Source organism: Microcebus murinus, chromosome 14 (genome assembly GCF_040939455.1).
Source record: "Microcebus murinus isolate Inina chromosome 14, M.murinus_Inina_mat1.0, whole genome shotgun sequence".
NCBI lineage: Eukaryota > Metazoa > Chordata > Mammalia > Primates > Cheirogaleidae > Microcebus > Microcebus murinus.
The window spans coordinates 17,184,005-17,328,183 of record NC_134117.1 but is presented as its reverse complement, the minus strand read 5'-3'; the positions used below and the strand labels follow the sequence as shown (position 1 = coordinate 17,328,183).

Genomic DNA, 144,179 nt, shown 5'->3' with positions numbered 1-144,179 from the left:
GTCAGCTCATGTTGCCTGGATCTGGCTCGAGAACAGAGAAACGATTACCCTTTAGTGGCCGTTCCACCCGGGCTGTCGTGTTCTTTCAGTCTTGGCCAGTGGTCTGCTTATTGCTGTAATTTCAGCTTTAAACAGCCACTCTGCAACCTTGTTTTTTTAGTTCCCTTTTCAAGTTTTGCAAGCTGCCGGAACCCACCATTGCAAAACCATTTGCACACTTTGCCTTATATCTGCAAATAATAATAAAAAATGCCTGACATAACAAATCAGTGCTAAAGGAGCTGGTCCTCTCCGTGTGACCAGAAGAGGAATAAATAAAAGCCTCAACATTTGCACATTGCTTGGCAGAGCCACAGCTGTAATAAACACTGTCAAGCAGAGGCAGCCCCACGTCACCCCGTTATTAATGCTCCCCCAGGAGAGAAGGCTTCCCACCAGCAGTGTGTCGCTTTTGGTGATACAGGGAGGACAGATCGACACAGGAAATTGTGTCCAAGTTTCCACAGAGGGGAGAATGTGAAAGCGTCCACTGAAATTGTCCATTTCTTCCAGTATGTTGGCCAGGGCTGGCGTGAGCATGGGGTGCCCGTGCCCTGCCGTAGCGTTGGCACTAAGGATGCCTTTTCCCCACACTGCTAGGAGTCCCTTTGGGGCAGTGGCTGTGTCTGGCTCTTTGTATCCTCAGTGGCTACCACAACACTTGGAGTTTGGTAAGCACTCACTCCACGTCTGTAGGATCGAGTGAGTGAGTGGATGGAAGGAAAAACCGAAAGCACGCTGTTCAGGGCTGCGGAAACAGTGGCCTGCCAAGAACAATCAGCTTTCTCCTCATTCCTCCAAAGGGGTCATTTTAGCTGAACATTCGCCAGATGCTGTTTGATAAGTTTTTGTGCTTATTGAGCGGATGTAGAGCTGTGAGCAGTGGTGTCAGTCAGCCTTCCTATTAGACGACGGCAGACAACAAGCCTCTGTGTTTCCTTTGAAGTGTGTAAACCCGTGGCTTCATGAGTCATGGGCATGTGAAGCTTTATCCAGAACAGTCTCCCAGAGGTTAATTTGTTTCTGTAGAACATTTGAGAGTTTACTATGTGCTAAGCATTCTAGCCACAGTTGCTCATTTAATCCTCCTTGTGTTTTTAGGAGGTAGGGTCTAACGTTACTCTCAGCTGTATCAACGAGGCTGACCGGTTTTGTAAATGGCACAACTGGGACTTGAACCAACACATGTATGGTGTCTTAAGACATTGGGCTGAGCTGGAACAAGCTTTTGAGTCTTGATGTCTACCAGGACATTCCTGGGTAGCAAAGATGGCTGTGTTCAATGGTGCCCTGGGAAAGTGGGTCTCTAACGCCAGCTTATTTGGGTACTTTGCTGAAATCCAGTGTCCCATGGGAATGCTGAGGAAAATGGTCCCTGTGTTGTACAGTTTCGTTCATTCAGCCTGGAACATTCTGGGGGATCTAACAGAAGTGTTCGTGCAACAGCCCATAGGCCCTAGGTCTGTCTGTCCATCCCTTGCAGGTGTGTGAAACAGTTCTTCTTTGACCCTGTGGGAAATGTCCACAGATATGGGGACTGTCCTGCTCACCAGCCCACTGGCCTGCAGGGCACAGTCAGAAATTCAAGACACAATTTACCAGAGACTTGTGTTATTAATTAATGTCTTGATATCCAGGACGGGCATTGGGAGCCACAACTTCTATCTAATCTCCTTTATCAATGTGGACGCCCAGGTCAGAGAGGCTCTCTCTGGCCTGTGGTGACCCAGCGAATGTGCGGTGGGTCATCCTGTTTCTATTTAACCATCCCACAGACCCTGTACTTCACGCATTTGTGTTCCAGACCCAGGAGGCCACTTTCTGTGGATGCAGTGTTTTGTTTACCAGGTGCTGGTCACTGCCCCACTTTCCATCCAGACACATCCGTGACCAAAGACAGATGCCCCTGGAGTCCCAGCAGGCAGAGGACGGGAGGGGACTGCGTTACACATGTCCCCTGAAGCCAACTCCACCTCTTCAGCTCTGGCCTACTACTGCCAAGAGGAATGTGGGCCCTGTAATCTCAGGCCTTCTGATTGTAAAAGGGAAACGAGAAGTCCAAATTTTAAGTGGAATTTCTCACTTTTTAAATTAAAAGAAATACAAAACAGAAGCACTGTGCAAGCCAAACAAAACATATCTGTGGGCCTGATTTGGCACCTGCTTCCAATAGACAACCTCTGTCCTAAAGGATCATTGAGAGTTTTGGGCTTGACCCTCTGAAGTTTGGCTCATAGTTGTCTCTGGAGGAAGGCATTATGGTGGGAAAATAATGTAGTCATCGTTAGTGGATAAAGTGGGGAAATAGCATTTTTTTTTTTTTTTTGAGACGGAGTCTCACTTTGTTGCCCAGGCTACAGTGAGTGCCCATGGTGTCAGCCTAGCTCACAGCAACCTCAATCTCCTGGGTTCAAGCAATCCTGCTGCCTCAGCCTCCCAAGTAGCTGGGACTACAGGCATGCACCACCATGCCTAGCTAATTTTTTCTATATATATTAGTTGGTCAATTAATTTCTTTCTGTTTATAGTAGAGACGGGGTCTCGCTCTTGCTCAGGCTGGTTTCGAACTCCTGACCTCGAGCAATCCACCCGCCTCGGCCTCCCAGAGTGCTAGGATTACAGGTATGAGCCACCGCGCCCGGCCAAGCATTTTTGATGCACTGTGATCCTCAGCTGTACACGACTGTCCCTTCACAATGAATGGCAAGTGATCCACAGCTAGTGTGTGTTCCTTCCCTCCTCCTTCACACTTTAACCTTCCCAAGTTCCACATAATAAATATGTGCTCCTAATTAAACCAAAAATAAAATAAACAAAAGTATTCATTTATAGTTATACCACTCTTAGGAACATATCTTACGAGATAATTGCATAAAATATGAAAAGAGTTTTGTGCACAAAGTTACTTTGGTGGTTTTATTTATAATAATGGGAAATTGATAAAATGTCCAACAATTGGGCAGTGCCAGTGTCTCATAAAAGAACAAGATTCACTTCATTGTAATAGGTAAACATTGTAAGAATGAGCTGAGAATGTTAACCTATTACTCATATTTGAGTAAAATATGAAATGCTTATACAATGGAATATTTGCCGTCATTATTTCTGATGACAATATTAAGGACTAAAATAGAGTAATGATTGTAATATAAAGTGAAAATAATGAACCTAAAATTACATAAGCATTTGGATTCAAATTGAGCTTTAAAACATTTCATACATAGGAAAAAGGTTGAGAAAAAAAATACCTAAATGAAAGATGCTAAGTCATGTGGTTGGCTATTAGGTTCATGGGTAATATTTTTTTTATTTTAACTTTTTTTCCCCCCAGATTTTCTTTAGTTAAGTGAAATACTTAAAAAATAAAGGCTTCCATTAACTCACCTTAGATATGTAGTAATATTAAATATACAAAAAGCTCTCTTTCTCATACAATTATCTTTTTTCCTAATGTAATGATATGCTTCATTCCCTAGAAATATACTTCTCATTATTACCTTTTTGCCTTGACTTCCAGGAGGCTCAGAGGTTACTTTATTGTCTGATCAAAGTAATTTTATTAGCCATGGGTTTTGATTAATTTGTTTTTTCTTCTCCTGTCATCTGATTTTAAAATTTGTACTTAATAGTTTAAACATTTAATTAATATTTAAATATTTAATTAATATTTAATATTTAAATATTTTTCTATTTATTTTATAAGGCTATTTTATTACAAACTACTTAAAATTCTCTTGGGAAGTAGGCAGAGTGTCAATTTTAATAAAGAATGAGTCTACAATCTTTTCTTTCATGATTTTACATTAGTAAGGGAAGTGTTAAGAAAAATTTTAAATTCTATTTTATAAATATGTATGTATAAATATATGTATATCTAAATCTCTATGTAAGAATTCTTTGAATATCTATGAATCTTTGATAATCCAAAAGTGTTGACTCCTTTCCTTTTTTCTTTTTAATAGCTTGGGCCCTTATAAATCATAGAAGGTATTAATGAGAGTCCTTCAGCTCTCTTCCATATTTAAAAGAAGCTTAGCAGAAATAGCCTGTGAAATCTAACTGTAGATAAATATGAAAACTAAAATTTTTCTTTGCTTTTGACTGAAATCACAGCAACTCAGTATAGTAACACTTTATCTCATGCTGGTTAGATTGTTTACTTTGAAGTTAGAAATGTCTTTTATGCCTGAAAACCCAGGAAATAAATTGTTAATTTATAATTACAGTATATCTGAAAGTCCCAACTCTCAAAGCCTACTATTCAGGGAAGAAAAAAAAACAAAACAGAAAGGTACTTGTTGCCATGAAGAGATCTGGTGGTGTGGGCGTTTGCTCTGCTATGGTCACCGTGGGGGCACCCAGCGATGTCACAGAGTGGATTCCTGGATTCCTACTTGGTGGCTCTTACTGAAGGGGCTTCGATTTTCAGTCTAGATTGAAATCATTTTTCTTATAAATGCAACAGCGGTCTTGTACCTTAATCTAATGGAGCTCCCCATTTTTGTGATTTATTGTCCTGCCTTCCTGCTGTTTGCTTACTCCGTGGTGTGGCAGGGGTGATGGATCTATATAAAATTAGGACATTAGACTGATGGGTCCCCTCCGTTGTCACGGGGCCCTGGGCTGGAGGGGAGCACGAGGCTGGCTGTGTGCGCCGGCCATTGGCTGAGAGGCGGGATCCGCCGCTGCTCTTCTGCTCTTGACAGAGTAACTGTTATTGGACTGAATAACTGCCTCCTCACCCCAGGACTCTCTTTAAGAGGAAGAGCACTGGATGTAGATTCAGATTATGTTGGATGTGAGCTCTGGCTTGGGCACACAATAGCTCTGTGACCTTGGAAAAAACATGAAACCTTTCCTGAGCCTCAGTTTTCTCATTAGTTTAATGAAAGCAGAAGATTTGATCTTGTACCATCATTGGAGCATTGTGAAAATTCAATCAAAATATTTACTAACTATAAAGTGCTACAGCAGGATAGTGGGCATTTAGTTGTCCTCTGAGATCCATGTTCCTGCTCTGGGAATGGCATCCAGTTCTTCTGAGGAAATTGCTTTTCCCTGTCCCTCACTTTGTCATGTCACCCAATGGGACCTGACATCTTGGATGATAATTCTGCCTCTTTGGGCAAAGTGATTGATCTAAAAATAAGTGTTTTACCTATATCGGTTACCTATAATGTGTAACAAACCACCCCCTAATAGAGTAACCTAATACAGCAATGACATTATTTTCACAGTTCTGTGGGTTACCTGGCTGGTCCTTGTGCTGGTCTCAGATGTCTTCCCTCATGCTACTGCAGTCAGCTGATGGCTTGGGTGCCTGGAATGTCTAGGATGTCCTCACTGACACATTTAGGACCTTGTTGTTGATCTGGGCCTCTCTTTCCACATAAGTTCATCCTGGGCTTCCTGTCACACAATGGGAACAAGCCATGAGGGCAAAAATGCAAGCTCAAGGCCTCTTAGACTGAGGACTAGACATCAGACAACACTGCTTCTATTGTATTTTGATCAAAATAAAGGGCCAACCCAGATTTAAGGCAAAGAAGAATTTACTCCACCGCTTGGTGGAAGGAGCAGCAGAATCACATCGCAAAGTTCATGTATTTGGGGACAGAAGGAATTACTGCAGTGATTTTGCAAATAACCTGCCACATTACTAAAGCTGAGAAATTTTCAGGCCAAGATCCATTAGCAGCCGTTGTTCCAGCCTCCTGGAAGGGACTGGGGCACAGCAGGCGAGAATGGAACCGACTTCCAGAGAGAAGCAGGAACAACAGGAAGGCTCTGCGAGGATCTGGGCCCTGGAGGCAGCTCTGTGCCTGTTCTCGCCCCAGTTCGAGTGACACCTGCAAATTAATCCTGCCCCTTCTCCCCTACTCTAGTTTAAGTTGGGTTTCGGTCACATCTCCAGAGACCAGCTTAATATATGCTTATTGCTTTCCCCTTTGTTTGTCTTTCCTGGGCAATGGGTGAAAGGATTGGGAGTAGAGATCTGTGAGTTCTAAATTAATTATGGGGACTGGCGCTGCAGCCCTTTCTCTCTCCGCTCCATCCTCAGCCAGCTCAACACTGGAGAGGCTGGCCACGTCCTTGCCACCACTATTCACTCTTATTCTGAGGGTAGGAATGACTGTGAGCTTCCAGTGTGCAGCATGTTGTGAAAGATCAGGGGCTTTGAATGACACCATCAGAAGAACATGAGAGCATGCACATGCCGGTTTCTTTATCTCTTCTCAATAACGATTTTTAACTTTGCACCCGGAGAAGCTCCTGAAACATCTGTGTCAGCAGGATGGCAGAATCTACAGCCTGGTTACCATTTTGGCCTCATTTCTTACAGCAATGAATAAAGCAGACATGATTTCATAGGGCTCTCTGCAAATCAATCCCAGCTCCCCGCCGCTCATCCTCTAGGGTCATCTTTTTGGGATAAATGGGATCAAGAGAGGTTGATGGTCTTTTGAGACTCAAGATTTTAAAACCTTGAAATTTTGTGGTTCAGAAATGAAAATCAAACTGCAATCTTTAATAATCAAAGGAGGAGATGGTGATCATTTTCTGCACTCGGCCGCCCAGCTATCACACATACCTTTTAATCTTCAGACTTCTCTTGTTTTAAGTAGAATGTCATTATCCAATTATCTTAGCAAACCTCCTCCTAAGAACTTGACCTTTTCAGTATTCCGTAATTTAATTCTCTAACTGCATTACCTTCCCAAAGTGTTTCTTTGGTCCAACTCATAAACAATAAATATTTCTAAGGACAAGTTCCTAGCCTTGACCTTGGAAAATGCTCCTGTTGTTGGAAGAAAGGAGAGAATTTGGCTTGGAGCAGGGTCACCAAGAGCTCCTGTGTGGTAAAGGTGGCGCAGATGCCGAGGTCACCTCTTGGCTTGGCCCTTGGGAAGCCCTTCTCTGGGACCTTTCTCACAGGAAGACAAAAGAAAAGGGTTGATAGGATGTCTTCTGTTCTCCTTTGTGAGTCTTTTCCCTTGAACATTTTTTTTTTCTAAGCTACTTCCCGCTGGATCAGAAGGGGTGAAAGACGATTGAGGAGCAAGTGCAGTGGTTAAGAGTTTAAGCTCCTCAATCAGGCAGACTTGAGTTTGAATCCTAATCTTGCCACTTAGCATGCACACAGCAATGGGCACGTTGCTTAGCTTCTCTCATCCTCAGTGTTCTCATCTGTAAAATGGAGGTAACAATACCTCCTAAGATTGTAGTGAGAGTTAAGTGAGAAAATGTAGGTATAAAGTATCTGGCCCTGTGCTTGGAACATAGTAAGTGTTCAATAACTGTTATCTGTTATTATTGCAGCATTTGTCTAATTAAATAAAATTCAATTTATGTAAAGAAGTTGGAGATAAGCCGTTATCTTAGTCATTTATGGCTGCTATTACAAAGCACCATATACTAAGTTTATTCTCACAGTTATGGAAGCTGGATGTTGACATCAGGGTGCCAGTATAGTTGGGTTCTGGTGAGGACCCTCTTCTGGGTTGCAGAATGAGGACTTCTCAGGTCCTTACCTGGTGGAACTAAGGTGAAGAATCCCCTCTCCGGGGATTCTTTTATAAGGGCACTAGTCCCATCCATGAGAGCTCCACTCTCATGATCTAATTACCTTCCAAAGGCCTTTATTCTAATACTATCGTATAGGGAGTTTGGATTTTAACGTTTGCATTTTGGGAAGATACAAACATTCAGGCCATTGCAGCTAGCTTGGGGCAGAAGAATCAGCTTGGAGTTTTAATGTGATTCATAAATCTTTAGGCAGTCTCTACTTTTCCAGAATGGGCTACAATGTGACTTTCAGAAACATTTTATTAGCAGGCCATTTATATTAAGAAACTGAAGACAATTATCCTAATACTAGGCTTTAAACATGGAGAAAAGTTTGTCCACATTTATTCAAGAGTAAATGTCAATTGGGAAAGGTCTAGCCATTTTGTACTTTAAAAAAAATAGAGGGATATTTATGGGTTCCTGAATAGATGTCTGGAGCCATCTGAATTGGTCCTAATGCCGGATAAATGTCAATATTCTTAAGATGACTATTTAAAAGCAATTAAAACTTCCCCATCTTCAAGGTAAATGCCTAACAGATTTTTATTGGGTTTACACCTAATTTTTGAGAATGTCTTTTGAAAAGAAATAGCATATTGTGCTGAACCCAATTGAACCCAATGTTATCACGTGTTCTAGAGCTGGGGTTAACATATATCCCAGTTTTGAAATAGTTCTAATTAAAATCATTGTTCCAATATCATTATTAACAGTCCCCATTTTACTCTCAAAAGTGAGCTGGTTTATGTGACAAACTATACGATTACCCTGTCTAAAACATCATGTTCTATATTAATTTAAAATTTTAAAATATTTATTTGTAATGGACCAAATTATTATTACCCCACATTAGCATTCTCAGCTCTTAGAGGTAGGAAAATGTTAACCTATTACAATGAAGTGAATCTTGTCCTTTTATGAGACAATGGGAAATATATGAGCCATTGGGTTTCCCTCTTTGCCTTGGCTGCCAGGAAGTTCAAGTCTAATTTGGAGCTCAATTGCAGGACCAAACATAGCCTAGGATTTCTAAAGCAATTATCCCATTACCAGCCATTATCATTTGGTTCTTGTTTAAATTTTTATTGTGTTTGAGATTATTCTCTTAGGGATGGTTTCAAATAACTTTTAGAAATAAATAGACTATAAAAATGGAAAAGGTTATGAATGTTTTAGTGTTAGTATCTAAAGCCTTATGCAAATTCCTACTAATATACAATGTTGAGTTGACCAAACATGAGGCATCTATGTGGATAGGTAGACCTCCCTCTTCTGCATGGTCACGCTTGGTCACAGTGTGATGGTTTATTCTGGTGCTGTGGTAGACTGCATTATTTGGCCCTAATGCCTTACCCACTCTATATTCATGACTTTGTAGTGCCAGCAGTGCATGTGGGTTGATTGTCTTAACTCACTCATTTCTAAGCTGGTCATTTCTCTGTGTGGATGTTGACAGAACAGAACTGAATGGTAAAAACTGCAATGTTGGCTGTCTTGGCCTCATTAGGCAATGAGGAGGGGGTGGAATGGTATTTCTTTTCCCTGAAAGAACCACAGCAGCCTGTCTGGGAATGTATAGCATGGCAAGGGTTCTTAGCAGCAGCAGGCTAACACTGGACTGCATAGGTCTGATTTCCAACAGTGACACTTTGTGGTAACAAGAAGCATGACAGTAGTGGCTCAAATAGAAGTGAGTGGTTGACCTTTAGATAAAAACTCTAGGAAGATCATCTCTGTACTGTGTGAACCCCAAGGGGCACATTTTAAGTGAGGAAGACAAGCACAGCTAAGTTCTTGTTAATAAGTCAGGCAAGGGATCAAATTATTAATTGTAAAATGAGAGATGGGTTACACTTGCCCACTGGTGGAGCAGTTTTACTATTGCCCTCAACGTGCATGGCATAGAGAAGACTGAGGAGGGAAGCGTGGCTCTCAATTTGTGATATGGATTGGAGACAAAGTGGGGTTAATAAGGAACTGCTTTTGGGGAGGGGTGAGCCCTGACTTCTGATTTAAGATCCTAAGTTCAGAATGAGTATAATCTAGGTCCAGGTGGCATTTATGGCGGGGCTCAGGCTGCTGTGCTGACTTGCACTCTGAGTTGCCATGGCAGGCGCTGCCTAATGAGACATGAGATGGAGTGGAAGGCAAAGCTGGGGGGTCCCGGGGGTGGTGGCACTAATGAATCAGTCATATAACTGGCTCTAAGAGATGAGCTGAAGCCATTCAAACTCACAACCTGAAGCGTTCTGTTGCAGAGTAGTTTTAAGCAAATGCCTTTCTTGTATTGTTTTTCTTTTCTTTTCTTTTTTTTTAGATGCAAGAGAAATATCCCTTTGAGGGCATTTCAGATCCTTGCTTCTTGTTTCACTTGCCAGAAAATAGAGATACAGAAGGAAAAGTTCCTGGGAGGAAAATATAATTTGTGGGAGTGATCATTGTTTATTCGCTTCATTTAAGATTCTGCAAAACCAGGACTAATCCAGCGATTCCCTGTCCTCCAGCAAATTCGCTTTCCTCTTGCTGCATGAATTTCCCCTAGTTTCCTTCGTAGGTGGAGGAAGCGTAGCCTTGCTTGCTTTGCTGTCTTACACTTTGACTGACATCAATCACATGCTCTACAGAACGTTTATTTTACGTCAGTTTTTCTCTGAGCTGAGGATCTTCTTTTTTTTTTTTCCTTCTTTTTTTTTTTAAGGGCATCTCAAAGCCCTCTGAATTTATCCACTCTGACATAAACTGAACATTGGAAAAGCTGCTCTTTGGTAATCTGTTAAGACTAGCTGATATCTATGCCCAATGTGCATTTCCTTAAAGAAACATTTCTCCATAATTTGAACTTCTGACATCAATTCTAGTCCACTTGGAAAGCGTCCCCAGCCATGATAATTAATGGAGAAAAATTGACATGCCAATAAAATATTGGAGCACCCATGAAACCAAATGTATTTCTAGGCTTGCACTTCATGATCAATAACAGTAACAACAAATGTAGCTTTTGTGCAGTGTCAGTTTTCCTTAAATGCAGCAAGAGACTGTGTAGTGTAGTGGTTCATTGCACTCTTGCTGTACTGTTTCCTGGATGAGTGGCTTTGGGCAAATTCTTTATCCTTTCTTGTGCTTGATGGTTAATGTGGAGCTACTCACAATGGCTCACATTTATTGGGCACTTTGCTGAGTGTCAAGTTGTGCTAAGAGCTCTTTATATTTATTCACTTAATAACTCTCCCAGCAGCACATGAGGTAGGTGCAATTATGTCCATCTTGCCTTATGTCCAACTTGCCTCCTGTCACAAAGCTAGAAATTGGTGGAACCAGAATCTGAAGCCAGGAGGTCTTTCTCCAGGGCTATGCTCTGACTTCTACACCATACTGCTTTGATCATTGTAATAATAATAAACCTCATTTTGCTGTTAAGAGGAGTTAAAAAGACTGTGTCCAGCACGTGGTATGACTTCACTAAATGCTCACCGGTATTGTTAAGGCTAGATCATTCAAACTCCTAAAAAGGATTACCGACTGCCTAAGTTTGAATTTGAACTTTTGACATTGAGTTTCAGTTCAAATGGTGCTGGTTATTTTACTAATTTCTACCATTTTGAAAAAAAAAAGATTTTGGAACAAAACCAGAATTACCTACTATAAGCCCCACATCAAGGCAAGTGGTATGCACGAGAATAGGATGATTATCAAGGGATTGGTTAGTGAGCAGTGGTCAGCTTCTGGACCACTTCGTGATTTCCAGCAAGTGGACTTGAACTTCCCTTTCCAACATTTGAACTCATGCCCACCCCCCTTTCCACAGTTTGTCTTGATAGTCCTCCATACCCTATTCTTGGAGTCTACTTTGTGTTGATAGAGAACCTAGAATAATATTTCATTTCATGTTGGTCCTCTGGTGCTCTGATTGCAGTGAAGCACTGCCGCCCCAGCACAGAGGTAATTTAATTCATTTTTATTAACAATGTCAAATCCTATGTAAATGAATTTGCTTAAGAGCTGTTTAATTAGAAGAGGGTTTTATCCCCCCATTAGGTGATTCCCTGTTGGAAAATCTCAGAAATGTGTCACTCCTCTACTAAAGGCCCCAAATGTTGGATTTGGGAACATGACCACGTGAGAATGGAAACTGTACCCTAGGTCTAGCCTAATTCCTCACAGGTGGGACTATCTGAAAGAGGTAGAAGATTAGAGCTGAGGGGATGTCTGTGGCCAGCCATTCCACCTTCCTTAATATGACAGATATGGAAAGAAGGGCCCACAATTTCTGAGAAGAATCCTGAGTAATGTTGGTCTCTGGCCTGATTCCTCTTAAGGAAGTGATCAGAAGGTTTATTAATGTCATGTGATTTGCTGCCTTCATTTTCTCTGTGTGTATGTGTGTCTGTGTTTGCAGAAATTTCAGCCTATGGGTACTGGGTGAATTCGCTATTTACTGAACATGTGTTTTAAGTGTTGTTTTCACAGAGGCTCTAGGCAGGGGACTGTGACTGCCTTATCTGCTCAGCACTTCCGGCCTCCATTTCTTCTGACTCCTGCTCCTCTCATTCCCTGACCATTTTATCTGCATCATTCCCACAGAGGTTGCCATTTTCTTTGCTGGCTACATCCTTCTAGTTACCGTTTATTGATCTAGTGGTGGTCACATGACCCAAGTTGGTCCAGTGAATTATTTCTTTGGGATTTTTGATGTTAAGACCAGAAAGATCAACAAAGCAGGATCTGTGGTAGTTAAAACTATGTGATAAAATGTTTGGATGCCATCGGCTGCCATGTATTCCATGACCTGCAGAAAGTGGGTCTGAGGGAAAGAGAAGAAGTTAAGACATGTGGAGAGAAGCGGGAGGAGAGATGGTCTTGAGAATGTCTGAGTCCAGCTGTGGACTGTCTCAGGCCCTGGCTGCATTCCTGTTGTTCTCTCATGTGGTTCACTCTCCTTGGGTTCCTGGAGGCAATGATTCACCTTTTTTTGCTTAATTTAATTCAATGTCAGTGTGACCAAAATAATTATAACATGCCCAGAGAAGCAGGGCAGAGAAGTGTCATTTTATCCATTGTGCTCCAGCCAGAGTAGATGCTGGAATAGAAGAATTGGGAGAACAGGATAAGAGCTCCCAGAAGAAATGGCCTTCGAATAATGTAGAATAGGCATTCAGCCAGCCCAGCACAGAAGGTATCCTGATGCTTGCCCAAAGAGGAGGGTTACAGACCCACCCCACCCCACTAACACAGAGCAGAGGGCATGCAAAGGCATCTCCAGAGGAATGTCATGCCTCCGGCTATGCAGGCACAGCCTTTTACACCAGATCCTTATGACTTTAAGTCCCAAAGGAACTCCTCTGATGTTTTCAGGGGAGCCGTTTGTACTAGATGAGCCACATGTCATCTGCTGTCATGTTCTGGGTTTTCACATTAGGCCAGCCACATAAAGCACACATGCATACCAAATTATTGTGCCTGGATAAGGCTATTGAACATTTGCAAAGTGCTACCGTGTAAAAGTTGATTTTAAGTTGAGCCTCCAAGTCCAAATTGCTCATTTCTAGATCTTCAATGTCTACATAACCAGTATAGGTCACAGGTCACAGAATGAGATGTCTGAGAACTGTGGCATTTTAAGATTATTTTTGTCTAAAGCAACATCAAACCAATTCTTCCACTGAATTCCCCTCTCAACCAAAGCTGGCAGAGTGGAGACTTATTCATTCATCCAGTTCGGGCCCCTTGCTGAGGATGTAGAAGAATCTAGGAGACGGGTGGTGCTTTCGGATGAGGGTGGTTCCTCTAATCTTTGTCCATCAGATTCACCGTTGGCTTCCTTATTTTCCCCAGCTTGCCTGGTTCCCTGAGGCCCTGCAACTCTAACTTCCAGGCCAGCTCAGGGGCACAGGAAGCCCTGTAAAGCTGAGACTTGGGTTGCTGGGGCAACCTCCTCTGATGAGCCATGGGACCATTCCTCATCTGTAGTCTTACCAGATCCACCTGGGGGCAGCAAAAGGGCTCTGCTGCTCCTGGGATCCAAGTCCTCTACCCACTCCCCATCTGGGGAAAGCATCTCCCTATCCTTTCTTGCTGGTCCCCTCTCTCCCTCTCTTTCCATGCACTCACTCTTCTTCAATAGATTTAGGCTTTTACAAAAAAAAAAAAAAAAAAAAAAAAAAGAACTGACCTCAAACATTTTATACCTTTTTCCCCAGGAAATTTCCATTTTTGGAATACTTCACTAAGAAGAATGGTCCCCAGTTCAATTCAGGTTGTTATAAAACATACTAGATCACCATTTTTTATGGCTGAGTAGTATTCGATGGTATACATATAACACATTGTGTTAATCTACTCATGTACTGACGGGCACTTGGGTTGTTTCCATATCTTTGAGATTGTGAATTGTGCTGCTATAAACATTTGAGTGCAAGTGTCTTTTCTATAAAATTTCTTTTTTTCCTTTGGGTAAATACTTACTAGTGGGATTGCTGGATCAAATGGTAGGTCTGCTTTTAGTTCTTTGAGGTATATCCATACTACTTTCCATAAAGGTTATGCTAGATTGCAGTCCCACCAACAGTGTATAAGTGTACCTTTCTCTCCACATCCTCACCAGCATCTGTTGTTTGGGACTTTTTGATAAAAGCCATTCTCACTGGAGTGAGGTGATATCTCACTGTGATTTTGATTTGCATTTCTTTGATGATTAGAGATGTTGAACATTTTTTTCATTTGTTTGTTGCTCATTGGGCTATCTTCTTTTGAAAAGTTTCTGTTTATGTCTTTTGTTCACTTTTTAAAATGGGGTTGTTTGATTTTTTTCTTGCTGATTTGCTTGAGTTCTTTGTAGATTCTGGTTATTATCAGCTCTTTATCAAATGTATAGTATGTGAATATTTTCTCCCATTCTATAGGTTGTCTATTTGCTCTATTGATTGTGTTGTTGGCTGTGCAGAAGCTTTTTAATTTGACCAGGTCCCATTCATTTATTTTTGTTGTTGCTGTGATTGCTTTTGGGGTCTTCTTCATAAATTCTTTGCTTAGGCCTATATCTATAAGAGTTTTTCCAACATTTTCTTCTAGATTTCTTATAGTTTCATGCCTTAGGTTTAAGTCTGTTATCCATTGTGAATTGATTTTTGTGAGTGGTTAGAGTTGCAGATTCTGTTTCAGCCTTCTACATGTGGCTATCCATTTTTTCCAGCACCATGTATTGAACAGGGATTCTTTACCACAGTATATATTTTTGTCTGCTTTGTCAAAGATCAGATGGCAGTATGAGGATGGATTCATGTCTGGATTCTCTGTTCTGATCCATAGATCTATGTCTCTGGCTTCGTGCCAGTAACATCCTGTTTTGGTTACAATAGCCGTGTAATATAGCTTGAAGTCTGGTAAAGTGATGCCTCCTGATTTGTTTTTATTATGTAAGGTTGTATTAGCTATCTGGGATCTTTTCTGGTTCCATAAGAAGCATAGAACTATTTTTTCTAGGTCTGCAAAAAATAATGTTGGCATTTTAGTGGAGATTTGGGCCTCAAAATTCTACACCTGCTACACTTAATTTTCTTCCCCCCCCACTCCTAATTTCTTCTTTCTCTAAATATTTCTAAGAGGAATATTTAGATATCACCACAGTAGACAAATATCTAAGTATCTCCATAGTGGATAAATATTTGGGGGCCAAAGAGACACAGGTTCGAGTTTTTTTTATGTTGCTTATATTTTTATGTTATATATATATACTTTATGTTGCTTATATAGTATATGAATAACTTTGGACAAATGTCTTAAGCACTAAGATACTAGCTTCTCACCTGTAAAATGGGGTTTAGGATACTTAACTGGCAGAGTTATGTGAATTGAATGAGATAGTGAATTGTTTTCTTGATGCCAAGTCAACACCCTAGATTGATTAAATCAGACTTTCTGGAGGTGGGATCCAAGCATCAGTGTTTTTAAAGCTCCCGGGTAATTTCCACGTACAACCAAGGTTGAGGCCCACTGGTCCATGGGGGGTTTTCTTCACAATGGACATTGTGGTAAGCATTTTATATATATCACTGTTACTCATTTTGACAAGCAATTCACACAGCCTAAAACCAAAATGCTCCCAAAATATTCATAAGTGAAACCATATGTGCTCAAATTTCCTTTGCCTGAACAGGAATTACCAGATTGCCAGTCTTTTTTTAGGTTTAACTGTCACAACAATTGTTGCCTTGATTTCTCCTTATTTCCCTTTGTGTGGTGATCTGTTGGGATGGTTTTTAAGGAGAAACCATTTCGTTTCCATTTCTCATGGCTTAGCTGCCAAGGAAACCTCGAGGCAAAAGAGGATGCTGTGTCATCCAGCAAGTTCATGGTGACTTAGTCGATGGCTGCCGTTGTCCTTGGAGCCATCTCAGCATCCGCTAGGTTTCTTTTCCTCTCCCACAGCCTGTGGAGAAGTCCCACACTTGTTCCCACAATTACATGGGCCTCCTGGGGACTTCTCTCGTTCAAAGCCAAAACCCAAGGGCACTCCACGCAGCAGCAAACCGACAGTAGCATCTGCAAACCACAGACCTGCCCTTTGCAGCTCCCACTCGGCCTCTCTCTTGGCCATCGTGTTCCTACTGCAAATATTTTCTTAGCTGCAGGCCCAGAGACTGACCTTTCCCACATCACAGGACATCTTCATCAAAGAGATAAGACTGGGGACTTGCATGTTTGAAAGTGGTGGAAATGGGGAAGGAGGGCACATTTGCTTGTCTTGAACTTTAAGTCAGGTCTTCTGGTTTGTTTTATTTGGTTTTGCAAGAGAAGCACTTCTAACTTACCCTGATGGTGCTTGGCCTTTTTACGTGACTTGTCCTGATCATTCTTGCCAGTGGTCCTCTTGCTTGAAGAAACACTGGTTGGTGGAGGGCTACAAGTATGGTTGGGGCACCATTCGCATCAGAATTACTGGCATGGGTAGGAAGCTTGTTAAAAACGAAGATTCTTGGAGTAGACCCCAGACTTAAGATGCAGAACTTCTGTGGGTGTGGTCCAAGAGTCTGAATTTTTAGCCAGCACCCTGAGTGCTTCTGAAGTGCAATAGAGTTTGAAAAACACTGGTTTTAAACTCAATATCCCGACCTTGGTGAGAAATTTTAAAACTCTTGGGTTTGCATTATCTTTTATCCTTTTCTCTTTGGAGAAAGGTATTTCATACACAGGGCAAGAAGTACATGAAGTTCTTGGTCCCCCCATTGCACCTAGTGCAGCACCAACCCATGAAAGATGCTCAATGTATAATGTCCTACATTGACTATAGTTGCTGTGTTGGAAAAGAACGTGGTTGGTGCCAGTTTCCATTTGGGGGCCTTGTGTTTGGAAAGTACTGGGCTGAGGCCAGGTCAAGGGACTGGCACAATCTAATGATGCCAAGAACAAAATTTCCTTTTAAAAGGGGATTAAAAAAAAAAAAACAGATTAAGGGCAGCAGGCCTATTGGGCAGTAGCCAAGGTCTAGCTTAGCTTCACTTTAGCTGAAATAGTTGAATTGTTTCTCATAATTTCTGATACATTTTAAATAATGAATTGTAATATGGGTCTCTCTTTCCCCTTCCACTTTCTATGTTGGCTTTGAATTCAAATTACTCTGAAAAAAGATAGCTTTAGGCATCATCAGATAGAAAAAGAAATCTAATATTTGCTCAGCAGGTTTTCTTGGTGTTAGTTATTGACCATGACAAGTTGCAGCTTATAGTCCAGGCAAACTTCTAGTTCTGGGGTTGTCGAATGGGTCAATATGGGGTGAGCAGTAGCCGAGGACTCCCACACGCAGCTGTTGTACCCTGCTGCCTGACATAGTCCTGTGATTCTGCTCTGTGAGTGGCCAGGGTAGAAGGGGCAAATGGCCTTATTTTACCTGAATCTTTGGCAGATTTTGAATATTGCCTTGTCTTGCCAGCTGTAAGCTCTGCAGCTGGGCCCCTTAAAGGTCGAGCCCTGACCTCCCCAAGGAGTGGTTAATCTCTCTGTGCCTCTATTTGCCAAGATGGAGCCCATCTCAAAAGATTTTCATGCAGCATTTTTTGGAGGATGGCTTCTTTCACCTGGCATAACACACCTGAGACTCATCCGTGGCGTCATGCGTGTCCGTAGTTCATTCCTTCTTGCTGGTCAGTAGTAGTCCATGGTAAGGATGTCAGACAGTGTGTTTTTTTCATTCACTGGTTGACTATATTTGGATGTTTCTAGTTTTTGTCATTAAATATTTGTCATAAATGTTTACATAATGATTTTTGTGTGAACTTCATCTTCATTTGAGGGCAGGATTTTTGAGAAACATTTGGGAGGATGATTTCTTTGGACAGTTCCTTGTTGAGTGCTTCTGCTTTTAACCGAAGAGAAAAGAGTAGGGCCCAGTTGGAAAGTTGGATACAGGTCTCTGCAGTTAGGGGAATGCAGTGGTGTCTAGTGGAAGTGGTTGGCTACATGGTTGGGTAAGAAAGTCTATGGTAAGGTCCCTTGGTTGTTAGTATACAAGTTTTGTCACATACCTGACTAGAAGGTGTGGAATAGAGCATCCTCTTGGTTTCTTGGAACAAAAATGAAATTTCTGGCTTAAACCTGATATGAAAAGCCCAGGATCTGAGCTCAAATACTGCTCCTACATTATACAGTCTCACGCAAGTCGCTTCCCTGCGAGGCTCAGTTTTCTCCCCCTTAGTACAGAAATTAAGAGATATTTACCTACAGGACAATTATGAGGATTCTGACAAGGTGAATGAACCTGGCACAGAGGAAACACGGTGATGACTGGTACAACCCTGGGGAAGCCTGCAGGACTCGCTCCTGCCATCTGCTCCCTCTCCTTCCCTCCTGGGCTTACTCCCCTCCCTCCCTGCCTCTCTCTCTCCTCACTGGACCCTGTGAGCCTGTTACCGAGTGGTCCCCCAGTGCCCCAGCCTCTGTGGGTGGAATCTGCTCGGAGGCCTGGAGGTGAGTGTGCGGGGTCTTGATGGGGCAGTTTGCAAAGCAAGCACTTCATCTACAGTTAAAACCTTTATGTAGATCAAAGAAGTGTCCATTGCCATTATTGAGCGAGCTGAAGTCCCCCTCCCCAGCCCCCTTTGGCTCTGCCATTGCCGCCACCTCTGCAGAAGCACCCTGCTAGGTGGCAGGGGACTTGCTTCTGCTCTGTCTCTGCACAGCTTTTGTCACATCTTCCAGCAAGTTATACTACCTCCTTGAGCTTCAGTTTCCTTATCTATAAAATGTGGATAAATGATGCTGATTTTACCCACTTCCCAGGAAATTTGGAAGCTACCATATGCTTTATCAACATCAAAGATGATTATAACTGTTATCTAATGCTTTGCATGATTTTAGTTTAGTGTTTTATCTTGTTCAAGTATGACACCTCCTTCCCCCATCTTTTAAAAACAGACTAGAGAAAGTCCAAAGCAGGGAATTCCTAATTGTGAGAATTAGAAATTAGAACTAGAACATCCAAAGCAGGGAATTTCTAATTTCCAGTGTTTTGGCCCTAGTATAATCTAGCTACCTGAGAGTGGGGAGGACTTCTTGGTATCCCTGAAAGGGTATCATTTAGGCGGTGGAGTATTTTGCTTCTGTCTCAGGCTGTCTCTGAATCACACTCCAGGCCCGTGCACTACAGGCCCGTGGGTGGCTTAGAAATTTGTTTTAGAAACAAGGTTTATGTGTCGGTTGCACTTCCTCTCATTGTCTATTTCTGACAATATTTGCATGAAACCAGATATTTGATTTTGAGAACATCTGTTCTCACAATTCATTTCCCACCTGAATCAACGCTCTTCCGCCTGGGCTGAAAGAGCCACCGTGCTCAGCAGTATTGGCAGGGCTGGGTGGGAGGGGGGCGGCGTGGGGACAGGACTGAGGTTTCTGTGAATACAAACAAGTTTGCCAGGGCATTCAGCCTCAGAGGAAGGCTGCTGAGTGCAGGAGCCTGGAGGAGTTAGTGTGGTTTAGCCAAAACTTTCAAGTGGGTGCTAATTCTTTTCCACATCAGGACTTACTTTAAATGATTTAGCCATTTTGGTTAAAAATCTTTCTGAAATGTGGCACTCTTCCTTGCCTCCTAAATTAGAGTGTATGGAATATTTGAGTGCCTTTTTGTGTGCCAGGCTTTGTTTTTTCGCCTTCTAAACAGGAAGCTTGGGAGCGCAGAGGCTGATCCCTAAACATGAACACTTGTCCTGCACTGTGCTGTTTTGGATGCTTTTTGGGTTTGTCAAGGGAAGGGAGCTTTACCCTAATACTAAATGTGCCACCCCAAGGCTGAAGGGTGGGGGGTGGTGGCCGCTCCTGCAGGGCTCTGCAGCCTGGGCCGAAACCCTCACAGCCACAGGAAGTCACGCAAGGGTTTTCAGCAGTGGCATGACAAGGTCAGACATATATTTCCAAAGATCACTCTTTTTTTGAGAGACTGCGGGTGAAGGAGGAGGGGCGGAGACACAGAGGAGGCCCCCACTGCTCTGGCTGGGGCAAGAGGACATGCAAGTGCCCTGTGATCTTGTGTCCACCCTGTCTGCCTTCTGCCTTTCATTGTTTCACCTGCCTTTGGCTCCTGACACCTGACTGTGTGCCTGCCTTGCCCGGCTCTGCTCAGACCTTCAGTCAGACTTTCTTCCTCCTCCACATTCCCACGGAAACTCTCCTCTACCTTCAGTAAGCACGCCCCCTTCTTGCTTTGAGTCAGGGGTCAGTAGGTGACATTCCCAGCAGCTTACCATGTTCTCGAGGGCAGGGAACAGTCTTACTTGTCTTTATCTTTCCCACAGAAGCCAGCTCAAGTGTATGGAAGGATTAGATTGTAAATTGTCCTGTAAATATTAAGTGGCATTTTAAAATATAGGAGTCAATGGTCAAATTTGTGGTGGAATGAATAAATGCATGAATATATGATAAATAAATGGGTGAAGTAAGCAAGGGAGTTTTTGTGAGTTGGTTCTTGCTAAAAGCTTATAGGCCATGTCCTCATGTTAGAATTCTGTGTACACTTAAGCGTAAATTGCCTAGATGTGAATTCCTTGTACTGTTGTACCGTTTCCCCAAAAATAAGACAGGGTCTTATATTTATTTTTCCTCAAGAAGACACCCTAGGGCTTATTTTCAGGGGATGTGTTATTTTTTTTCACAGTACAACAATTTACATTTATTCAAATATAGTTAAGTCGTCTTCATCTGGAATATCATCATAACTCTCCAAACCCCAAATTCCATCCTGAATTTCTTGCAACTCTATTTCCTTTAGAACCATTTGTCCCAATCTCTCATGTCGAGCAATAGAGCTCTCATAGGGCAGATGAGAAGGGCTGCTCGCCTTCTTTACCACTCTGCAACAAAATGCATGGGTTGTGCAGATACGCTGCGTAGCCACGCCCATCACTAGGTCTTATTTTCGGGGTAGGGCTTATATTGCGCAAGTGCTTAGAAATCCTTCTAGGGCTTATTTTATGGGTAGGTCTTATTTTCAGGGAAACACGGTATATTGGAGTGGTAATATACATTTTGGGGTGCACAGAAGCGTTTTTGGTTTATCTCCTGGCTCTCAGCTATGTTCTTGGTAGATGAAACTGTTAGAAAACTGAATGCATCTATGTTGGAGGTAGACTGGTGGGATGTCGAAGGATACTGGTTATTAGGCTACTCTCAGGACAGCCCTTGCATGTGAAATTAAGCCACATGCAAGAGGTAACTTTAGAGAACTCTGGAGGGAACTCTACCTTCTCCCCCAAACAATGTCTCCACCTTTTCACTGCTGCTTTCTTTAGCGACGTCTATGATTTTTAAAGGCATGGCCTCATTTTTTCCTGGAAGAGGTCACATTGAGCCTCAGATGTGTTTCCCATCAAAGTATAAACAACTGAAGGCAAATCATTTCTTAAGAGAATTTTGAGGGCCCACTCGAGGGAAGAGAATAAAGAGAAGGAGATTAGAGAGTGTGGAAGACAAGCTTCTTTAATTGATCAGGCTATCCCCACTTCCCAGTTTGAGCAGTGTTTCAGTTAGGATTGTCTAGGTCTGTGGTCAGTAAACAGTCTCTGTAAAGGGCAAAATAAATGAATAATGAATATTTTAGGATGTGTGGACTGTATGGTCTCTGTCACAACTACTCAACACTGCTCTTGTCATGGGAAAGCAGCCATAGACAATTCATAAATTAATGCACATTGTTGTGTTCCAATAAAACTTTATTTATAAAACCAGGCCATGGGCTGGATTTGATCTGCCAGCAGTAGTTTGTTGATCCTGGTCTAAATTATTCTTAATATGAAAAGAAAACAAACCTCGTTTCTCATGGGTTAACCCCCCCCCCCCCAAAAGATTATTTCTGTCTGTACTAAATGTCTGGTGCAGGTCAGAAGTATGACTCTTCTCCCAAGGTCACCCAGGCACTCGGCTGGCAGAAGCTCCATGTGGACAGTGTGTCCACAGCCACCCTGGCAGGGAGAAGAGAGGTGGCTGAACTCCACACTGGCTCTTAAAGTTTCCACCTGGAAGGGACGTGTGTCACTTTCATTTACTTTTCAATGCAAGTCACAGGGTCACATCTAATTTCAAAGTGGGAAGGGTGATCTCACTATATGCACAGAGAGAGCCAGAATTCTGGGCTGGGTGAATTGAACTCATTACCACCACTGACGGAGAGCCCCACGTTCACAAGAACACCCATGTTCTCTTCTGATTCCAACAGAGGGTTTGTTTCTTCTGATCCTTCATTCAGCATCCTGAGGTCAGCTTGTCTCTCCCAGGCCCGGCCTGAGTCAGCATTTCCACTCCATTCCCACTGCTTTCACAATGCTTGGGGTGGTGACCCTACCGGATCCTACCCATGCAAAGCTTGCTGGCATTCTCAGTGCCCAGAGCCCGTTAGAATCAGAGGATGAGTCACAGTCTTCACTTCCCAGTTTCTTCAAGGTGCCTCTTGACTCAAGTTACAGATTCCTAGGAAGAACTCGGGTGGAAAGATTTTCTGGCTGGGATGACCTTCCAGTATTTCTCCAATGAATATTCTGAGATCTGTATCTACATATCCATATCTATACCTATATCTAGCAATGATTACGTAAGACCTTTTATAATTGGGCACCAGACTTCTTGACCTTGTTTGTTTCTTACTGTTTCCCACACTTTGCTGCACATTCCTGCCAAGCCACTCTCCGCAATGACCTTATGTCTTCACATCATTGCCTGCGCTATTCCTTCCACCTAGAAAGTCATCGCCTCCTGGTGAACTCGTACTCACCAGGCCTTGGTAAATTTTGTTAACAGTGTTCCAGGTCTTGAGTGGGTGGTCAGTTTATTAGTGTTCATTGTTTTGTTAAAATGAATAATGAAAATAAAAGAAGGGTTTACCAATTAATGGTGAAAGCGTGTCATGAATTAAGGATTATGATTAATCCAATTCTGGGAACCTGAGGTCAAATAAATAAATAAAATCCTATAGAGCAGGGATTGGCACATTGGCCTGAGGGCTAAATCCCACAGGGAGAGAGAGAGAAAGAGAAAAAGAGAGACTGACTTATCGTTAACACAAATATTACTTCTGAGGTCATATGCCACCTCTTTCCATTTTTTTTTTTTTTTTTTGGAGACACAGTCTCCCTTGTTGCCCAGGCTAGAGTGAGTGCCATGGTGTCAGCCTAGCTCACAGCAACCTCAAACTCCTGGGCTCAAGCAATCCTGCTGCCTCAGCCTCCCGAGTAGCTGGGACTACAGGCATGCGCCACCATGCCCTGCTAATTTTATATATATATTAGTTGGCCAATTAATTTCTTTCTATTTATAGTAGAGATGGGGTCTCGCTCTTGCTCAGGCTGGTTTCGAACTCCTGACCTCGAGCAATCCGCCCGCCTCAGCCTCCCAGAGTGCTAGGATTACAGGCGTGAGCCACCGCGCCCGGCTCTCTTTCCATTTTAAGTTAGACCAGAACCCTAAAATGATCGTAATTATTTGCAAGATAGGACATACATAGTGGATATCTCTGAAATTAAAACCCCAAAGCTGCCAGATGTAGGTGATCTTTCTGCAATCAATTCTTTCCTTTACCTGTAAATATGCTTTTACCAGTAGAGGAAATGACTCTTAATTTCCAGAGCTTGCATTAAAATAAAGCCAATGACTTAAAGACAACAGGTCAAGAGAGGGAAGGACCAGCCTTGATCTGGCCAGCTTTTGTTTCCCAGGGGCACCATCCTCTTCCCAGAGGAGATACCCCTTCCCCGGCAGCCAGCCAGAGTTACTTACGCTCCTATAGCTGGATTCACTGTCTCACACACACTGAAAACCTGCCCTTGGTGGCCTCTAGGGCAATAATCCATGATCTTCTAACAGATAACTTTGGGAGATTTTATGAAACAAATAAAATCCTGTACCTAAGGATAGGTATGCGGATGTGGGTCAATGGATGAAGGAGAGATGGTGATTTAACTGCAAAGCTTGGCTTTAATATAGAGATGAGTTTTCTCCCTCCATAAGCCTATCACCCCATGTGCACTAATCTGTCTTCATTTCCAGCACAGAACCTGCTACAAACTTTTAAGTTGCCATCAGGGACGGGAACTAAAGTGGAACATGAATCAGAAACTAGAATGAATATACTCATTTGCTAAATCCCACGGTGAATCCAAATATTAACTTTCTAATTGAATTGGGTTTTTTTTTTAAACAGTGAACCAGCTGGAGTTGGAGCTGAACCTATATGTTTTCTAAAACTACTAAATAGAAAAAATCTTCTAGAAGGACAAAAGGGAAAATTTAAGAAGTCTCAGAGACATCTACCCCCCAAACATAAAAACATGTGCCCACACAAAGACCTGCAGGCAAATATTCATAGCAGCATTATTATTCAGAATAGTCCAAAACTGGAAAAACTTCATATATCCATCAATTGCTGAAAGGGTAAACAAAATTAAGTATTTTAATACAATGTATTATTCTTCAATAATGAAGAGAAATGAAATGTTAATACATACTACAGCATTTATGAATCTCAAAAACATTTTGTTGAAGCCGAACTTTGTTGTCTTGTTTAAGTAATCTTTGCCTACTCCAAGGTGGTAAGGATTTTCTCTTATCATTTTTCTAGACATTCTATACATTTTTTCCCTTTAGGCCTATTCTTGAATTAATATTTTTGCATGGAATGGATAGGAATAAAGGTTAAAAGTTTTTTTTTTTTTTTTTTTTTTTACCCCATATAGATATCTATGCATTATAAAAGACAAACCCTTTCTCCATTGCATTGCAGTTATATCTTTATTGCAAAACAAGTGACTATGTATGTGTGGTCTATTTGTGGACACTCTATTCTTACCTGTTGGTCCATTTGTCTATTTTGCACTAATTGCACATTAATATAATAGGATTTTAACAAGTCTTGCAATTATGTAGTGTAAGTTATTCAAATTTTTCTTCAATGTTGTTTAGTTTATTTTAGATTTAATGTACTTTTTCATTTGAACTTTATAATAAGCTTGTCAGTTTCATCAAGACCTTGAGATTTTGATAGGAATCAAATCTATAGATGTCTTGGCCAGGCGCGTTGGCTCATGCCTGTAATCCTAGCTCTCTGGGAGGCCGAGGCAGGCGGATTGCTCGAGGTCAGGAGTTCAAAACCAGCCTGAGCAAGAGCGAGACCCCATCTCTACTATAAATAGAAAGAAATTAATTGGCCAACTAATATATAGAGAAAAAATTAGCCGGGCATGGTGGCACATGCCTGTAGTCCCAGCTACTTGGGAGGCTGAGGCAGAAGGATTGCTTGAGCCCAGGAGTTTGAGGTTACTGTGAGCTAGGCTGACGCCACGGCACTCATTCTAGCCTAGGCAACAAAGTGAGACTCTGTCTCAAAAAAAAAAAAAAAATCTATAGATGTCTTTAGAAAGAACTGACATTTCAGTAATAGTAAGTCTCAAAATTCATGAGAATAATATATTTCTCTATTTTGGTCTTTACTTTCTTTTAGCAATATTTTGTTGTTTTCAGTGTAGAGAATTGAATACATTTCTTTATTTATTCCAAGATATTTAATATTTTTAAATGCTACTGGAAATAGTATTTTTTAAGATTTCATTTCCCACATTTTTCTTGTTAATGTATACTAACACAATTGATTTTGCATTATTGACCTGAGTCACGCAACATTGTTAAATATCTTATTAATTCTAATAATGTGTTTTGATCTAATTGTGTCATTTGTACAAAGTGATATTTTTACTTCTTTATTTCCATATTTTCATGCCTTTTATTTCTTTTTGTTTGCTTTGTTGTACTAGCTAGGACTTCTAGTATAATCCTAAATATATGGGGTGATACAATATATCCTTATCTTGCTTCTGACCAAGGGGGAATGTTTTAAGTATTTCATCCTTAAATATGATTTTAGGTGAAAATTTTAAACTTTAATTGAGGCATAATTTACTTACAATACACTGTACCCATTTGAAGTGTATAATTCAATGACTTTGGGCATTGGGTACACCTGTGATACCACCACTACAGTCAAGATAACGACCATTTCTAGCACCTTAAAATGGTTTGGTGGCAGGCAGAATTCTAAGAATGCTCCCTAGGGGAGCTTCTCCTTGTATAAGCCCCTCTCCTTCAAGTGTGGAGAGCCTCTGCAATATTATGAAGTGCCACCCCGTGACTTTATTATGCTATACAGTAAAAACGGGGACTGTACAGCTTGAGCTGACCTAAGCAACCTCATAAGCCCTTTAAAAGAAGAGCATTTTCTCTGGCTGAGGGCAGCAGAAGAAATCAGAGAGATTTGAAGCGTGAGAAGGACTCTACATGCCTTTGCTAATTTGAAGATGGAGGAAATCACGTGAGAAGAATTTCACGTGAAGTTCCTTATGAAGATTAGAGACCCCTGGCTGACAGCCAGCAAGGTAACAAGAACCTTATAGTCTTACAAATAAAAGGAAGTTCCAACAACTTCCATGAGCAGATTCTTCACCTGACTTCCAGATAAAAGCCCAACTTAGCCCAAACCTTGATTTTGACCTCGAGAAACCTCAGAGAACCCAGTTGGCAGTTACTGCATAGCAACAGAAAATTAATATAGTCAGTCTCTTAAATGTTAGCCATTCTAGTGGGTGTGTAGTGGCATCACTGTGGTTTTACTTTTAATTTCTTTGATTATAATAATGTCAAACATTTCTTCATATTATTTTCTATCTGTATATATTCTTTGGTGAAATGTCTGTTCAAATCCTTTGCCCATTTTTAATATTGGACAGCCTGGTTTATTTTATTATCCAATTGTAAGATTTCTTCATATGTTTTGGATACAAGTTGTCTGTCAAATTTTTATATTGTGAATATTTTCTGCAGCTTGTTATTCTACTTTCTTAATTTTTTTTCCAAGAGGAAAATTTTAAAATTTTGATAAAATGAAATTTATCAACTTTTGTCTTTATGGTTTATGGTTTTTGTGTCTTACTAAGAAATATTTTCCTGTCCTGCAAGGTTGCAAATATTTTCTCCTTTGTTTTCTTCTAGGAGCTTTATGGTTTAAGAATTTACTTTTTTCTGCATGTGGTGTGAGGTGAGGAGCAATATTCCTTTTTTCCCCACCATATGACCTTCTAAGTTTTCTAGCATCATTTGTTTAAAAAGTTTTTCTTTCCCCAATTCAATTGAACTCAGCACCTTTGACAAAAATCAATTGATCATACATGTGTAGGTTTATTTCTAGACTCTATTTGGTTTTGTTTATGCATACATGCAAATTTTATTTTGCAAATACCATACTATCTTGTTTAATATGTTATTATAGAAAGTCTTAAAATCAGGTAGTATTAATATAAAAGAGCACTAACTTTGTTCTTTTAAAAATTGCTTTGGTTATTCTAGGATATCAACTTGCCAATTTCTACAATTGAAATTACTTTGATTTTATAGATCAATTTGGGAAAAATTGATGCCTCATATTGAGTCATTCAATTGATTTTTAGTTTTCAGTATGCAGGTCTTGTACAATATTTTTTAATGTATTTGTAAATTTATATTGTATGTGGAATAGTTTTAAGAAATGTTATTAAAATTGTTCATTGCTAAATATCTAAAGATTAGAAAGATATTTTGTATAATGACACTGTGATCTTCCTAAACTAACTTATTAGTTTGAGTACTTTTTTTTTTTTTTTGCAAATTCCTTAAAATTTCTAAGTATAATCATGCTGTCTACAAATAAAAGCAATTTTACTTCTTCCTTTTCAATCTGAGCCTTTTAATTATTTTTCTTGCCTCCTGCTGGCTATGACCACAAAGTTAATGTTGAATGAAAGTATGAGTAGATACCCTGCCTTTTTTCTGATCTTAGTCAAAATAATTTAGTCTTTCTCCATTAACTATAGGGTTTTGTTTTGGTTTGGTTTGTGTTTTATTTTTCTGTTTTTGTAGATGCCCATTATCCATTTTGGAAATTCCTTTCAATTCTCAGTTGACTGAGAGTTTTAGCTGGAATGGCTGTTGAATTTCATCAAATATGTTGAATACCATCAACTGATTTTTGAATTTCAAATCAATATTGCATTCCTGGGATAAATTCCATTTGGTCATGATGTATTATACTATTAATATATACTATTAATAAATTTTGTTCAGGATTTGTGCTTCTATGTTTATGAGGCATATGGGTCTGTCTGTTCTTTTATTTTCTTGTGGTATCTTTGTCTGATTTTGGTATCAGGGTGACTCTGGCTGCATAAAATCATGTACAAGTGTTTCCTCCCCTTCTATTTTATGGAAGAGTTTGTGTGGAGTTGTAGTTTTTCATTCTTAAATGTTTGGTGGAATCTTCCTTCATGCCACCTGGGACTGGTGTTCTCTGTATTGGAAAGTTTTAAACTACAAATTCCATTTCTTTAAAATATACAGGACTATTCATATTTTTTTTATTTCTTCTTGAGTGAATTTTTCAGTTTCTGTGTTCTTTCTTTTTCACCTGATCAATTTGGGTAGATGTTTATCAATTTTATTGATATTTCACAAGAAATGTCTTTGGGTATCATTAATTTTCTCTACTGTTTTTCTATTTTCAATGTTATCTCTATCCTTATCTTTATTATTTTCCTACTTCTGCTTTATTTGAATTTAATTTGCTCTTCTTTTTTCTATATTCCTAAGCTTAGATTGTTGACTTGAGAACGTTTTTCTTGTTTTAAAAAATAAGTATTTAATAAGTATTTAATGCTATAGGCTTCCTTTTAACTATGTTTTGAAAGCTTTGATATGGCATGTTTTCACTTTCACTCAGTTAAAAATATTTTCTAATTTTCCTTGTGATTGCTTCTTTGACCCACGGGTTAATTAGAAGCATATTGTTAAACTATTTGGGGGATTTTCTGGCATCTTTTCGTTATTGATTTCTAGTTTAATTTTGTAGCATAGAGAACATTTCATATAGTTCAGATATACTAAATCACGCGAATTTAGACAATATTATCTATTTTGGTGAATGTTTCTTATGTACTTAAAAATAATGTGTATTCTACTTCAGCTGGGTGGGGTGTTTTATAATTATAAATTAGATCAAAATTCTTGATAGTGTTATTCAAGTCTTCTATGTGCTTCCTGATTTTTTTTTGTCTCCTTAACCTATCAATTACTGAGAGAGGAGTGTTGAAATCTCCAAGTATAACTGTGGATTTGTATATTTCTCTCATATGTATCAGTTTTCGTTTTATGCATTTTAAAACTCTGTTATTAGATGGATCCACTTTTAGGATTGTTATATCTTCTTGATGAACCCTTTATTACTATGAAGGGCCCTTATCTCTGATAATATTACTTAAAAGGCTGTTTTTCTGATATTAATATTGATACTCTGAATGTTTTTCTACTAAGTCTAGCCCCCAACATTCCATATCTATGAACTTTATTTTCAGAACTAACTTCAGGTATAAATTATCTTTTCTGTGTTGATGCTCAAACAAATCAAAACAAAATAAAAAGGTAAGTTTGGGAAGAGGAGAGAATACTCATATTTAATCATTTCAGGTACAAACATCAACCCATAATAAGCTTGTGAATGTGATAAATAGATATAAGGTTTGGGAAGTAATACAACAAAATCTTCTTTATTTCTCTCAGAATGTAAAGACAGAACAGTCTGCTGATACATTTTATATTACATTTTAATTTATTTAGAGTGAAAGTCACTTTTTCTGTCGGTCATCATTTCCTCTATGGATTATATTATACACCATACTCTGGCCAAGCATCAAAATCACTTGAAGACTTTCATAAAAATTTAAGTTTTCATGGTTAGACATGCTATTCGATAAGTTTAGGAGCAAACATGGAGTCTGAATTTTGAAAAGTTCCAAGGTAATTCTGCTGATCAGCCAAGTTTGGGAATCTCAAGCTTAAGTGTCGAGGACTTAGCCATCTTCAGGGTCACCCTACATAATTACAGCCAAGCCAAGGTAAGCTGGGCAGTGGCATTAGGTGCTCACTGTGTCCCTTAAGTGGAGAGAAGCAGTGTGGAGATGACCCAATTTTCTTTGTTGATGTTTACACAGCTAAGGATGCAGAATTTGCTTATGTTACAAATTTTACTTGGTCGATTCTGTGAGAGAGCGGTGCTAGGCTTCATCATGTTCTAAGGCTTTGTGGATCTTGATGTAAGAGCAATAGAAAAAAAATTCCAACAAAATCTTCCAATAAACAAGGCAACAGAGCAAAGATTTTAAGAAAAGACTTCATGTGAATATATAAGAAGATGAATACATAATCATTTGTATATGCTATCTAAGACAGTTTTTAAAAAGTAGGCATTGTTATTTTTAAAGAACATTTCTGTGGCCATTTATGAATTATCTGGGTGAATTCAGGCTCCCCCATTGGAATGGTTGGTGGCCTCATCTACTTTAGCCGTAGGCCCTTGGTACCTGGGTCAAAGGAGAATTGGGAGTTTGGTTGATTCCGTTCTCATTGGGTGAGCTGCACTGAACAATTCCTCCTGCCTTGTGTCAAGTTTCCTCAATCAACTGAAGTATCCCTCTGGGCTGTGGAGGATTTATCAATCAGATGAAGAGTTTCAGGATCACTGATGTCTGACTATGATGAACTCTGGCAAATAGTAATCCTTTAAGCTGTACCAAGACAGATAGATGGGCATTACCTTGAAGGACAAACATTCTGGATTATTGCAAGGGTTTTTTTTTTTTTTTTCTTGTGGCATTGGCTTATGCCCCAAACAGCATCAGAGAGTGTGTGGCTCCATTGGACCTGCATAAGACAGCATTCTTTGAAGAGTCCCTTGGAACATAAGTCCTATGTGATGTGCTGTTTTCAGCTAATATGATCATAAGAATCCCATTTCAAGGGGCTACAAGTGCATTACCCCCAGATGATGTACCTCCTCCACCAACTTGTAAACAGTGTTTTAATTCCAGAACTTAACATGGCAGCTGGCTAGAGTAGCAGCTCAATGCATTAGACCAGTGGATCTCGACCAGAGACAATCGATTTTGATTTCCAAGGGACATTTGGCAATCTCTGGAGTCATTTGGTTGTAACAACTGTGGAGTGAAGGAGGGAAAACATTCCATTCACTTCTAGTGGGTGGAGGCAGGGATGTTAATAAACATCTTACAATGTAGAGGATGCCCTGCTGCCCACAACAAAGAATTATTCAGAACATCTGTAGTGCTGAGGTTGAGAACCACTGCACTAGTCCAAATATATAGTTAATCCCAGTTTACTCCTCTGGATGTTCATAAATGTACTAAAGTATCTATTTCCATGGGCCATTTGCTTGTCTCCAGCAATGGAAATTCACTCTGTTGCTCCATCAGACCTAGAGAGAAATGAGATGGGCAGAGACGGTAGAGTAGGTAAATGTGAAAGAAGGTAGTGTATTCCAAAGTCAAAGTCACGGTGTTTTTCAATTATGCATGGTTAAGTGAGAGTGACCACAATGGTAAATTGAGCCTAATGTTATTCCTCAAGCAATGTGGATGTGCTGGGGACCTAGAAGAAGGAAGCTTTGTAATTGTCAAACGTGCAGACATTTGTTTTCAATATAATGTTAGCATGGTGTGAGCTTGATGTGAAATTTTATATCTTATTCAGTTATTATTAATTGGTAACTTACTGAGTGCTTTCTAGGGACTAGGGCCAGTGTTAATATTGATTGCAATATTGCCCTGAACCCTCACAATTACTCTCTGAAGAGTGAACTGAGGTTCAGAGGGGTTCAGTGTTTTGCAATGATTTATAATGACTTCCTCAATTATTTCTTGGAGTGAGTGAGTGTGTGGAAGAAGTTGGAATAGAGCTTAGATCCTGACCTCCTAGTTTTCCCTAAAGATTATCTTTAAACATCAAAACATTTTCCTCCTTTCTCTGGATTTAATTTCGTAAAATGAACTGCAATTTTGAACAGAAAGTTTAAAGATATTAAAGACCAAGATTTTCAGATGTTACCGTGCAGAATAATTTTATTCTCTCTGACTCTCTCCACCCACCATAAACTGTGATGAGCATGCTATAGTGGGAACGTATTGGAGGTCATTTTAGAACCTCAAGGTCACACTTGCCCCTGAGATTTCTGGCACTGAAGCTTGTGCACCTGTTTCCTCACCTGTAAAGAAGAAGACTTTACCATCTGCTTTGCCTCCCTCATTATGGATCAAATGAGATAACATCCATAAACGTCCTTTGTGAATTTTGGTGTATTGCACATACCCGTCAGAATGGTTTATTTCCTTCAAATGCCTTCGGCGGGTGCTCTTACAAAATAGATGTGCTGCTTTCCATGGTGCAGCTAGGATATGTCATGGACTTGAACCTGCCCCAACAACTGCTGGCCACCTCGAAAAGGCCTCATGGGAACAGTGGTGCAGCAGCCACCCACAGGCAGAGGTGCTGGCTCTAGGGCTGGAGCCTGCCGTTGAAAAGACCATGCTATGCCAGAGGCATCTGTGCATCTGGGGCAGCCCTTCTGGAACTTTGCTCCTGAACTCTGGGCATTTTAAAGTTTCTTCTTTAGTAAAATTCATGGACCCCATAAATATCTCAGATTTTTTACTGCCTTTGTTCTTCAAAGATCAAAAATGTAAAAAATAAGGACAACAAGAAATACTTGACAAATTCTGACAAGTGTCAGAACTCTGCTTCCATATACTTTATTGATTTATAAAAATGGTGAATGCCTATTATAAAAGATTCAAGCAGCACAGATAAGTAATAACAACAACAAAAAAGCTATGCATATCTTCGAATCCACACAGAAATAACCAGTGAGCGTTGCTGCAGATGTAGCCCTCTGATTCTTTGTGGAGAGAGGGGTGTGAGCAAGAGAGAAACAAGAGAGAATGTAAAAGAAAGAAGAAAGGTGGGGAGATGGAGTGATGCGGACAGAGAAGTGAAGGGACTTGCCCTAGTGACACAGCAGGTGCTGGCTCTGGCCAAAGTGAGATCGAATCCTATGTGGAAGGCTAATTATTAAACAAAATCGAAATCATGATGACTAATTCAGCTGCAAAATGAACATGTGTTAAAGATTGTATTTAACTCACCATTAATGACAGAACTGTTTAGATTTTATAACCAGTTCAAAGGAAAATCCAAAGAGCATACACGTTTATAGATAAGGAAAGTGGGGGAGGGAGGGAAATGTCACTCTACTGGGAAACATTTAATTGTATGTATCTAAAAAATTATTTTGCATTGGTATCATTTATCTACAATGCACAGAATTTTAAAGTTTCTCAAAGGCAATGAAAGGCTAGAATTAGATAATCCTGAAGGGCATGAGCAAAAACAACGCACAATTTTCCTTTGGAGACGCCCAGTAATGTGGTTTGCTTACTCCAAATTTCCTTACACCCAGATGTTCCTACTTCAAGCCTGGGGCCCTTTTCTCACATCACACTGTGGTCTTCTGAGGTTTCTTTTTCTCACCCTTGTCAGAAAAGATTTTTTAGCACTGCAGGTACAGCTTCAAGAGTCAAAAAGACTTTGTGCTTTTTCATTGTTTATTCTTTATTTAAAAAATCATATGCTTTATACTAAGGAGTGAAGAAACATCCTATATATATAAAGATGATAATTTCTGCTCTACTTCCCAGCTCCTCCCATGTCTCCTATTCCCAAAGGTAGCCAATACAGTTTAGGTCATACCTATCTATATCTTTCTCGTGTTCAGCAATCACACATAAACATTTAAACATACATGTAGGGATTTGGGTTGTGAGAGTTTACATAAAAGGGAACATATTACGTATATAGCAGCATCTTGCTTTTCTCATTGAAAATAATGCCTAGGGGCTATCTCAGGTGACAGATATAGATCAAATGTATTAATGTCAACAGCTCAGGGTATGCCATGACATGGATGCCCCCTCACAACCTCAGTCCTGGGGACTTGTACTTCCTGAATGAGGAACAAATGCAAACAGTTGTGAGACAGGAGAGGAATTGTCCTCTTGCAACGGCCATGGAGGGGGCAAGGATTAAAAGGTTTGCCATTTGGATAGGATCATGGTGGCACAGTTAAACAAACCTCTCTGTCCAGCTAGAATGCACATCAGCACCCTCCAATCATTGTGTGACAGGACCCACCAAAGTGTGAGCAGGGAGCATTGCTCATTTGTTTTAGAGAAAACAACTCTCTCCTTAGTAATAAAAGTCAATTAATTTTCAAAGAAAATTATATATTTACTAGTGGGAATAGAAGTCTCCATATCCCATATTCCAAGAAATACTGAAAATCTACCATAGCAATCTTAGGACATAAAAGAATGCTTATGATATACAGCAAATTAAACATTCATATGCTATTGAAAGCCTCTCCCACAGCTTTTTTTGTTGTTGTTGTTGTTAAATAAGAACTGGAAGTTGTGTGTTGAAAATTAATTATTGAAAAGGAACTTCCTCATTACTAATAGAAACTTAGGCTACCTGGAGCCAAGAAAAAACAGAAGTTTGGTGGTAGAACAGGAATGAAAGTGTAAGAAAACCACTCCTGAAAGAGAATGGTGTGAAAATCACTCCTTTTATAAGACTTTTCCCTAAGTAGAAGGGAGGCAAACCCTGAAAACATTATGATCTTGTTAACCTGAAGGATGCAAAGGCAGGAACCCTGGGCAGAGGGAAACAGTAGCAAGAGGGTCCGGAGCCAAAGGGCTCCTGATTTGTTTATTTCTACTCATCCAAAGGTTTCAGAGCCTTGAGTTTTAAAGAGCCAGCTCCTTTACACTCTCGGTAGTGCATTTCTGTTCTATTGGCCTTTTGTTTCCATCTATCAATCGACACATGTTTTATTGATCTTTTACTATGTGCCAGGAGCTAAGGGGTTTACAGCTTGCAGATACAGTAAGCTCCTTAAAAGGCAGACACCAACATATCATAGACAAAGAGCATAAAAGTAGGAATAATATAGAAGGCAGCATGTAAGCATTTTTCGTAGCGAGCAAAGGCTTTCCACTTTTTTGAAAGTTTTGGAAGTTTCTTAGCTGAGAGGAATTCTGAGAAGTGTAGAAAAGGGTTTTGCATGAAGTGGGAGCTTAATACATATGTGAGGGTTAGAGGGAGAGACCCCTACGAAACTGGGCTCTCCAAGAAGGTCTTGGCGAGACAGGATAGTGTCACAGTGCCATAGTAATACAAACAGCAGTCATGATGGCTGTGATGGGAATGATAGTAAGAACATGCATTTCATTTAATCCTCACAAGCACCTTATGAGTTGGATATTTGGATTACCCCCATTTTGAGACGAGAAAACAGAAGCTCAAGTCAGTTCAGGGATCGAGAGAGAATATGAGAATGTAGCAGAATGACCAGAAATCGCAGGCTTTAGACCACAGGAACACACGTGTAGTTGAAAAAGTTGGGTCTGTTACTTGTAGCAATATGAGAAGACACACATCATGGAGAACTGTGAGTTTCTCAGTTAGCAGATGTTAGAAAGAACCTGTCATGGGATTTGGGATTCAGAGGGGTAATTTGGGGAGTGTCTAAGGAAGTGGAGGTTCTCTCTTCATTCTGTAATTCAATGACAATCTTAACAGATCTTATCTAGGGGGAGGGCAGGCTAGAGGGAGGAGGAAGTTGTAACTGGTAAAGAATCAGCAGCCACTCATTCAGCCAAGGGGAAGACAGGCATCTGTATTAATATTTTGTGTTATGAAGTGACCTTGTCTGAGTGGATGTTCAGGGGAATTGTGACCAACAGGAGAACAATGTGAATTCTATGTAAGCATCAGATGTGTTTGTACTGTCATTACTTAAGGCTCAGCTATGAGTTCCCCAATGGAAGTGGCTGCTTTTTTTCCAACTAATTTTTGAGTGCTTTGACCAAGGGGCTGAGCTAGTTAATTCAGTTTCCTTGTTTGTCCGGTAGATCTGTTGTGAGGATTAGATGTCAGGCGGAGTAAGGACCTGGCACTTAGCATACAGGAGGCTCCCCATCATAGGGTTGTCCCTGGAGGAAGACCAGAGGTCTCAGGAGGAGGGACAGATTTCCCATCATCCCAGATGATGGGGAGGGCACGCAGATGGGGAACAGCAGGAGCAGAGGCAAGATTATGGAGAATATTCTGTACCCAGAAATTCCTACTGATTGCCTAGACTCACATTTCAACTGCTTTTAGAGCTTAGGAGTTATGTTTAGTAGGGTCTTTAAAAAAAAAGGCAAAGACATGATTTTACCAGCAATGTCCTCTTTGTTATTCTTGGTACACTGAGTACAGTGTTAGCCCCTGGAGACTAATTGTTTTTCAAGAAAAGGTACATTCCCTACCCCCTTCCATTGCATCTATTGGCAAAATAAAGCTGAGCTCACCAGCTAATCTTTTCCTTTTATATGGTTATAGACAACATTTATATCTCAGGATTGTAAAAAAAAGCCCTGATACAGCAAAAACCTTTGCTGCATAATTAATTTCCAGCACATCAGGTGATGGGCGAAGCTCAGCTACAGTTTCAAGCAAATAATTTATTTTTATGCCTGAAGATGGGAAGAAATAGAAATAGCTGTTCAGTCTTTAAGTGGATTTTATATGTTTTTAATGAGTAAATCCAATAAGCCACTGCTATAATATATGATTGTTTGGGGCACTTTCAGTTAGCAGTTTGCTCATGGTATTAAATATCCTCCAAGTGATTCTCAGGTAAGTGGGGTAGGGTCTCCTTCCATTGTTTGAATGTGGGCAAATTTCAGTAGAGCTGCTGGTATTGCATCAGGGAAAATAGGACATTTTGAAAATAATTGCTGTCTTTATGAATAATGTCATTAAAGAAAACGACAGTGTTTAGCAACATCAGCACTATGAGAACTGCAAAAAAAAAAAATAAAAAAAATAAAAAAAATGCAGCATACTCCCTGGATGACAAATATTTCCTTTCCAAAGAGAAGATGGAGAACTCTAAACATGAAAATACCTGCACTGCGCAAGAGAAAGCCCTAGAACAATCTCACTGTTCCGTCAGGACTGATTTTTTCACACCCGTAAGATGACATCTAGACTAATCCAGGAAAAAAGGAGGAAGGGGGACATTTCTGAAGGTTTTAGTTTCTCTTACACCATGGAATTCAGGAATTGTTTAAGATATGATTTGTGCCTTTTCAAATAAACCAATTTGGTGCAGAAACTTGCCCAAGGTCAGATTCCTCATTCCCGAAATGGAGATAATCCGTTTGTAATCATGTTCTTACTGTCATCAGGGGAATCTGAGATTTGAAGACTGTTTGCCTTTAGAAAAGTTTCCTTTAATTTTTGGTTGCATCCAGCACTTCTTCACATACATTTCCCACTGTATGAGGTCAGTGATTCACATGACTCTGGAAATTAAAATCCAAAGAGATAACCAAATTAACCAAGATTGACCATGCAGTATTTGTGTAGTATGTTAAAATTCAACACTTCCAGCTTGCTAATTTTCCTCAATTTCATTATGTTGTATATTTTAAGTTAGTTTCCTATGATTTATAGTTAGAACCCAGAGACAGAATCAATCTAATGATTACTGACTTGCTTGGAACTTGATTTTCTTTTTGTGCTTTGTGGAGCCTGAGCTCCTACTCCCTTGGAGGCCGTGTGCTAGGTGTACTCTAAGGAAGGAACACAGTGCACTGTTAAACAGATTTACAGCCAGGTAGAGCTGGATGAATGCACATTAGCAGCTCTTTTAGTTGGGCCCTTTTAGGTTGCAAGTGACAGGATCCTAACTCTGTCACTTCCTTCCTTCCATGCGTTCCCAACTCTGTGAGAGGCATAGAGTACAATTGGGCTTTACAGACCACATGAGCCCAGGTCCCGAATATGCTGGTGAGAGCAGTGGAAAGGCCATGGGCTTCAGAGGCAGATGGTCTTGATTCAAATCCTGAGTCTGCACCACTAACTACCCGTGTGAGCTCAGGTGGGTGAAGACATGAGCTGATGTTCCATTCCCTCTGTAAAATGGAAGTCATGGGTGTGTGTCTTCATACAGTGACTATTCAATGAGATAAAATTGACCCCTGGGGTTAAAGATCGAGGCTGGAGGCCTGCGAAGTCAAGGGGGGCAGGCAATGATCAGTCTTCTTCCTTCCCTGTGAAGACTGCGGTGGGAGCGATGGAAGATACAACTCAAGGTTGCATCTTGACCCAGACTTTGTTTTGTTTTAATCCAGCTCCTCAACAGCCATGTGGTTTTCTTCTGATATTGCCGGGGGAATGATTCCTTAACCTGGATGTTTTACCAAATAGTAAGAGAGGTGGGAAAAGCCATTTTCAGGGAGAATGAAGAATGCTATTAGACAAAGGTGATTATGTGGTGGAAAAAATGCTGACTCCATGAAATAGCTGGAGAGCCTTGGGGCTTTGTGACTCTTTCGCCCCCAAATTGGAAAACATATAAAAGATCAAAAAAGACTATAGTTTATTGTATAGCAATTGTAACCGAAGAAAGCTCTTTAAAAGGAAAAAAAAAACCCTAGGAGAGGTAGAAACTGAAATATAATAGTTTCTGGAGTTGAAAATTAAGGAATTAGTCAAAGGGTTATTTTCCTTGCAAATACTTTTAATCTTTAAGGGACAAATCTATCTAGTTTTCTAATCATAAAAATAGACCAAAATATTTCCAATTATTTTTATAAAAATAGCATTAACTCTCAAATGAGTCCAAATAACACACAAAAAGGCATATATTGTAGCTATTTTATTTGGGATTTGGCTATCTATAGTCATCAAAACAAATAGAACCCAGTGGTGTGTTAAGGGAAAACTCACCATGACAAAGTAAGGTTCTTTCTAGGACTGCATTAATTATTTAATGTTAGGAAATCACTGAATGTAATTCAATTAATTAACAGCAAAACAAAAAACATAATACAACTTGATAGATGCTGAAAAAGCAGTTGATTAAAATTAACATCCATTTCTGATACCAAAACTCTTAAATATCAATAAATGGATATGCTCATAGCATTATAAAACATACATCTGTAATCCACGGCTAGCCTCAGACTCCCTGGTAAAACTCCATTAAGATCAGAGACAGGAAAAAAGTGTTCATTGTCATAACTATTAGCTGGTAGTGTTTTTTTCTAGATGTGCCAGTTCTACTAGAAAAAGCAATAAAATGAGTAGTGGAGACACCATTGTGGTTTGCAGACTGGGAAATACAGTGAAGTCATTAAAAAATCTGTAGGGCTCTCTGTGTACTGACTCATAATGATGTCTGCTCCATTTTGGGGAAAAAGTAGGGCAGGTACAGTAAGTAGAAGCTGTTATCATGTTTGTAAAAGCAGAGTGCGTCAGTATGTGTGTGGGGGGGAAGTAAAATGAGTAGAAAAAAGCTCATGAATTGTGTTTAGCAAAATATTAGCTGCCCTACTTCTGGGTGATGGGCTTATAGGACAATCTTAATTCCTTCTTGGTGCCTTTTAGAAATTGCATCTTTTTATTTTAATGATATGCACAGTGATGATGATTGTTCATTTTATTTCTATGTCAGGCATGTGTCTCTGTGTTGTGTTTCACCTCACTTCATCTTCACATTATTCTCTCTCTCTCTCTCTTATTTTCCAGATGGGAAAACAGGCTCAAGGAGATAAGTAACTTGCCCAAGGTCAAAGGCAGTTTGACTTTAAATTCCTGTGCTCTTAAATCATTCCTCTATTACTTTTACTGTCAGGGAAAAAAGCCATTGTCATTTCCAAAACACAAATGTATATTTTAAATATGAAAATATATGTACACACACATAAATACACCCTGTTATATGTGACATATATAAAGATATAAAAATACATTTATACATAGAAATGATATATATGTTTATTTAAAAGAGTATTTCTATAGATATATGTGTATGTATATTATTATATATGTGTGTGTACGTATGCACACACGAATATATATCAAAGATATAAAAAGATAGCATAGCAGAGTGCCTAGCAAATGGTTAATAAATTATAATTATTAACCTTGCTAAACCCTTTGTAATATGAGCAAGGACTATGTTTATTTAGCATTGTATCCCCTAGCAGCAAGCAGGTGTCCTTCACAGAGTATTAATATTAAACAAAAATCTTTTATACATATAAAGCAATAGCCAGCACACAATTGGATTTCGTCGCCTGCCCGCAGTGGCTCTCCCTGCGACCCGGCCGGCCGTCGCCCAGCTGTGGACGGGTCTCCTCGGGGGGACAGGGTGGCGGCGTGGGTTTGGGGCGTGGTGCTGGCCAGCCTGCTCTGTGATATGGGCAGTAGAAGCCACCAGATGGACGGTGGCTTTCAGAAGTGGAAGGATGTGCCCTTCCTCTCCACAGAAATCTGGCCCCTGCAAAAGCCCGAACAAAGACGTCGTCTTTTCCGTGCAATGTCACTCTTCCCGGAAGCTGTGAGGAGGAGTGGACCAGTGCCTGGGCCCTGGGAGGGGTGAGTGCTGCTTATGGCCCCCGTTGGTGCCCACAGGCCTCAGGGCCCTAGTTGAGTTGTCTGGAAAATCCCACAATCGGTCTTTCTTCAGCTAGAGTACAGCCTGTGTTTTTCCCACAGTGCTGGCTTCTGAGCTCAGGGAAGAGGACGAGAGGCTCAGGCTGGCAGGGCACTGACCACAGAGGGAACCAGCTGTCCCAGTGAATGCTCCTCTCATGTGGCGCTGGCATGGAACTGCCAGGTCTCCCTGCAGGTGCCCTCTCTTGCCCTGGCGGGGAGGAGGCACCAGGGGACCACACACTGCAGGCCACCCTTGTTCCCATGGACACACTGCAAGGGGAACGGGCACGTGGACAGGTGGCTGCACTGCTTCCCCTCCCTCCTGCTCCCTCCACCCACCCGGCTCCCCACGTCTTCCCTGGCACTCTCTGTGCTGTCCTGGGCTGACTTTAGGGACCAGATTAATCTCTTCTGTCAAGTTAGCTCTGAGGTGCCCGACTCTCTCTGTATGCTTCAAAATCCCTTCCATTGGACCCAGGCTTTGGCCTCCTTCCCTGCTCCAAACTTCACCTCATCATGAGGGAGAACTCAGTGACTGAGCATTCACATTCAGTAGGAAACACCGGGAACAAATCCCTGTGTTCCCTCTCCACCGTTTTACATTTCACTGAGCTCTGGCTTAACTTGAGGGATTAATTGGGAATGGAAGAAGTTCAGGCAGGCTTGTGGGATGGATGGCAGGATGGACATATTTTCATCAGCATTTTTCTAATCAGTGAGTTGATGAGTGACCACAATGTGCGAGACACCACGTTCTACAATATGGAGGGATGCACAATAACTACGTCACATTTGTGCCTTCAAGGATATGGAAATTTAGTAAGGGACATAGATCATAAATATATATAGGCTAAAAAGTTTTGTCACACAAGGATTAGAAGAATGCTGGGATAGCAAAAGGTAGGGCATAAAGTACGCAAAGCCAAACAGGGCAAAAAGATGAACTGAAAATAGGTATGCCAGACACTTCTGATTATTCTGTTTTTAATCCTCCCCAAATGTTTGAAGTTGGGTTTTATTATTTTTATTATACAGATGAGTAAACTGAGATTCAGAGATGTGAAATAAGTTGTGTTGAAAGTCACCCAAACTGGAAGGCAGTAGAATAGAATTAAGATTCTCACTCACGTGTTTTCCTGTAAGATCATGAGCTTCTTGGTGGATAGCAGGGAGGAGATTGGCTTGTTCATCTAAGAGACACACAGGACTATGGAAGCAAAGCACAGTGAGGCCCATCTGCATCAGAACTACCTGGTTTAGATTTCTCTCATCAAGTTTTATGGTTTTCCAGCACACAAATCTTGCACATATTTTGTTAGATTTATCCCTATGTTTTTTACGTTTTAAGGAAATACAGTAAATGGTACTAAATGTTTATTTCTATTTCTAATTATTCATTTCTAGTGAATAAAAATATAATGGTTTTTATATTCAAAGTGTACACACGACTTGATATACATATGCATTGTGTAATGATTATCACAGTCAAATTCATTGGCACATGCTTCGGCACATGTGTTGTACATTAGGTCCCCGGGACTCGTTCATCCTATAACTGAAATTTATACCCTTTTATCAACATCTCCCCCATTTCCACTAAGCTCCAGCTCCTGGGTATCACTGTTCTACTTTCTATTTCTCAAAATTTGACTTTTTAGATTTTTACATATGTGAGAACACATGAAGAATTTGTGTTTCTGTGTCTGGCTTATTACAGTTAGAATAATGTCCTTCGGGTTCATTTATGTTGTCACAAATGGCAGGATTTTTGCCTTTTTTATGGCTGAATAATATTCTATTATATAATATATACTCTAATGTTATTTATCCATTTGCCCATTGACAGACACTTAGGTTGTTTTCATATCATGGCTATTTTGAATAATGCTGCAAGGAACATAGGGGTGCAGCTATTTCATCAAGATACTGATATTCATTTCTTTTGTTTTTTTAATTTAAAAAATTTTAATTATAATATTAGGGGTACATAATAGTTGTATAACTTTATAGGGTACATGTGATGTTTTGATACAGGCATACAGTGTGAATCAATGTTAAACGTGACCTCAGGCGTTTAACATTTCTTTGTGTTAGGAACTTTCCAATTCCACTCTTTTAGGTATTTTAAAGTATACCGTAACTTATGGTTGATTACAGTCATTTTTTCATGGTAGCAAATATTGTTCATCCTAACTATATAACTAACTATAGTTGTGTACTCATTAACCATCTCCACCTTATCTCCCCTCCCTTCTACCCTCTCCAGCTTCTGGTAACCATTATTCTACTCTCTGTCTTCATGAGATCAATTGTTTTTAATACTTAGCTCCCACATGTGAGAACATGAAAGATTTTTCTTTCTGTGCTTGACTTATTTTACTTAACATAATGTTCTCCAGTTCCATCCATGTTGTTGCAAATGGCAGGATTTCCTTCTTTTTGGAATATTCCATTGTGTATATTTTATAATATTCCATTGTGTATATTTTGTAATATTCCATTGTGTATATTTTGTAATATTCCATTGTGTATATTTTGTAATACTCCATTGTGTATATGTACCACGATTTCTTTATCCATTCATCCATTGATGGTCACTTAGGTTGAGTCCATGTCTTGGCTACTGTGAATAGTGCTGCAATAAACATGGGAGTGAAGATATCTTCTTGATATACAGAATTCCTCTCCTTTGGATATATACCCAGCAGTGGGATTGCTGGGTCATATGGTAGTTTTATATTTAGTTTTTTCAGGAACTTTCATGCTGTTTTCTATAGTATAATTACACTAATTCCCACCAACAGTGTACAAGAATTCACTAATTCCCACCAATAGTGTACAAGAATTCACTAATTCCCACCAACAGTGTACAAGAATTCACTAATCCCCACCAACAGTGTACGAGAGTTCTCCTTTTTCTGCATCCTCACCAGCATTCGTTACTGCCTGACTTCTTGATGAAAGCCATTTTAACTGGGGTGAGAGGATATCTCATTGTAGTTTTGATTTTCATTTCTCTGATGACTAATGATGTTGAGCATTTTCTCATATACCTGTTGGCCATTTCTATGCCTCTTTTGAGAAATATCTATTCAGATCTCTTGCCCATTTTTTAATCAGATTATTTGATTTTTTTCTATCAAGCTGTTGGGACTCCTTATATATTCTAGTTATTAATCCCTTGCCAGATGGATAGTTTGACAATATTTTCTCCCATTCTGGGGGTTGTCTCTTCACTTTGCTGATTGTTTCTTTTACTGTGTAGACGCTTTTTAGCTTGATGTGATCCCATTTGTCCAATTTTACTTTGGTTGCCTATGCTTTGAGGGTGTTACTTGAGAAGTCTTTGTCCAGACCAATGTGATTTCTTCCAGGTTTTCCAATTTATTGGCATAGAGTTTCTCATAGTAGTCTCTAACAATCCTTTGGATTTCTGCAGTATCGGTTGTGATGTCTCTTTTTTATCTCTGATTTTATTTATTTGGGTCTTCTCTCTTTTTTTTTCCAGTTAGTCTAGCTAGAGGTATGTCAATTTTGTTTATCTTTTCAAAAAAAACAGCTTTTTGTTTCAAGCATGTGACAACTCTGCTTACAAACAAGCAAACAAATAAATAAGCAAAGAGAAATCTAACAGGAATTGTACCTCTAACTCTGTCCTCTACCTACTTTTTAACTTCTTGTTTTCATCTGTATCTTTTTATACTATTTTTCAAAAGCTGTTGTAATTATTATATCTTTGATAGGTTTGTCTTTTAGCATTCCTACTCAAAATATAAATGGTTTATGCACTTCAGTTACAGCAATAGAGTATTCTGTATTTGTGTATTTACTGTTACCAGTTAATTGTATACCTGCAGATGATTTATTATTCCTACTATCCTTTTCTTTCATATTGAAGAAAATCTCCTTTTTGTAGTTCTTCTGGGACAGGTCTGGTGTTCCTGGCTTTTGTTCAGGAAAGTCTTTATTTCTTCTTCATATCTGAAGGATATCCAGTCATATCCACTGACTGGAAAGACAATGCCAGAGAACCCTGGAAGGCACAGGTGGAGGATGACGGAACCTCCCTGCTTACTCATGTCCCTGGGTGACTTTGTGGAGCAGAGTTGGCTGGCAGCCCTGGCCTGGCAAGTGAGAAAACAATGAACTTCCAAGTTCTTTAAGCCACTAAACTCGTGGATCTCATTGTATAGCTTCTATTGTGACAAATTAAGTAATCATGATTTTTTTTTGGAAGCCATAAAATAACTTAGAAGATTATGAATATCATTTGACTGGCAGATACTTAGAAGATTTTGTTAGCCACGTGAGAGTTTTTTTAAGATAAACTTAAAAAAAGTCAGACAAACTCTGCGTCCAAGCTCAACTCTGGAGTGCTTCTGTATCTAAGATTTTATACACTCCAAAATTGAAATAACTTCTCAAGGCTCCAGGGTACAAAAGTGTCAAGATTCAATATTTTTGTAGGGCCTTATCTCCTTTGCTAGTCTTAATATTTGCAAAACCAATGAAGAAGCAAGGGAACAAGTGTCTATATTTTACATGCGAGTGGAGTACATTTTCCCTGGTGATGGTGGAGAAAGTGTTGGGGATACAATTTAAGGACAACAATGACAGCAACAGGAAATCCACTTTCTGACCATTCAAAGTCATGTTTGAGAAGATAATTCCAGAAAAAGAGAAACGGGGACTGTCTTCAAGTGTCATCTTGTCCATACAATGCAGGCAGCCCAGGAGCTACCACCTGGCTGAGAATGTTCAGCTTCATCCCAGCCCCATTCAGCTGAAGTCTCTGTGTTTGTACATAATATCCTCAGAGTGAGCCTTTCCCTGGCTCTCAAATGGTCAATGGTCTATGTAACCTATGCAAATGAAAGAAGACCTTTTCCACTCATGCACCATTCATTACTTATTCATTTATCTAATAGTTACTGAGTGCATACTTTATGCCAGGAAGATTGTAGATGTGTCATTTAGTGGGGACATAGCTGAGAAACCCTGCCCCAGAAAGAAAGGACTAGCATGTTTACGAGGTACATAACACACGTACAGGGAAGGGGAGAAATGTAGCAGGAACTGACAGGAACTGCATGGGAGTGCAGAGGCACAGTGCAGGGCAGGTGTCTGCTGTCACTCAGCAGCCTGTGTCTAATGGGATAAAGGCTTGTGATTAATTACACACGGAGACTGTATGTACGTTCCCTCACTTGCTAATTGCAATTAGTTGCAGAAGCAATGAACATATTGCTCTTGGTGAATGTCAGGACATTTCACTGGATCCCCCTTGGTTCTCCATGAAGCCACAATTAAGTGCACTAATTATTCCCTTTACCACATGTGCTTCCCTTAATGAAGAACCAAACTAATGAATGTTGATCTTTTAAAAATATTTTTTTTTTCTAAAAGCCATCTTGGCTGCCATCCAATGAGCACCACCAATGGCTCCTTGGGCAAAATCATGAACATCAAATCTGTCCAAAGCTGGTGGGAGGGAGGAAGCAATTTTCAGGTCCAAGAATTTCTACCTTCCTTCTTCAGGGAGGGAGAGGTGCTCGGCACTGACAGCCATGAGGCACTTTTGATTGGATGTGTTTTGGAAATTTTTGTAGCTGGCCAAGCAGGCATCTCTGAAGCAACTGGTCCTTAGCAACCAGTAGAAATTTCTGGTGTGCTAAGGAGTAGGCTAGGAAAACAGACCCCTAAAAATGAACAGAAATCTTGCTCTGATGCCAGCAGCATACTCAGAGTTGAGCAGAGTGTCTTCCTGTCCCGTACGATATAGGTAACATTGATTCAAACATTTTCTTCCTTAAACTCCCGTGACTTTTCTCAAGATGTCTATTAATCTCTTCCCCTGCCCCACCCGTGTGTGTGTGTGTGTGTGTGTGTGTGTATGTATGTGTGTGTGTGTGTGTGTGTGAGGGGGGTGGCTGACATGCTCATGGCATGAATTTAGGGTTCTTATGCCCATGTGTCATATTTTGCCTTTACCCCACATTGTCTTGACTCAGGTGTGAAACTCAGCACCTCATTTATACACACATACACATTCACACTCCGAAAACCTTCATGAGAATGAGAATTTGGGGACAAGGTCAAAGATGGATTTATATATGCTACATCATTGCAAACAAGCTCAAATGGAAAATTTGGCTTCACTATCTTCAGGCTCCACACTCCATAGAGTGCTTCAGCCATTCTTGTTCCAGCTGAGTCCACCTCGTGAGGAACAACACACTTCTTTCTTTGTCTTCCGCAGAACAATTTAATGATTCTCCTCTGAAACCTTGGTGATTCTCTGCCTCAAGTGTACTCATCATTTCTTTTTTTTCCCAAAAGACCAGAAGGAAGAAAAAGGCAAGAGAGAATTTTGTCTTCAGCAGGAATACTTGCACCAGTTGCTAGGACAGTATTTCTTTTCACTTCATGATTACCACAATGCATCCTCCTAGCTACCACTTTAAAGCCCTGGGGCCCCAATGAACTTTCTAATCTACTGTCATCTCTGCTAGGGGTTGCAATAACCTGGCGAGCCAGGCAGCGTGGTCCTGTGTAATGGCCACATTTTACTGATAAGGACACTGAGCCTGAAGGAGATGAATACCCAAATATTCATCCTGTGCTGTGGGTAAAATGTTCTTTCTCCCTTGCCTTGCTTGTAGATGGCTATTTCTTGGGGGTATGGGAGGGATCAGGAAGTAGTGACCCATCTAACTTGGCCTCTTCTCTCTCTTGCTCTCCTTCAAATGCCATCTTGCTTTGCAGTGCTGCTCTGGGGTACATGAAGCAGAATGTCTGAGAAGCCAGGCTGCACTGGGTTATTTGCAATGCTTCTTAACCTCAATGTTGTGGCCATTTTGTGCCAGATAATTCTTTTTTGTAAGGGGAGGAGAAGTATCTTGTGTATCGTTGAATGTTTAGCAACATTTCTGTTCTTTACCCACTAGATGCTATTAATAGTAGAACTCCTGCTCTTAACCCCATGGTTGTGACAATCAAAGATTTCTCCAGACTTTGCCAAATGTCCCCCTGCTTGATAACCACTGTGTTGCTGTTATGCACCCATTATGAGGATGGTTTCTTATCTTCATGACTTGGACTGTGATAGTCATATTGGACATATCAGAAGGGAGGTGCAAACCATGCACAGCATTGGGTTAAAAAAAAAAAGGTTTTGGACCTGTGTCTCCTTTTGCTGAAAAGAGGTCACATGCCTTCACTTTGGTGGGACAAGGAAAGATAAATGTGCTGACCCTCTCCCTTGGCATGAGCTCTTCTGATGGGGTATTGCTACTTAAAACTCCGGTTTTTACAACAAAGTTCTTGAGTTTTCAACCAAGAACTACAAGTCAGTCCTTCTAGGGAAAAAACAGGGCATCTGAACAGCTTGACACTGTGAAGGCATAAATTGCTGGGAGAGACAAATGTGAGCTGGAGAGATTTGTAAATGCGGCAGACGGTAATCCTGCTATTCCGCGGTGATAGTTTTTCTCGGGCAGAAGACCTCCTGTGATTTACGTGCTGGAGCTGGACGATGGCTGAGCCAGACAGCTCTCAGCTCCAGAGAAGACAAGTGGGGACAGGACAGCTGCCTGGGAAGTGAAAGGGGGAGCAGGGTGGCTTGCTGCCTTGGAAGCTCTCACTTGTTCCAGAGCACTGGGGTGTTGGCACGTGCTCTAGGAGAGGCTGGTGGGGAGAGAAAACACCTGCATCCAGTGGCTCAAGGGGAGGACTGAAGAGTAGGCAGCAGAATCCCTTCCCATCCAAGGGCTCAAGAGTGATGTGCAAACAGAGTGAGGAGGGCACTAGACTGACACCGAGGTTCAAGCAGTCTCCTGCCCTTCCTGCAAGTGCGACCCTGAATGCATTATGAAGTGGGCTTGGGAAGGGGAGTCAGAGACTTCAGAGGGAATAGGGAGGTTTTATACAGACCTTTTGGTGGGTGCAGAGTGCAGTTTTAATCCTTGCTCACCTGATATGATCAAGGGGCAGTTGTGAAGAGGCAATAGGAGAAGAAACAGGAAACGATCGGTTGCTTCTCTTGTTGCTTTGTTTTGGTCCTTCTGGGGGGTCTCTGCCCAGAAGCCGTTCCTGCTCTCTCCAGACCGCAGGCATGAGATGTGCCGCCCTCCCCTTAGTGGGGCTGTCACTGGGCAGAATTATGGTGGGGTGTGGTCAGAGAGGCTCTGGAAGCCAGTCATGAGAGGCGAGAGAAGATGTTTACTGGTCCATGTAGTCAGGATGGGGCCAAGGAGCCATTGCGGTCAGCTGGACCATTAGAGAGGGATGTCCTCGGAAAAGTGGTGGCACTGACAGGGCAGGTGGCTTTTCTGGGAAGTTTCGCGTCAGCCTGGCCAAAGCTGGGGCCATGTCTCCAGAGTCCCTTTCGCTGTGGGGTGGCAGTGAAACAGCAGTTGTTCCTTTTGGAGGGTGGTCCTAGTCCTTTGTGGGGCATCCTGGTGTGGCTGTGGTGTCCTGCTCTGTGCTCAGCTCATGTCACTGCCTGCCAGGCCACCACCAGCTGCATGGCGTTGACCCACACAGGCCACAGCCCCACAGCCTTCTCCACAAGCGCCCCCTGCCAGGTCTTGAGCCGGGGCTGCCTGGCCTCTTCCCTGTCAGCTCTGATGCGTCGACTTGCACCAGGTGGACTCCAGACGGACTGGTCAGAAACCATTTCTTTGATTCTCTGGCCTCACTTTCTCATCTCCTCCCACATTTGTAGATGATCGAATCCCATTAAATACCCTCTCCTGTCACACTCCGCAGAGCGCTTTGTTAGCCCTGCACCTGACTGGCCCAGAGGACCGGGCTACCTCAGGAGTTAGGCTGCCTGTTTGCTGCCATCGTCTGGTCTGCCCCGAGGAGGATAGACTCCTTGACAGTGGACACTGAGCAGCCCAGAAAAAAGGAGGAAGTGTGAGTCCAGCATTCATTCATTCTTCAATAAATAGAGGAGGGCCGCGCCATGGAATGTGCTAGAAATACACTGTAATTTGGTGACGTAAACAGACATGGCTGCTTTCCTCAGAAAGTTCAGAGCTGAAAGCAGATGACAGAAAATTAATGAGTAATAAATGTGTGATTATGAGTTGTTTCAGTTTATTATGTGGCACTTATTACAAACAGTAAGGTGATAGAATAGTGTGGGTGAGGATGAGACCTGTTTAAATCGGGGTGCTTGGGAAGGGCCGTCTGACGAGTCAACCTTTAAGCTAATACCTGAAAGGCGAGGTGGATTCTGCCGCAGGAGGTGCTGATTCCTGGGCACGGCGCATGTGAAGGCCCCGAGGGAGGGCAGATACAGCGCGACACAGCGGGAAGAGCCGCAGGAAGTGTTTGTGCAGTGGTGACAAGCTCTTTCACTGACAACATATCAGCTTTAAGCCAGGAGTCCCAGAACTCCCGAAGCTGAATGGTGTAGGCCCACACGAAAGTGGAACGTGGACAGGGATGAGAATACGGGTGAGACAGGGGACAGTACTTGTGAAAAGAGGATCGGGGTCATGTTCAGAACCAGGGCTGCCGCTGGTCCATACGGTGCTTTGTGCAAAGTAGAAAAAGGCGTCCCTTCCTCTGAGCAGTCACGACCCGGAGCCAGGGTTCTTGGCTTGGCAAGTGGATCCTGAGCTGGATTTCAGCTGCGATTTAAGCAGTGCACAACCTGCGCACCATACACAGTGGCTGGAGCAGGACGGGGAGTGTCTGTTAAGCATTAATCTGCCTGAGACCAGAAGCGTTTCTGAATCTCTTGAGAAGGAGGGGTTTGGTGAGTAAATATGCTACATCTGGTTAAGTGGAGAGCAACTAGCTGCTGGTGTACCTAAGCTAATTGTTAAGTCAACTGGCATGTCCGATGCTTTTATTGTTGATCTCAATTTCTTTTGTTGTTGTAAGGGCTTTTCTTTGGGCTCTGCGAACCAGATGTGCAAAAACATGGTACCTACCCAGGCCATATTGGTGCCAGGCCTCAAGGGGCACACGGATTACACAGCTGGGGGATCTTAGGTTTGGATGAACCTGTCAGTTTTCTATAGTGGGGAAGACTATAACCTTTACTGCCCTCTTACTACATGCCAGATTGTGTTCAATATGTTACTTGCATTTGTGATTTAATTCACATAACCATCAATGAGGCAGGTGTTTTCAACCTCATTCTACACAGAAAGACTCTGAAGCTCAGATAAATTAGGTAACTTGCCCCCAGTCTCAGTAAATGCTAGAATGGGGTTTGGTCCCAGGTCTGTGTGATCAGTAGGCCGTGGGAGGAAAGGCATGCAGGTGCCTTGGTGTCATTGTAACTAAAGCGGTTTAAAAGTAGACTCAGGTGCTGGCAAACCTCCGGCACTGACTAGATTCCTTTTGCCACTTGTGCCTGTATATCATCTGTCTCTATTTCTCTAGGGCAAGTAATCCTGCATTGGAAATCTGAAGATTACTGTATGGTAATTGACACTTGATTGGCCAGGAAGCAAATGCTTAAGGGAGAGAAATTTTCTGCTGAAAGCAGGCTTTGTTTGCTCTTCCCTGAGCAGATTGATCAAACCAAACCATTCACAGTCACATGTCTCCTATGTGCTCTGGGGACACAGGTGCCTATCAGGGAGGAGAGCCATGCAAGAATCCTAGCGTTACCTTGGGAGCAATTCTTGGAGCTGTGCAATGGAATCATTCCTCATTGATGCTGAACCTGGGCCCTGAGCACCTGGCCTGCGATGGAATTCAGCTTTCTGGCTCTCCTTATGGGGAGAAAAGGGAGGCCACATCTCTGAGCAGACCATGCACCTTGAGCTGGAGACACCCTCCCCTGCTCAATCCCCACTCTCTGGATTTTCAAGAGGAGAAGATGCACCTGCCTTTAGTCTGCACCTGCTGAACCATCTAAGGGAAGTCCCCTCCCTGAGCTGGTGCAAAAGAGGCTCTTGGATGTTATGTTGGTTTTGATTGCTTTCTCAAGTCTGTGACAAAGACTGTCTAGGGCAGGAATCTGAAACTAGGGTTTCCTTGCTTCTAGGCAAACAGTCTCAAATCCAAGAAGTAAAATGTCCTTGTGTGTGTGAGTGAGACAGTGGTGTTTCCATGCAGGACGGAACCATCCATCTATCGTTGATCTAAAAGAAGTCTAGGGCAGATACAGGTCAAACATCCATAGGCTTCTTGTCTGTCATGATAATGCCACCCAGAGGCCAGGAGCTTTGACAGGCTGCCCAAGTGGTGCAGGAATGTACTCCATTTGCCAGTGGCCACTTAGGCACGAGGCTAGGGATTCTCACTTTATTCTTCCTTTCCTAAGGTTTTGAAAAAAATATCCACCTGCTGAGTGCCAGCTCCTTAGAGAGTTCCTAAGCTGGAAGCAAGCACTCAGGTGTAAGGAGAGCTTGCATTTTGCCAGTCACTTGAAATGGTAAACGTTATGACCCAGGGAGAATGTCGAGTCCTGTTATTGTCTTTTGGTGAATTGAAGACAGGGCAGCAGAGGAGGAGTGATTAGCCCAAGGTGGAGCAGGTTGGCAGGTACAGGGGAAGGGAGGCTGACTTAGAAGACAAAGCTGAAAAGTTGATTTTTATCTTAACTGTCATTGCTTGTGGACATGACAAAGCTTTTGCCTGACACCTAATCAATGTTAGGGGTCTTTTTCTGCCTTCCTCCAAATTCTTAGCTTGATGTTACTGGCTCTCAGAAACCTCCCCTTGCCACCTAAAATAAAGCAGTTCTCCTACCTGGTGTCCTTTCCCAACTCTCTGCTCCGTTTGCTCTGAGCGTATTGACCACAGTGATAGAATCCAACTCAACCGAAACTACGCAGGAAAGGAAGCTTGACTCATGTCACGAGGCAGTTCGGGGACAATTGGGTTTAGGATTTAGGGTAATGCTACGTTGACATCACACCAGCTCAGCCATCCTAGTGGAAGGAGAGTCCCCTTTCTCACTACTACAGCACCCACACCTGTGCCCTTGGCTCTGAAGGGCCTGGCCAGGTAATGTACACACCTGGAGCCAGAAACGATCACTGTGGCCAGGTGAAACTAAACCCTCATCGGCCAAGCCTGGGCTCCCTGATTTCTCCTAGACTCTGAGAATGAGAGCCTTCCCAGATGACAGGGACTAAGGATGGGGGAAGAGGAGCACTTATAAGGAAAAATGGATTTTAAGTAGACAAAATATAGTGAATGTTTAATATAATATCATTTCTCACAATTTGTCATTTTCTATTAAAAAAAAACAGATAAAAATGTCTGTGACCCCCAGCAAGTCTGTAAGCTCCCTGAAGGTAGAGTAAGTCTATTCTGTTCACCGGCATATTGCCGGTGTCTGTCATAGCGCGTGGCACGTGGTAGACATTGAATACGTATCAGCTGAACAAGTGGAGGAGTGAATGCAGAATGTTAAATACTCGGGTAGTTACTATCACTCGTCTGGTCCTGGGTGAGCACAATGATGAACCCAGAACAAAGAGGAGGAAGGTAAGGATTAACCAAATGCGTCAATTATTTAAAGAGTCCTTTGTAATTTTAAAATTTGGATTGATTTTTTGGGTTCATATCCTTGTATGTTTAATGTTTAGAGGACTGGGGGGTTCGTGCAGAGGCTCTTCAATGCAAGACTCTGGCTGGAAAATAGAAGACACTTGCCCACTTTTATTTTTATCTCTGAGTAAGAAGGTTACCAGGGCTTCTTACCCATAGTGTTCACTATGCTCTGTCACTTCTTGGTCACTATCTCTAAGGAAGTTGATGTGAATACCCCCTTTTGGCTCCATAAGAAAGCCCATAGGTTATTTACTAATCAATATAGGGAACAGATGATGTGTAGCAAAATAATGAACTCGATATATTCCAGACTCTTTATGATGCTCTCAGACCTGTGGTCTCTCTGGTCTGCACTTTTGAGTTTCTGAGAAGGTGGGTGGAAATCAGGGTGTGCTCCATACTGCAGAAGTGGCTTCTTTGGGAATGCAAGTAAACTCGTCTCGTCCTGCTCACTCTTCCTCTAAGAGTGCTCCTCTGCTCAGCCTGGGGCCTCAATCAAGATAGCCCCCTGGATGCTTTCTTACAGAAAATGGGCAGATGCATATCTAAGATCCTTCTCCCTGGGTGACATTTTCCCGCTGAGCCTCTTCCCCTGTAGAATAGAGAAGGTGGCTGTTTTGGTCTTGCATCCTACAAACTTCACATTCTCTCCCATTACCCTCTTCAAGATCTGCCTGTCTTCATGGTCCTCGAGATGGTCTCAAGGTCCCATGTAAATCTTTTTCACTCTCCACTGAGCTCACGTCCTCTCTTCCCATTGGAATTGGAGACAAGCGGGCAGCCCTGCTCTGTTAGCTGACGTGCAGGTCTCAGAACCTTCTCTTGCCTACAGATATTCAGGTTAAGTAAGCATGTTACTATTAACTATTTCATAGAAACACTACAGTTTTTAGAAGACTAAAGGAAAACCTTATGATCAAGTTACATTTGTAATAAAGATTTAAAGACAGTCTATGAAGCAGGGTCTCTGCAGGAAACAGCCAGCTCAAAGGAGTATCTGAAGAAAGTTGCACTTTAGTGAAAAAGTGGTTGCCGAAAATGAGGATACAGTTAAGGAAACCTAGGAGGAATGGTGAAGCCCTCAAAAACTACAATCAGTAGGAAATAATTACATCCTAAGACTTGAAGGTGCCTTATGACAGTTGTAGCCATAGGAGAGGGTTTTCTTGGCATGAGCTGTGGCCTTGAATGGGGGAATCCCAGCTACTGAAAAATTGAGGCTGGAAGGGAGGGAGCAGAGGGAAGAAATATCCCAGCCATCTCTCTCTGCAACCTGTAATGCTTCCCATTGGGTGTAGCCAACCAGAAATTGGCAGGCAAAGGAGCATGGTGATGCTGTCCATAGAGGTCAGCCTCCTGGGACTGAACAGTGAAGAGTGGATGGACAAGGAACAGAGAATATCTAGCATAGGACATGCATGAGCTGGTTCTATCCAGGCTGGCAGAGAGAACAACAAATTCAATTGTTCTGAGGTCCGAATATGCCTGGAGTGTTTGAGGAGCTTCAAGGAGGCGGATGTGGCTGGAACAGAGTGAAACGAGGAGGAATTGCTTTTGAAGATTGAGAAGATATTCTTGGCTTTGGCAGTGCCTTAAGTAAAAACTCTTATGCAGTATATGAGTCCAGCCATTGCCACCTGGGATGTCACAATTAATAGAACTTTTGACTTGCTGGGGTGGAGCATCAACACAATTTTATTACATCCTCCTTCATTTTTAAATTGCCAACTGCTGTGCATAGACATGGCAGGGCAGGAGGGATAGGGAGGTTCATAACTCTAGCTAGAATGGCTTCCCTCTGCTCAGCTCCAACTGATCAAGGGCAGGGGACCAGAAAGTGGTAGACATTGGTAGACATTGAAGCAGTGGCCCACACCAACTCACTGTATAGCTGTTTTCAAACAAATGAGCTAAGACTCCCATGGAATAACGTGGGAAGGAAATAGTGTAGGGAGGCAGGGCGTGGGGCCTAAACTTGCTCTATATATTTAATGATTGATTGCCATGAATAGCTTTGTGTCCCCAGTAACTCTTGCCTGTTACTTTCTGGTCAAGGAGCAATCATTTCTCTGGCATTCCCCTTGATTCATTCCTCTTACTCTGACCAGGTATTTCTTCTCCATTTTAAGAAACACACAGAAACTTGGAACAGTTCTCTCTATCAGTGGCTGTTTAAACCTTTTTTCTTTTGTGTGCACAAATGTCTTCTGCACATGTGTGTGTTTCCTACCTCCTTGTAGACAGTGAACTGCTCAAGAAAGAGGCAATGCTGCAGACTAGGATCTACCCACTGTTTTTGGTGCCAGGTCTAGAGGCCACTGAGTTCTTAAAAGGAAGTGACATATTTTGGATGCATCTTCTAGCAAGTCAGTATCAGTAGGCTGAACACAGTGACTGGGAAATGATTTGTGACAGAGGTCAGGACTAGACTGTACATGGAGGATAAATAGAATTTTGGTAAAGGGGAGGAGAAGGTGTTCTCAGACAGTGAGGTAGAATAGATAGAGCAAAGGCTCGTAATTGGGAAGGATTGTGATTTATTGGAATAAAAGTGTGTGGATTGAGCACAGGCAATGTGTTAATGAGATGCTGGGGGGTGAGGATGGAAGGGATGTTAGGGCTTTTCTACTCCCCTTCCTAGTAAGTGGAGGACTTTGGGTCAGGATTGGGGCTGAGGCTTGACTAGGACTAAACTGGGGATGGTCCATGATGGCAGCATATACCAAGAGGGCAACCCAAGTTGGTGTCCTCTGCAGAAGAAAAGCAGAGAACCAAAGAGGTGGTGTGGACAAATATGTGATCAAATGAGCTCTAATGCAAGCTCTATCCATGGGACTATATGAAGAGGCCTCTGATCTTAGGGGGAAGGGAGAAATCTGGTCTTGAAGTGAAGAGGAGATGGGTGAGGTGGGGAAGTAGAGGATAAGATTCAGGGGTCCATTTGGAAGGACAAATGGGAGCCAGAGCCAGAGCAGGTCTCCGGGGCTGTGATGTCAGCCTGGGACTTCCTTTCATAGAAGTCTATGACTTTGCCTATGGGTAGTGAACAAGTGGCTGTTGAAGGCTCCTGGCCATGTATGGCCCTGAATGCCAGGCTAAACGGTTTGATCATGAAACTAATCTCCATCAAGCCATTCACAGGCTCCAAATCTCCATCAAGACAGGATTTCAGGTAGCCTTGCTAATCAGTCTGATCTGATATATGAACCACGTGCCCAGGCTGTGTTAGCCACTGTGAAGGACTCAAGAATGGACGTCTCACCTCTTACCTTTTAGATTTTGAGTGCATTTCCTCATTCTCATCTCACATTCAGTCTCTGGTTAGGGGCTTTGCCTGAACCTCTTACTTAACTCCCTTCAGATATATTAAGTCCTATGACTTGTATGCATACGGTTTGGAAAGCTGTTCTTGTCCCTTTCCTATTCCTGTGTGAGCATTCACCTGCCTGTCATTAAAAGAGATAGGATGAAAGTATGACTCCTGGCTCTGTCTCTTCTATGTCATATCCTTGGGCAAATTACTATAACCTCACTGCACCCTTGTGATATAGATATTATGTCTGCATTGAACAGGGTTGGAAAAGGAGGGGTTGAGAGTAAACATAAGCAAATGTGCCTGACCCAGGGCCCAAAACATTGGAGCTCAATCTGTATCAGGAGAAAAGCAGGTGGCAAGGAGACTAATTGAAGCAGACACTGTACTTCCGTATGGACAAAAATAAAACAAACAAAAAGTCAAACCCAGCTCTATCAATCTAAACCAAATTAAAGCAAACCCAAACAAACAATAACAACAAAAACCCTTGCAGCCGAGCCCAGTCACTTTGCAGCCCTTTATTGTCCAACGAGACTAAGGGGGGCTTTTCCTGCTATTATCCTCCTCGTCCCCCTGCCACTGGGCAGAAGACCTTCTGTTCTCTGTAGCTAATCATTAATCAGCACTCACCTTCAAGCTCCTCTCCAATTCTCGGTTTCCCAATTATCCACAGAAATAATTCGGCTGAGTGATGAAAGCCCACATGTTTGCTAACAAAGGAAGGGACACTTCCACTTCAGTAGAAGTGAATATTCTGTGAAATGGCATGTAAACAGTCCCTGTGGCAATCTGTGACCTAAAGCCCCTCTGATTCTCAGTGAATCTCTGGTGTTAAATTATGTCAAGGGTTTCCGGAATCAGCCTCTAGCAGTTTCCTCTGAAAACACCTTCAACGGTTTATGGAGTCTAAGTAGATGGATCAGGGTAATAACAGTTCAAAGAGCCGATTGGAGCCTGGGATAATGAGCCAAGACTGGGGCCAGGACTCAGGGCTCAGTTTAAGTAGCAAGGGCCACGTAGATTAAATCTCCATTAGCACCACAGCGTTCGTGGTATGGAGAGAGGGCAGCCACCTCTGCCCCAGAAAATGTGCTCCCAAGAAGAGTTTCAGCGTCTACAGAGGCTCTGGGCTCCTCGCTTGATAGTTTCCTGGAAGGAAAAAGCCAGCCGTTCTTAACAAGCCTTGAAGAGTTTGCTGGGTGAGTGGAACACCGGAGTCACCTCTGAATAGTCCACCTGCAGCTCTGCCTTTTGTGATTCTGAGAAATGTTTTCTATAGATTAATAAAATTAATGATGAAATCCATGATTATTGCTTACCTTTATTGAATGTGTTGCACAGTGCATGGCATGTGGCAAGAACTTTATATATACTATTTTCGCGAATCCTTAAAAATGCTCTGTGCAGGAGGTACAATTTTTATCCATATGTTGCAGGTATTTTGGACTTGAAGAGCCTGAACTGAGTCTCAGGTAGGATGCTCATGCGCCCAGGGAAGGTATGGAGGTAGGATTCAAACCCTCGTCTGTCTGGCCCAAGTCTCTATTACTAGGTCTGTGATCCTAATTACTAGTTGACATTCTTTCCTTGTAGACAAAAGGAATTAATCCAACCACTGACTATGTAAAGCCATAGGGAGTCGTGTAACTGGGCCCTGACATAGCTAAGAACTTCACCATCTGTGTTGGCATTTGATGGAAAAAAATTCTAATAGATCACATTGACCTGGTGGGAAAGGTTCTGGGGCTTCAAATATACATTTTTGTGTCTCACTGCTCTGTACATGACTTTGTGTCTTTCAGGTATTGGGGAAAATTGTATCTGTTTTGATGCCCAATGTGTCCATTTATTTTACAACCACAATTATCCTGAAGTGGAAAAGATATGAAAACTCATTTACCCACATACTCCTTTCCTATGGTTGAGAAGGCATGTGTTGGCCAAGGCCATAGAGCTCAATGTGGGCAGGGTTAGAGCCAGAGCCAGCCTAGTCTGCTTAGATCTCCTAATACTATTTTTATGTTGGCAGATATCCTGCTCCTCTGAATTGGAATGGTCACTTACTGTATTATTTACTTTACTCTGGCAGCCTTAGAAAAAAATAATTTAAAATTTAGGAGATCCAGAGGGGTGTAGGGAAGGCAATGTGGTTGGTAGAAGGAAACTTAGAATGAAATGTTTGCTCCTTTTTTCCTTCATCCTTTCATTTATTTATTCAACCAACAAATACTGATTATAGAACCAGTTCTAGTGCTAGTTGCACCACTTATGTTGAGCTTCTGTTCCTCACCTGATAAATGAGAATGTTGAAATGCATCTGATAATTTAAATAATGGAAAAACTTGATCTCATTGATAATCATAGAAATGCAATTTTATTCACTACTGAGTCACTATTTTTGTTTTTACTTATTAAAACAACAACATATTAAAAGGTAATGCCTAGCACTAAGGAGGATATGATAAAAAAAAAAGCAGTTTCAAGTATATGGGGGCTGTCCGGAAAGTATCCAGCCATGTAACTGTTCTCATTATATTAACAATGGCTGGATACTTTCCAGACAGCCCCCGTATATTGGTATACATTTTTTGGAAAGGCATGTAATGGGTTAATAAAAGTCACAAGTGATGGATGCACTGAAGACTCTGACTTTACCACATTGCAAAATATCGATGCAACACAATTATCCTTGTACCCCCTGAACATATACAAATAAAAATAATTAAAAAAAAATAAAAAATAAAATCTATGCTCTGTTCTTTGACCCAGCAATTCCATTTTTGGGAATCAATTCTAAGTATAGTCTAAGAAAGGATCCATGTATACAAAGATGTTCAATGATACTTTTAATGTTAGATGAAACATGGAAGCAATCTAACTGCTAAATCAAATGGATAATAGTTAAATAAATTAAGGTCTATACACCCAGTGAAATGTTATGTAGCCAACAGAGAAAATGACTATCATGAGGTTTCTATGGTAACATGGAAAGTGTTTACTATAATGTTAATTAAAAAAAGAAAATATTCATTATTATCATGCCGGTGATGAGAGAGCTTTGTAGGAGAAAATAATAAAATGCTTAAAAGTGAGATAAGGTGGATTAACAGGTTGTTTTCTATTTCTTGTTTTCCAAGGTTTATGAAATATGTTTATGTTACCGTTTTCCTTGGAGGCAGGACAGTGTTAAGAACCAGGCCACGGTGTCAGACAGACCAAATTTGAATCCCAGCATTGCCACTCACAAGCAGTGTGATTGCAGAGAGTTTCCTTCTCTGTAAAATTGGAATAATAACTGGATACATTTCATAAGGTGGATGTGAAGTTTTAAGATAATGGATGGTGAGTGGTGTTATAGTGCCTGATTGGTTGAAATATGTTAATGAATATTAATTATTCTTATTTTTATGAGGAATCTGAATGTATTCTGGACATTAATGACAGAAGAAGTGAACCAAATGACATCTAAGGATCTTTCTTATTCTAAGTTTTAATACTTTTCATTTTAAACATGGTGTATCAGTAGATCTTTCATGACAGAGATGTATTTGTAGATTGATATAGCACCCAAATGTTGTGTCAAAATGATAGTTTTCAAAATATGTTTTCCTTGAGGAATAAAATGAAATTAATTCTATATATTTGTAATTTGAACTGGTTCCTTCTTGGGGATATGAGGGACCATATAAAGTTTTATATTTGGGGGATTTGGGAAGCTATTAGGTTAGGAATGGGTCACTTCCCTCACTTTCTTCATCTCATAGCTGCCCTTCGTTCTATGCAAAAATAAAGAGATGGGCCATTATTTATACACTTGGGAGCAATAATGAATCTTTATGATGGTATTTGTCTAGAACAGTCCCAAATCTTACATTTCCCATAGATTTTGATGTGTGGGGAATTTGAATGATCATTTTCTTGGTACAAGAAGATTTACAATGTCTCCTATATATCTCTAGGAACAGATGTGTATAGGTGTCCTGGGAGTGAAATGGTTCTTTCAGAATGACTTTTGGATGATACATGTGTAAGCGAATCAGACAGATATGGATTAAATGTCCCCCCTGACACAAAACAAATTGACCGGACATATGACGGGTTTTGCCAACCCCCAGCATTTAATATCCCCCAATGACATTCAGTTGCTGACTTCCAGCTAAGAGTTTTGAAAGGTGGAATTTTTGTTTGGAAATGTTTTAGTGGAGCAAGGAGCAAGGTGGAAAGGCAAGGAGTAAGCTCTAAGGCAAAGAGAAGCTTCTGGACCTCTTCTTATAGCCATGTAAATATCGTGCAAAAAAAGAAAAAGAAAAGGAAAAAAGAGGACTTAGAAAAAAATCCTGAATTATATATGGCAATTTCCCTCAGTTCTGGTAGGATAGCATGAAGGATACCCAGCTGCTTTAAGACCAAGGGCAAAGACCAAGTCAGACTGTCCAGAGGAACTTGAGAAGGAACCCTCACGCTCTATAAATGGAGTAAGTCCATTATTAAATTTCATGAGATTTTTTTCATCATGGGAATTCCTCTCTGTTTTAAGCATTGCAACATTCTTGCTTGGTTGCATTATATGTTCTGTGGGTCTGCCCTTGAATAGATGCTTCAATTTATGTGAGAGAGTCCTTCAAACTCTCTTGCTTACTTGTAACCAAGTTGCAGAATTACCAAACAGTGGTGGCCACTCCTCTGTGTTGTATCTCTGGAGTTTCACTCAACTGTGTAGTTGATTCACTCGGAGTGGTATTTGAGCATCCCATCTAGGCACTCACAGGCCTTGTGACTTCATCAGATTTGATCAGGGAAAGTTTGGAGACAGGCCAAGGGAAGTGCTTCCTCAAGGTGGTGGTGAAGAAGATGTGTCAGACCTCCTCCTTCAGACTGATAACACTTGATTCTGGATTGAGTATTTATGAGTGTCTTTGAAGCTTGGGTAATATTTTTAAACATGTTGCAGGTGTGAGACTCAACATCACCTGTTTGGATAAATACTCATTATCACCTTTGAGCTGTATCCATTTCCAGACACCTTCCTGAAGTCTTAGCCTGCAGCACCCAGCAGGGTAATAGAAGTCTAAGAACTCAGGAGTAACTCCTGAGTTTTCTGCTCTAATGTGCTCAGGCTTGACCAAGGAATGGTATTTATGCATATGCCAGTGGTAGGACTTAGAGGGTTGGGGACACAAGCATACAAAGTAAGTTTCTTTGTTCTATATTTTGCTTCTAATGCTGGACAGAGACCATGTCAAAGTCCTCTGGAGACAAAACTATCCCTTCCACTGTCCCTGGCAAAGAGTCTCAACCTGTTTCTCCAGATTTATACCACTCAGCAGCATTTGGAGACAATGGCATTGTAAATGTGAATGGACTCCTTTTAAAACATCCTGGGTCAGGTGCCTCTGGTATTGAGTTGGTCATGGGGTCTTCTTTGATTCTTGGCTCTAGTACTGGACCAAACATCTTTGGCATCTATTCATTGGAAGAACGTAAACACCTTGTTATCATAAATTGGCAAATGTGGAATTAACAGCATCCTTTTAGCCCTTTGTAAACATATTCCCTGGTTGTCCCAATCTGAGTGTGATTGGGAATTAGATGGCTTTTCCTTCAATGTCTCCGACCAGGAAAACCATCCTTACATTAAATTGGTCTACTGATCTCGGATGACATAGAGAGACATCTGCTGCTTCGGTAGGGATTAGAGGATCTGACAGTGGCTGGCCTCTCCAATCACGGTGCTGTGCTGAATTCTCCCCAGCCTGATCTCACCAGATCCTATGGTCACCACTCCAGAATATGAGACGACGCTGAAACAGAGGGGAGCACGGTGCCCAAAGGAAACTCTCTTCTCATTCCAAAGACTCAACTTTCTTGGGCCAGGCTGATGCCTTTTTGATTGTCTATCTTGGCGGAATCTATCCTATTCTCTGATGAGGGATACAAAAGCTGGGAAAAGAACCAAGAAAATATCCTCTTATCTCCACTATTATTTTTCAGGGAGGCTTTAGTGTGCCCACAATAGAATGGAGCTGAGTTCTGATGCAGGAAGCAGATTGCACTAAGGATTTGCAGATAGATCAAAGGGTGGAAGATGAGCTGATGTTGCCCAGGGAACCAACTTTCAAAAGGAAGATTCCCTTAGTATTTCTCCTTTTTGTCTTCATTTTAATGATGAGGGAGCCAGCCAGGGAAAGCTCATTTAGAGCTCTTTTTTCTCTGTATAATTTATCAGGGCATGGTTGGGTGGTTGTAGGGTGGGGATATTCTAGTGATTGTATTGACCAAACCCCTACATTCAGCCTTATCTTGTATTTCATCCCACCAGCCTCAGTGATCTATCTTCCAGTTTGTAAACCGACTAGCAAACAATTCATAAGGGCAGAGCGATGTGAGAGGCACAAATCCTCATGTAACACATAAATAACCCATGAGAAATGACATTTCAAGAGCAGTATAGTCCTTTGTAAATCTGGTTGTGAAGGTTTTTAAAGCTAAACACATTATATACTGGCTGTGTTACATTGGGTCTTTATATCTCATTGAACACAACTCACATGCAATTTTCCCCAAATAGTCAATGATTAGAATGTCTGATTTTATGAAACTCATAAAATGTTAATACAACATGGTGTTTATATTGCCCTGGGATCAGAGGGGGCTCCTTTGGAGTCCTGACTTTGCCACTTATCGGCTGTGTGATCTTGAGTGAGTTACCTCAATTTGCTTTCTGTAAAATGAAGGCAATCTTTATAACCCCTCATGGAACAGACAGAGTAGGCACTGTTGATAAGTAAAATAGTGCCTGCAAGCATTTAGTTTCATGCTTAGCCCAGTCAATGTCAATTTATGTTAAATAAGCAATTAGTAAATTCCTACTGAATGCAAGACTTTGTGTCAGGAACAAAACTAACCTCTCTGGGGTATCAATGTCTATCTTGACAAAAATATTAAAAGGCTTTTGTTGCCATTGTTAACCTGTGCAGCCAGGGAAGCAGAAAACTAGACAAAAGCCTTTTAATATTTTTAACAAATTCCATCTACATTTGTGAACAAAGAAAGTTCTATGCAAGCAATTTCTCCAACATCTGTGAAAGTTTGGAGTTCATTGAATATTCCTTGGATGCCCTTCCAAATGACTAATTTTGGTGTCAGAATTAGTGTTTATTTCTGGTGGCATGAAGCTCTACACCCGACTGCCATTCATAGGTACATCTGTCTCCCTCTTCTTTGCACCCGCCCATTCTCTTCTTAGCGATGCTTGCATTAAGATAATGCTTTTTGCAAAATTGGACTCATAATAGATGATGGAGTGAGAGACGGGCCACAAAAATGAAATTAGGCTGATTCTTCATACATTCGAGTGCTAGCTGCTGCCTCAAATGGTAAATTACAAAAAAAGAAAGAGTACCCTGAAGAGTTGAATGGATTTCCTTCCTCAAATTGCTAAACAGTTGCCTGAATGAGGGTGATTTTCCTAGTGCTAAAACTGTTCCCTGGGGGTAATTTTAGGTATCCCGGGAAGCTGCATTAACTACTTTTTGCCACTGGACAGCCATTGCTAAGTAGGCATTTCTGCGATCACATGACTGTAAAGTGGTGCTCTGCCAGGAATGGTTAGCAAAGATCTTGGTGGAATGAAGGCCTGGGAAGTTTTACTGGAAGGAATGTTCTGACTACAATATATGATTCTCTTGAAAATGAACATAAAGCTTGTAGGTAAGGAATGGTTTGGTGCTGCTGCTGCTGGTCTTTAAATGCCCCTGCTGGAAAATCAGGCTCTCTGGATTTGAAAGATGTTTTGTGAACATTAACACATTGGTTGTTCACAACAACACTGTCAAATTGGGGTGGGTGTGGGAATTTAGGATGTTGCTTTACAAGCGAAAGGAGGTAAGACTTTATGGGAAGTGGCTAATTTATTAATAGAATCAAGAAAACCTAAGCACTGATTGGGCTTGGCTACTTCCTACTCACGTGTCCTTAAGGAATTCATTTTCCCTCTTTGGGCCTCAGTTCTGTTGCTTGTGAAGCAGGGGGAGTGGATTAGATTAGGGGTGGCACATTCTTGGCAAGTATGCCAGCTCCATCTCAACCTGCATGCTTAGTGGACATTGCTCACTGATTGGTCAGGGCGTATTTTCCCGTGGAGCATCAGAACTCTCAGAATAACTTCACTTCTGTCCACAGGCCAACCACAGTGCTGACCTACCAGTGCAGGCACATGTGATGGGATCAAGGAAGGTTCTGCGAGATGCTGAAATGAGACACAGAATGCAGTTGGTCCATATTCAGGTAATTAATGGGTTGGATTTTTCCACCTTTACAACTGAGTTCTAACATGCACCCTGCCACCAGGGGCAAAGTGACGTAGTGGGAAAGAGGGTGGACCCTGTGTTCATATCCTAGCTTTATATCTTATTAGCTGGGTCATTTAGCTTCTCTGTTCCTCTGTTTTTACCTCATTGGATAGTTGTGAGATTTAGGTTTAGGATGGTTGTGAGGTTTAGCTAAAAGACTTAACACAGTGACTGTGATATCTCAAAGTGCTTAGTTAATGTTAACTATGAATATCCAACTCTTGTTTCTGGTGGAGCAGTTAATGAAGAAATCATTAGCTCAGATAATTGCAACCCCTTCCAAAGTCCTCCAGCATGGCTAACAACCTTGCATCCCAGAAGCTCCGCTCAAAAATTGGCTCTCACAGCACCATGAGCTTTCATTAGTGGCTATTAATTGACAAGATCCTAGAAAATGCTTTTGGTTTATTTTTTGGAAAGCAAACTTTTGGTGTAGCCTATGTTAATTTGTATAACTAACCCCCCCCCCCAAATCCTGCGTTTTATTTACATTCAAGGCTAGCATCTGTAATTTTTACCCTGAAACATGAAGCAGTCAACATTTAATACTAGAACAGTGACTTGCATTTTGGGAGACTGGGTGGCCTTCTGCCTGTATGATCCTTCATCATTCTGACATAGTTCTTTCTACTTTTTCTCTCAACTTGAGATGGGAACCAAGATGGTAAGAAAAAGAAAAAGCAGAATATCTGTTTCTTGTGGTTCTAAAGTTCTTACCCTAATTTCTTGCCTATTAAAAAGAGTTTGTACTTATATACCTGGTCACATTACTGGTCAAAAACTATTTGTGAGCTGTCTTCACAGGCCTTGTTTAAGGGACATTCTGAGAACACCTGTCAGTGAGTTTGGGCATTTCCATCCCATAGGCACAGACTTTACTGTAGAGAAACAAAGATGGGGACACAAAGCAGGTGATGAGACCTATACCTGCCCTCCTGCTCACAGTGAGCCAGACCTCAAGGGTTCTGGACATTTCCTGGTGCTCAGCACATGCATGTCAGACATACATTTGAAATTACAGAGATGCCACCTGTTGCCTAGGGGAAGCTAACATCTTCCATGGCAAAGGGCTCACACTGGAGGCACCATTCATAGGTGGGGAAATGCAGGATAGGGTGTAGTGCTCAATCCATAAGGGAAGAATCTTCTATGGAGAGTCTTTGACTCTTTACTGCAGGTCCTTCAGTGGGAAGCCCAGAGGGGTCCCCCAATCCTGAAAGTTATTCCCAAAGATGTACTTGCCCACCCACTGAGCCTTGGTTGCCCTACTTCGCCCAAGCTCCTGCCCCTCAGGTTCCTGCCGCCTTTATGAAACATGACTAAGGTTGTCCTGAACAAAACATCCTGTGGATAGGGTAATGAGAGAGGGCACAGAACAGTGGGGATTTTGTTTTTTGGAGATTTTCTTGGTATGTTTGTTTTCAAGCAAGAGCCATGTTATGCTTATTGGTGGGTGGAGTAGTTCCACAGAGACTTGTTTGCTTTTCCCATGAGGAAAAGTGAAATTCCTGACATCTTTACCCCAGAACTTGTGCAATTTTTGTTCATTTACCATGTAACTTCTTTTTCCATAACTCTAAATTTTTTTTACCTTGGGTGTAGTTCCTGATAGTTGACACCTCCTATGGCACATGCTTGATTTGGGGTCCTTATTGTTTTGGTTTAGAGATGATCACTGAGATTTCTACTTACATCCTCCCATCTGTCCTTCTGCCAATCTAAACTATTTATTTTCTAACCCTGCACTTACCAAATAGCTTTACATCTACTCCATGCATATTTGTTGAGTACCTACTATGTCCAAGGCATTATTTAAGTGTCGAGGATGCAGCAGAAAACAAAATAGAAAAACCAAAGGCAAAAAGCTTTTCCCTCCATTGTGGCCATTTGTAGAAAGAGGATGGATTCTCCATCAAACTTTGGTTGGGAAGTTGAGACTGATGGCAACATACACGTAGCAATAGGACACGAAAATGTTTATTATTCATACAAAGAGACTTTCTGGGAATAGCAGGAAAACTCCCAACCAGGTCAAAAATGAATTGAGAGAATCAGGAATGGAGACTGGCCAGGTTTCTTCTGGTGGGGAGAGGATGGAACTTGGGTACAGATCTCCATGCTCGGGTAGGGCCTTGTGTGAGTTGAACCTCCCATCAGCACCAAAGGAAGGAGCACCCAGGCTTTCTTATCTGGTTGCCCAGATGTGGAGCCAAAGGAGAGGGTAGGGTAGTTGGCAAACATCAAAACTTGGAGTCAGTCTCTGGCTTACATTCTTTTAAAATTTTTCTTTAGTGTTGTATAAAACATACACAGTGAGCGCACACATCTCAAGCATGCCTCTTATGAATTTTTAAATACATATAGATCCATGTAATCATAATCCAGAAGAGAAATAGGATGTTTTCAGCATGCATGTTGTTCCCTTGTGCCCCTTTCTAATCAATTCCCTCCACTCCAAAAAGTAAGCACTATTCTGACTTCTATCATCAAAGATTAATTTTTCCTATCCTTGCAATTTTTACAAATGGAATAACAGTATGTATGCAGTGGTGCCTTATACTTAAGTCAGGTGGCCATATGTGTGTATGAGGATCTGGGTCTGGACTTTTCTTCTGTTCTATCCTTGTACCAATTTGATATTGTCTTAATCACTGAAGCTTTACAGCAGTCTCAATATTCGGTAATGGAAGCCCTCCAATGCTGTTCTTCTTCAAGACTGCTTTTCCATCTTTTCCATATCCTTTGCATTTCAACAGAAACAGTTTAGCATCAGCTTCTCAGTTCACATGCATATGTGTGCACACACACACAGGCACACACGACCCCCATGGGCTTTCATTGGAATTGCATTACATCTACAGGTCAATAAAGGGAGAATTGACATCTTCCCATCCATGTTGATAATTTGAATCCATTAATATGGAACATTTTACCACTTATTTAAGTCTTTTACAATTTCTCTCAACACTGTTAGTTTTCACTCTGGAGAGCTTTTACCTCTATGATTAGATTTATTCTTATGTATTTGATGTTTTTTTAATACTATTAATATTATAAATACTTTAAAATTTTATTTTTCAATTATTTGAAGCTAATATGTAGATACAATTGATTTTTGCTATTAACCTTGAGTCTCGCAGCCTTAACAAATAATAGCTAGTATATCTTTTTCAATTTTTGATGTGTACAATATGTGGATAATAGCAATATTGCTTATTACTCTCTAATTTTTATGCATTTATTTTATTTTTCTTATTTTACAGTGTTGCTAGAAACCTACTGTAATGTCAAAAGATGTGGTCATGTGGACATCCTTTATTTCTAATCTCAGGGAGAGTTTTCTTCCATATTTTACTATTAAGTATGATATTGGCTATAGATTTTTTTTGGTAGCTATCTTTTAATAAATTTAAGAATTTTTTCTTTCTATTTCTATTTGCTAAAAGCTTTTTCCCTTAACCATGGGCAGGTGTTGTACTTTATCATATGCCTTTTCTGCCTCTGTTGCAAAGACCATATCATTTTTCTCCTTTATTCTGTTAATGTGGTGATTCACGTTGATTTATTTTCAAATATCAAAGTAATCTTATATTCCTGTGATGAACCCACTACATCATGATGTATTATACTTTTATATATTGTTGGATTCAATTTGCTTATATTTTGTTTAGAATTTTTATGCCTGTGTTTATGAGAGATATTTTCCTTGCTTATAATATCTTTGTCAGATTCTGTTATTGTGGTTTCTCTGGCCTCAGAAAACAAGTTGGAAAGAGCTCCTCTATTATTATTATTTTTTTGAGTTTGTATTCAGTTATCATTTCTTTCTTACATGTTTGGATTTACCCTCTTTATTACCACAAAACCCCTGTGCATGTCCACATTGTGAGAGATTCCTCTGTTTATCCCTTTTCCAGCTCATCACTTATTGAGGATGGGTTGCTTAAATACACCTGCTTTAGGGTCTGCTTGACATCTGCTTTGGGGTTGGAACTGACGGATTCGTTTTTGTTGGTGATCATTGTGCACATTTATTTAAAGCACTGTTATTTGTGGCTTTCTGATTTCTTTTTACAGATGTAAGAGTAGATCTCGTGCAATTGGTAAATAATAAATTTTATTGTCTTGAAATGTAAACATTGAGGAAGTGTTATTTATGAACAATTCAGCATTGGAAGTTGCAAGCCCCACTCACAATGGTCTAGACCCATCCCCCACTTCTGTCTTTACCTCCTACTACAGACACAGTTTTGTTCTGACCCATTTGAACTTTTTGTTCTTTCCTATGTTCATTCCTTGCCTTCCAGACATTATTTCCTTTGTATAGACAATATTCCTCTCCCTGACGGATGTTCCTTCAAACTATTACATTCTTGTCCTTCAAAATCTAGTTCAAATGGTACCTCTCTATCCTTAATCAAGCAGATAGAAATAACCTCTCCTTTTGAAAATCCTTTTACTTCTTCTTCACCTATAGGGGCTCTTCCCCCCCAACCTTTTTGTTTTCTTACTTTTAATTATAGTCTCTCTCTCTCTCTCTCTGCTTCATCTTTCTCCTCTCTCAACTTTTATATATCTGATGATAGAATTTGTATCTATTGACTTTTTTAAACTACAGAACCTAGGACAACGTGTTTTATATATTCTGTGCTCAAGAAATATTTATTGAATAATGAATAGAGCTTAGAATCAGGGAGGATAATAAAACATCGTTTCCATTTTTCCAGGTTTTTTGTAAAAAAAAATCAGTGACATGCAGGTGATTTAGACACTGTCAGTGGATAGAATTCCCAATAACCATGTGACCTAAGAAGTCATAACCATGATTAAGAAGTGATGAATTATGGCCATAACAAGGATTGTATTTTTCCTCAAGGCTCTTCCCAGAATTTTCTTCTCATGAACCCCAGGCCACTCAGAACTCTCTCTTCTTAGGACTTTTGTGTGCACTGACTTTATCTCCCAGCTAGCCAGTCATCTGTTACTGTGGGCTTGTACAATTGTATGTGCATCTGTCTTGTGTCCTCAATCAGGCTATCTGTTTTGTGAGGGTTCTAAAGCTATCGGCTGGCATTGAGTGTGCCAGGCACACTGTGCTTGGTGCTTTAGGAAAGATTGTCTCCAACCCTGACAACAACACTGAGGAGAATATAGTATTGGCCCGGTTATAGAAATGAAGGAGATAGAATCTCAAACAATTTATGTGACTTGCCTTGAATCACACAACTGATAAGTCCTAGAACTGGAGTTTGATAACAGCTCTCCTCAAAGCTTGGGCTACTTTGCCACTGAAAAGGGAATCATTGCCAAACCTTCAGGGGGCCTAGAGACCCTCCTGCTGTATATAATCTCACATCATAAATATTGTTTTCTCCGGCTGCATTGCTTCTCTCCTCCTTCCGCCCAATCACACACCTCCCGAGAATCTGTTCAGGGGTTGGTGAAATGGTGTGTCTGCAAATGAGCTGCAGGAGGGGATTTTTTGTGTGTGTGTGTGTGTCTGTGTGTGTGTGTGTGGAGGAGGGTGATGAAACTGTTCTCTATCTTGATAGTGGTGGTAGTTAGATAAATCCATACATGTGTTAATATTCATAAATGTACACCAAAATTAGGTTAATTTTGTAGTATGCTAACTTAATAATGACAAAAGTAAAAATCAGTCAGAGAAAACTGGAATTGATATGATGTCTTTGGAGATATTTTTATGCATACACACCCACAACCTCAAACACATGCACATCTTTTATTCTTTCTTTTACTTTTTAACTGAATGACGATACTATATCTTGGGATTTTTATAGCATCTCCTTCTCTCAGAACTAGATGTTCCTATGTGCATTGGACCAGAATATTTTCCCTTAAAGAACTTTTTTGGAACACACACTGTATTCTACTTGAGTTGGGTGAATACATTGAATTCAGACACATAGACAAAATCTCCACTGGGCAGGAAGAGTACAGAGGCTGTATATTTTTGACCCTCTTGGAGAAACGTGGTGGACACTTGGTGACATACCCAGCATCATTTCCTCACCTTAGTTCCTATCAGAATCCTAATGTTGTCCAGGCTAGTGCTCAAAACTCTTTAAAAATTCTGCTAGGGGGTCTGTAAGCAAAAAAATTCACAAATTTAAGTTGACTTCTAAAATTTGCCATTATATGTTGAAATAGTAACAAAGAATGAATTTCCAAGCATGTTCCAAATATTGACATTTTCTATTAGAACCATTAGATCCCGTTTCAAAATCCATAGTGATTTAGGCTCCCGTCATTGGTGAGGACTTCCAGCATACTGTTGAATAGCTTTGGTGGGAGTAGATGTCCTTACCTTGTTTCCAGCCTTAGGAGATAAAACTTTCAGTCTTTCACTATTAAGTATGATGTCGGCCATAGATTTCTGTGGATGCCCTTTATGAGGTTAAGGGACTTTTCTTGTATTCCTAATTTGCTGAGAGTTTTTATCATGAATGAAATGTTTAATTTTTTCAATAGTTTTTATTTGTCTATTAGTCACCTAAGAATGATCATATGGTTTTGCTTCTTTAGTCTGTTAATATGGTGAATTGCATAATTTGATTTTCAAATTTTAAATAAGATTTGCATTCTTGGGATAAACCCATTATTTGCAGTTTATATAGATTTTTCTTTTTATATTTTGCTGGGTTCAATTTGCTAATATTTTTGGGGGGATTCTTGCATCTATGTTTATTAGTTTTCTTGGTCTATAGCTTTCTTTTTTTTTTACTTTATTTCTCTGGCTTTTGTATCAGGGTAATGTGGCCTTGTAAATTGAGTTGGGGAGTGTTCTTTCCTCTTCTATTTTCTGTAGGATATTGTGTAGGATAGACATTAATGGTTTCTTGAATGTTTGGTGTAAGTTGCCACTGAGACCATCTGGGTCTGGAGTTTTAATTTTTTAAATGATTTTTAACCATGAATTCATGGTGATGCCATCACCTTTGAATTAAAGGCAACCCCTCCTCACAAGGCTAGACCACATAAGATGTCATAAGAGGAACTACATTTACAAATGCTGATAACACAAAGGCAGAGTTTGCTTTGTGTCCACCATCTCAGGTAGGAGGGACTGTAAGACTAAGTGTTGATCCACGAAGTATGGCAGATCAAATCTATGTGACTCCTAGTTCTGACTCTTAAAATCTGATACTCTTTCACACACTCTTTCCCCTGACAGAAGTAACCTCAGAGATCTAGAGGAGGTGCAGCCACAGATAGATGGAGTCTGGGTCCCTAATTTGTCACTTAAAAGAAATTTACCCAGGAGAGCCCTTTAACGAGGGATAATTCTGTTGGACTATTACATGAATGAGAAATAAAAAATTATGTTAAACCACTGAAATTAGGTAGTTGTTTGTTACAATGGTTAGTTTACCTTACCTGATAATGAGGGTGCTCCCTTCCCTTAACTCTAAGGACCTCTTCCCCTGAAAAGCAAAGTTTTTTAAAAAAATTAAAGACCAAAGGAGCTCTTAATTTTGTAAGTCTTACTCCACAGAATATCAGAAATATTAAATGTGCCACCATCCTACTTAAATATAATTTTTCATACAAAAATGTACACAATAGTCTCCCCACCATCCATGGTTTTGTTTTTCACTGTTTTAGCTATCTGTGGTCGATCCAATGACACTCTACAAAAAAGACACCTGCACTCGAATGTTTATAGCAGCACAATTCATAATTGCAAGGCTGTGGAAACAGCCCAAGTGTCCATCAATCCAAGAATGGATTAATAAAATGTGGTATATGTATACCATGGAGTACTATTCAGCTCTAAGAAACAATGGTGATATAGCACATCTTATATTTTCCTGGTTAGAGCTGGAACCCACACTATTAAGTGAAGTATCCCAAGAATGGAAAAACAAGCACCACATATACTCACTAGCAAATTGGTATTAACTGAACAGCACCTAAGTGGTCACATAGATACTACAGTGATAGGGTATTGGGCAGGTGGGGGGGGGAAGGGGGCGGGTATATACATACATAATGAGTGAGATGTGCACCATCTGGGGGATGGTCATGATGGAGACTCAGACTTGTGGGGGGAGGGGGAGAAATGGGCATTTATTGAAACCTTAAAATCTGTACCCCCATAATATGCCGAAATAAAAAAAAAAAGTCATTTTCTTGGAAAAAAAATATTAAATGGAAACTCTCTGAAATAGATAATTTATAAGTTTTAAATTATACAATGTACTGAGTAGTGTGATAAAATCTAATGTCCAGTGTATCTGTGCTATATACACTACTTGCATATAGGGCAGCCATAGCCTTGTGTCTTAGTTCATTTTTTCTGTTGCTATAACAGCAAATGAAATGGTATATATCAATCAACCAAAACAGAATGTCAGAATTGATCATGCTCCACAACCTGTCTCTGGAGCAAGTGCCCTTAACAGTTGTGTGTACTATACAGTGTCTATCTGCTGTATTCTCCCATAGACTGCATAATTTATAAAGAATAATGTTTATGTAGTTCATGGTTCTGGTGGTTGGGAAGTCCAAGAGCATGGCACCAGCATCCGGTGAGGGCCACCTTGCTGCATCATAACATGGCAGAGAGCATCACATGGTAAGTGAGCAAGAGCATGGTAGCTCAGATCTTTCTTCTTCTTCTTATAAAGTCTCCAGTTCCATCATGGGGCCCCCACTTAGATGACTTTATCTAATCCAAATTACCTCCCAAAGGCTCCACATCCAAATGTCATCAACGTATGTATTTGGGGATTAGGTTTCTAACACATAAAAATTGGGGGACACATTCAAACTGTAACACCTGCCCATATCTTGGACTGTCACCTATGAATGGCATCAACAGTCACTATTGATGATAATGGGCAACTAGGAAGGCAGTATAAAAGTACTGCTGGAACCAGAAGATGGAGAAAATTTGTGAGCCAACTGACTTAGTCAGTCTCTCCTTTACTTCCTCCTCCTCTTGGCACCTTGGGTTGGGGGATTGAAATCCAAGGAGAAATCTCTCAATATAGCTTATCTCTACTGGGTTTGAAAATGAATCTATGATCAGAGAAATTGCTTGATGGAGAAGCAGCAAATGCGAGGGATCCAAAATGATACTCCAGTGCTTGGTGCTCTCTTTATCTTCTCTCTCCTTAACCTCATGGACTAGGGCCTGGACTCCAGCTCTTCCCTTCTATACATTATTGGACACAATAGTTGTTACTGAGGGGACATGAGCTCTCAGGCTAAAATAACTAGATATCTCTGGAGTATAATCACTATAAAAGAAAGACAACAAATGGAATGGCATGTATCAACCAAAGCAGAATCATCTGAAATGATGCTCGACAACCTGTCTCTGAAGCAAGTGCTCAAAAAAGCTATGTGTGTCACCCAGTGTCTATCTGCTCTACCGTCCTGCCTGCCTGGATGTCTGGGTGCAGCCTACTCTGAGTATCCCACCTCTGTCCCTCCTTGACACCCCAACACTTTGTCTTGTATTCACTACATTTAATGGTGACTCTTTGCCCAGACTGATAGAAAATGTTTCTGTACATTCTGCTTGTCCCCTGGATGAATGTCCCTGTCAGCCGCTGCTGCTGGGAGAGCAGGTTCTCCCCACCTGCCCCACTTTGAGGGGGAGTCAAAGGCAAGCTGTTCTCCCTCTGCTTCTTCCTTTGGTATGGCTGGCCTTGTCACCACCTCCACCCCCAAATCCCCCCAGTCTTGAGAGTCTTATCTGCCAAGGACATGAGCTTCTTTTAAATCAAGTCAATGCCAGCTGAGGTAAAGGCTGTTTTACACTAAATAAATCTGAAGCCACACAGTGTCATGGTAAATAAAGAAAATTTCTCTTGCCTAAAGCAAAACAAATCCCCCAAAAATGTCCGAACTGGACATCAGCCTATGTATACACTTCTGATGATAGGAGTGAACCCAAGCCAAGGATGAGGATTTCTCCCCTAATTTTCTTCTTTTCTGTTTTCTGCGGTGGCCCTTGATTCAGAGGCTAGTCTGGTGAGTGAGCTCAGCATATGGGGACATGTGACCAGTCTGGGCCAAATGTCACCAAAAGAATGGTGACTCCATTGCAGCGTGTTGGGGGCTAGTATCAGTGGGCGAGTGGAAGATGGAGGAGGGACGTGGGGAGAGTCACACTCAGGCATCTGGGCAGGTGCGAGTGTCAGGAGGATGACAGCAGATGCACATGCTCTGAGGGCCTTTTGTAAACCTTTCCCTGCAAGGATCTTAGTCCCTGATGTCTCCTCAGCCATAGGGTCTTAGAATTGGAATTCATTCTCCCAGGGGCTGGTTTCTGTCTGCAGAACTTAAAGGAGCTCATTTGATCAGATGACGTTTCATGGATCGCTGAGGTCTTTTACATGGAGAGTGGGTCACTGTGATAAAAAAAGGCATTTAAGGGCATCATGAAAGAGATTAGCGGGTATGTACAGTAATGAATTACAAGGGTGCCTGCCGGGCACTCTTTAAAGCTTGTCACGAATTAATTCTTGGAGCTGGTGTGAGATTAGTGACATTTCCAGAGAGCATAATTTGAAGTTGATTGGGTATTTCGCATCCTTTGAAAGTAGACTCTGAAAATGTTAAAAAATGAAACAGAGAGGAACTTACCAAGCGAGAGCCACAAAACGGTCTGGCTGCGGGCACGTCCGTCCAGCGTCACTCAGGATGAGCAATGTGTCTGTTTGAATTGGTTTTGAGACACAGACAGCGAGATGGCCAAATTGTCAACTGGCAAATTGGATAAGCATGTGATTCTGCCTCTTAGGAAGGATGACATACATTTGAGTACATTTAAGACTTGTTTTTTAAACTATCAAGCTGGCCGGGCTGCTCAGATTGCTTGAACAGGGAAGAGTCACTAAGCTATAAAGCAGCTAGCTCCCTGCCCCACCCACTACGCCCTAGGTTATCAGAACGCTGTACTGGGAGCCACCAGGCAGGCCAGGCTCTCAGCTGCCCAGATGTTATGAGACATCCTGACACTTGCAGTCCATGGCTGTTCCATACCATGGTCTCTCTTTGCTAAAGGATGATAAGAGAGATGGCCAGGACCATCTCAAGGGCAGATGCAGCTTTTGGTGCTCCTGAAGCTGGGAAAGAGAGAGAATGTCTGCATTACCACCTCCTACTCAGAATAATATTCTCAACGCCGTGAGCCAGAATCAAATTTCAGTATTGATTTGCCCAGTGAACAGTTTCATGATGATCACTCTTGTGAAGATTTTAATAGAATCAATTTGAAGGGGTGAATTGTTTTTTTAAATGAACTTTTATTTTGGAACAATTTTCTATTTACAGTTTGTGAAAGAGAATACAAAAAGTTCCTGTATTCCCATCACCCGGATTTTCATACCAGTGTCTGTCTTTCCTTGTTTTTGTTAATGTATTTTTTTAAATAACTTTGCCATTTTTGAAGAGTAATGATCAGGTATTTCATACGATGTCTCTCAATTTGGGTTTCTAGGATGTTTTCCTCATGAATAGACCAGCATAATGAATTTTGGAGAAGAATAGCACAGAGCAGAAGAGCCATCTTATCACAACATTATCAGGGGTACATGCTAACAACATGTCTCACCACTGGTGATGGTAACTCTGATCACTTAGTTAAGTGGGTGTCTGCCAGGACTCTTTGTCCTGAAGTTACTAATTTTCCATTTCCATATTCTGGTGTTTTTTTTTAATGTTAGCTATAGTCCATATTCAAGGTTAGGGAGGAAATTAAACTATACCTTCTGGACAAAGAAGTGTTTACATCTGTTTTTTAAAATTTTGTAAAGAAGGTATGTCTCCCTCACTAATTTATTTATTTAATCATATATTGATATTAGTATAGACTCATGTATATTTATTTTATGTTTTGAGTTATGATCCAGTACTATAGTATTTATTTTGTTGATCAAATTATTCCAGCTTTAGCCATTGGAATCTTTCAGGTTCTCCTGTGTCCCATTGACACGATTCTATCCTTTTGGGTTTTTTAAGCACTTCCTTGCTTTCTGGCACTATAAGATGCTCCAGGCACACAGTGCATTAGGCCATTAAATATGAAATGTCCAATTTCAAATCAAATGTTTCATTTATTATATCTCAAACGAAAAGCAGTACAATTAAAGTACATGCCGAAACTGTCGACACAGTTTTACCATCTTAAGGTAAAGAATTCATCTTAAGCAGAGAATAAGCCTGAATAGCAAGTAGCGATGAAATTACGCAAGGTGTTTTCCACACCTTGTTGAGAATTGAATATTTTTCTTTACAAGAAGTGATCCAAAGGTTAGTGCAACGTCTGGTGAATATGGTGGATGACTGAGTTTCCAAGTCCAGGTTCTGTAGTTTGAGCAGCATTGTTTTTTGTGACATTTGGTCTTGCAAGAAGATTGGCCTGTCTCTATTGACTAATCTTGGCTGCTTGGTTGCAAGTAATCTCATCGTGTCATCCATTTGGTTGCAGTAGATATCCTTTGAAATCAATTGACCAGTTTTCATGAAGCTGTAGTGGATAATACCAGTGCCAAATTATCAAACAGACACCATTAGCTTTTTTTTGATGAACATTCAGTTTTAGACTGTGTTTCAGCACTTCATCTTTATCCAACCATTGTTCTGAATGCTTATGATTGTTAAAAATAATCCATTTTTCATCATACATAACAATCCAGTGTAGAAATGGTTTGCTTTTATGTTGTGACAGCAAAGAAAGGTAACCTTCGATATGATTTCTCTTCAAATGCTTGTTTAATTCATGTGGTACCCATCTACCCAGCTTCTCTACCTTGCCCATTTGTTTCAAATGGTCCAATATTGTTGGAGTAGTAACACCAAACCTTGCCTCTAATTCACATGTGGGTTGAGATGGATTCACTTTCACTACAGCTTTCAACTCATCATTATCCTCCTTGGTCTCAGGTCACCTACATGGCTGATTTTCAAGATTAAAATCACCAGTACGGAACCACATACTTAAACCATCCACATACTGTGTGTTCATTAGCCACATCCTTCCCAAACACATCATTGATATTTTGAGCTGTCTACGCTGCATTGGTTCCATGACAGAACTCATATTAAAAAATAACAGGAATCTTTAACTTACCCATGGTTTCACAAAAATTGCTCTAAAAAATATTGAAATATAATCACAAGCCAAACTATGCATTTGAAAGAATTGGGGATGTACCTTCACAATGCACATAAAACAAGAAGTGTCAAAGTGAAATGTCAGAGATATCAGCTCTCAAACTTAGTACATAAGGAAATCAGACATTCCATACTTAATAATCTAATATTGTCTCTTTATGTCCCAGCCCTTGGATTAGTCATTTCTCCAAGGAAGCCTGGTTCCTTTTATTGGAGAATAGTATTAGAAATGAAGATCTGGGCACAAGTGTACTTACTGCTGTTGGTGTCTAACTGCTTCTAGGCACCCACAAGAACAGAGCTAAGGAAACCTATGTGTGTATGCTAACTTGTACATATATGCACATCCATGGTTGTTTCTGTAAATGTCTCTATATCTATGTATCTATCAAGCTACATGTGACTTCGTACCAATGCCTGACCAATCAAGTACAAGAAGGTCCATTATCATCTTTCCCCCTTGCTGATTTGTAGCATCTTTATTTGACGAAAACCTGCCTCATTAGATGAAAGATTTTGATACTCTCATATTTTTAATTATTTTTATATGGAAGAATTTTGATCCTTCTATATCCATCTGAGCATTACCAAAAATATCCAAGATAAAGCCATTACTGGGTTATCCCAAACTGCTGGCTCCAGAAGAAAATGTTGATCCATATACACACCAGTGTCTGGAGATACTAATGTAGTCCAATGTGTTCTCTGAATTATTGTAGACAATGTTATACTACGTCAATAGAAAATGTTATACCACTAGACAGTGGTCTCTGCAACATCATTTTGTTGTTTTTGAATTCTCTGCAAATGAGCACACTCTCCAAGGATGTGTGAAAACCTCAGTTTGGCATGGTGGGAAGCAGGTGTTAATATTGATTGTGCCTCTAATTTTTAAAAACAGCTTTATTGACATACAATAAACTGCACATATTTAAAGTGTAGTATTAGATATGTTTTGACATACATATACCTCTGTGAAACTATCACCACAATTATGAAAAGGAACATATCTTTTATCTCAAAAGTATCCTCATGGCCCTTTGTGAATTTTAGCAGGTAGGCAAATTTACAAATATAGAATCTGTGAAAAATGAGATTGATAATATATTTGTCTATATTTACACTATTCCCACAGTGTCTTAATTATTGTATCTTCATATTAAATCTTGAAATTAGGTAATGTTAGTTCTCTATTTTGTTCTTGCTTTTTAAGGTTTTTGACTATTTTAGATTCTTTGAATTTTCATATGAATTTTAGAACCAGCTCATCAACTTTTACAAAAAGAGCCTGTTGGGATTCTGACTAGTATGGCTTCAAAGCTACAGGTCAATTTGTCTGTATTTTTTTGTTTCTCATTTTTATGAGAAACATAAAATTCTCATTTCCTCTACTTACTTTGCACTCCTTTAAATAATTTATTAAGAGTAAAGATGAAGTCATTGATTTGAGACTTTTCTTCTTTTTTCATATGGTTAATGCTATCATTTTCCCACCCTCAAGTACTGCATTAGTAGTATTCCACAAATTTTTCTATGCTGTGTTTTATTGTCCTTTATTTTAAAATACTTTTCAATTTTCATTTTGCTTTCTTCTTTTACCTATGGGTTTTTTCAAAGTGTGCTATTTAATTTCTGAATATTTGGAGATTTTTTTCAGAGACCTTTCTATTAATGATCTCTTATCTAATTTCATTATGTTCAGAGGGTGTTTTGTATAACTCGATCTTTTACATTTGTTGAGATTTTTTTTGTGATTGAGAATATAGTCTGTCTTGGTAAATGTTCTTCGCATATATATAAGAAGAGTGTGTACTGTGCTGTTGTTGAGTGGACAATTCTATAAATGTCAATGAAGTCAAGTTAATAGTGTTGTTCAAATATTCTGTATATTTATTGCTTTTGTCTGCTTATTCTATTCATTATTGAGAAAGATATTAAACCACATCCTATATTGAACTATGCTAACTAAAATGGTGAATTTGTCTCTTTCATCTTATAATTCTATCAGTTTTTGTTTTATGTGTTTTTGATAGGTGCACCAATATTTAGAACAGTTACATACTCTTGATGAATTCATCTCTTTATCATTATGAAATGAACTTATTTATTCCTAAAATAAATTTGATCTTAAATATACTTTGCCTGATATTGATATCGACAATCTAGCTTTGTTTTGATTAGTGTTAGCATGGTATATTGTCTCCTATCTTTTTACTATGCAATACAAACTATTTGTGTATTTTACATTTGAAATGTGTTTCATATAGGCAGACTATAATTGAGTTTTGATTTTTTAAAAATACAATCTGATAATCTCTACCTTTTAAGTATATTATTTAGAGTGTTTACATTTAATGTGATTACTATTCTGTCTAGGTTTAAATCTATCATCTTGCCATTTGTCTTCTATTTGTCCATCTGTTCTGTTTTCCTTTTTCTCTTTTTTCATCTTCATTTTGATTATTTTTGTGGTTCCTTTTTAATTCCTTTATTGACTAATTAGCTAATTTTTATTGTCCTTTTAGCAGTTGCTTCATGTTGCTAATATATCTTTTTAATCACAGTCTACTTTCAACTGATACTACACTACTTCATGTTAATAAAGTGCTGTGTACCTTACGTATGTACTCTAATTGATTGCCCACAAACTGCACGCTAGGCAGGTATTAATGTCCCTATTTTAACAGTGAAGAAATTGAAGCTTGGAAGAATTACAAAGTTTTCTCAAGATCAATCAATTATTTTGACATATAGCTAGAATTTAAAGTTCGTGGGAAGAGTATGAAACACTGCCACTATCTTTGACCTTGATAGGTTTATAGGCTAATAAAGAGGAGAATGGCCATGTGTAGCATCGTTGCTAAGGAGACATGACTGTAACATTCCACATCTATTTCATAAATTCCAAATGTTCAGAGGCCATCTGAGTTAGTGAAATATGCTTTTTATTTATGTTTAAAATTAGAAAAAAATGTGTTTTGAAGGCAGAGATCCAGCTAGATATGAATGCTTAAAAACACCCCAAAGAGTGGGATCTAGGCTGCCTTTGCTGTCCTTCCCCTCCCAGAAGCTCCAATGCTTAATTTTTATTTTCTGTTTTAGTGCTTCCTCCTCTAGGAGTCAGTTTTCTTCTCCATTATGAAGCTTCAGTTTGACCGTGGTGTGAAACATATTTCCTCTAGAGATTACTGGGAAGTTCCCAGGGGTAGCTGGAAAAGCAGTTGCTTGTGGGCAGAGGTGACAGATACCAGTGGCTCATGTCTTTCAGGGAGGTGGATAGGGATTTTCCCAATGGGGCCCCATTTATAGAAAGGAAGAGCTTATCTTTGTTTAATTAACATGTGAACTCTTGGTGAATTTAGCCTAAATTCAGTAAGAGTGGTTTCTATGTAAGGCTTATGGACCTCAGAAAAATAATGTTTTACTGATACCATTTGATGCATCTAAGACCACTGCTTTTATGAAAGAGTTTAACAATTTGATAATGAAAGAAAATTTAAACCAATTCTTATTTAACTTGAGGTTGCTGGAACCCTTAGTGGTCCATGGATGTGCTCTAGGAGATTTGTGGGAAAACAAAGAAACAAACAGTGCCTGTGCATATATACATTTTCCAGTGACGAAGTTTCACAATTTACATCAGATTCTTGGGCTGTAGCCCAAGAGAGCTTAAGCTTTTTTCCAATTACAGAAAAAATATTCAAATTGTTCAATAAAGGTGATAAGATTTAGTCAACAAATGTTAGTTCAGGCACCATTTCTAACATATCAATTTGGGACATTAAAATGGTTGAATATGAACTTGGACTTGACTGATAGGGGTTTTTATTTTAAGTTAACATCATATTTATACAAATAAATAAAATGGAAAAAAATTAGTTAGAATATTCAAATAGCCAAACTGTTTCCTCGCACTCCATTTTTCATGTGTATGCAGTGACAAGAAAGAAGATTATTACTGATTATTCAAAAGAACTCCTTGGCAGTGTTATGAGGTCAAGTGACTTCCATGTTTTTGGTTCCTCTTGTTCGGAGGTATAGGTGGTCAGAAAAATGACTCTGTGCATAGTGTAATCAAACTCTTTAGGGTTAAACTTTATTTCTAAGGCAGCAAGCTGGGCAGATATACATTAGAAAGATTGCAACAAGGGTGGAAATAAAAAGAGGTTTCCAGTTAACTCGGAATAATAGAATGAGAAAATTTAGTCTTTCACTTCATAAACAGCATTAGCTGATCAAGGTTTTACAATAAAGAGGGTCTATTTGTATAGTGCTAAATAGTTCAGAGGATTCTTTATATGCTTTTGTCCAGATTTCATGCTGGCCCTTTGAGGATAGAAGGCATTCAGGTGAGGAGGAGATGATCTCATTTAAGAATTCAAGGTAAAGGATTCCTGGAGGCTTCCATGCCTAGAGAGGGGGAAGTGGTTCCTGGAAACAGCAGCGGTAGCACAACAGTAATTTCAACACAACCACCATTTGTGAAGCATCACTCCATGGCAGAACCTTCTCCGTCAGCCCCCAAATGAAGTAACTAGGGTGGTGCCTCCTTCTGATAGGGTGCCTGTCGGTTCACTCCACACTTTTCTTAAATGGGGAGCACTGGCTGTGTGTGGAGTCTCATATTTTAATTACCAGTATCCCCCTGGGATGCAAACATACAGCACGGAGTTTGTTGTATTTTCTTTTTCTTTAGAGCATTTCAAAATCCGTTAGATGAGCAGAATCATGGCACTATCATGAGATTCCTTTGCTCCAACACTATCTCTGTTCAACCAAATTAGGCCTCTTTTCCTTTACCTGCTCTTTCTGGTCATAGAGTTTCCATGATAATAATGTGATAGCTAGCATTTATGGGGCACTTACTGTCTTCACAACTGTCTGATACAGTAAATGTACTATCATTATGTATACATTTTCTCTAGGTAGTAGGTTCTTTTACCAGTTCTATTTTTTAGCTAAGAAAAGCCGAGACTTGGAGGAGTTATTTGCCTTGCCCAATTTAGTGAAGCCAGGATTTCTGATTCCAGGACATTTGCTTCCTCCCTCCTTCATATCCTTCCTCCCTCACTTCCTTCCTTTTTCTCTTCCTCTCCCCTCCCTCCCTCCCTCCCTCCCTCCCTCCCTCCCTCCCTCCCTCCCTCCCTCCCTCCCTTCCTTCCTTCCTTCCTTCCTTCCTTCCTTCCTTCCTTCCTTCCTTCCTTCCTTCCTTCCTTTCCTTCCTTTCTTTCTTCCTTCCTTCTCCTCCTCCTTTCTTTCCCTGCTTCCTTCCCTCCTTCCTTCCTTCTAGCTTTCTGTTATGACAAATGTTAAATATTTACAAAAGTACACAGAATAATATAATAAACTCCCATAAACTCTTTACTCAACTCAAATAAGCATGAGTTTTTGTTCCCACTCACTTCAGTTCTACCCTCATGCACCCTCTTCAAATTGCCTGGAAGCCAATCCCGGGCATATGGTGTTTCCTCTGTAAATATGACACTATGCATCTGTAGTAGAGGCTCCTGTATCACAACTGCTTGTCCACTTCTTATTTCAGCTGCACTGTGGCAGAAGCTTCTGTAGAGTGCAGACTGTCCCTGACAGTGACAATGTCACTCCTAAAATGTGTGCCATGGGCATTTGCACTTTCCGGCTCAGAACCTTCTTTGAAATGTGGGGAGTTATTGACACTGGAATTAGTAACTCATCCAATGGGGGATGGGAGCTGAGAGATAATGTCCCGAACTCTCAGACTTCAGTTGGACACTACTGGGGCCATTCTGTACCCTTCTTAGAGGAATGTGTAGAATCAAACACCCAATGTCTGTGCTGTAACTTTGATAACCCGCACTCTGTGATTGGCATTTCTCTTTCTCTGTCTTACTTTCCCTGGTTCCTCATTCATGCTTCCTAGGGTCACCTCCCAAATAAGCCACCTGAACCTAGGTCCTTACTTTAGGCTCCACTTTCAGGAGCAGCCAAGCTAAAACACCATCTCTAAAAGATAAGGGCTTAACCTCCAGCCCCATTCCCAATATCAGTATTGTGGCAACAACAGCAATAATTTATTTTTATTCTTTTTGAATAATTTATTTCCTAATCATTTTCTTTTTTTTTAATTTCATCATATTATAGGGGGGACAAATGTTTAGGTTATATATATTGCCTTTTCCCCACCCAAGTCAGAGCTTCAAGCAATAATTCTATGCTTTGTATAGAACCAGAGAAGACCCCATATAGCAAAAGCAATCTTAAGCATAAAGAACAAATTGGGAGGCATCAATTTATCAGACTTCAAGCTATACTACAAGGCTATAGTCACTAAAAAAGCATGTTATTGACATAAGAACAGAGACATAGACCCATGGAACAGAACTGAGAACCCAGATATAAAGCTATCCTCAGACAGTCATCTAATCTTTGACAAAGCAGACAAAAACATACACTGGAGAAAAGAATCTTTATTCAATAAATGATGCTGGGAAAACTGGATAGCCACATGTAGAAGACTGAAACGGGATCTACATCTTTCACTTCTCACAAAAATCAACTCATAGTAGATAACAGACTTAAGCCTAAGGCATGAAACTATAAGAATTCTAGAAGAAAATGTTGGAAAAACTCTTACAGGCATTGGTCTAGGGAAAGAATTTATGAAGGAGACCCAAAGGCAATCACAGCAACAACAAAAATAAATAAATGGGACCTGATCAAATTAAAAAGGTTCTACACAGCCAAGGAAACTATCATGAAAGCAAACTGACAGCCTACAGAATGGGAGAAAGTAATTTCTTAATATCAAATATCAAGTCAGTGTTTGGTTGTATCATTAATACCATAAATTAAATTTGGGCTATTCATAAACATTTTTAAAATGTATTTTTGAAGTAGAATACAATATTTAATTAATTTATATGTCTCATATCTCTTTTAATCTATAGCTTCATTCACTTTATTTATTTATTTTTAAAACCAAACCTTAAAATGTATATATTGAAAAATCTTGTTCTTTATCTCACAATCGGGAATTTGCTGGTTGCATTCCCATGGTGTCATGTTTTTCTAGCCTCCACATTTCCTGTCTATTGGATATAGAGATTTGACTGGATTCAAGTGTCTTTTTTGGCAATACTATCCTATCAGTGGTTGAGTTTTCTTCCATTTGCAGTTACAGAGTGCCTGGTAGTCTCTTTTTATTATGTTAGTAACCACTGAGGATCAATGTCTGGGTGATTAATTCATGAGAGATGGCAAAGGTGAAATTCTAATTCTATCACTTTTTCTCCATTAATCTGCTGGGACACTTTTATAAAAGGAAACTTCGCCACATTTACCATTTACTTACTCAGTGATATAGTTCTTATAGGAAAGGCAAGATACATTCTTGGTTATTTTTTTCTATTTCCCAGTTTTCAAGATAAAGAGATGGTTCACATACATCTTTAAATGGAGATCAGCTAAAAAAAATTTTTTTATTGTTATCATGCATTTGCACATGTTGGTATATTTTGGTATATTATAACAATAATATGTATCAAGACAAACTATCTCATTTTTGGCCAGTTGATGTTAAGTTGGGTTCTGAGTCCTTTTTGTATGACCCTAGTGATTTTTGACATAAATAAACTGTCTGGTTTGACAAAATGTTCCAGGATCATCTTGTATATTCCCTTCCCTTGATCCTGAATTAGCTTAAGGAGTCTTCATTTCTTTTATTTGGAAAGAGTATTTTGAAACTAAAATCTAGGTACATGCTCAATATTTCTAGGCCTTTCTACATCTTTTAATTGCACACAATTAGGAAATTTGTTCTGTTTTGTTTATTTGTTTTAAAATACATCATGAGTTCATACTGACACTTCTTTAAATCCAGCACTAAGTGTTTTTCTATCTCACTGTATCTCCTTTCTCCTGCACCGAGAATCCCAGTTCTCAAGGACACCTGGTGTGATAGAATTAGAATGTCACATAACTGCTTATTTGCTTTATCCCACAGTACACATACTAATCTCAAAATAAGAACTTCAACATCCTCACTCACAATATGATTACTGTAAATAGTTTCAGATTTTGATTTTTGTTTTTTGCATTTCTTTTTGTTGTTAGGATTTATCCCACCTGGGATATGCCTCATAAAAGGCACCTGGGTGTTTTTGTATGCGGAACTTGTGATAGAGGGAAGCCATCTGCCTCACCAGGAACAGGTCTGCCATTTGCACTGCTCTGGCCATTTGGAATTTAGGACCTTCTAGGTCTAGTAGCAACAAATCAGAAAAGCTTAATTTGGTCTTGATCCAGGTTGATGTCCCAAACTTCAACTCAGATTCTGTCCCATGTGAGCCTAAGGAATTATACTTCTATCCCTTTCTTGAGTTGACAACAGAAGACCAACTCAAGGAACTAAGAAAGTCCTTGCATCACAAGGTTATAGGAACTCTCTTCTTCTGCCCTTGAAAAGAGAATCTCTAGTCTGAAAACAAGTTCATGCCTCACACTCAGCTAGTAAATATCAGTAAGCTCACTGTCCAGGCTCAACTTCTGGAATCAGAGAGTCTAGAAACAGCCTCATCCATCAAGTGGTCAGAGAGCTCCGTTTTGGGGTCTATGCCACCATCATCACCTGTCTCCCTATCTTGCTTATGGTCTCCAAGAGCAAGACAGCTCTGCTGAAGTGAGTGAGATCCCAGAGTCCAGGAAGTGAATGCATCCATTGGCCATCTGAACCTCCAGGGACAAGGAAGTCAGAATTGCATGTGATGAAAAGTACCTCAAGCCCTTGACAAAGAACTGTGCACCTTGGTGACTCAAAATGGCAGCTTTATGAAACATGTGCTGGGACATCTCTACAGTATCCTCATGCCTGTGTTCCCCAGTGTTCTATCATTCTTCTGATTTGGGGTCACCTTGGGGAGCCCTGACAAAGCCCTGTAGAAGTTTATTCCACTTGGCTCAGGTATCCAACATCTGTACAGTGCTGGGGAAAAACATCAAGCCTGATTCAAGTCATGACATCTGTTAACCAGAGCAGACGATGGGAAGTATAGAAAGGGAGAAAGTAAGGTGGATTTGGGCACAAAAAGAAAACAGAGATTGGAATTTGGCTTATTATACCCTTGTAACTGGGCCATCCCCTCCTGTGAGCGCATGTTGGGTACCTGCAAATGCTCAGCTATGGACACAGCTTCTCACATTCTGTGACATTCTGTTTCCTGAGATGGCCCCATGTGACTGTTCTATCCAGACTTTTCATTAGTGATAGTTTCTGGATGACTGATGAAGTGATGAAACCACTTCCCTAACTCTGACATAGACAGAACCAAGGGAAAAACTCGGACTTGCTCCTTTTCTCCTTCTCCCCTGCTTGTGCCTTCATCTTCTCCTGTCTTAGCTCAAGAACCAATATGACTTTCCAGCTGCCTATGGAGTAGAGTCCAGATGCCACAGCAAGGCATCCAGACAGTCTATGAGAGCTTGTATGCTCCTCCCAGGACAGCCAGATTGGGGGTCTTCCACCCAAGATGCCCTACTCACATTTTCTTCTGCCACAACATCCTCACCTTGACAGTGTTTCTTCAGAGGACAGTTTCATTCCTACCCTTTCCTGATCACTCAATCCATAGGGGTTTATTTTTCCTCCTAACTGCAACATCAACAGTGTACTCCATGCTCCTAGAACTCCCCATGAATTCATAGCCTACTGGCTTGTCTTGCTAACATTTTATGTGCATCTGTCTGTGTGGGCGTGTGCATGTGCACATGGATGTTTATACATATCTTAATTCCGAACTGATGTATAAGATCTTGAAGGTCAAGGGCCATCTGTTCTCTATCTTCGGAAAATCTCCAGAGTCACTAACCTTACACTTATTGTATAACAGGATATTAAGTAGGACTTTGTCTATTGCTTAGCAATTGACAATCAGGAGCTATAAATAAGAGCAAAGTTCTGTACCCCAAGTTCTGTGATGAGCTAAAGCATATTTGGAAGACAAATGTCTCTCAAGGCTTTCAATAGCTCTGCTACTATATCTACCATCTATCATTACCCTCCATTGTGCATGAATTTATGTAAATCTGACAGTTGGGTGTAGGGTGTGGGATGAGGAGAAGGATTGAAATTGTTGGGATAGGGAATTGTCAGCCTTTCTCTCCTCAGTGGGGATGGAGGAAGCTGTAGTAATACCCAGAGTCACACCAAGTAAGGGAGAGGCTGTGTTCCAAAGAAAACATGACTTACATGAGGTTGGTACCTACAAGAAGAGGGAGACAGGCACCACATTTGCTGGCTGGAGGTCTGCTGAGTTAGTGCATTTAATGCTTTACTACTCCTGCCTCTTTGAGTAGTGAAGAAAGGTGGATAGAGATGCGAATGGGAGGTTGGCCTCAGCTGTGGAGCAATGGCACGGCCAAGTCCATGGGAGTCCTGCACAAGTCAACTAGACATGGAAGGTTCCTGAGATTGTGCCGTCTTGCTCGCACCCCTACTGACTGATGGACATTGTGACATCTGGTGTAAGAGACTGGATATGAAACCATTGAGAGGTTTAGGAAGATGTCAAGCTAGGGTAGATTTCTCCTGTGCAGAGGTGAGGCTCAGAGAGGTTCTGAAGTGGTTCAGAGTCACAGAACACTTTCCCATGAGCCCCTGAAGACAGCCTGCATTGGGAGCCTTTCTTGCTGAGGACAATGACAGTCTAGGCAGGCAACGACAATTCCAATTAGATGAAAAACTCTTTGCTTCTTTATCCTCATAAGCACTTTCTGGTTGAACACTCCAGAGGAGAAAAAAAAGAGGTGAATGAAAAGGCAGAATATACCCCTCCCTTTGCAGGTTCTTCTGGCTATAGTCAGGTCTGAATTTGGGGAAGAGGAGGAGGTGAGGGGGGCATTAAATTAGAAATGAGATTGAGAATTTAAATTGAGATTGGGAAGTTATAGATCATGTCCAAGGTACAAATAGGGGACAAAAGAAAGATTTGAGAGAACATCATTCAATATATCAATTAAAGAAAAACTATTTTATGTCTCAAATCCACTGAGTACGTTTTTTTGTTTTTGTTTTGTATTTTGTTTTTTGAGATAGTGTCTTGCTCTACTGCCCAGGTTACAGTGCAGTGGTGTGATCATGGTTCACTGAAACCTCAAACTCCTGGGCTCAAGTGATCCTCTTGGCTCAGCCTCCCCAGTAGCTAGGACTATAGGTGTGCGCCACCACCCTCAGCTAATTTTTAAAAATTGTTTGGAGAGATAATGTCTTGCTATGTTGCCCAGGCTGGTCTTGAACTCTTGGGCTCAAGCGATCCTCCCACATAGGCCTCTCAAAGTGCTAGGATTACAGGAGTGAGCCACTGTACCTGGCCCCAATATATGTTATTTAACAAACGTGTTCTATTGAATATATGACACTGATAAAACTTACCTAATCATAATGTCCTTGATCCTAATCATCTCTCTCTCCCTCACTCCTTTCCTCATGGACGGTAGGAATGGATTCCATTAAAGCATGAGAGGAGGTGTGTTGATGAGGGGCTGAGCACCAGCTGAGAAGCTATCCAGTGGAGAGGGCAGTGAATGAAAAGGTATCTTCAAGCTCGTGCCCTCTACCTATTCTGTCCCGAGATGTCCCAAATGCATCTTGGAGTGCCCCTAAGGGCTGCAGCAGTAGGGTAGCAGGTGCCAGGTATGTGTAGCTCTGGGCCTCCACTCCTGGCTTAATCAGAAGTACTAAGTATTTACCTTTTTCTTTTTTTGAAGAAAGGATTTTATGGCTAAAAATAATTAAACTGCATTGGCCTAACTTATCCTCTAACCATATGTGTAACCTGGCTGTCCATGGAGCTGTCGTCATTCAAAAAGACTCTCAAGGAAAAAAATAATCAAATCCTATGTTCCAGGCTCTATGCCAGACTCTGGATACAGAGAAGAATATGGCACAACTAGCAGGTTGATTTTGGGGGGCTCAGATTACCCAAAGTTGCACAGACAGTTGAAAGAAAGAAGACTATAACAGTGTTTGGTGCAGATCAGTGATTCCATTTCCTTCCCTGGTTCTGCATATTGCTGGAAGGCCAGGGGTGGGAAGCAGGAATATTTCAAATTATCCAGATGCCTGTGGCCTCCTGCCTTTGCTATGCACTGACCGTGGTTTCAGAAGAAGAGATAAATTGGCGTTTAATACATCGTGAAATATCTGGAAGGGGCAGAAAATCAATACTTGCCATATTTGCTACCAGGTGCAAATCCTTGGAGACTCTGGGTGGCCTCAATGCTGACCCAAAGTTTTATGTTTTCTCCAAACTCCAAAAGTGCCTTTGACAAAGCTCCTGTGGTTGGTAATAACAGAATTTCTTTTTGTTGCTTGGAACTTATGACAGATGAGATTGCAGGACATGGGAGACTCTATGAGTTTAATTTCCCATGGAGAAGTAGCCCTGCCTGGGTGAGCAACAACCAGCCTTGGGAAGGATGCGCTCTAATCTCAGGAGGAGTAGGATCCCTCAGCTGTGCATCTCAAGCTGTAAAATAAATGTGTGGAAAAGAAAATAGCCTTCACTAGGAACCAGACATATTGATTCATTAGTGTGGTATTTTTAAAAAAAGAAACACAACCAGAACACTACAATTTTCACTTTTGGCATATGGCAATGATCTTGCCAAGGAGTAGGCAACAGGGAACTTGGAATTTGGGAAAATGCAAAATGAACTTTCTGTCATCATCTTAAATTCTCTCCTTTCTCCCCTTTCATTGCTCCCTTTACAGAAATTCAGAAAAATAAAATCCCTTATCTACTTTCCTGGGCTTTTCTTCCAGCCCTCCTTGTTGACTTATTGAAGTGAGGCCAAAATTCTGCTGCTGCCTTGTTCACCTCCAGGCCTTTGTTCCTGCTGTTCTCTCTGCCTGGTGCACCCTTCCCTGCTTCTCACCTGGCTAATTTCCCCTCAGCCTTTATATTTCTGCTCAGACATCACCTCCTCTAGGAAGATTTTCTCCAGAGATTAGACTGGCTGTCCTTCTCAGCTTCCATTGAAATGTTAGAGCACAGTTATTTATAACTCCTGTTGAGGGGTCCACCTCCTTCTCAAGACCACAGGCTCCTTGAGCACAGGCAGCGCCACGTCTGATGCTTTGCACCTCCAGTCAAATCCTGTACCTAGAACCAGGTGGTGCTCAGTTCACATTTGTCGAATGAAAAATGAATGATGAGATGAATGAGTGCATGTTAGTTCCTAACAGGGCTTCCCTGGAAACAAACCTGGGTGACTAAAATTTAGTCATCTTCCTTGAACACCTGCCTGTTGTCTTTTACACAATTCATCAAGTAACTCAATCAGTGGAGTGTCTGCCAGACTTGGGGTGTTCGATGTTGTCTGGCAAAGAGATGGTCCGATCAAATTTGACTCTCTCCCCCTGTATTGGTTGGGTGACCAGTCTCCCTGCCTTCAACTGTCACCATAGTGATCTTTCCAATGCAGTCACCTGGCCATGTCATGCATCACCTTAGCATCCCCTTCTGCAGGGAGGGGAAGACAGCCTCACTGCCAGCTGACTCAAGTCTCAATGCCTCAGTTAGGCATCCAGGTCTCTTTGCAATTAGAAACCACCTGGTCTTCCAAACCCCACTGTGTTTCATAGCCTGTCTGTATTATTTAGGGTTCTCCAGAGATTTATTATAAGGAATTGGCTCACATGGTTGTGGATGCTGAGAAGTCCCATGATCTGCCATCTACAAGCTAAAGACGCAGGAAAACTGGTGGTATAATTCAGCCCAAGGCCTGAGAGTCAGGAAGCCAATGGTGTAATACAGTCCAAGGGCCAGAGAAGATGAGAAGAAATGCCCCAGCTCAAGCAGGCGGGCAGGAAGCAGAAAGGGCAAATTCCTCCTTCCTCTGCCTTTCGTTCTATTCAAGCCTCCAGAGGATTGGGTGATGGCCATTGGGGAAGGCATTCTTCTGAATCCACTGACTCAGATGCTAGTCTCATCTGGAAATAATGCTTAATCTGGGCACTCCAAGGCTAGTCAAATTGATACATAAAATTAACTGACACACTCTCCATTCTCCTAGAAATTCTCTCTGGATTCCAGTCACACACACAAGGCGTCCCTGATGTATGGTGGTTTGACTTACGATTTTTCAACTTCATGATAGTATAAAAGTAATATGCATTCAGTAAAAACCGTACATTGAATCCTGAATTTTTATCTTTTCCCTGCCTAGCTATATGCTGTACATACTCTCCCGCCATGCTGGGCAGTGGCGGTCCCAGTGAGCCATGCTATCCTGAGGGTAAACAATGCATGCTCCTATTTTGTTTTTCACTTCCAGTACGGTATTCAGTGAATTACACTAGAGATTCAACGCTATTATAAAATGGGTTTTCTGTTAGATATTTTGCTCGACTGTAGGCCGATGTAAGTGTTTTGAGCACATTTAAGGTAGGCTAGGCAAAGCTACGATGTTCGGTAGCTTAGGCGTATTAAATGCACTTTCAATTTATGGTATTTTTGACTTACTGTGGGTTGATAGAAATTTTAAATGGGAAATTCTGCACAGTGTAAGAAGCAACACTGTTGCACGCCCCGTGCTTTATCCATCACGGTTCTACCTTCTTCCTACGAATGGTCTGAGATCTTCAGTCAACGCTTGGGCTCAAGCACTGCTCCTGCCTTGGCCTCCCAAAGTGTTGGGATGACAGGCATGAGCCACTGTGCCCAGCTAATTTTTTATTTTTTGTAGATGGGGGATCTTGCTCATTGCCCAGGCTGGTCTTAAGAGTCGTTTCTTGATCATAAAAAACACCATGGTATTTGTGATGGTTAATGTCACTCAGGTAAGGGATGCACAGATAGCTGGCGAAACATTGTTTCTGAGTGTGTCTGTGAGGGAAATCCTGGAGGAGATTAACATTTGAATCGGGAGACTGAGTAAAGAAGATCCACCCTCACCCATGTGGACAGGCATCATCCAACCCTCTGAGGGCCTGAATAGAAGAAAAAGAGAAAGAAAGGGCAAATTCTTTCTCTTTCTCCATGAGCTGGGGTATCCATTTGTGCCTGCCCTCAGACATCATTGCTCCCTGTTCTCGGGCCTTTAGACTTGGACTGGGAGTTACCCCACCAGTTTCCCTGGATCTCAGGACTCTGGACTTGGACTGAATCTTATATACACATACATATATATTTTTTCCTATTGATTCAGTTTCTCTGGAGAACTCTGACAAATACAGTATTTATTGTCAAGTTATTAAATTTTTTAAGCACAGAACTATAAAGAAGAAAATGTAAGCTGCTAATATAGAAAGAAGCTAGATACAACAAATGTTTCTAGTGGTTATCTCTGCTAAGAAGTCATTATATACTTGGGATCATGCTTTATTTGTGTATAATTATGAATCTTGCTTCCTTCATTTAACACATCATAAGCTTTATTCTCATGTCCTTAAATATTCTTCATGAGCATAATTTCCATTGACAAAGTATCACGATTACTTTATGGACATACCATAATTTACTATCTTTCTTCTAAACATTGGACATTTAAATTGTTATGTTTCACTGAGTGTCTATTGGTAGTGGATTTTTTTCATGGTGGTCACTGGGAGGTAACCCAAATGTTAACATCCTAAGGCCACCTTGAAGAGTCACCGTCGAATGGGATTCCGAATTTCTATGTATTCGTCATGTAATGATTCCATGTGAGCTGTTGGGAAACCCCCCTGGGAGGTCATTATAGCTGAACAATAGTCCGTGAGGATTTTAAACATAGTCTTCGGCACATTTCTGCTTCCGTGGAAAGAATTGCCCATCCCCAGCTAAGTCTCTGAATTAATGCAGTTCTCCAGGGAGGCCTGTGGGGAAACAGGAGCTCTCGCTTAATGAAGTACCATTGCTCATGCACTGCTGGTTTCCACATCACCCAGCAGAGACTGGGGAGTAATAGTCTCTTGCTTTTGTGTGTTTTCCTGTGGATTATTCCTGTGGAATGATGATGTTAACACCTACAGGAGAGTTGACATCCAAGCCCGAAATGGAGCTTGTCATTATTTAAAACATCATGGTTTTGTAATTAATTAGACTTTCCTCTCTGGCAAAGTTTGTCGCCATCATTTTTAATTCACTTGATGCCTTATTCTTATACCACCTTAATAGAGTAGGCTGGTAAAGTTACTGTTGGATTTTTATAAAATGAAATCGACACATGGTGAAGAGGTGAGGAGACACATTTTTTTTTTTTTTTTTGGAGACTGAGTCTCAGTCTGTTGCCCGGGCTAGAGTGCTGTGGCGTCAGCCTAGCTTACAGCAACCTCAAACTCCTGGGCTCAAGCGATCCTTCTGCCTCAGCCTCTTGAGTAGCTGGGACCACAAGCATGTGCCACCATGCCCTGCTAATTTTTTCTATATATACTTTTAGTTGGCCAATTAATTTCTTTCTATTTTTAGTAGAGACGGGGGTCTCGCTCTTGCTCAGGCTGGTTTCGAACTCCTGGCCTTTGAACAATCCGCCCACCTCGGCCTCCCAGAGTGCTAGGATTACAGGTGTGAGTGAGAAGGAGATTTTTAAGGAGATAGCTGTGCAATGGTCCAGATTCGGTGGATGTGCCCAACACCTGGACCTTCGGCCTTGCAGGCAGCCTGACTCCATCCTGCCTCGGCTCCTCTGCTCTCCTAGGCTTGCCTTCCTTGAGGAAGCACCCCATTCCTATGTCTTCTAATCCCAAATAGAAATCATGAAACATGTAGAGACCTTGGAGTCAAGGATGGGCCTCAATACTAATATTACTATAGGTGAGAAAATAATAGCAACAATATGGACAAAGAGCATTTTCTTTTTTTTTTTCCTTTAGGTCACTCATTTTTATTTGTTTATTTTTTTATTTCAGCATATTATGGGGGTACAAATGTTAAGGTTACATATATTGACCTTGCCCCCTCCCCCCTCGAGCCAGAGCTTCAAGCGTGACTATCCCCCAGACGGTGTGCCTCGCACTCATTATGTATGTATATACCCATCCCCTCTTCCCTCCTCCCATCTGCGTGACACCCAGTAAATGTTATTCCCATATGTCCACTCGCAAAAATATGTCCCATATGTCCACCTCTCGTAAAAATCAACCCATGGTGGGTAACAGACTTAAACAGGTATGACACTATTAGAATTCTAGAGGAAAACGTTGGAAATACTTTTCTAGACATTGGCCTAGGCAAAGAATTTGTGAAGAAGACCCCAAAGCCAATCACAGCAACAACGAGAATAAATAAATGGAACCTGCTCAAATTAAAAAGGTTTTGCACAGCCAAAGGAACTGTCACGAGAGCAAACAAGGGGCTGATAACTAGAATCTATTTAGAACTCAAGAAAATCAGCAAGAAAAAAATCAAACAACCCTATAAAAAGTGGGCAAAGGACATGAACAGAAACTTTTCAAAAGAAGACAGAATAATGGCCAACCTACCTTTGAAAAAATGCTCAACATCTCTAATCATCAGGGAAATGCAAATCAAAACTGCAATGAGATACCACTTATGTCCAGTAAGAATGGGCTTTATCAAAAAGTCCCTAAACAATAAATGTTGGCATGGATGTGGAGAGGTAGGAACACTCCTACATTGCTGGTGGGACTGCTAAGTAGACAAACAGCATTTTCTTAGTCTGGTATAAAACATCTTTAGAAAATGTTGCTATTCTTACTGATCTGTATGGTATGGTGCAAATGCGATGAGTAGTCCTGCTGTGTAAACACAGCTTCAAGGTGATTGTTTGCCAATAGCACGCAGCCACTACGCCCCCGCTGTGTGCAAATTCTGGATCTGCTTAAAGCAACGGCTTTTAATCGATTTCTGGATTATGGATCCCTTTGAAGCTCTGTGGCTCCTCTGAGGGTGTGGATTTTCTGTAAGAAAAAAATACATAGACACCCACGTTTTTGTACACAATTTCATGGGGTGTACATAGCCCCAAGGTCAGGTTAAAGCAAAACAATGCAAAACCGCAAAAAATCCTTCTGAATAGGCCCAAACGCTCTCTAGGAATGAAAACCAAGGTCCAGAGAAATAAATGGTTAATTTAAGTCTATTCAGCAACAGAGCAACAGAGCTGAGACCACAATTCAAGTTACTAAATATTGCTTTTTCCTAATTGTAATGATTTGCTTTTTGTTAGTGACATGTAACCAAGGGTTATATTCAAAATATTGACCAGCCACTATAGCTAGGGGACACAGCTAATCTGATGTGTCAGCTGCTTCTCTCTGTCACCAGAGGCCCTTACTCCAAGATGCTTGTTTTCTGGAAAGGGAAAAGGCCTGGGAAGTCCCCAGAGCCCTAGCTCCAGGGGGTTTCTAAGTACAACAGCAGCCGCTGGTACACAAGTTGGGCCAGGATCCGCCTGGGACAGCAGCTTTCTTCTCTGCTGGCAGAGGGAGCAGGCATTTGAGGCTGAATTTGAGGGAAATGGGGCCCACCCAGCTGGGTCAGCCTGACCATCAGCCACCTGAACTCACAAATGATTCTTTGAGTAATGTGCTGTTTGAGGTTTGCTCTGAGATAGAGCAATTAATTCTTGTTTCCTAGGCAAGTGCTTCAGATCAGACAATTTGGGTTTAGGGTGTGGTTTAAACCACAGTCTCCAGAGTCCTGTGCAGTATCGTATCATCAGACTTAAAAGCAACGATACGGACAATGCTGGTTGGGTCTGTCCTGTGGTTTGCACAGTCTCTTTCTCTGCAAGATGCTTTTCCCATCCTCTTAGGGTCAGTGAACATGAACCCTGTGATGGGACTCAGAACTCACCTAATGCAAATCCAGCCCCATCTGCTCTGCCTCTCTGCACCCCGGCCTCCACTTTATAGTCATAGAAACAGAGGCTCAGAGAGGAAAAATGATGAACTCAAAATGTGCACAGATTTTGTGCTGAAACTCGGTTCCATTCCTCCCAGCCCAGTGTTAGTCACAATATTACTTGTTTAGTGTGCCTTTAAAACAAAATACCATCTTTATAAAGATTTTTTCTTTAGCAACTTCCTAAAATATATTCTCTTCTATTACCCTATATATGTTATGACAAAACACATTATTAAAAGTCTCAAGTCAGGGCAGATGCAATAGGGTAGAACCCTTGCGGGGAAGTCAGCACTGCCTCCGGAAACACACCTAAGATGAATTCTCCTGAATGTGTTGTGGGCAAAATTATTTGGGGTTGGATGTGAGCAAAGGTCCTGCGCCCCGGGGTATTATCTCAACAACGTTGCAGAGGTTATGTCTATGGTCAGGGCCATAATTTGCTCTGTGATACATGCAACTCTGAGGGATTCCGAAACATTTTATTGGAGTTTTTACTGCCCTAACCTTTCCAAAATGACAAAGGAAACATTTCCTGCACCCTAGTGTTTCTCAACACAAGTATTAGCTTGCAGTGCTTTGGTCTATTTCACCCTCCAAAGAAAATCTGTTATTGAAATTTTGCAAACAGAGATAAATTAGCCCATCCCCCAATCCATTTAACTCCAGTTCCCTTAATTGCTACATTACCCCATTCTGTTTGTCTTTCTATCACATTTTTGTGTGCAGGTTGAGCTCTGGAATAGGTAAGGTTCTCTGGGTTGTGTCAACAGGATTATCACAAATCCTGTCTCTAATAGCTCTGCAGGCATTGAAATATATCAAAGTACTAGTTTAATCTGCCACACTCTCCAAATTCATGAATATCTGCGTATGAAAATGAGAGTCTTATTGGAATATGGATTGAAACATGATGTGACTTTTCCTATAGCTTATGTTCCCCAAGGTAGAGACAAAAGTGGGAGACCTTTTCTGTGCACTTTCAGTTTTACTTACATTTTAAAACATAGTTTATTTTTTATTTGTATTTTTCTCATCATAAAAGTGGCATATACTCATTGTGAAAATTGAGAAATGAAAATAATAACAGCATAATGATTTTCCTTGATCTTACCAGCCAGTTACATTTCGATGGGCTTACATTCCTTCAACGAGTTTTCCCTACAGAAGTTGTCAGCATACAGTATAAAAATTTCATTTTTTTGGTTAAATTTAGCATGACAATGTTTGCTTTATACAATGTTTTTAAGATGGTCTTTATATACCTTAAGGTATATAAAGTATATACTTTTATATACCTTTTAAGGGTTGTATAATACTCTATCATGTGGGTGTACCATGGTTATCTAGGAGCTATTTAGGATGTTTTCTTTTAATATTTTTATTATTTTTGCTGCTGTAGATATTACCCCTTTGAAGGCTTTGTGCATCAAACATGGGTAATTTCCCTCAAATACCTTCTCAGAAGTGGCATGACTCATCCAAAGGGTTCTTTTTTTAAGGTTCTTGATATAAACAACTGGTTTATTTTCTAAGATAGTTGAACTAATTGACGTCCTCACCAGCACACTATGAGAATGTTCATTTCATCTCAACTTCACCCAAACTGAGATTTTATATACAAACATACATATATATATGTATTTCTTCCCAAGAGTGCTTTCTCATTGTTATGTAAACAAACATCTTTGATTACAAGTGAGATCAAACTTTTTCCATATGGTTCCTAACCAGGTATATTTCTCTGTGCATATCTGTTCTGGTCATTTCCTGGGGCGTAGTTTAAGATAGAAGCTGAACACCATGAGAACACCCTTGTCTGCAGCTTCTCTTTACAGAAGATAACAGACCTTCCAAGCCACAAGGTGCCGGCCTTTCTCTGGGTCAAGTGGACTCTGCCAGTCATAGTGAGAGATGCATGAGCTTGCGTTGTTTCCTTGTGTTCAAGCTGAAGTACGTTTTCCCATTATAACTATAGGGAAAGAGTGAAATGAACCCCTACAGAAATGCCAAATGTCGGTTACTGGCCATGGGGTCTTATTTGGGACTGAAATGATTGTTCCATCATTAGCCTGGAGGTCGTGATGAGAGGTGGGCAGCCACTGGAGATGAACTCTAGAGGGGTGAAGGGGTCCTGAGCAGTTTCTGCTCATCATATGCCGGTAATGAGAGGACTGTGCCTGAGGGTTCAGTTTAATTGGTGCCTTCCTCCTCCTCCTTGCTCCCATGGAAAGGAAAAGCAACTGGGGACATTTAAATGGAGCTTTCTCTGAAGTCTCCTGCTCCGTGTTCTCTCTGAGAAATAAAAGCTCCATCTTGCAGGGCTTAAGTAACTGGAGATACTTGACACTTGGCATTTCCAGCTTCATGGAAAGGAATTAAAGAGCTGTGAGGGTGGGAAAGGTTGATTTTTCCACAGCTTTTGTCACCTCAGTGGAGCAGCACCCTTCCCAGTTGTGTGTGTGTGTGTGTGTGTGTGTGTGTGTTTTCTTGGTTGAATGAGTGCAACTAATTTATGAGGCACCAAAGAGTAAAATTATTCAATATTAAAATTCAGAGAGTTGATACGATCATTTCATCAACTCATTGCATCCTAGAGCATCCTGAGTTACAAACAAATGTGCCATCCTCATGGGACTTATGCTGCCAAGACTTGAACCAAGCATTTACTGCCCATGTTGGTCTTAAGAAAACTGAGGCCTGGGAGAAGTCATTTACCCAGCTCTAAAGAGAAGTTGAACTCTTGGTCTCTAAATATCTTTGCGACTCATTTTTTGGATACTTTTAGATTTTATGACCCACCCTCAGAAGGAGACATCCTTCGAGATGTTTTTCCATCTTAGGATCTCATCTGCTTGTAATTTGTTGCCTTGTCACCTAGTGACCCAGGACATTGCATATCACAGATGGCTGGCTGGGTTAGGGGTACAATCTGTGACTTGGGAGCAGTTTCCCTCTTTATGAACCCAACAAAGACCAGATCCCAGGTTTTCTTTATTAGTTCCACATGCTAACTGTCCCAGATACAGTGACTGTCTCCTTTTGACCCCAACCCAGAGCTATATATTTTGGGGCTCTGTAGAGCTTCCCATCTGATTTTAGTTTAGATTGATACCCTACATAAAAAGATGTTGAGATGTCCATTTGCCAGCAGGAAGTCCTGGGAACCGGGGCCCCATAAACAGCTAAGATCACAGGGCCAGGTCAAAAAGAAGAAATGAATCTATGTGTACTTACAGCTAGAAGCCACCAAAATTATGTGTGTGGGTGGTTTCTTCGGGGAAAGAGAGTAGATAATGGAAAAAAATATATGAAAAAACGAAAACAAATCCAGTACTTCCTTTAAAGCAGGGAATGAATTTGGAAAACAAAATTCACTCATGCATTCATGCATTCGACAAGTGCTCGTTGAGTGCCCTTGTGTGCTAGCCAACAACTGTGGCTAGCTACGAATGAAGAGATGAGATGGTGGTGTGGGTTTTGTTGGGGCTCGTGGTCCACACTGGTAGCCACAGGGTAAGGTAAGTGCTAAAATGAAAGGATAAGCAGGAGAAGGGACACCTGGGGAGTTTGAACCTAGAGAGAGAGCAGATTCTCAGGTTGAAGATAGCAATATTAGTTCATTTCCCATTGTGTCACTAATTGCTGCCACAAATTACCACAAACCTAGTGGCTCAAAACAACAGAAATTTATCCTCTTACAGCAGGTGTCCTCAAACTACAGCCCAGGGGCCACACAAGGCCCACCGAGGACATTCATCTGGCCCGCAGGGTGTTTTTGTCACCACTGCCTGTCCTGCTTAGCAGCTGACTTATCCCAGGCCCACAGCGCGCATGTGTGGAATGTGCGCCGCACTCTCCAACGATCTGAGGGACAGTGAACTGGCCCCCTGTTTAAAGAGTTTGAAGACCCCTGTCTTACATTTTTGGAGGTCAGAAGTCTCAAAATGAGTCAGCAGGGCTTCATTCCTTCTGGATGTGCCAGGGGAGAATCACTTTCCTTGCCTTTTCTAGCTTTTAGAGGCCACCTGCATTCCCTGGCTCTAGGCCCACCCTCCATCTGCAAAGCCAGCAGTGGCAGTATCTTCCAGTCTCTCCCTTTGTTCCTGTGGTTCTCTGGTCACATTGGCTTTTGTTTTATGAGGATCCTCACGATTACACTGCATCTATGTAAATAACACAGGGTAATCTCCCGTCTCAAGATCCTCAATCACATCAGCAAAGTCCCTTTTGCCATATAAGAGACATATGCACAGTTTCAGAGATAAGGGCGTGGATACCTTTGGAGGGCTGTCATCCAGTCTATCATAGAACAATAGCAAGGAAATTGGATATTTGGGGACACAATATGGATCATTCTTTACAGTTATTTGTCTTTGGGATAGGGACAAGGAGAGAAGTAGATACTTCTAATCTTGGTACTCCTTCCCCTCCAACATTAGAACACACAGGGATGGCTTTTTCCAATACAATTGCAGACAGAATCACCATTAAGGGAAGAAAGGCTGGGAGGACTCCTGATTTAGAAGAACTCTCACTACAAATGTCTATCATCAGTGAAAGTGCAGTTTCAGGCGGGCCCACATTAATATGTCTCCAATCATTGATTTTGGAGAGGAGGCACCATGTTGGCTGAGGCAAGATGGTTATTTCCTCCACAGGGTCACTTTTTGGGCTTACTCTGTTAGACCTGAGGTTCATAGTGATCATTTAAAATATAAATCAGATCATGTCACTCTCTTACTTAAAACTTTCCAGTGGCTTCTCGTTGGCCTTAGAATAAAACCCAGACTCTATTCCAAGATGGAGCCCCTTGCTGCTCCACTGGTCTCCCCCTGTGTCTGTCTGTCATCCCTCTCCCTTGCTGGGTTGCAGTGATGCTGGTCTTCTTCCTGTTCCTGGTACACGCTGAGATGCCCCTCACCCACCCCTGGCATCTTGAACTCCCCGTTCCCTACGCTAGGAATGATGGCTGACTCCTTGCCATTTAGTGTCAGATCTTCTCTGAGCCTCCAATCTAAAGAGGCCTCTCTCATTGAGTTTCACTTAATACATTGCTTTATTTTTTTTATAGTACAAGATAACATTGTTACCACCTGGAATTATCTTGTTTATTGATTGGGTTGTTTATAATATGCCTCTACCCAGCTAGGTCATAGATCCATGATGAGAGGCATCTGTCTGTCATGTTCACATTAGGCACCATGTGCATGGTGGTGAAAACCCCTTAGGTGCTCAAATGTATTTGCCAAGTGAGTGCAAGTATATCCACCAGAGCAATACCAGCCTCACCTCTGTCCTCCAAGAGCTCACAGTCAATCTGCTGCTGCCTTTGAAGCCTGGCTGCGAGCAAGATTTGAGCAATGTCACATGGCACATTCCGTGACACAGTCTGCAGGGACAAACTTCACTTTACAAACTGAGAATTAATTATAATATCAAAGCAACCCAATGTATTTATGTAAATTAATTGAGTTTAACTTTATTTCCAATCAGACTGTGGTCCCTTCTCCCCCCTGCTTTAGGAATTTTCCAAGGTGAACAGAAAAATTATTCAGATTTTCATCAAGAAGCTTGTTAGAAACCAGGGATGATTCCGCAGCTATTCATATTGGAGTGGAGAGGGGGAGAGAAGGTCAATGACTTTTCTGAGCCAATATATAGCCCAACTCAGTTGACTTTTTCCAAATGTCTTTCTTGGTGATGCTGAATTTTCTTGTCTTCATCAGCTAGAAGGGGGAGCTGCTCAGCCAGGCTGTGGAACTGCTGGCAGCTGCTTACCAGGGACCCCCTCTTCCATCTCAAGACTTCCACTTAGGCCTTCAGGGCCAGGCTTGGGAAAGAGTGAAATGTCTTTAGAAATCTTTGCAGTGTCTTTGTTCCAGGGCTACTGCCAGTCTTTGGCGCTTCAGGCTCAGATGTGCACCGAAACTTCCACTCTCCTGAGTTAATGGTGCCTTTTCCATTAGACTGTAGATTCCTACAAAATATGCAGAGAGCTTATCTCTTGCTATGTCATCTTCCCTCCTCCTTCCTACACAGGAAAGGGGAAAATATCCCCAGCCCTCTTTCAAGCTGTCATTGTGAATAGTAGTGGAAGGGTGGATTTGCCCAATGGCTATGAGAGCTGACACCCCAGGCAGCGTCAGCAGGGAGGCCTGGGTTACTTTTGGTGGAGTAACTTTTCTCCTGCTCAACTCCTGGATACCCTCCTACTATTTTGAACCAAGGATGCAGATCTCAGCAGATCTCAAGCTCCAGGAAATAGGTAAGTTACTCACCCACTGATTCTTCCATTAAATGGTGACAATGAGCAAGATCTCTCTTTTTAGGGCCTGCCTGAACCCACTCACGGAAATAGGAGGTGGGTATACAGGGTTTGCTTCAAGGTGATCTCATTCAGGGAGGAGTTTGCCATGAGCAACACTGGGAATTTAGGTTTTTCTCTTTTATTACCATAGAACAGTGCCTTAATATAGACCCCTCTCCCTTACTGACAAATCTGCGTGAAATTGATTACATAAATTGGGTCATCTTTGTCACAGCCGACTAAAACAGAGTCAAGAAACTGGGGAGAAAAATCACTTGGAATATATAACATTGCTCCAAAAATATAATTCTCTATGAGCCTGGCTACGAAAACTGCTTGCGGTAACCTGAAACCAGTTTTCCTTATAGCTGCTGAGCTAACCTGCTACAACTGCAGGACTAATTTTGCTCACTGCTGTTGCCCACCAATCAGAGCTGGCCAGCTCCCCGGAGCTTTACTTGATACCAATGAACTTTCTCTTAAGACCACACATGATGTTCCTCTTATTTATAAACCCCCTCACCAATGTTCTCTTTGTTCTTTGGGCATACCAAAGACCACCTGGTTTGTGTATATGCCCCAAATTGCAATTCTTTCTTCCCAAATAAAACAGCAAATTTAGATATTCATCTCTACATTTTTGTGACTTCAACACATGTCGATAGGCTCTTATGATAGGGACACACAGAATGAGAGAGTTCCCTGATTAGAAATTTTAAAATAAGTGCTCCAAGTTTGACCATATTTATGACTTATATTACTGTTTGCCATGGAACACAGTAAGTGAAAATAACACAACAGAACTTTATTATATTTTTCAAAATTTTGGGCATAATCCACCCTCAACCCCATTATTCCAAATCAAAAATGAAATGGCAAAGACTTGGTCCATGGGGTTCGCTTCCAGGGCCTCTGCCACAGCACACATTGCCAGATAATCACAGTGCTCTTTCTTGATGAGTGAAGATGCAGCAGGGGAATCCTGCAATCCTGTTTTTCTCTCTCACCGGTGTTTCTCTCTGGGGTCACTAGAATGTAGACCAAAGGGCGACCAAGAAACCTTGTTGGGAGCAGTTCTTTCCATGGCCTTTCAAAGTCAAGTCCTGATAAGAAACCAGTCTCTCCAAAGACAAGTGTGTTGGACTTTGGATCTGGCCCCAGCTTCCTTATGAATTGGTGGTGTGCAAATCTGGCCGTGAGCCATTTTCTATAATGTTCTCACTGATCCTATTTCAGAGAATTATACCAGTTTTGCAGCCAGTGACAAGGAAGGTCTGGCTCCCGAGATTAGCCAAAGGCCAATTAAAGTTTCTTAGGGTCCTTTCCCTCTGCTGCAGTGTCACCATGAATGACTCTGTGTTGCAGTGTTGGGCTGACATTTGGTAAGCCAATATCCCATTTTGGGAGTGATTAAAATCTTTATCTCAGTCACCTGCCTGGCCAACTGCCAGTAGCCACGAAACAAAAGAATTATGGTCAATTCACATCCATTAAGAGAATGACTTGAAATACTATCAGTTTAGCCTCTGTGGGGCTTAATCTGATTTCAGGAAGGAAGAAGAGTTGCACAATTAAAGGAGAGAGGAAAGGCAGGAAAGAAATTCAAATGAGAATTTTCTACAAAGCCCAAGGCCTTTTTGGTTTGTTCATTTCCATAAGGATTTATTAAGTACCTGTCGAGTTCTTATTACTGTGGTAGATCCTGAAAGGTACAGAGGAAGGAGAAAACACTATCAATTCTTATCCTTGGAATCTGTACACTAATAGGGGGAAAATACCATATACTGAGGAAGCAGGTAGAGAATTAGTGAATGTGTGTTAGCAGGAATTTCTTCAATATCCTTTAGGTGCTTGGCACAGTTGGAGAAAGAAAAGAAGGAAAATAAAAAATGATAGTTAACATTTATGTGGCTCTTACTATATGCTTCACATTAAGTCTTTTACACAGGTTGACCCAGTTTCCACAACTCTATGACATACATACCATGATTATCTCCATTTTTCAGATGAGGAAACTGAGGCCCAAAGAAGTGAAGACACTTGTCCAGAACACATAATAAGCAAGAGGAGGAGCTGGGATTTGCACACAGAGAGTCTGGCCCTAGAAGCTGAGGTTGCAACCATTATTCTATGTTGCCTCCTATGACCATGGGGCAGTCAAGGATTTACATTCTCCCTGGGGTTAATGAGTTAAGTTGGAGAGAGAAGATGGAGAAATGGAGGCAAGGGTGGAAAAATAGATGGTGATGAGGACAGGAAGGGGGAAGGGACTGAACTGAACTCTGGGCATGGATGTGCATGCCTAGAGAAGGTTCCAGACCAGGAGGAGAGCAGGAGCAGAGGTGACTGAGAGTGTGACTGCAGTCAGTGGCTAAAGGATTTGTATCTGTCCAAGGAAAAGGACCCATTAAATCAAAGGCCATGTTCCCATGTGGACGGGGTGGGGTATAGCATTGGGGACAGAACAAGGACTTGGAATTTGACAGACCTAGGTTTAAAGTTTGATTTTGCCACATGCTCCTCAAGGGACATTGAGGAAGTTACTTCTATTAACCATTTTCCCCAAAAGCAAAATAGGAAGAATGGTTATCAACGAATAGGAAGAATCTTGCACTTTGTAAGGAATTCATTTTTTTTAAAATTACTTTCATAGATTTAGGAGGTATAAGTGAAGTGTTGTTACATGGGTATATTGCACGGTGGTAAAGTGTGGGCTTTTTGTGTAACCCTTACCTGAATAATGTATGTATGTAGTTCACATTAAGGATTCATTTATTTCTTCAAAAATATTCACTGAGTGCCAGTTGTGTGCCATGTGCTATGCTAGATGTTAGAACAACGAACAAGAGTAACATGACTGCTGCCCTCCTAGAACTGGCATCCCAACTGTGGGGGCAAAATAACAATCAGAATAAATAATTTCAGATTATGAGACGGATTTTAAAGAAAAACTGAGGATTGAGGCCAAATGGACTTAATATCGCTTGCAGAGTCTAGGACAGTGTGTAGTACATAGAAAGCAATCGATGCGTGTGGCTTTCATTTTACGTAACATCAGGAAGCGCCATCTTGGAATTCAACACGTGAGAGAGAACCATGGTGTCTGATACCCTTCCCTGTCTACTCAGCAGGCATTTCTCCTTTCTCACTTGCTTACAAATTCTTATTTAGTTGAAGAGTCATCTTCCATCATAGAGAAGTGCCCCAGCTTCTTTTAAAGCACATGCCAATCCCTCTCACCTTCCTAGGGACTGGTTTAGGGGAAGTCACATGACTCAGTTCTGGCAGAGGGGATGTGAGGGGAATTCTGGGTAATAGTTTCTTGCTCTAAAAACAATCAACCAAACAAAAGGCACATAGAGAAAATAGGCCCTACTCTCTCCTGCTGGCACTTGCATGCGGCAGTTAGACATGCAGTAGGTAGTCCTGTTGGGGTCATGAAGGAGCCAGCCTGGGGGCGAGTCAGTGTGCTGAGTGTGTCAGAGAAGAAAGGCAGACAGAATATGAGTTGGTGGTGCTTGTTGGGACACTGAGTTAGTCATCCTGGAAACATTCCCTCATACATCCCATGTTAGGTGAGATAAAGAACAGTGGTATTTATTGTTCAAGCCATTTGGGGCTGGATTTTCTGTTACTGGCAGCCAAAGCATCCTGACCAGTAGAGCCATCATTTGGAAAAATTAGGAGCTCACAGGAACAGGGTTTTGTTCTTCTGAAGGGCTGTTAATAATAGGAGGGGGAGAGAGGAAGACTCTTTTTATGTGTTCATGCATCTTTAGAAGATCATCCCCATATTTGGCCGAAAAATCCTTAAAGTAAAGTAGGGAAGAACTTCCTGTTCCCATGGCTTGTTAGGGTGTCTCCTGAGGACTCTACCCTCGAATGTGGGCATGCACACCCCAGGGGACTCCCATGGGCAATGTGCTGAGGGGACAGGAAGCCCCGGATAGATGCTGCACATCTCCAAGGAAACATTTCCTACCAAAACGTGGGAAGAAACTCTGAAATGCAACTTTTCTGAGGATAGGAACCTTATTGATTTTGTTCACTGCTTTCTCCTCGGTGCTCAGAACAGCTCAACAAATTATCTGTGACATTAATAAACAAGTGGGTTGAAATTAACACGAATGTTTTAGAATTATATAAGCATGGCATGAATTTTTAAAATCCAAACACATTAGCATATTGGGGCTGTGTCTTCATATTTTCTACTATGAATGGCACTTGGTGAAAATGTTTTAAGAGCTGCTTCTTAAAAATATCCAACCTGCCTTTAATTTGAGACTCACCATGAATTGTTAAGACCACCTTGTGGTGTTTTTTCCTGGACCACATTCCTACACAGAGAGTGTCAGATCTCCAGGCCAGCCACAGCCCTGAAACGTGAGGGAATGCCCTCCCACCCTGGCAAGCCAATAGGAAATTTTTTCCTAAATCATTTTTCATAATCCAAATCAACATCTTCAGTCCAGAATAACTAGAAGGAAGTAAGATCTCAAATGACACAGTTGGGGGGCCTTTGGTGGAGCTGTTTTTCTCACCTGATCAGGTCTCCCCCTCCCTATCCTCCAAATCCTGGCTGGAAGCCCATTCAAGGTTTCCTCACTTCCTAGGCCAGAGTGAGCCAATGCTCATATCTCACAATCTCTATAGGATGTTACTTTATCTATCACTGGGCTTTAACACATCGAATAGCAGCACAGGACAAAGCCAAGTGGAGCTCACATTCTTTCTCTCCAACACTGTATTCACTCTAAGAGGCAGAGGCCAAGCCTTTTGTTTTTTCATATTTCTTATTGTACTTACAATATTTCTGGGCCAAGTCCTGGTTGTGTCACTTACAGGATATTCTTAAAGTTTTTGAACCTCAGTTTCCCCAGTTGTAAAATGTATACTGTATTAGTAGGTTCTTTATGACTACAGTCCCTAACCCCTGGGCTGTAGACTGGAACTGGTTTATGGCCTGTTGGGAACCAGGCCACACAGCAGGAGGTGAGCAGCAGGTGAGCAAGGGAAGCTTCATCTGTATTAACAGCCATTCCCCATCTCTTGCGTCACCACCTGAGCTCCACTACCTGTCAGATTCTGTTAGATTCTCATAGGAGTGCAAACCCTACTGTAAACTATGCACACGAGGGATCTAGGTTGCACACTCCTTATGAGAATCTAATGCCTGATGACCTGAGGTGGAGCCGAGGCGGTGATGCTAGTGCTGGGGAGCACCTGAAAATACAGATCGTCATTAGCAGAGAGGTTTGAGTGCATAGAAACCATGATAAATCAATTGCTTGCAGACACATATCAAAACCCTCTCAGTGAGTAGCAAGTGACAATGTAATAATAATAGAAATAAAGTACACAGTAAGTGTAATGTGCTTGAATCATCCTGAAGCCATTCACTCTTTCCCCTAGCTGGTCCATGAAAAAATTGTCTTCCACGAAACCAGTTCCTGGTGCCAAAAAGGTTGGGGACTGCTGCTTTATAAGGTTATTGTAAATATTAAAGAGATTAAAAAGTATAAAATATCTCTTATAATATTTAGTGCTAGTTTGCACTCAAAGGTTACTGTTATTAGTATGTGGTAAGTGCTCAAGCCTTGTTTAAGGATTTATTGGATGATCCATTCTCTGATTACTGAGAATAGGCTCAGCTCTCTTGGCTTATCTAGGCAGCAATGCTCTGGCTGCATTTGTGACATGGAGTTTCTCAATCCTGCTCTGAAATTGTTATAGAGGAGAGATCAATGGTTTTGGGGAGATGGCAACCGGGGGGAAGGCTGGGCCCGTCTCCCCTCTCTCTGAGTGGTCACCAGCCCCTGGCTCAACAAGAGCTCCAGGACACAGAGACAGAGTGAAGAGTTGTCAGGGGCTACTGGGGAAGGCAACGCCTGCAGCATGAGCAGTGTCTTCTGGAAGGTGAGCTTACCGGAACCTGGACAGCCCTGGACCTCTCAGAGGGTCATGCGATGAAGATGAAGATGTCTGAGAGCCACCTGCCCTCTGGAGGGAGCTGGCTGACCCACCAAATCAGTTCCTTCACTTTAATTGGCCTTTGTGACTGGTCCAGTCTCACCTTGAAGGTGCTACTGGTAGGATCAGGTAGCAGATTCCATGTTCTTATTCTACTGTCTCCACCGAGACATAAAAGAAACTACCGAGATGTCTACAAAGAGTAATTGGCTCTTTGCTCACCTCTCCAGCCTGAGTCCTGGGCCACCAGGGGTGACCCTCAAAGCACTGTCCACTGCTGAAGTCCAGTCATCACATAAAACCTACTATCTAGAACACCAGGTGGCAAATGGACTGTTGGAGCCAGGTGGTTCTCCAGAGGCAATTGATGGCACCCTCCTCATTCTACAGATGGGCAGATGGGGAAACTGAGGACCACACAGAAAGGACTTGTACAAATCCCATGGCTCATTGATGTTAAATCTGGACCTGATTTTTTTGTTGTTGTTCTTTGTAACCCTAAATGTAATTAGAAACCCATTTTTGCTCTGAAAGACAGAAAGTGATCTCTGCCCATAAAAGTTGATTTTATACAACAAACCCAAGAAAAGAAGAACATATCAGCACATCTTTGGCCTGGAGCCACAGACATCCTATATCATGGAGATATAGATGAATTAACTCTTGCTGTCTTCTTATCCTGAGCCCTTTGTAGCTTTTCTGCAACCCACGAGGTTTGTAAACTTGCACATTTAGCCCTCTGCTGTGATGTGGCTTTCATAAGAACATGGGTCAGAAACAGGTTAGTACAGGTTTCATGAATACTGTGAATCGTATTAGGAATATGGACACGTGCACACTATGCCAAAGGCTGCTCTACATCCTTTCCATATATTAACTCACTTAATCCTCAACAATTCTATCAATTCAGTTTGTAAATGAGGAAACTGAGGCACAGGGAGGCTAAGAAACCACCCCAAGATCACCCAGCTTATAAACAGTAGGGTTGAGATTTAGATTGAGCAAGTCTGACTGCAGAGCCCCTGCCTTCAACCTGATTGCAGCAAGTGGTGCTTTAGAACAGGGCTGCACTATTATTTATTCATTTATTGTTTTAATCATTGATTACAAATTCTGTCTCCCTTTTCGCCAGCAGCTGGAGGTGGAATGGGGTCAGAAAGGCAGTGACTCTGCCAGGCAGGAAAGAAACTCACCTTCTCTCTCCCTCTCCTCTCCTCGTATTGTGCTGTGGCCGTTAAAACCCCATCTCCCCTCTGGGAGGGAACTGCCTGCTCCTTCACTGCACTCTCAGATGCTCACCTCTCAAGGGCGAGGTCAATACTGGATTGAGTTTTTGTATTCCCTTGGGGTAAAACTTACAGATTCTCAGTTGTGCAGTGAAAAATAGCCATTTGATCTTTCTCAACTCTGTATGAATCTTATGAACTAGTCTCTGGAAACCACTTGCATGACAGGAATAGAGAAGAGGGAGCCCAGTCCTCCTCCCCAGAAGAGGGGTTAGAAGGCTGGAATAATTCATCAAGACCTCCCACCCCTGCCACCGCAAATACACCCCCACACACACCCCAGCGCTCCAGTCTGTCAGAGCATTTGTGTTGGCTCTGATTATGTGACTTTGATTAATTTCTAAGGAAAAGATCAGCTTTGCTAGAGCCTATGTTGTGTTTCCTCCAAATCAGGGCAAATAACATTACTTCTCCAAATGTTGCTATTAGAATGAGATTTATATTTACCTAGAGAGGCTGCTCCTGAGAGAAATGCAGTGAGAAGTTGATGCCACAGACAGAATAATCTGCCCTGCTGAAATGTGATTTGCTGCAGTGGGCTGTTTGGGGTTTGGATAAATGAGAAAGATAAACACGATGACTCCTGGTGGTTTTTAGTAACATGATTATCGCTGGGGAATAGATCTTTCTTTCTCTCTTCCTATGTCTCCCACCTTCTCAGCTTATGAATGAGCCAAAACCAAATTTTTCCAAAATAGAGGATTGAGCTGGTAAGGCTGTGACATATGCTCTCATCTGTGCTATTGTCCTTGCACATGTCCAGGGTTACACTTGTGCCTTCTTGCACACACATGCTTGCTTACACACACATGCGCACAGGGTGTGCACAGGCACGTGCACTCTGTGATGTCTGGACCTCAGCTTGGGAAGCCTTGTGGGCAGAGGAACAAAATTCTCCCTACTACAGTCATCTCATCTCCACCATGGGGTAGAACACATTGGGCCCTAGTGGAACTACCAATATACTGGTGGAAAGCAATTTGCCTCACAAGATAAAGCTGTAAAATTCAGGCAAAATGAAAATAAATTTGGCTATAAACCCCCTAGGTGCTCAGAATTTTGCTGTTAGTGATTTCAAGCTACAGAAAAGAAGTATTTTATGGGTGTGGTTGGCTTTGCATCACACCTGTGTGTTTTGTAGTTCAGAGGCAGAACTGGAAAGAGGACCCAGGAGTTCTAGATTCAGGCTGGTCCTCTATTTGTTTAACACTTATGGAGCACTCGTGTATGGGCTAGGCTGTTCTAGGTCTCTGAGGAAGAATCAGACACAGTCCTGGCTCAAGAAGTAGTCAAAGCATGACTGCAAGTAGACTGCATATGAGCTTAAAAAGTAAGCGACACCAAATGAGAAGCAAACAGGGAAGTCGCTGCAAGGAACTTGTGCTGTGGAGGAAAGGTAAGATTTGGAGAGAAAGTGATGGAGAAGAATGGTCATTTCTGGCAGAGGAAATAGTATAACCAAAGGTAGGGAGAGAGGAAAGTGGGGAATGTGTTTAACACATTGACTGCCACACTAAAAAAAAAAATGTTTTTCCTTGGGGACATGGTGTTTTATTACGATAATAGAATAAAAACTTCGAGAACAAAACGACCCTTTCTAATTTAATGAAAAATTTATTTTTATCGTTTTCTGTTTTATTTTTTTCAAAATAAAAATTAATACAAAAACTTGAAAATTAGTAATGTAAAAAGTAATGTGAAAACTTGAAAAATAGTTCATAAGTGTAAAGTGTTTTCCTTGACTCATCAGGCTTAAATGTAATTTAAAGGTAAACATAAATAGAAAAACAAGAGGTAAAGAGACGTGCGAGTTATAAATGTGTCACAAGGCCCTGGGCTCAAAACTAGCATGAGTTACATACAACTCACAAGGCAGTTAATGTGTTAAGTGATAAATGAATAGGCCATTCTAGGTCATGGAACAAATGCGTGGATGGAGAGGAGAGGAGAGCAGGTAGAAAATAAAACATCTTTTTCTAAGTTCCTTTTTCTCCCTGTCTTCAACCCCTTCCACTTCAGTGCAACGTGGTCATGCCCCAGAGTGCTCTGCTGAAACCCTCTTCACAGGTGGCAATCACTGTCACTGTCACCGAGTAAGGCTGAATAAGGGGTCTGTGCTCAGGACAGGGTAATTAGTGGAGGCTTCTGGAGCATGTCTGGGGAGGAGACATGTCCCTTTTCTTCCTGCTCATGCTGTTTCTTTTGCCTGGGCTCTTTTTCCTTTTCCCATCACCATTTATCTAAATCATAGTCATCATCCAAGAAGGAACTCGAACACAAATTCTTCCTTAATATCCTCAGCCAGAAACAATTACTTCTTTCCTGAAAACGTGAAATATGTATTCCTGTGGGATGTTGATGGGATTCTCCTATAAACAGTGGAAAACCCCAAATGATTGGCTATGCCCCAGTTCCCGATTCTGTTCAGTCTCTGTGTGTCTATTCCTGTAAAAAATTCTTATTATGGATCTTAATTCAACTGCCAAACTGGGGCTTAATGAGCATAAAATGTATAAAAAAAGAGAAGATTAAAGGGTCAAACGCTGTAGCTCTGAACTTTGAATCAGCTCGATTGCAAATGTGACCAACAGGGTGAGAGGGTGAGCATGTTATTCGAGCTCCTCTGATTAGGAATCTTGGAAGGAACCAGGCATTTCACTCTGAGTGCCCCAGGGAAGCTTTGAGAAGAAGATGCACCACAACCTGGAAAACAAGAAGTCTCCAAGCTCCTTATGAGTGGACTAGAAGACAACCACATCAATGGCACCAGCCTGGGCTCTTCCAACATGTTCAAAACCAAAGTGATTGCTGTCCTTCTCCCCAGATCTGGCTGCTTCTCCTGTGTTGGCTATTTCAGTTGGTGTCTACACAGCTGCACAATTCAGAAGAACTAGAGGGCATCCTCCCCACTGCTCTCCCTCACTCTCCATTTCCATTCACTCTGTCTAGTCTTGCAATTTTATGCACCTCATCCAAATCCATTCCCTGCATGCTACCTTTTCCTCTTTTCACGTTTTCTTCCATCGCCCCAGCCTAGCCATTATCCTCTATTACCTGGATAATTGCAGTAGCCTCCTAACACTTATTCCCCCATACAGTCTTGCCTCCCTCATGTCCATTCCCCACACTGCATCTAGATTGATGTCACTTCTACCGCTCATTCTTTACATCACTGCCTAAAGCCATCCAGGGGCTTCCTGCTGCTCTCAGGTAGGGGCCAATCATATAGACCAGGTAGGTCATGGACAGGAATTTGCAATTATTTTACCTTTTCATCCTTATCTTCCCTGACTCTCTCCTTGTCTCTCTGAACTCTAAATGTCATGGCCTTTTTGTTCAGAATTTAAAAATGGCAAGGTCTTCTTTTGCTCAGGGCATTTTTCAGGTTGCCTTTCCCTCTGCCTAGAATCTGCACCCTTCTCTCCTCATCCCCTGAATCATCCTTTACCTTTCAGATTAATGGTCACTTCATAGGGAGGTCTTCTTTTATCAAAAAAGCTAGATCATATCCTTCTTTTATAGGTTCTGAAGTACCCTGTGCTTCTTGTTCAGTACTCTTATCACGGCTGATAATTAGACATTAAAGAATGACAAAAATATATCTCTTATACTAGACTGCAACTCTTTCAGGAATTTAAGGTACATGGCTGATTTCTCATTATTGGATTTCTGGAACATAGCACAGTTCCTGGCACTTAATAGGTGTTCAGTCAACATTTCTTTTGAATGGATTAAGTAGTTGATAAATTAATAAACAAACTAACCACATATCTACAAAGAAGGACCAAAGACAGCTAGTCCCTGGGAAAGCACTTCCTTATAAAGTGACTAGTTAGGTTGGTCCTTGGTCTTATTTCCTTTTCTCTAGATCTTTCCAGACCTACGGAATGTGACTGCTATAAAGAACATGTGCATGTCAAGCCCTGGAAAAGGTACTGGTTCCAATTAGGGGGCTGGGGTCATTCTTTGGGAACCATCCCCACCATGGATATTAGGACTTAGATGTCCTGTTGCCTGCCTCAGACTAACCTCTCACTTCAGAAATTCTTCCCATATTTATAAGAGTAGACTTTCAGAGAGCTGGGTCCAGCTTTCAGTATTACGAGCTTCTAAACTTTGCCTTAGAAGTAGCCTCCTAACTTGTTTTCACAGCTTCTGTTTCTCCAAATGTCCACCACTCGGACACTACTGCTGTTTGCATTCTCCCGCACTAGAACCTTCCATCTGTTACTGTCTTACACAAAACCCAACGGGATGGAGCCCAAGTGGTATGGCGTATGGCAAGTCAATACCTATCTCTAAGTGTCCTGTCCCTCAAGGTTAAAATGATCTGTAAGGCACTTCCCAGATTCATTACACCATGATTCCAACCCCTGGGTATGGCCCTGAGGGCTCCTGCTGGCCTCATCTCACCTATCCAAGCCAGGCCTGGCTCCCGACACACACACACGCTGATCTGGTGAGTCAGTTCTCTCTTCTGTTCCTCCCATGTCCATTTCTCTCTGGCAGGATTGTCAAGGCATCATTTAAATCCCACCCCTGCCTTGGTGTGTTCTCCCTCTAAAGGCTATCAGCCTGTGTGTGAGTTAGGATCTACTAAGTTATGCTGCAGTAGCAAATTTGCCTCAAATTGCAGTGGCTTAACACACAATAAAAATAGATTTTTTTTCCCATGAGACATATACCTAGTGCAGGTCAGCAGGGGGCTTTTGTCCTCAAAGAAACTAAGGAGCCAAGGCTCACAAAGGCTTTACCATCTGGAATATTTCTGGCGAAAAGAGCACTTAGAAAATTCACATGTCCATTTCTTGTTTTGGTTCAGAAGTAATACAAGTCACCTCCACTCACAGCTTACTGTCCCGAACTAATCACGTGGCTCTGCCCAAATGTAAGGAGCAAGGAGACGTGGGCAGCACAGTCCACAGGCAGAAGACACCACTGTTAAAGCAAGTCAGACTTCAGTGCATACGAGATCCCAGTAGACCCTCATAGTGTCATGTGGTAGCCATAGATTTTCTTTGGTTCTGAATACGTACAGTATTTTATGCCTGGAGATCTTATTGATATAATAGATGGAAGGCCAAACTTTGGCCTTACTTTGATATTGGCTCTGTATTACGTTTGACCTGTTTCCTTTAGCAGATGATAAATGCCCTTAAAACAAGGACCTTTTCAATATTAATAAATAACTCCCTCAAGTAGCATGGGTAGAGGAGAAAGCTCTATGAGTGGAGCTTTGTCTTTGGAAAGTTGTATGCTCTTGCGCTAATTGTTTAAGCTCTGATGACAGTATAGCCTTGAACTTCAGAACAAGGGCACAGGAATTCTTTGGTTTAAATATCAGCTTAGTCTCCATTTACTACCATGTTTCCCTGAAAATAAGACAGGGTCTTATGTTTATTTTTCCTTAAGAAGATACCCTAGGGCTTATTTTCAGGGAATGTGTTATTTTTTTTTTTTAAGTAGGGTACAACAACCTACATTTATTCAAATATAGTTAAGTCGTCGTCTTCTGGGACATCATCATAACTCTCCAAACCCCGAATTCCATCCTGAATTTCTTGTGACTCTATTTCCTTTAGAACCATTGGTCCCAATCTCTCATGTCGAGCAATAGAGCTCTCATGGGACAGATGAGAAGGGCTGCTCGTCTTCTTTCCCGCTCCGCGATGAAATGCATGGGTTGTGCAGATATGCTGCGTAGCCACGCCAATCACTAGGTCTTATTTTCCGAGTAGGGCTTATAGTGCGCAAATGCTTAGAAATCCTGCTAGGGCTTATTTTATGGGTAGGTCTTATTTTCAGGGAAACACGGTATTTGTACAACTTTGGGAAAGTAAACATTATCTCTTGAAGTCTCAGTTTTCTCATCTATACAATGGACATAATACTGTATCTAACTTATATGGCTGCTGTGACGATAAATAATGTGTGCAAACTTGTTTGCACAGGTCCTGGCACAGGTTGCGCACTCAATAAATGTTAGCTGTTAGCCACTATTCTCTGAACCCCTGTTTCCTCACTGGAGGAAGCACTGGAGGTGGCTTCCGATGGTGTGGTGGGGAGGGGTGTTCTCTGGAGTCCGGTCACCTAGGTGTGACACTTGGCTCTACCAGCTTACAAAGTTCTGTACCTGTGGGTGCTCCAGTCTCCTAGTTTCCTCAGATTTTTGAAATGATGACTATAAAGTCCTTGACATGGTGCCTGATAACAGGCATAATAAATAATAAATCCTGCCATGCCTAGTCCATGATATTATTTGGGACCAAATCAAAATGGGCAGAAGGTAAAAACACATTGCAAACTGTGTCACACAATTGGTGTTTGTGTTATTATTAGGCAATGCAGATGCAAACAAACAAACATCTAATGCAGACTTGGGCATTGAGTGAGTAGGTGGCTAGTGGAAATGAGTTAAAAATAATCATTAAAACAGGAAGATTTTCTACTTGGCACCAGATATATACCCTCATCCTGCCCCCTGTGAACATTCTTGTTTGCATTTCTTTGCAAAGGACTCAGTGTACACCCCTGTTCCACTCGGGGATGCCTCTCCTAGGGGCTGTCTCCATGGCCTGGGAAGCTGAGCAGCTCCCTCTCTCTTGCCTTCAATCATTAGGCTTCTTGCCTCCCTGTCCACGTGGTTGTTGAACCAGTGGCCCTGCTCTTAGCTTGGTTGCATTAGTATCACTAGAGAGAAGCTTTAGAGAGCATCTGCAAAACGGGAAGTGATCTGTTATCTCTCTAGCCCGACTCATTTTTCACTTAAAGAAAGAGCAGAGTGAAACATATTTCTCTCTGATGTCTTTGTTTTCCTGTCAATAAAAATCTTGTTTGCTGCCTGGCTGGGCAGGGTTTTACATTGGCACACTCATGTGGCCAATCCTGTCTCTCTTCCTTTATTAACCCTGGTTGGGTATTGCAGAGTCGATGTGTTGCTGAATCTTCAAGATCAGAGCTCTGGGGTACAGTCAACAATCCAGGGCTACTTGTCCCATGAGGAACTGTGAAGGACACTGAGAAGCACTGGAGGTGGCTTCCGATGGTGTGGTGGTGAGGGGTGTTCTCTGGAGTCGGGTCACCTAGGTGTGACGCTTGGCTCTACCAGCTTACACAGTTCTGTGCCTGTGGATGCTCCAGTCTCCCAGTTTCCTCAGATTGTTGAAATGATGACTATAAAGTCCTTGACATGGTGCCTGCAAAGAAGTAAGTGTGCAGTTTTAGCATAATGTTGATAATGATGATTCAGTGTTCACGGAGGATTATAAAGCACCTACCATGTGCCAAGAACTGTTTTGAGTGCTTGAAATGTACGAGGTAGTAGAACAAAAATCCCTGTTCTCGTGGGATGCTTACATGGTGGGGATAAAGATAATGATGATGATGAAGAAGATGATGATGATATGGAAGTGGTCTTTGAAGTCTTATTGGGGGAAAATGAAACAAATCCCCATGTAGCCATGGCCTTACCCTGGGATATCTGTGGCCCAATAAACTTTCCCTACTGTACTGTGAGACCCTTGAGGGGACAGAGAATGCTCCATTCATCTCCAGGCCTCTGCTGCCTGGTTTTCTGAGTATATTAATGCAGTCCTTGCATTAACTTTTCAATCATATGATAGGGGGCAGCCTATCATGGGTAAGGTGGGTGACTCATGAGGGCCCCATTAAACCGAGAAAATATGCTAGGGGTATTGTAAAGCAGACCTCATTCATTCATTTATTCAGTCATTCATTCCTTCAGAAATATTTCTTGAGCATCTAGGAGGTGGCAGGGACTGTGCCAAGCACTGTAAGGGCCACAGAGATGCACGAGGCATGGTTCCTGGTCACACTTCACCACAACCAGCATCACACATCAGTGGCTACTTCCCTAAGGTCATTGTGCAATATCTCATGCCTCCACTTCCTGTCTTCATCCCTTCTCCTGCCATGGAGAACTCTCCCTTAGGGAGCAAGGCAGGGGCTGCTGCTGCTGGAAGTGTGGATTGGCAGAGAACCACCCTGCTGGAACACAGAGCAAGGAAAACTGAGGGAAATCACCCTGTCCCCCTATCTGACTGGGAATGCTAATAATAACAGTATTAGCCGCATCAATATCTCTAGAGGTGAAAATCAATTACAGGAACAACTGACCTATAATTCAGTGAGACATGTTCCACTGCCACGTCAATACCTCCTACAGTAGATGCTCTGAGAGTTTGTCGTGAATGACAAGCGAATGTCGGTGTTGCAGTGATTTAAGGACTAGCTGGTTCACCTTTAGATACAGGATTTATATCACAACCGACTCCTGGTGTTACCTTGTCAAGGTCTTTGTTAAAAGTAGGAAGAGGTCTCTGTGATGGAGATAACCCCAAGAGTGATGAGTATGTGGGGAGGAGGAGGAGGAAGTCAAGGAGGAAGAGGGTGACACTATCACTTTGGTAATACTGTCTATTCTGTAAGCAGTTTTTCTTTGTGGTTCTCTAAACAACCCAGTAGAGAGTGGGAGGGAGAGGGATGTGCCTCTTAGCTTCAGTTATCTCATCTGTAAAATGAAGCAAGAAACTTGCCCGAGGTCTCAAAACTGGCAAGTGTCAAAGAGGAGTCTAAACCCAGGTCTTCTGACTCCAAGTTTAGTGTCTTTCACATGACAGCATCCAGCTTAGTGCTTGGGACAGGTACTGCAGTGAAGAGCTGTGGATGAGTAGACTGTTCTCCAGAGCGCTAGTTCCGCAGAATGTCAAAGGCGTTACGCATACATACGAAGGTGTCCCTGTCAAATCAATCAGGGAACTGCTGGCATGAGGAAAGTCACAGGCGCTTCCTTACTGCAAGACTTCTCAGTGCCTTTTGTAGGCTCACCTAAGGAATGACTCCTTGTGACAATTCAAGTCGGGGAGAGAGGACACAGTGGCTTTTATTATGGACTAATTCCTTCATGGACTACCTTGAAAGGACTAGTTTTATAGGAAATACACTCACTTGAGGAAACTTTGCTTTAATTTGAAATTCGATCAGAAGGACATCCTGTGATCCAAGGAAGACAATGGGAGGATGGCAGCCCAATGTGTCCCCAGCAGGGCCACGGTCACACCTGGCCCTCATTCTTGTGCAGGTTCGTCCACCTGAGGTCTAACATCCCAGTAGATGGGCACTGACCTGCAGGTGGGGAGGTTCTGCCACCACCCACAGATGTGACCTTAGGCAAGTCACCTCCCCCTCTCGGGCTCCCTTCCTCTCTTATAAAGGGAATGGTTTGAATAATTCCCAAGGCTCATTCTAACCCCGTAACATATAATTCCAGTTTCTAGGCCAATTGGTTTTACACCAGTGGCTCTTACACAGGTGCACAAGACTCACCAGGCACCATGGTAACATGCAGATTTCTGAGTCCCAGCCCCAGACATTGCAATTCACTAGATTTAGGGCGAAGCTTGGGAATCTGTACTTGTAACCACAATGTCAGGTGATTTTGGCATGAAAGCCTATCTACACTAGGACCAAGGGAGATTTATTCAGACCCAGTGAGGACCACAGAGGGGCCCCTGGACATATGACAGATGGAGGCACTGGGACTTAGACACCAGGTGCTTGCAGGTGTACACGCCCAGCTCACTGCCTGCCTCCCTAAGAGTCAGCCATTCTCTAGCCTACAGCTGCGTCTTAAGTGGGCTTTGTTCTCCTTTTATTCATCTCAACTTGGTAATTATTCACTAACAGCCCTCTTGAGGGAACAGGGAAGAATTCCTTTGTTTATCTGCAATCCACCACCTATTTATTAAAAAGTATTAAGAAACCCCCAGGCACTGTGTCACACATTCAAGTGTGGACTCTGGAAATACTACCACAGTGGTAAAATCCATTTACAATCTGCTTACATGCTGTTTTGCAATGTTGGGTTCTAGAAGAGAAGTTGGCCCTTTTAGCAAACTTTTCCTGCTAACCTGAGAGTTACATAATTCCAAGCTCTGTTCGGAGGCAAGACGCCAAAAAGCTCTGGTGGCTGAAAGAACAATTGTTTTCTAATTTCACTTCAAACCAGACATGGATAAGGAACTTTAAAATTAAGGGAGATTTTCAAGTGAACATAAATTACTGTAGTAATCAAATATAAGTTATTAAAAAAAAGTTCAGGGATATGAAGTAGGACTGAGAATATGAGAGTATTGAAATTCTTTTCCTACAGGGGAAACTGGCAGAGAAAGTTCTGATTATAAGAAGTTCTTAATAGAGGTTCTCACTCCTGAAACCAAGATGGTTATCCTACCCCAGTTTTTATAGCTCCCAGAGGCAGAAGCAATAGAAACAAATAGAGTAGACAGGACTATGCTTTGTAGTTTCTTGTGCTTATTTTCTAGATACCTGTATCCCTATTGTATACATATTTTTTCTCATTCTTTTCATATAACATTATAACACAAGTTGCTACAAATCCTTGTAACGTAACATATAATGGCTGCATTTTTACCGATTGCACAAACATGCTATGTAGTTTAACCATTGCCTTCTTGTTGGACATTTTGGTTGTTTCCATTTTTTTCTCTCTTATGGAAAAAAATATTGTTATGAATTCTCAATGCATAAAGATTTTTCCATATTTAGGATTATCCTGTTAGGAGAGATTGGAATGTAGATCAAGTTCTAGCTCCACAGCAGAGTAAATTGCCCTCAGTTTTTCTTTACTTTCTCAAAATGCTAGAAAGATTTTGAAGCCAAGATTGTCTGAAGTCAAATATCGGGAAGGGCCTGACTTCAATGTAAAGATTTATGAAAAGGAAATAAAAATCTAAGCAAGTCTAGATATAAAATCAGAATGCTATTAACTACTACCTGATAATATTTATGGTTTAATAAGAAAACTACAAACTCAGTTCTATATGTTTAATTCTTAAAACATTCTTCTACATGTGTCATCTTTTCATTCATTTATTAGAAAGTATCTTAGATGAAATAGTCACTGAACTGTTTGCTAGAAAGTCTAATTCGTGGTGGTAGCAGTGAAATATTAATAGTCACTTTACGCATTAGATATGAAAGTACTTTGAAACAAGAAATTTAGCATGTTGTTATTACTACCCATTAGGAGAGTTGTTTAGCTATTTTTATCATTGTTCAGACAGAAGAACCAAAGCACAGGCTGGTAGAGGGATTTGTCTAAGTTCACAAGGCAAGTAGAGGCAGCACTGAACCTGGGGCCATGTTTTCCAATTCCTGGGCCTGTGATGAGTAGGGATACTCCATCACAACAAACTAAACCAGTCTTCATTCTTCCATTTGTCTCTGGGTAGAAAAAATAACACAGCAATTGTATCTGGGAGAAGGTCAATATCTAGACTCTGAGAGTAAAGAGATGAAAAACAGTTGTTCTCTGATCTCAGGAAGTTAGATTATAATGGGAGACACATGAATGCAATGGAGTCCCTTCAATCTGTTTAGGTATAACTCTGTTATACCTAAATACAGTAAAATGCTGAGGGCACATGGGGGGATACCAGGGAAGATTTCACCAAGGCAGGGACATTTGAATTATCCTGGAAAGAAAAACATGAGTTTATAAGACAAGAAATAGGTATATATTTTAGGGAAAAATATTCAAAGTGGAGGGCAAGAGGCATAAACAAAGAAACATAAGACAGCCAAGGCATGGGCTCTTCTTGGTTTGGTGATATAAATTCAGTGCCCCAGGAAAAAAATTTTTTTCTAATGTGGCAGTCAACATGTTAGCACCAGCCTAGTAACTCTCTATGCCTGGTTAGCCTCAAACATGTGTCACCTCAGTTCCCTCATTTGGGAAAATGAACCAGCAGAGCTACTGTGCAGAGTGACTGTGGGAAAACAGTGGTGCTATGGGAATAGACTCACTCTGCAAAACACAAGGCATCTTCACGTGCATGACTTTGCCTGGGTAGGGGCAGGGAGTGGGCGCTGGGGCAGTGGTTAGGATGAGTAAGACCAGGGTGGAGGGGAAGTCAGGAATTTAATTTTCTGCAGCCTAGAGCATGGTAGAACCTATAGGAACATTTCCGTATCTTTCCTAAGGATCACCCTGCCCTGGGAAAGGACTTGAATGGTCCCACAGAGAAATTAGACCCTTTTCCTGTTCCCCATTAGGAAATAGGAAAACACTTCTTTGACATCACCAAAGAAGTGGACTCTTTGGGGAAAGGAAGTGAATTGGTCACCCTAATCGTCAGTTCTATTCCAGCAGGGTCGGTGAGAGGACAGTCTTAGAATCCACTTCATGGGGCCAGAACAGAGACTGTTTCCTGAGCTGATAGCCTGAGAGCAAGCAGGACACCACAGGTGGCTTAAGAGAATCCATACCCCATTGTAATTGGAATCACATACGTTGACTATGCAATTCTTTTTCTTTTTGTCAATATAATTTCAACTGGGAGAGGGAGCATGGTGGAGCAGAAAGAGGATGAAGAGTCTGGATTTAATATCTGGGTTTACTGTCTGGTCTAATCCCTCCTCTGCCATTTATAAACTGAGTGAACTCAATTTCCTCATGTGCAAAATGGGCATATGTTGGGATTAGAACCAGACATACATCATGTTTTTCTCCCTCTCCAAGTAAAAATCAGAATCAAATACGAAATAGACATGACCCAAGTTGGGGGAGGGTTGTTGTCAATATTAGTTAAGTAACTGGCCCATTTAGATTTGGTAGTGCAGCCTGGATCTATGGCCAAATGTAATCCCTAATATTGTACCTTTTCCAAGGACTAAACCAAATTCATGCAAAGTAGCTGGACAACCATAGACACCTTCCTTCCCCTAAAGGCCACTCTTGGCAACAAAGAAGAGGACAGAAGGGATCAGACCACTTCCAAAATAAAAAGAGGTGAATGAACAAAACAGGAGCCTCACATCTTAAACCCATAGAACAAGAACACTGGGCCAGTGGATGTGCAGACCCTTGGCACCTCACCAACCGGAAAAAGGAAGCGACTCCCTGGGGGAAGAGAGGCCGCAGGGCTCTGTGACAGAAACCCCTCCTGGAAACAGGAGGGCAGAGGAAGAACTTCAATCAGACTCTGCTGCCTTAGATGGTCGGTGAAAGAGTTCAATGGGATCAACAAAACGCAACACCAATCTGCAAGCCAGTGAAGGTTCGTGTTTATTTTTTTTCCTTCTTTTTTCTCTATCCTTCAACCCACTTTAGAAAATGAAAAAGGCCAAGTTCCTTGGAGTTCCCCTGAGACATTCCCTGGGGCAGCACTGCCTACCTCAGTCTGAGGCCATGGCAAGTTGGACGACCACACACTCCGGGTGGCCGGGGACATGCTGGGCTAACTGCTGCTGTCCCTGTGTCCTGTCCAGGTCAGCATGGCCTGGATAGGAGACTCCCATAACTTACCCAGCCACCCTCTTTCCAGCAGAAGATTTTAAGCAGGCAAACATAGCAAATTCTCTTCTCTCTGTTTCCAAATCACTACTGTTCCTTGCCTCTTCTCGCAATCCTTCTCAGCCTCCTTTGCTGGATCCTCTTAAATAAAGGCCAACATTTCCCAGGTCTGACTCCTTTCTCTTTTCTTCTTTCCTTCTGTGTGTCAACTTTTCCAACCATGAATATGCCAACCTCCAAACCGCCCTTTCCTTCCCTGACTTTTCAACTTCCAACTTCCATCTCCAGCTGCTGAGAAAAAGCTCCAAAGCATGTCCCAAAGCTAAACTTGCACCAAAATACGGTCATGGTCACTGTTTGGTGATTTGCTGCCAGTCTGATCCACTATAGCTTTCTGAATCCCAACGAAACCATTCCAACTGAGAAGTATGCTCAGCAAATGGATGCGATGCACTGAAAACTGCAACACCTGCAGCCAGTATTGGTCAACAGAAAGGGCCCAATTCTCCATGACAACGCTGACCACATGTCACACAACCAACACTTCAAAAGTCGAATGAAGTGGGCTATGAAGTTTTGCCTCATCCGCCACATTTGCCTGACTTCTAGCCAAGCAACTACCACTTCTTCAAGCATCTTGACAACTCTTTGCAGAGAAAATGCTTCCACAACCAGCAGGATTATTTATTTTGAGCAAAATGTGTTGATTGCAATGGTTCCTATTTTGACTATTAAAGACGTGTTTGAGCCTAGTTATAATGATTTAAAATTCACGGTCCAAAACTGCAATTACTTTTGCTCCAGCCTAATACAAGTATCGACCTCCTCTAGTGTACACTTACCCATGGTTAAGATCGTTTGCCAAAATCTATTTCTCTCCTTCTCTGTCTCTCTATTTATGTCTGTTTTTGCCCATCCAGGTTTCTGTAACAGAATACTGTAGATTGAGTGGCTTATAAAAAAACATGTATTTATTTCTTATAGTTCTGAAGGCTGGGAGTGTCCAAGAGCAAGGTACTGGCCAGTTTGGTGTCTGGGGAGGACCTGCTTGCTAGTTCATTTTTCCTGGGTCCTCATGTGGTGGCAGAAGGGCAAGGCAGCCCTGTGGGATCTTTTCTGTAAGGTCACCAGTCCCATTCATGAGGGCTCTGCCCCCATGACCTACACTTCCAATAGGTTCCATCTCCAAATACCATCACATTGTGGGGTGGATTTCAACAGTGAATTTCAAGGCAACACAAATATTCAGTCTATGGCTCTCTCTTTCTCTCTCCTCTCCCTTTTCACACCCACACCAAACTTGCAAACTTGTCCTGACCCTCTTCATCCAGCACTGAGTCCAGACTTCTTAGAGTGGCCTACAGCCCTCTAGTGCTCCATCCCCATTTCCTTGTACTCACCCATCCACCCTCCAAGCCTTAAAGTCTGGATGTTTGGGTCAAGAGAAAACTCTCAAGACTCGGAATTGTGGTTTACTGGAAATGCATTCAGACCTGTCCTAGCCCTTCTAGGATCAGATCTCTGTCTCCCAGCCTTACTTGGGGCAAAGTGGCACAGTGTGAAAAGTATGGGATTTGGACTTTAAAGACCCAAGTGTGAATCATGGTTCTGCCATTCATTGGCTGTGGGACCGTGACAAATCACTAATCTCCAAGTCTCAGCATCCTCATTGGTGAAATGTGTTGGTTCCCTCACGACCTCGCAGAGCCATGGTGAAGACCATTTAAGCCAATATATGTGAAAGCTTCGTAAAATCTTAACTAGTCACATGTACGTGTTATGTGTTATTGTCACTTCTATCCTTTGAAGGGGCTGGATTGAAGATCTTTACGGGAGCCATCCCTTCATTTATTTACCTATTTGATCTATTTATTAAGTCCTTCCTGTGTGCTAGGTACTGATTTGGTTGGCATTCTAGTTTGCATGATCCAAAGAAAATTTGGAAAAGAGTTAACAGCAACCAAAAGCAGATGGAGGAGGAGAACAGGTATGTGGATTCTGTCACTGACCAAAGCAAGGAATCAGTGGGGTTTCCATTGTTACTGCTTTTCAGATATTCAGAAGTATTCTCAACATCTTTGAGGTAGCAATGAGGCCCACAACCGCAGTGAGGTGGCAAGTTTGTGATCACTCCAAATCCTCCAAATACAGACATGTAAAAATATCCACATTCACCCTGTGAGTTGTTACCTGTGAGAGACAGGCGTGTTGAGAGCTGTGAGAGAAGTTGAGTCAGGAGCTGGAACCACCCACCGGCCCTAGCTTTCCACCTGATGGGGACGCCAAGCCGGGCTCCACCGCTGCAGAGCCCCTGTCCACGGGGCTCAAAGGCCTCCTGGCCACAAGTGCGACCTTCCCACTCAGATTTAAGTGAGGGTTCTGGGGGGAGTTGGGGTCAGAGGTTGGGATAAAGGATGGGGCATGGGGCTGAGCCACTTTAGAGATAACAAACCAGGGGAGTTCCTGTTCATGCGGATACATTTTTGTACTTCGCTAATTTTTTTTAAATGAATGAAAGCCAACTACCTTCAGCAAATATGATGCTCTACTTGCATATCTTGACAAGGCAATTTGAATATACACAGGCCAAGAATTCAGTGAATAACCCTATGCATTCTGTGCACTATGAGAAATAGATCAATGTAACACAAAAATATATTTTATCAAAAATAAAATAAATCATGGATGAAATTCCCCTGTTCCTCCTATGTGACTTCAGTGTAGGAGAAAGGTGTCCACCTGGAATTGCATGCAGGATGATTAATAAAACTTTTAAATTTTATTTTTAATGACTATATTTTTCTTTTCTCACTTTCAGTTTGAAAATGCTTGAAACACAGAATATTTGATGTGGAGGTAAGAAGTAAGGATTTAGTTTGGTTTGAAATCTACATTGTAGATTCCTTGGCATTGGCACTTGAAGGATTAAAGACCTGAAATCTGCATTATCTTGTGGGAGAATAAATGGTTTAACAACTTTGCAAATTAATAGAATAAATTTATTTTTTGATTATATAGAGGGTTCCTCAATTGACTGATTTTTAAAAAAGAAAAGAAAAAGAAATCTCAAACCACCTATAGATGTAGGCAGACAGGTAGACTTTGGACTCTCTGAACTTTATTTTAATACCTTGTTATTCAATGTATGATATGAGAACCAGCTCCTTCAAATCACCAAGGAATTTGTTGGAAATGCTGACATTTAGCACCACCACCCCAGACCTTCTGAACCATAATCTGCATTTAACAAAACACCCAGGTGATCATATATATGCTACAGTTTCCACAGCTTTAGTGCTTGAGTTCTCAGTGTTGAGTTTAGGGGTCAATACTAAACTAGATACTTCACTAGACCTCTGGAGTCACAAGGAGAGAGACAGCTGATGCTCTGGCTGATGGGTAGTTCCCAAGCATGTGGGAGACATACATCTGTGAGTGACCAGCTGTCCTTTTATATAAATGGCTGCCTCTGGGCCAACACTGCAGGTGAAACAGAGCATCTGACTTACAGGACAAGGGGCATATCTTTAGAAAGAAAACAATCATCCAAAAAAGAGGAGGATGAAGAAATATCATCCATATCTGTTTTTCATTATCAAAATAATATTTCTGTTTTGCATGCTTTCTAGACTCCTTGGGGTATTCTGTTGCCACTCTGAGGTTTCCTTTTTTTCTTTTTACATATTTGGAAGCAATTTAATAGAAATGTTGCTGCATGGGAATAAAAATATTTTTCTCACAAAATGTTCCCATTCAATAAGTTGCCACATATTTTTGTTCCATATGGTGCTTCATAAACTAACAGCATCTGTAGGCAATGCAATTGACATAGCAGAAGAGTAGATTTATACGTTTAAAGTGGCTATAGAAATCTACATATACAATTTTTTTTTGCTTTAGACAAAAGATAATCACAGTTCAAATTTTTTTTTAAAAAAGTGATGTTAAACAGGAGCTCATGCCAAATTCCTTAAAAAGACCATAGAGAAGGTAAATGAACTTCTCCATTCATTTATTCATCTAGCAATTACTGATCTTTTACTCAGGAGTACAAAGATGAATGAAACCTTGTCCACAGCACTGAGGAACTCACCCTCTAGTGGGACAGAAAGAAAGAAGCTGTGGCAGTGTGATGAGAAATTTGGGGGAGTAAGCATGGGTGCTCTGGGATAACACAGTAGGGGTTCTTAGTGAGGCTGATTGGTGGAGTAGGAGCTGAGAGACATATTCCCAGAAAAGGTAACCCATGGGTAGAATGCTTTAAAAAGCAAGTCATGGCTGAATAATTTTAGGATCCACACTAAACTAGATGCTTCACTAGACCTCTAGAGTCACAAGGAGAGAGATAGCTGATACTTTGACTGGTAGGTCAGTTCCTAAGCACATGGGGGGCATACATCTGTGAGTGACCAACTTTCTTCAGATCTCTGCTTTGTATCAGTGAAGTCCTCTCTGACTGTCTGTATCAAGACCAATAGTCTCCTGAAACCCCTGCCCTCCCTATCTCTTCACCCTGTTTTGTTTCCTCCATAGCACTTGTTACCATGCAGGGTAGCCAAGATAGCTCTAATAATCCCTAGATTCTGGTATGCCCTTATGTTGTCCCCTCCCACATTTGATCAGTTATGACCAATAGAACTTGACAGAAGCGATGGCATGTCACTTCCAAGATTAGGTTATGAGTGATACCATGGCTTCTACCTTATTAATCTCTTTCTCATAATCATTCACTCTGGGGAAGCCAGTTGCCAAGTGATGAGCAGGTCTCTGGAGAGGTCTACATGGCAAGGAACAGAGCCTTGTGATAATGCCACTTGATTTAACTGGGAAGCAGATTCTCCAGCCCCAGATGAACCTTCAGATGAGACCGCAGGCCTAGCTCACAGCTTCACTACAAACTCATGAGAAACCTTAAGGCAGCATCACCCTACTACACTGCTCCCAGACTTCTAACTCTCAGAAACTAAACTTTGTTGTTTTAAGGTGCTAAGTTTTTAAGTAATTTGTTACACGGTAAGAGATAACTAATATGCCATCTGGCACATTATGGATTTACTTATTTATTATTGTCTTTCTCTCCAAGTAGAAGGTAAGCAGCAGAAGGAAAATTACTTAGCTTTATTGATTGCTGTTCCTCTAGGACCTAGAACACTGCCCAGATCTTAGCAGGTGCTCAAAATATGTTGAATGAATACTAGAACCTGCTGACATTCATTATAATGGTTTGCATGAGGATTTAGAGTGTTTCATTATATGTTGGACATCTCAGGATAAAAAGGACTAGCTCTATTTCTCTTCTGAGCTAACTGGTTGGGTGATTTGTAAGTGATGAAGTCTGTAACTAAGAAAATAACTCATTCAGGCTCTCTAGAGAACAAAAACAGAGGCACGGAAGCTGATGTTTTCAATTCAGACACACCTCATAGCATGATAGGTTTTTTCTATTTGGTTTCTCACCAAAGCCACTGGCAGCAGACCACTGTTGGGACTGTTCCTCAGCCCAAAATATGATTCACTACAGAGCTGGCTGGTTCCTGGGGAATAAGGTCCCTGGACTTATGAGCCAAAACAAACTCCACGGACATCAAAGCCCATTCCCTCTCCACAAATCGCCAAGGCTTGGGTCCTATAGGGCTGATGAGGGCAAGTTCTTCAAAGCTGAGGAACCCATGGGATAAATCTGAGCTATAAACATGGGAATCCAAAAGCCAAGAGTCCAAAAGCAAACACAGAGACCGAAGGAACAGGCTGAGAGTGGGAAAGTTAAGCTGGCCAGGGGACTGGGGCAAAACAATAGCAACCAGAAATTCCTGAGCAGAGTCCTGCATTGTAGCTTTGCATAGTCGGTGGTTCTCAGCCCTGCCTACCCAATAGAACCACCTGGGGACTAGTGCTGGCTAGTAAACTCTTATTTCTTACTTCAATATTACCCTCCTGTTCCACTTTGAAATGCTGGGGCTGGGATTCTGCCAAAAGCACTTCTTCTTTCCCAGCTCTGCCAAGAGGGTTGCTAGAAGGGACCAAAAGGATGGACTAGGACGAAAGAATTTTTGTCTGTCCTGTTTGCTTTGTGCTCTTATCAGTGTCACTCCAACGATGGTCCTCCAAACTCTGGTTTCTGTAGCAGCCACTGATTCTAATTTGCAGTTTTGCTACTATCCCAGAACCAGTTGTATCTGAGATACAAACATCAGCCAGCTAGTGCCTTCTCCTGAGAAGTTTGGGTCTCAGACAGCTCTGCGAAATTGCTCCCCTGAGCTCAGACACTGGCCACAGCTGGGAGCACACCTGCAGTGTCAGGGTCCCAGCTCTGCAGGGCCCCCCTCCCAGCCTCTAAGTTTCAGTAGCCTCAACTTCTTCCCCTTGTTTCTCTCCAGCCTTCAAGATAGTAGCTGCCTTCTGCATTCCTCAGTAACTGGTTAAAAAATAGTTTAATTAAATTCTTTGTTTCCTATTTCTATATCCTGACTGGACCCTGACTGTAGGCACTTAAAAATATACAGATGTCTAGGTTCTCCCATAACCAAATGTTGATTACATTGGTCTGCTGGGATAAGGCACAGGACATTTTAAAAGTCCATAAGTGATTTTAATGTGCAGCCAGGATTACCACTATGCTAGAATGTTCTGGTTTACCTGTATGGAATGGCACAACTGACGTAAAGGTAGAGCGTAAGATGCGCTAGAGCTGGAGCATGGATTGTCCCCATTTCTACCAGTTCCTTCAGCTGCCTAAACTAGCATTTAGCAGAAACCACATTTTTAATTTGACCACGTTCACTCATCCATTAAAGAGAAAGGGTTCTTTTAGCTATTCATATGTCTGACTCCTTAGCAGATGGGACCAGCCATTTGGGCTGGTCCTACCCTTCTGCTTCCATATTCTGAACGTCTCTGGACTTTTAAAATATCTCTGGATATCCCATTATGGGTGGGATCAACCACGGCAGGAATTTACCAAATGGATGTTTCCCTGTCACTAAAAGCAAAACAAGGGGCAGCTCTTGGGTATTTGCAAAGGTCTTTAGAAAAGAACACTTGCATTTGCATTCAGAGAACATCTATCTCACACAGGTTCTTTGTGTGCAAATTCAACTCCCTAGCTCCTGATTTTCATTAAATATTTCATGTGTGGGGGGAATATTGTCAACATTACTAATGGGTTTTCTGTTTAATTTCTCTATATAATTTGTCATCAAATAATCTCCCAGAAAGGAGTTCTGACCAAGTAGATGGGACCTCACGAAGAAGGATGGTTTGTTTCTGCAAAGAGAATAATTTTAATTTCAAACAAGCAGGAGCTTGGGAATGTATGGTCCTGGTGGCTTGGCAGGAACATTATGGAATGCAATTAAATGAACGTTCCTAGCACAAAAAATCAGTGTTTCAGGCTTTTGCATAATGTATCCGTTTGAATCAGACAGGGAGAGGAACTTCATGAAACTTACCATCTTCCCTCTGAATGGACTTTTCTCTGCTTGGCTGTCTTGCACGAGGTCATGGAATTATGCTAACCTCAGAGGGCACATCTCACAGCAGATAGTATGTGTGGATCCCCTCACTCTCCCCACCGCTAAATAAACCACACAACAGCTCAGAATAAGAGGCGATGAAAGGAAATAAGCAGACAAACAGGAAATTGGTAAAATGACAAAAGATGAGTGCAGACGAGAGTCTAAATCATGCCATATGACACAGTTATTTGCAGAAGTATCTGCTTTTGCTCTTGTCTCGCAGAGGGAAGTCTGGAATCAGCGCCTCTTCTACGTGTTATTTCTTTAAGGAAATGAGATCTGAAGCATGATAGACTATAAGAGAAGCATGCTTAAGCAAAGCCGCTTATAACCTTTCAAGTATTTCTAGTTTCTGCTATGCAGAGAAACACAGAAAAAGTACTAACAAATAAAGGGGAAATCTTGAAATGGATGGGGGAATGGAAGAACATTTCTTTGATCTTCAAAATGCTTTCCTTGGTTTGTTAATGGTTTGGGACAGTAACATTTAGGGGGTGAGGTTGCAGATTTCTAGAGATAGGAAGAGTGGTTGGCTAAACCATCAGTTGGAGCTGTGTTGGTGCCATCAATATTAAATTAATCAGGAAAACTTACATTATGTCCTTCTAGTCAGAAATTTTCAATGACTCCTCAGTATCCACAGGAGAAATTGTTGAATTTTTATTGCACCACAATTTTGTACCAACTTTTTTTTAATCTTGTCAACTGGGATTGTATCATGCAAATACTCCATTTTATATATATATATTTTTCTTTTTAAGACAGAGTCTCACTCTGTTGCCCAGGCTAGAGTGCCGTGGTGTCAGCCTAACTCACAGCAACCTCAAACTTCTGGGCTCAAGCGATCCTGGGACCACAGGCATGTGCCACCATGCCCAGCTAATTTTTCTTTTTTTATTAGAGATGGGGTATCCCTCTCACTCAGGCGTGTCTCAAACTCCTGACCTCAAGCGATCTTCCTGCCTCAGCTTCCCAGAATGCTAGGATTACAGACGTTTGCCACGGCGCCCAGCCTCAAACACTCCATTTTAGCATAAGGATTCATCTCTTGTCCCAGTATGTAGGAGCAGCCTGTTTCATATCTCAGTTCGCAACCATGCAATCTTGGATAAGTTCTCTGCCACTCTGACCTTCCATCTCTTCATCTGTAACTTGAGAATGATAGTAGCATGGATCTCATAAGGTCCTATTGTAAGAAACGCTCATGGGGTGACCAACCATCCCAGATTGGACGTCCAGAACTGACAGGCATCCTGAGATTCAGGGCTTTTGGTGCAAAAGCAGGAAACCTCCATGAAAACTGGGGTGAAATGGTCACCCTACATATCACAAGTAAAACACTTAGCACTGCACTTGGGACATAATAAAAATTATAACAATCATTTTATGTCACACGTTTTACTTCTTCTTTTCTAAACATGCCTTGCATTTCCTGCCTCCAAGCTTCTATCCCTTCCGACCACCTGCCACCCATTGCCCACCTCTGGAACCTTCTCCTGCCTTCTCTCCTTTGCTTATCTAAATCCTACTTGTCTTATTTCCCTGAGCAGACTGAGCAGTCCTGAGGGTGGGCCCCATCTTACTCAGATTTGTGTTTCCTGCAGCTCTAGACAGAGTGCCTGTCACATAATCAGGATGTGCCTCCTGCATGTTTTTAAACTAATGTCTGTTTTCCACCTTTGAAAAAGGTTACAGCTATAACTACATCAAATGTGTAGAAAACACCCTTGCCCTGAAGGTATTTACCGCCTAAGAAGAAAACTCCTGTCATATTGGCAAGATCTAATGCCAAGTATCCATTAATACACTGGTGGTGCTATATATGTGCTTTCACAGTTGCTACTGACTTTAAAAATATTTCCTCAACTATCACTCCTAAAAGGGAACGATCACTTGCAGGGGTCTTCAAACTTTTTAAACAGGGGGCCAGTTCACTGTCCCTCAGACCATTGGAGGGCCGGACTATACTTTAAAAAAAACTATGAACAAATTCTTGTGCATACTGCATATATCTTATTTTGAAGTAAAAAAACAAATGGGCAAAACCACCCACATGTGGCCCGAGGGCCATAGTTTGAGGACGCCTGACTTAGAGGAACAAGATTTTCCTTTTAGTTCCTTGTAAAATAGCTCAAGAAGTTTTTGTTGGTGTCACTAGAAGAAATTCTGACACTGCAGGATTACATGGTCGCACTCAATAGAATGTTCTTTTTGGAGTAGATTGTATATCATTATTTCCTTTGTGTAAATATAACACTATAACCAACACCAAGAAACCATTCTCTGAGAACTTAATTGCTTATTAAGATTTGAAATGGATTTGAATTTCAAAAGGCAACAGAAGAAATTGAAGACATGTATCTTTAAAGAATAATTACATCATTGAAAATCATATATTGAACATAATTTTGCAGATTCAATTTACTTGTTATTAGAGGAAGGATAGATTAATCCTTTAAATTTAAAAGTGTGCAGATTTGTTTTATTCAAAATTTGACTTAAAATTCTTAAACGTCTTATTTGGAAGTTGTGTTCCTATGTTCTCCATTGACAATTGTCTGGAGAAATAAGCCTACTCTTATGGTGACAGTCTCAGAAGGGTTTAAGAGTAAACAATGCTTTTATTTTATTTATGTCTTTCCATCCATTACAATTGGAACCATGTGTAATGCTGATTATTTGATTTTCAGAATCATGTTTATTATATTTTCCATCTCATTTCAGAGTTCATCGGATCTGGGACCCAACCATAACACGTAGATGAAATTACTATTGTTTTCTCCTGTTAATGAAAGCATATGTTATTTTTCCCTGTTCTAACTCTTAAAATAAAATTTGCATTAATAAGATGTTTAAGTTTGAATCCAGAATGACTGACAGGCTCTGAATGCAATTTAGAGTGATTGCAATCCATTGTTAACAGGCCTAGGGGAAGTAACATTAAAAGTCAAAAGTGGTCTCTCACCTAGCAGGGCCAGGCAACTGGGTCAAACGGGCTTCAAGGATTCTTCAATCCCAAACCCTTCCTCTTGGAAAATACATAGTCACATCACCTCCCACCCCAGCCCCTGGAATCTTGATTAAAGAGACTGCAGTAATCTTCAGCCATGGAAAGTCTAAACACCCAGGGCCTTCTGTGATCTGGAACAATCTTCCACCCCATCCCACCCCTGCCCGGCCACACTCACCTGCGCTTACGTTCTATTAAAGGGTAAAAAGGTAAATCAGAAGCAAATCAAATAAGACAAAACCAATGCAAACAAACAAAAATCCCCATACATTAAAAAAATTGTGTGTTATATCCTGGATTCAATAGATATTTAGCATAGCTGACATGTTTTTTTGTGCAATGTATGGCAGAACTGATTTTCTGACTGATAGCAGAAATGTAGTTACCAAATAATGGTTAAGAATATGGGCTTTAGATTTGGGCAAACCTAGTTTTAAACCACGTTGTGCCACTAGTTAGCTTGGTGGTCTTGAGCAAGGGATTGAAATACTCCAGCCGCTAAGCTCAGTCTCCTCATCTGCAAGGGGGAAAGACGGTCCTCCTGCACAGGTGGGATGAAGCTGCCCTGAACTGCCTGGTACCAAGTGTCCTCATGGCTGAAGACTCTGTGATGCTCGTGTCACTGGGGCAGGGCTCTCAACGCCCTGGCAATGTGATCCCGCATTGCCACAGTGCTCCACACTTGGCCGAGCAGATTCAGCTCTAGAACTCATGTGATGGCCACAACCACTATGGCGATGGTAAAGACAGGCATTAAAGTTCCTGTTACAGAAAAGAAAGTTAAAATAAGAATAAACACAAATCACAGTGAATGCTTCTTATGTGCCAGGTTCTGTCCTACATGTTTAACATATACCCTGCCATCAAATTTTCATAGTCACCCAGCAAGGTGGCTACTGTTATTATCCCCATGTTTTTACAGATATGAAAACTGAGGTTTCGAGGTCAACTAACTTGACCAAGTAACAGCAAATAAGGCACTGTGTTGCCTCATCCTGTTTTAGCTACGATAAAAAGATCTCAGTTACCCCAAGCTTCCGTTTCCTACTGAGTCCATTTGGGGGAGTTTCATCCCACTCCATGGATGGAGGGGCACAAAGTACAAGGCATGTCAGAAAGCACATATTTAATTCAGAGTTGGGCAGAAAGGCAAGCGAGGACCTGCACCAGCTCTTCTAAGCCCTGGAGCTTCTAGGCCGTGGCTCAGAGCCAGGCGTCAGTGATAACAGCTGGTGTGCCACCGAGCAAATCACAGCACCTCGAGTCAGACTGCCCTGTTCTCTGGGCTCTGCCAGTGGGAGGTGCAGCGTGGCCAGCAGGACTGGAGTTAGAACTCCCTGAGAGACAAGTGTGGCTGACCGGAGGGAAGTCCCTGTCTATACTGCCGAGGACCCGGGCCGTGAATGAAGACAACGCTTTGTTAAAGCAAAAGAGGGAAAGCTTTCTAGGAACGGAGTGTGCAGATTCCAGGAATTTGGCTATGAGTCAAGGATGAGCGGAGTGAAATCTGACAAATAGGCAACCAGGCCTGGAACAGGGAAGGGAAAGGACCACTTTGCAAATGTAGAAAGGGCAGACCTGTCCTTCTGAGTTAGCATCCTGTGCCTTGCACTAGCTGCGCGGTGAGCAGGGACTGAACTCTGGCTCTTGCCTGAGTTCAGAGAAGGGAGCCTTGTTGTCCACACCAGGTCTGTCCTGCACCAGGGACTGCCCTGGGTTAGTCCTGCCCTTGCTGTTCTCCCTGTGCCCCTGACCAAGTCTCCAAGGCTTCTGGGCTTCCGTTTCCTTGTCGTTAAGACCACGGGTGACATCTGAAGCCTTCTCATCCTAAAATGACAAGACTTTATTTATTTATTTATTTTTCTTTTGGAAGTCTCTCCCTGAATAGTTTCAACTTCTAAGAATTCTCCTTCTAAATATTTGGAGAATTTAAATGATTCTACAAGTCGAATAATACCTTATTAGTGCTCTGCAGGCTAAACTGAGGTAGAGGAGAAGTTTCTAGATTCAAACACTTAAACTGATTGAACATTTCTGCCATTGTTTTTTCAAACCATTGCTTAAAAAAAGAAATTTTTAGCTTTCCAAAAACAATTTAAAAAATATCGATTAATTACATTTAATCCAACTAACTCTATACAACTATTATGTTTTATTTTTCATTTTCCTCTTCCAATTTGTGCCCATCTGTCTAGTTCTACTAATACAGTTGCAACCATAATGCACATACAAGTTGGTCCTTTTTCTCTCACTTGATACTTCAGCTTAAACATTTTCTATGTATCTACAAAATCTATCTCATTATCGTTTCCGTGGATGCATTATTTTCCATCACAGTCCATGCACCATAATGTACTTAATGATTTCCAGAAAGTTGCACATAGAGCTTGCTTCAAATTTCTTCTTGCTAGTATCGATAATGTTGGTAATTAACATTTCTGTGCATATAGCTTTTTTTCCTTGATGGGTTATTGACTCTTAAAACAAAAAAAAAAAAAGCCCTCATGCATTTTGAAACTAACTGCTGGAATCTACGAAGCAGCATTCACATCCTCAGCATGTGGGTGTGTGTAAGCCACAGAATTCCCTCCCGCTGCTAGCAAGAGAGGCTCGGGACGCAGTTGGTATCAGCTATCCTGTTTTGAAGAGACCTGCACAAACTGTCCAAAACTGTACTTGGGGAAGCCCATTTATTTTATTTTCCTTCTTTTCCCTTTTAGTCTTTTAAAATTATTTTACAAGAGCCTGAGGGCAAAGTTGCCAACTTTTACATAGATAATTAAGTTCTTGTAAGGTCAAATCCTGGAGCCCATCAATACATGAGTGGATTAATAAAATGTGGAATACTACTCAACTACAAAAAGCAATGGTGATCTAGCACCTCTTATATTATCCTGGATAGAGACTGAGCCCATTGCTCCAAGTGAGGTATCACAAGGATGGAAAAACATGCACCACATGTACTCACCATCAAATTGGTACTAACTGACCAATACTAAGTTGTTCACATGGTAGTAATACTCACTGGGGGCCAGTTGCGGGAGAGTGGGGGGTAAATTCACAGCTAATGGGAGCAGAATGCACTGATGGGAGAGGGGCATGGTTGTAGCCCTGGCTCGGGTGGGGCAAACAGCATTACATGTCACCAAAGTGTTTGTACTGCCATAATACCCTGAATTAAAAAACAAATCCTGGAAGCAAGACCAAGCAATCTCCCAACTCCCATCAGTCCCTGATAAGCCAGTGTTTTCGTATAACAGTGTAACTTGAATAACCACCCATTCGATTTAAAACTCAATCCCAAAGCAAAGAGAGAGCTGTTTCTGTCTAGAAGCAGTACATCTGACATAGCAACTATGACACCCCAAACCAGAAGGGGCTATGAACAATTTCAACCACACTTAGAAAAAGTTTTCAACACTGTGGCAAATGTTGCCAATGTCAGATATCGGATAGATCTTCTAGTTCATAAGTCTCTAAAGGCTACCTTGTTTTCAAGTAAAAATCACAAAGAATTGAGTGATTTTTATTTTATAAGAAACAAGAGCTATTTACGAAAACGCAGAAATTCAAAATAAATTAAATGAAAGCCATACCTGTACAAATGCTTTTAAGGGGAAGACTTGAAGCCTGATGCCATTTGCCAAAGGCAGCACCAGGCTTGGGCAACCGAGCAAGAGCAGCCTGAAAATGTCTCATGGAGTGAAATTTAGGTCATTTTTATTCATTGTGTTATGCAGAGTCACAGACCTCAGAAAAACACACTAATAAAACATCACGCTTGGCTTAATGGTCTCCTCTCATTCGACTCCATAATGATAAATGAAATGCCATTAGCATAAGGCAAGTCCATTTCTTGTAGTCTGTGGAGCCCAGGATTGTGACAGAATTGGAATGCAGAGAATTGATTATTTGCAGTTCAAAGGAAAAATGTGGTGCATTTCCTAACCTCATGCTGAAGCCGCCACTCTGGGAAAGAACGAGCTCTGAGAGGGGCTGAGGTCACCAGACAGCAAACATAGAGTACTCAGGACTGGAGGTACAGGCCTGGAGTGATACCCGGAAAGAGTGTTATGAAGTAGCATTTAAGAAAGACCAGCAGAGCAGGACGTTGGACAAGGCTGCAAGGGTCTCTTCCTTGCTCTGCAAGGATGCCCTTCTTCAGTCACTATAAAAACACCTTTGTGTTAAGCTCCTGCCATGGCCCACGTCCTCTGCTGGGCCCTGAGAAAGTAGCTAGAAATAAGATAGACAAGTCCTTGCCCTCATGCGGCTTACATTCTAGTGAGGAAGACATTCTGAGAAATGAATTAAAAATGGCACTTTTATAAGCACTTTTCACTGTCTGGAATTATTAACAGGGCAATGCTGTGGTAGGGCTGTTAGATTTAGCAAATAAAAATATCGAATAAAGAGTTAAATTTGAATTTCAGATAAACAATGAATCATTTTGTAGTATATCTCATGCAATATTTGGAACATACTTATATTTTAAAAAATGATTCATTATCTGAAATTCAAATTTAACTGAGCAGCCCATATTTTATCTGCTAACCCGAGCAGTGGGTAGTGGGCAAGGGGCACACAGAATAGAATAGTCAGGGAAGGCCTCTCTTCTAAGACTTTTCCAGGTTGGGAGCAATGTGAGTACAGAATGCCCATGTGATAAAAACAAATAGTAAATCCTTACGCAGAGCTTGCTTGTGCCAGGCAGTTTTCTAGGTATTGACGTATATTAATGTGTTTCATCTTCACAGTAGTCCTATTATCCCTATTTGACAGATGGGAACACTGAGGCACAGGCAGGTTAAGTAACCTACCCAAGGCCACTCAGTAAGTGAAGTAGTCAGAGAGTCTGGCTCCTGAGTTTGTGCTCTAACCCCTGTTACTGTCACGTAACCATTGGAAGCATTCCAATGAAATCAAGGAGGTTTCTTGGGACACACTGTTATTCCAGCCAGCTGAGGAAGACACTGTCCTCTCGTCTTTTAACCACTTCGGTACCAGCGTCGACTATAGTCAATAGCCACAGATGAATGTGCTCAGTGACTTTAGCCGACAGCCGTGATATGACTTTTCCAATTTCTCATTTATCAAAATAAAATTGTGAACATCTAAAAATAACGTAATGAAAACATATATGTATATGATACCTATTCTGATTTACATTACAAGTAAAGCTGCCTGTAAAGTAAAACAAGCTTTCAGTGCTTTAAAGCTTTCCTCATCACACAAGAGCAAAAGGGATTCGTCGTCAATGCACAGCACAAACTATCGTGCGGACTATGAGTGCCGGCTGTGGGCAAGGTTTCATGGCTGGTGAGCACTGTACCAAAGTGGTTAATATATGCTTCCTGTCCCCACTGCTGATATCTGTGGGATTGTTTAACATCTGACTAGAACTTTGTATTTACAATCACTTTTACATGCATTTTTCTTGAAATACCATCTAAACCCTGGGAAAGAGGTTTTGTCATTATTCACATTTTACAGATGAAGAAACTGAGGCTTGGAAAGGTAAAGTCTCATTCCATCTCCGGGTAATAAGCAACAGAAGTAAGACTTGGACTTAGATCTATAAGGATACACTCCTAGCAACCGGCCCACATCTCGCTCAAGAAATGTACATTGAACTGAACACCTGGTGCTTTAGCAGCTCTTGTCTCCATGTCCTCTTTGCAGAGAGGCTCAGTATCTTCCCAGAATAGGCTACTGTCTCCCATGAAGACCCCAGGTCTTCAAATGTCTCGACAAACTCAGATGCAGGTGGGCCATGAGACTGCTCACACCTCCCCATTAAGGTGTAAATATTTTAGTCAGGGCAGGAGCAATACTATTAGTAATACCCATGTGAATAATGTAATCTCCTTCCCTTTAATATGGGATTGAGAAACTGGCATAGCTGTGAGCCTGGATTTTACACATCATGAGCCCTAATCCCATGGCAACTGGGCACACCCATAGCCCTTTTCCCTCTGCCTCCAGAGGCTCAGCCTTGGTCTTACGGGAAGGGTTTGATTTTTGGTTATGAGGAGAATGCATTCAGCTGGGTGTACCTCTCAGAGTAAGCCCTGGTTCCCGATGTGGCCTCTTTTAATGTTGCCATATGAGAATGAGGCAGAGGCTGGATTTCTTTCTCTCGGGGGCCGCAGGGTCTGATTTCAGGAAGCCCAGGGAGAGCCCCTGCCCCCAGCAGCAATGTTTTCTTGGCCAACTTTGGGACAAGGGAAGTTTGCAGAAGGGGTGGGGCAGAACTTGGGGATGTAGGGCCCTTTAGTGAGGGTGGGGAGGAGGGAGCTGAGTAATGAAAAGGCATAAAAGGTGAGCCGGGTAGGACATGCCAATGTCCTCATTTATACCTGCCCTGCCCCCTGCATGCCCTGTCTCTCTCCTGCAAAGGTGAGATCCATTTGTCTAAGAGCCCCAACAGTAATTGCTTCCACTCGCACAGACTCTGCTCCTGTTGAGCATCTGGGATGGTCTGCATAGAAGCCCTGCACCAGGCAGGCTGGGGTGCTGCCCCAACCCCAGGAGATGGGGAGTCTGAGAGGCAGGGGAGATAGGGGCTTGCCCAAGGCCCTTCAGCAAGCAAATCGTGCACAGTGATCAAGGGCAAGTGTTCTGACTCCCAGTCCAGTGCCATTCATTTTTACTTTAGAAAGGTTTAAAAAGGTGAGTACAGAGGCGCTCACACGTGCCCATTGCCCTGAGTCACACTTTCATACCTGCGCGGCAGAGCTCTTTGGCGCCCCCTGCAGGCTCTCTCTCCCACGTCGTGAGCTCAGAAGCTGGCACCAGCTACCCTCCTTCCCTCATCACACCGCCTCTCCTACCCCCAGTCCCAGTCTGGGATTTTGAAGCTCTCCTGTTGCTTCCATTCCAGAAAGCTTGGCCAACCAGCCCCAGCGTGGCAATCTTGGTTGCATCTTCCTCAAGGAGAGAAACTTCCCACCTGTGTTCTGATCTGCAGAGTGATGGACACCTTTTTGTTCTGCAGGCATGAAGGTCAGAAATGTGGGATGCTTTATGAACGGTGGGTACCTCCTGATACAAGGTAAAAGATATTGCCTGGGTCTGCTTTGAATAAGTGTTTCACAGTGATTTGGAACAGAAGTGGGGGCTGAAAATGCAGTTAAGGTGTGAGCCATTAACTAGTGCAGATAAAAGAGGAAGAGGCCTGAGGTCCCGTGCAGGCATTTATTATGAAAATGAAATGTTCAGACAACACTACATCAGCTGCTAGGGGCAGCGAGAGGGAAAGAAACAAAACAGAAGACAGCGAGGGTGGAAAAAGCATCGATCGGTTTGAAATGAGGCTGTGCCACATACAGCAATGCCACACAACTCACCTGACCTCACTCACGTAGGCTTATACTTATATCACAGATAACTGTTATGAAGATGTATGCATTTACTCAACCAGTACCTTGAGTGTCTACCATGTGCCAGGCTCTGCTCCAGGAAGTGGGGTGCAAAGACAAAGAACGTCTTGTAGGGGGCTTACACTTCTGGCAGGAGGTAAAGAAATAAACAAGAAATTATCAGACACTGATGGGATATAAGATTTAAAAGGCTGATGTGATAGAGAATCACTGGGAAGGGGCTGGGCTAAGGCAGGAGAGGTTTCTCTGAGGAGGCGACAATTAAGAAACTCCCATCCATGCAAGATCTATGGAGGAGGTTCTTTGTTAGAGTCAACAGCTAATGCAAAGGCCCTGGGGTTGTGGAAACTACAGTGAGAGGGTGGATGTGCAGGAGCAGGGTGCTGGGGCACGAGGCCAGGGCAAGGGGCCTCGATTCTGAGCGTGGTGAGAGCCAGTGGAGGGTTTTGACCGGGACCATCACCTGATCTGATTTGTACTTTTAAAAAGATGTGTGCAGAGAATAGATCCTACAGGGCAGAAGCAGCTAGCCTAACCGGTACGTGCTGCGTGGTGACCTGGACTGATACAGTCGTGAAGGAGGAAAGAAATGGGCAGGTGGGGGATGAGGTTTTGGAAGTCAAGTCCCCAGATGTGCTGACGGATTGGATGTGATGGCCAAGGGCAGAGCAATCAAGGAATCTGAATTTTTGGCTTAAACGAGTGGCCAATGATGGTGCGATTTGTCAAGAATGAAATAAAATAGCGTATGTAAAGCCATCATCAGAGAGTCTGGATGTGGTGGGTGCCTCAGGTGCTATCTGTGCGGATAGCGCATGGGGAGCAGAAAGAGGCCAGGTGCACCTGGACAGGAAAGGCTGCCCTGGGACCATGAGCACACAGTTGAGATGCCAACTCTACGTAGCCCTGGGGCGCGTGCTGATGTGCAGGGCTGGGGCCGGGGGCAGGTGGGAAGCTCCTGGAGCTAAGGGTCTAGCAGGAAATAGCCTCCCATGGAAAGAAAGTCAGGTGAAGATATTCCCTGTACAAAGAAGGGTTTTGCTGCACACATATGGCCAGTGACACGCCTTCTCTAAATGGGGAGAGAGCAGTCGCAGGGTCCTGGCCCACAGTTCCAGGTCCTTCTGTCATCTGAGCCCTTTTGTGAGGTGCAACACTGTGGCCAGTGGAGGCAGATTAAGAATCCAAGGGTAGGTTTTGCACCCCGAGCCCTGCTCTGCGCTGGGCAAAGTACTAAGACGACATTTGCCTCTTTTGCCCCGTTCAGTCTTCACCACCACAGCACTGGGAGGTCAATGCCACTATCCCCATTTTATTGGTGGACAAACATTTGCCCAAAGTCGCACAGCTTGAGTGCATGGCTTCCCTCTCCCATAGCTTCCAGCAGATCAACCTGTCTTATTCCTTATTGAAGCCTCACTCTCCTGCACCTAGCAAGGGCTTCACAAACACTTGCTGAATGGATAACATATAGCCTCAAAGCTTTTCTTTAATCATGAAGCTACATTATTCTCTTTGAAGTACAGATTGAAGAAGCTGCCTTTATCCCAAATTTCTCTATGTGGGGATAATACAAAGTCCAGCTCCCAAAGCTTAGAAATGTTTGGGAGGACAGACTGCCTTTGGGCTTACTCTCACGGGTCAGAGCTGGTATCTGCTTCACCAGGTGAGTCACCTAGAGGTGATGAGGTCAAATGAAAAAAGGCAGGCAGGGCTGACTAGCTCCCACAACTCACCAGGGGATTGGCACCTGCAGCCCGGGTGTTTATATTTGGATTACGTTTGATGGCATGCTGAATTGGTGACTAATTGCAGCATTCCCAAACAAGGTACTTTAATTACAGCTTCTTTAATTCCAATGAGAGCTCCACTTGGAAAGCAGAGTGGTGAGGAGGACTTAGATCTGCTTGCTCTGATCTGTGTGGGCTAAAAAATGAATGACCAAGAAAATTCGTGGCTTATTCAGTTCACTCCTGGAAGGACATTGCTTTGTCACTCTGCTGAGTAAGGCCCCATAGAGGGGCCATTTACAGTCTTTGCAGCCGGATTCCCCAAAGCTGGTGACCAGCACACAGGTAGGTATGCTGGAAGGTCAAGGCTGGTTTGGCTCAGTCTGCTGCTCCTAGCTGGGAACAGCTATCCAGATGTGATGTGCATTTCTGGAAGGACTTGCTCAGTTAGCCTGAAAAAGCAGACCCGCCAATTGTGCTGTCCTGTGTTGTAAATCATTGACTAATGTCTTCCACCTCTTGAGCTGAACAAATTCAATTCAGAGCTTTTCAATGGGCTTCTGATGGAGCCTTCCTAGGTTTTACAGATCCTTTGACAGGTTTTCTGCATTTATTTAATGGGTCTCCTCCTGGCCCCCTGCTGCTAGGCTACAAATGTTCTCCAGAAAACTGGGTCAGTTTGGTGGGAATAGTTTAAATGTAAAATAGCTTATTTAAATCACTTTTAAATCTTGCTAAAAGATGAATTTGGGCAGGCCATACATTTTAGCCACATTAATTTTTTTCCAGAGTGGCCTTAGGACTGGGAATCAGTTTCTCTGAGATTTCCATCAGGGACAATACATCTTTCTATGTTGTTGGCTCCTAGACCTCTGTCTCTTTAAATGCAACATTCTGTCCAAAGTAGAATGGC

The 144,179-nt window shown here is 41.5% G+C and overlaps 1 long non-coding RNA gene across 1 annotated transcript; it reads left to right on the top strand.

Moving 5' to 3' along the window:
- The first annotated feature begins 64,415 nt into the window (after positions 1–64,415).
- LOC105875012 (uncharacterized) lies at positions 64,416–126,498 on the top strand. Its single transcript, XR_001155762.2, has 3 exons — positions 64,416–64,690; positions 125,525–125,617; positions 126,449–126,498. It is a non-coding gene; the product is annotated as an uncharacterized LOC105875012 (long non-coding RNA).
- The last annotated feature ends 17,681 nt before the right edge of the window (positions 126,499–144,179 follow it).